Here is a 144,179-nt window from a genome sequence, read left to right as displayed (position 1 = left end):
GCTAACACATCCAACTGACTCATTGAGATGTTGAGATGCTGGACAGGTGCATGATTGACACCGGATTACATTACAAATTACATTATGGTCCCATGACATTTGTAGTCGGATATACTATTGGTTGCCTATTGGACTTGTGATCACCTTTAGCACGGACATGTTTTATCTATGAGTGCTTCAACAAATAATCCCAAGAGTTTATATTGTGCTTACATCTGACAGATAACTTCACATTTCCTATGTCAGTGTTGTATTTGTTTTCACCAGTGGGATATTTGATCTTTCACTCATATTGTGAGGAAAATATTTCTATGTGTATTTTAGTATTATAAGCACTCTATATTAAAACCAGGATCACTTACAACTGTCTGATGAAGACAAATACCAAATAAATTACAAATGTCAAGGTATCCCTAGCTGTGGTTTTAGGATATATTCTTATGTAACTTTTGGCTGGACCTTCGGTATTTCTTCTCTGATTATTAGGATCAGAATGTGTTGCCAAAAAGGTTACATATTTAACCATGAACGGGGAGACATCCCACTGCCTGCAGCAGCAGCAGCAGCATGCATGATGCCTATTATGCCTCTAACTAATGCTCACCCACAGCATCTAATAAAGTATAGTAGAGGTTGGCTGGCTGGCTAACCGATTGACTGACTGACAGGACGGCTGGCAGGTGGACGGATGCAGTGGGGTTAAAGGACCAGGGTAGGGGACACTGCTGGTTGCGTGCCTTGCTTAGTGTGTGCAACCACTCTGTCCCATCACTGACTCACTTGAGCACACTTGCAACCACACACATCCACACATAGTCACACACACGCACACACACGCGCACACACACACACACGCACACACACGCACACAGACACAGACACACACACACACACACACACACACACACACACACACACACACACACACACACACACACACACACACACGCACACACACACGCACACACAACCACATTCTTATTTCAAGTGGGATGTCATAACAACTTGTTTGTGGAGAGAAATCAGACAAATCTTTTGTCTGTTTCAGAGTTTTGTCTTTGGTATTTATAAATACTGGTGCCCATTTCAGATAATTCAAAAGCAATTGTTATGCACATCCACCTTGGTCGCTGGTGCAGCACAAAACATGAACATGTAAAAATATGTGTGCCAACACAGTTACAACGTTTCGACCAACACTGAATTACTGCATAAAGAACTAGAAGGAACATTCTGTGTGTTCAGCTCACAGGTCGATAACTGCGGACCGTGGTACTATTTGTCTCCTAAGCAAAGTTTGGTCACATTAAACGCACACATGACATTATGTATCCTGATATTTTACAACAAAGCAATATACTGTAGGCATCATGATGAAGTTACGCATTTTCTCTGCACTGCAGTACATCAAAGTAAACATTGTCTCTGTCGGGTGGATGTCCAAAACTGTTACATTAACGAAAAAACAAGTTAAAATATGGAGATAAAGGTTTCTGCCCGACAGCAACAAAATGCCTTTTCAGACACATCCAACCGAGAAGGGTAGTCAGATCTCTCTCACACACACACACGCACACGCACACGCACACGCACACACACACACACACACTGTACCTGGCTTCTCCAGCTGGCTCTGATGACCACCTACTCCCCTGCTTCCTTCTGAGAGACCCTGACGGCCTAGTCTCTCCCTGCACTGCTCCCTACCGGCTCGGCTGGCTGACGCACAGCTAAAGGCTCATCCCGCCACCTTTCGGATGAGTGCCACTCAGTCAAGGCTTTGGATGAATGTTTCATAATGTACATGCCCTGCTATGTACATGGCAAGGTAAAGCATAATACTGAATGGCTTTTTAATCTCCACAAGTTTGAATCTTACAAAGATCCTCAAAGATCCTCCCTTAGAATTCATTCACTCCTTGTATTCGTCCTGTTCAATTTTCACTGGGGGGGAGACGACCTGAGGGGGGGGGCGGGACCGTCCTCAGGCCATCTCCTCCAATCGGTTTTGAGGAAGAACCGAGGAGAGAAAAGGAGAAGAGGTCTTATAAGGAGCATCGAGATTCAATCTGTTTTAATGTTAGCGACATAGCAACACCATGAGGCCATGACAAGCATGATGTGTGTCTTTTTTCCAGGGTGTCTGCATGTCTTTACAAAGGTCCACAACTGTGTCGAATTAAATCGCCCATGGCATTAATTCAAGACCTTAACCCATTGAGACCTGGAACTGTCTCATTTTTAGATTTGAGCTAAAAAGCATTATTTTACACTTTGGGCTATTCAAAAATAGCAGATCTACAAGCTCATAGCGTGGCACCGAGTGCCGCGCTACGAGCTTGTAGATCTGCTATTTTTGAAAAATCGTGAAAATGTGTGCAAATCTTTGAATATATATATTTTTAAAGCGAACATTTTTAACTCAAATCTTTGCTTCTGGAGGTCCCTGGAACAAAATATTTTGATGGGGGTCCGTGGCCAAAAACATATAATTGTGGGGTTCCTTGACATGAAAAAGATTGAGCACCACTGATATAGAAACATACGTTTTAAAGAAAACTGTTGAGATTTAGGAGACATGTAGAATCGGCTTCAGGTCTCAATGGGTTAATTATTCAGCTACTTGAAACATGCAGACACCTACTAGTTTACTTGAGTGATACTGCCTAAGTGCCATTTAACTAAACTCCCTCCTATCCTTTCTCCTCTCTCCCTCATTGCTGCTCACTGCTGGTCCTCTACTCTCCTCCAAGGTAAGTGATATACTGTTAGCCTAGCCTAATACGGTAACCCTCTTCCCTCATCCCTGCACCCCCGCCACCTCCATGTGTCGTGCATTCGTCCGTTTCCTCCATCTGTGTTTGTTTTCGACGGTGTGTGTCCTCGTACCTCCTTGGCCCCCCCTGTGCGCCGGTCCATCCTGCCCACCCCACCACCCACCTACTGTGGTCAGGTGAGTGAGATGTGAGGTTCAAGCGAGAGAGCGGCTCTCTCAGCTCTTCCCTAACTTCTCCCTGTCTCCCCCACACCCCAACCCCCGCCCCCGACTTCCCCCCTCTTCCCCTGCCCCCCCCCCCCCTCATCGCCTCCCTCTTTTTCCTTCTCCCTACACCTCCCCTCTCCCTCTGACTTCCCTCTACCATCGCCCCCCCACCACAGCAGGTCCTGGGTTAATCTGTATTGCGTGCTGAACAAAGGGGAGCTGGGCTTCTACAAGGACGCCAAGAACACCGCCACGCCCTACAACAATGAAGCCATGCTCAACCTGTCCCTCTGCAACTGTGACATCACCAACGGCTACAAGAAAAAGAAGAATGTCTTTACGCTCAAGTGAGGCTTGTTTACATGTGGGCTTGTCGTGGAATTGTCTACGCTTTGGAATATTTGTGGCTTGTTATCTCCGCCAGGCTGAAGGCCGTGGAGAGAGGTTATGTTTTGACCCCTGTTTGTGTATTTGTCTATGTGTTTGTCTGTCAATCCGGAGCTAATCTGGTAAAACGCTGGTCTGAAAAGAGTGCACGCTGGCAAAATTCTTCACATTTGCTCTCTTGAACCACACACACACAAACATTTTGCAACCGATCCTCTAGATTTTGTCCAAAATTCACACAAATCACTACACATTAACTCAAGAGTCATGTGATAAACATGTCTCGTACCGATTTTTTATATCAGATACCAATTGGCTAGAATTGCCTTCCAAAGTTTGCAGTTGGGACCTATTTTACCAAAAAAAGAACACATCATCCGATCGAACCCGATCAGATCTAAATTGAATCATGTATGGAGGAGCCTCTAAACACACTCCTATCCAGATGGAAGTCACATTGATTTTAGGCAGTCTGAACAAGGCTAAGGAATGTGATTCAAATCTGATATGCAAAAATACATTCTAGATGTGTTTATTTGGGTTTTATACCAGAGCTGTAGTCAATGTAAATTCTAGTATGTTGTTGTCGTCACTATCGCATTGCATTGTGGGACATTTATACGTATTGTCCGGTCCAGTATTTCATTAGCCTGATAATCAGCCTGAAGCTGCCTGGAGCTTCAGTCTGAAATTGGCTGCAGTGTCGGCGATTACAAGGGGGAGGGGATTTGAATTTCCCTAAACCAATCACAAGAGATCCACGGATCCGCCTACATCTGATGTCATCACACAGCTTGTTTTAGCAGATATTCACTGATTGGCTTGTTGTTAGACCCACCCCCACCTCCGACTCTCATTGGACGGTACTTTTTGTATCTAAGATATCCTAGCATAGACATATAAAGGTAGGCGCCTCCTCTGGCTCTGAAGCGTCTGTATGGCAGGCGCGCTTCTGCTTCCTTGGGGGGCAGCTGGCAATTTCCCCGTGTGTCACAGAAGGGGGCGTTCAATAGGCCAATCAGAGGCAGGTGGGGGCGGGACAACTAGATTCTGACAAGTCCTGGAAAAGACGCGCTGTGATTGGGCACTGGCCAATCACAGCACGTATGGCGGCCACCATACGAAACAGGTCACTCCAACGAACTGCAGAGGCCAATGAGGTATCTAGGTTTCTATATCTATGTATCCTAGGCTCACATTAGAACTCCAGACCAAGAGGCAGTCCACTCAGAGAGTGGGCGGGGTCTATGGCTTGGAACCAGGCTAGTATTTCATAGTATGGAATTTCGAGCGCAGACATGGTGTGTTTATCTTACTGAGGTACAAAATGTGTGCAGGGTTTGTCATGTAGGACAATGCAATAAGTGTCAGAGCGGCACAATGAAGGTAAAACAAATAAAGACAATTTACAAACTTTTTCTTTTCCACGGTGACAGAGTGCAAGGTTGTTGTACAAAGTAACTAACTAGATAGCAAAAATAATTTCAAGTATTTGCCACCATACACTCATTTTCTCCCCTCTTTTATCGTTGCAGAACAAAGGATGGCAGTGAGTTTTTGTTCCATGCAAAAGACGAGGTAAGAAGCCTGTTTGTCACCTGGAGGATTCAGTTCACTTGGCTTATCCTCACAACTGTGTGAATTTGAAGACTATTGTTTGTGACCACTGTGTTTAAAATGACCTTTCTGCTGACCTGCCTGACGTCACTCCTATCATATCTCTCTTTTCTCTTTGTTTGTGTGTTGTTTCTCTGTCTCGTTATCTCTGCACCAGGATGATCTCAAAGCGTGGGTGACCAACATCACCACGAGTATTACAGAACACGAGGAGATTGCCAACTACCAACCCCCACCAACTACCTCATCCACCGACGAAGGCACGCGGCGCGATGGCAGCAAGGCGGACAACAGGTCAGACAGGGGAGGAGAGAGGTCGGACCGAGGAGAGCAGATGGAGAGAGAGAGGGAGAGAGAGAGGGAGAGAGAGAAAGACAGGGAGAGAGGGGAACGGTCTGAGAGGTCAGACAAGGGTGAAAAATTGGATGGCAATGGCAATGGCAAGCGCACTGAAAAGTCAGGTAAGAAGAAGTGAGCTGAGGGACGATGACGTCGTGGTTGTTTTAAAATGTGTGCAAACTCTTGTGGGAGGGGGTGACAAGACTGGTAGCAAACACCCACCTCCTCCCTCCCCCTCTCTCTCTCTAAATCTCTCTCCAACACTGTTTTCAAATCAGTTGTGTTTGGAATGAAAGCTGTCAACGCAGGACAGGACTGATGCCAGGCTCACTTGTAATGACAGGCAGGATGTATTCAGAGAGCAGGGAGCGTGTGCTCTCTCTCTCTTCCTCCTTGTTTGTCTGTGAGGACACAGGCCGCCCTCGTCGTCTTTCATTCGGCCTAACGGCCCCCAGTGGCTGTTTTAGGCGACTACGGAGAGTGGCAGTTTTTGAGGCTGAAACTCTGGGCAGTGTTGTGTGAGAGAGACACCGCTACACAACTCGCTAACTCTGAAGGCTGTTATTGATTGCTGGTAGTACGAAAAACGTAGCTCATACTGTTTCATGTTTTATTTGTTTCTTTTCTATGAGATGAGCTGTATCTGTATGTATTTCTTGTTTGTCTGTCCTATCTATCTATCTGTCTGTCTGTCCGTACGTCGAGACATCCTACACTTTGTCGTATAACTCCTTGAAAAGCGAAAGAGAATGAAATTATGCCAAAATGTACACACACACACACACATACACACACACACACACACACACACACACACACACACACACACACACACACACACACACACACACACACACACACACACACACACACACACACACACACACACACGCATAAACTTGGAGATACCGTATGTCCTATTCTTTTCCTATTAGCCTTTTCCTCCAGTGTTCTCACTCTCGTTGTCTTGTGGTCTGGGCTCTACATTGTTACATTAGTGGAATTTTCCTGGTTTTACTTTGACATCAAACAAGACTTTGGCCATGTTCAGCCAAGTTCAACAGCAGCGAATGAACACTGGATGGCCTTGGTGCTGACGAGAGGAAAACAGAATGATGTGAGACAGTGAGACAGAAGAGTAGAGGAATCCCGAGAGCATGTGTATGATGTCAACAGGAACGGGAGACATTCTCTCCCATTAGAATGAGTAGCAGTAGCAGGATATTCACAATATTAAAATCCTGAAAAAAATCTCACACACACACACACACACACACACACACACACACACACACACACACACACACACACACACACACACACATCACTCTCCCAGCCCTCCCGAATTACTTTCATGAGGGTTCTGAAAGTAGCAGTACTGTTACATGACAATTGGTCAAGACATGTGCTAATACAAAATCCTGAATGCATATCGGCAGAACTCTGTCTCTAGACTAGAGGCTTTGTTCATAGAAATATGAAGAGTTTCATTCCAAAAGGAGATCTACATCCTTTAAAAAAAACAAATTACAGGACACCTACTCTTACAAAATGATTGCAGGCATGAAAGTAGTGTACACTATTGAATATGAGGTCCTGATCCTTGTATTTAATAAATTATAGCATTTTAGAAGATCTAAGTAATCATCTGTGTTTTTACAGTATTGCGCAAAGAACATTAAATAGCAAGTGCCCGTCCCAAAATAAATGGATGTACAGTGCTTTGGAGTGAAACTTTTCAAATGTTGTTTGACATGATCAAAGTTTCCGTGGTGCCATTACTTCAAAGAATATGATCAAAAGCAATGGAAAATTCTCTATATAGTCCTTAAGTCTTAAAACAATACATTTTTAGATTTGAGTTTTTTATATATCACTGAAAATGGGAGAAAATGAATATGGACCCACTGATTTTGGCATCATCATCAGTTTTGTGAATCCGTGCTTTGGCTGATTTTCCGATTTGGGCGTAAGCACAACATTTGTGCATGAGAAGCTTTTGTAAATGATGGCTCAGGTCTGAAAACCGACCTCCTCTACTCCTCTGTTCTCTTATAATGTTAAAGAAAGACAAAAATCCCCTTCATTCTCAATGGACATCTTTATTCACAGAAATCAGTCAGTCTTTTTATACGTGTTTAAGGAATTATGATGTATGCGTGCGTGCCGTGCATGCATGCGTGAGTGAGTGTGTGCGTGTGTGTGCGCGCTGCTGCTCTCGCCTCCCAGGGTCTCCATAGCTCTCAGGTTATTTATGTTGGTGTGTGCTTATCATGTATGTCCACTCATTTATCACCTCAGTCTTCCAGGCATGGCTCATTCATAACACATATGGCCTACACACACACACACACGCACACGCACACGCGCACACACACACACACACACACACACACACACAAGGAAACACAACATAGAACAACCAAACTTACATCAGACATACACAGAGAACTCAGCAGGTTTCATATCATAGCCTTGAGAGGTCGCTGCTTTCGTATTTTCTTTCATCTCTTGGTGGAAACCTGTGGGGTTGTAAATACAAAAGAATAGCAGCATCATCTAGAGGCCATCGAGGCTCATTTCAGCAGAGTGTACAATTGTAACTTTAAGCTGTCCAGATCAACCCCCGTAGATGTAAAACCAGACAATTATAAATGACAGAACCACAAACATTGTATGTCCAACGCTGTTACTTTTCAGGAAATTGATCAAAGAACCTGAATTCCAATGGATCCAATGTAGTTGGACACAAGTTCTTGTTTATACTTTTCATTGGTTAAATGTTTCTAAAACCCACAAACAAGCAAAACTATTTTTAACCTCAAATGTTCAAAAATGATGAATAAATAATAATTCCAAATTTTCTAAATTCATATATAGCATAATAACAGCATATCTACAAGTTCCTACAATGTGTTGCATCACTACGTATTAAAATGGGCATTACTTGAAATGATGAAATAACAACAGAAAATCAATATGGAGACACAAGGTTTCGGCCCGACAGTGATGAAATGCATAAAGTGAATTAAAGAGAATCTCGGTTTGTGTCTGATTAATTAAAAAAAGCAATCAGAATGCAATCCCAGTTAAGGTGGAAATTATTAAGCAATGGTATATTTGATTGAACAAGTCTATAGTGAACTAGTTTGAATGTGAGTCATGAGGTTGCATGTCTTGCTCGGAGAGAAATCACAATCTGGAAATGATGTTTATCTTTGCATCTCACTTCACTCTCTGTTTTCCTTTCCTGTACAATTTACCTATAAATTATTCATAGGTATATAAATAATCAGATGGACATAATATTATTTATTATAGTATATGTCTATAATAGAAAAAAATAAGCCATATAACATACTGTACAAGGAAAAAAGATCACAAATCTTTCACTCAGTGGAACTGCACAGAACATCCTCAGCTTTAATTTAACTATACAAAAGGATAAATTAACACTGATGATCATTGATTTTACTGTATAAAAGTGTAAAGAATGATTGAAAACACATGGGTTGGACGGCATTTGAAATTATTTTAAAATCTTAAACAATGATAGAACATTTGGCATGTCGCTGCTGACTTGTGAAAACTTTAGTCTTGATCATATTTCTATTATCACTTGACTAAAGGTTGTCATGGTGCTGCGATTGATGCTGAGTAATATCCATGACCTATTCAAACCATGCTATATATTTGAATAAATGAAATATAAATGGCCACGACTCAAGTAAAGAAAACATATTGTCTCTGTTGGGTGGAAACCTCAGATGTCCAAAACTATTACTTTTCAGTATTCAAATTCAAAAGTAGCAAAAGTAGCAGATCTACAAGATCAGAAGCTTTCGAGCTTGTGGATCTACTTATGATACTTTTGTGTGACGCTGTAGTATGATCAAGTAGGCTGTTAATTTGGGCGTTAAAAATATTGAGATGAGAGGTTTCTGCCCGACAGCAACGATATTTTGGCCAATTTCTGAAGAGCTAACTTATTTTATGAAGAAAGTTTTCATCTGACAGCAGCGATATCTGAGATTTTTTGTTGTTGAAGTGAAGGTGGGGAATAGAGCTTGAATTCTGGCGATCCATTCACTCCATTGTGCCAGGCCAACTTGATCCATCTCAGATAAAACTTGAGGATTTTGAACTCCATTTGACCTGATGAATCTGCTTTATGGTGATCATATGGTTCTTTTTGCCATAAAAAGAAACATGTCCTGAGTATGTTAGCCTTTTTCTTACGTTATTTCAATTTTTAAATTTAGCTCATTTTGCGTATTTAGACATGAATGCCAAATCAGTGCAATCCATTACATGCATGTTGGACACAAAAACAAAGCAAGAAATGAACACGGTTATTTTTTAATGAATATCCACAGTCTGGGGGACTTCAGTGGGATTGTGGTTCCAAGAGCATTATTCAAATGAGACACTGGGTTAAGACGCAGACCTAATGCACTAAATGTACAAGCTATTAGTACTACCTGCTCATTTGGTGAAATAGTGAACCCAAGTAGACACTATACGTCCCCTTAGCGATTCCGTCATCAAAGAGGACAAAGAGACCACAGGCTAAAGGAAGATTTGTCCGCCTGGGAACAGTTGTGAAATGGATTGTGTAAAAAATGGACGCAACTTAGTATTTGGAAGGGGCTCTTGGTATTTTGTACACTGAGTATACACTGAGGGTTAACATCAGCCAAATGATCCAGTACTAACACAGTGTATGAGATAGGGGTGAGCCAGAAGACTGTGCACTGCTGCCACAACATACCAGCACTAACAGTCTTGATGCTATAGATACACACTGACCATCCAGGTACTTACAGGGTCTCTCTTTAAGACAGCCAGGATTAGTCATTCATTAACATTTGACAAGTCTGCTGACTGCTGTGGAGAGATATGTCAACACAGATATCCAATGGGTTAACATCGTGGGCATCAAGCTAACACAAGTACAAAATAGATGGTAGGTTTAGGGGGACATCCATGTGTACTTTGTTAGCGTGCCCTGCCTACCTGTGTGTATCTACTGTACGCGTGGTTCTGCTCTGCTAACCTCAGTTTAAGTACGTATGTCAACCTAGACAAACTCATCAATAAAATACTCTTTTGGTTTCCCATTGATGTATGTTCAATTATTCTTTTTATTTGTCCTATATTGATATTGGTATTATTTTTGGGGGGACTGCACTGTCAAATTGTGACTTTGTGTGCAGACCAGCGTTTTCCACACATTTGTCTACTCTACTGGATGGCTGGAAAAGGCCTATCAAATGGCAATGACACCATATGGCACTAAAGTTTTCTTTTGAAAATTATATAATTGAAATTCAAAGCTTCTCCAAATCAAGCTTTCTCCATTGGAACCAACACTAAAATAGCCTATAACAGCATTTAAACCGTGCAACATCAAAACCACTTTTTTTAAGCTAATAGAAATTATTTTGCTGACATTAGACAGCAAATTGGGGCGGACTCTGACTGTTCAGTAGTAGAATAGGAGAAAATACTAATGTGGATGTGTCTAAATCTGATTCCATCCAGCCATTCAAACACTTAACACACTTAACATCAACCAATACTGGTTTTAGTGTGCTTCAATCCGTATGCCAAAATCACACTCACACTTGAATAGTATGCAGTATTGTAAAAGGATTGTACAGAGAGATTGATCAGGAATTCATGTTGTTCTTGTTGTTGTGATGATGATGATGATGATGATGATACTACTGGTAAAAATGATATTGATGATGATGTCCTCGCTTATGATGAATGAATCTTTATGCAACTTTTCCTTTGCACTAGGAAGCTGGCCTATTGCAGAGAGTTGAGGTCTGAGAGTCAGTGGTGTTGTGGAAGTACAGGACTACTGAAATAGATGTTTTTAGATCCTTTTTATTTATTGGGTTCATTCTCGCCATTTTGGGGCACAGTTGTTATTGTTTTGTTTTCATTTTGGAGCCCATCAAGAGAAATGTATTCATTTATTTTACGTTACACACCCCTGGTGGCCAGCCCACATGGGCTTTAAAGACAATACTGTACATTCATACCATATCAAAAGGGCACAACACAAATGCACCTCTAAACAAATGCAAGCGCCATGCATATTAATGTATAGTTTATTATATGAATTGTAAGACCTCATCCTCATTTACATCTGTCGCTGTTGAGAAGCGGTGAAAAAGCCATAGCCATTTGTCATCTTGCTTGTTTCTCATCTATCCGGATGACTGCCATTTAGTCTATTGCTCACAGGGTTTTAGGTTATACATTTTTTACAAACATTCACCATTGGCCATAGAAATTGATTGACCTCGATCTACTTAACACACTGCCTGGAACAAAAAGTCAGTACATTTGACAAAATAATCAAATTTCTGAATAGGGCTCGGTAGAGGCTTAATCAATCAAATGGTCCATTCATAGCAGTATGCACTTTCATGCTGTACGTAAATGTAATGTTTTTATTCAGTATCTATTTTCTGCCTCTCATGACAATCCGGGCTGTTGAGTGGAACTGTTAGCAGCTGTGTTAGAGGGAACATTCACTCTGAAAGGAATGAATGTGCAAACAGTATTTCATTGTTACAATTCTAAATGGTTCTGTTCAGCATTTCTGAATTGAGGAACTCACTCTCAGAGTTAGAATACACAGAATTCAGAGACTAATTGGTGACTTTCTATATCAAAAAGTTACCATTGGCAATTAATGGGAAACTACCTTTGAGAACATACACGATATATTTCATCGTTGTGCCAATGAGCATTCATACAGAAAATGTATTGATTTGCTTATTAAAACTTACTGTAAAAATACTGTTACCCACATGAGCCCTGGTATGCCTATTATAGGCATGCTGTAATCTGCAAAAATTGGAGAAAATAGCAGATCTACAAGCCCACAACGCGCCACGTTGCAATATGTTGCGAGCTTGTAGATCGTTTATTTTCGCTATTTGACGTACAATGATGTATTGTTTATAGGGTTTAAGTGGTTACGTTTAGATACAATGCGTGTCCTATTCATTGTCGATGGAGAAGCTTCAGAAAGTGACAACACAGATTAGTGTTGCCTCTGCTGTGTTTCGGGCTACGAAAAAGACTTCCTCACAAAGACCAAACTGTCCAAGGTAACAGAAATAACAAATGCAAATTCTGTTTCAGGGTGAATTTTTGTCTCTAACACAAAGAAAGCACAATATTTTTATATACAGTGTCATTCATAGGAGTCTCTATATACAGTATGTTTATTTCTTGCCGGTTATGTGCAACCATAAATGTCTGTGACATTCTCACCACAGCTGAACTTCATAAACTAATGAAGCCTTTAGATGTAGAATAAATAGGTACAGTAACCCAAGAAATGTATGCATTTCTACATTATACTTCACTATTTTCACCATAGCATAATAGCTAACCAACGTCAGACCCATCTTAAAATATATTCATCATAATTTAGGCACTTTATACCGTATTGTACATTTATTGTCTCCAAAACGTTTGGCTAATTACAATATTAAGACCTGTTTCAAATTCAAAACTGTTCAAATTAATAATTTATGCTTGTTGTAATATCTTATTTGAAACACTAGGTGGGGTGGGGCTTATTCTGACTGATGGTACCAGACCAATCAATCACTTTCAGATGTTCCACAAATTCTATTTGTGAACACTATTTGCCCCAGGCGTGACTCTGCCAAAATGCTCTGTTGTTGGCTATCCAGTCACTGGTGACTGCTGTACTGTATGTGTTTCACTGTTGCTGCTGACCTGCTGCCATCGTTTCACTCTGCCCAGGACCCCAAAGCACCACCGTCTGTCTGTCCTCAACTTCTGTGTGTCTGTCTGTCTGTCTGTCTGCCTACAGCAACACAACCTGATAATGTAAAAATGTATTTGCTTAAAAAAATGTATTTTCTGTAATGAACTGCAACAAAGAAGAGAATAATATTCTCTGCTGTGACACTGGGGAAACTGTTTCTTTCCCTTCTTTTCTTTTCTTTTTTCAACAAATCTTTTCAGTATCTGTTGAAGCAAGATTGTTTATTTGTACAATACATTGGTTTAAAATACAAACTAACCACTCCTCTTACATGACCACATCAGGACAGAGGTTGCATGAATGACATAGTCTCTATAATGATACAGCTGTGCATGTCTTGAAGTCCCATCCCTCCACTTATACAATCACTGTAACATATTGTACTGGGGCAACACAAACTACTAACATGGAAAAAGGTGTATGAATGAACCAATAATGTATACAAAAAAATGATCAGAACCAACTCCAAAATCATTGACTCTGTACAGTTTCTTTGAATTGATAAATACAAATTGTGATATTGAAAAGATATTGTGTCCCTTGTCTTTTTGAACATTTTAACCTCAGTAGTTCATGGGTAGACTAGACCAGTGGTTCTCAAACTTTTTCATGTCAAGGACCCCCAAATTGACACTTATTAGCCCGTGGACCCCCATTTCAAAAGATATGCCAGGGACCCCCATAAGAGAAGATTTTTTATGGCTCTAGCAGTGATTCTCAACCATTTTAATTTCAAGGACCCCCAGTTTGACATGCCTTAGGGCTACAGACCCCCATTTAATGGCATTTCTATCACTTGGACCGCAATTTATATTGAAAAATCTATGTCAATTTAACTCTGAGCGTGTACAAATGGAACCAAATGGACCCGTTAGGGTCCATTTGGTTCCATTTGTACACTCTCAGAGTTACACACCCATAAGGGTCCATTTGGTTCCTGTCCATCATTTAGCTGGGGACCCCCTGGAACCCCCTGAAGTCCCCCTGGGGGTCCCCGGACCCCACTTTGAGAACCAATGGAGTAGACTGGACCTGGAAGGACAGTTGACATAACGTTGTGAAAAACATTACTCGTCGCCATTGTTGGGTTAATAATGGGTTAGTAATGCACTATAATAATTACTTAAATGTGTAATTAAGTAATACAACTGCCCATCACAAGCCAGTACAAAACTGTACAATAGATTACATATACCGTATGGCGAACAAACAGGCCTACACACTCAATAATCAATATGCGGTTTCATCTCCCACAGCTAATTGCATTTTTTATGATTTACCCACCCCTTTGCACGTCTCCAGACCTGGAAGTTAACTGATATTTCTCTGATATCATATAGTAATGGAGGTTATAGCTTAAACTGAGATGAAGTGCTTCTTATGAAAGATCATGGAACATGTTTCAAGATGTTACACTGTCTGCCTGTGGTAAAGCTCAGCTCAGTACCACTGCTTTGTCTAGAAGAGAAATGTGCTCCATGGCCAAAGCTCATGGAGTTTAGACTGAATATTGTCTTCATTCAGTTACAGTTCAAATGTTTATGCATGTTTATGACTATTCCAAGCAGTAACCAACATACAGTAGCTCGCCAACTACAATCAGGACGCCCACTCCAATTAAGGTTAACTGACCCACACAGTGACATGGCGTATAAATGAGCGATAGAAAACAGATTGTGCATGTCACCATTCCTGTAAGTTTTAATAATATTCTAAATATGCCCCTGTCCCATCTGAAAATGATGTGGTGTAATGGCTTTTTTCTCTTAATTAGAACAGATTAAAAATAAAAAGTTAAATGCTATGTTTTATTAATATATTTCAAATATTCTTTATTGACAACATTGACCAGGGCTTGATACCATACTGCTGAGAATCTAAGTCATGCAGGGTTTTCTGGTTCCGAAGGGTTGAAAGTGCCGTTGCTCTTATTCCATATGTTCTAAATATTTGTATATCACACTTCTATAACGCACTACACCCAAAAATATAATGTAGATATTAATAACAGCTCATTATTACAGCAAGCTGCAAGCAGTTAACAAACAACAAAGTTAATTAATACAGTCAATATCACAGCATCCATATTATTATGTAGGCCAATGTATTCAACTCACATAATCATTTCTGATAGGTAAACGGTGGGGTAATAACATTGTACGTGTCAGTTCAGCTATCGACACTAGAGCAGTGGCAGTGTTGTTGATAAAATATTAGCAAATTGTCATCACGCCACCATAGAACACAAACGACTATACACCGTGCTGGCTATGATTCACTAGTGAGCTAATATGTTTACAAACGTCTTGTTAACTTCTTCGTTGAGATAGGATGTCATTGATGAGGTGTATTCTATAATGGACATTTTTATGGTAAATACTGCAACTCTGACGATTTCATGCTTGAATTATACATCAGGTGGGTTTCAAATGACATGTGGTTTCTGTTGTTGTTATTTTGGACTACATTTGAGCCTACCACTGCTGGGTGGATTCACTCCAATGAAAAGTTTTCACATGGACCTTCATATTTCCCATCTGACTGAACTGTTTGCCACACAAACTGCAGGTATACGGTTTTTCCCCCGTGTGACTCCTTATATGTCCGTCCAGAAGGCTTTTGAACCGGAATTTCCTGTTACAAATGCCGCAAGTGTGTGGTTTCTCTCCCGAGTGACTTCTCCTGTGGTTAATGAGATCTGACCACGTTGCGAAGACCTGCTCGCAAACAGCACACCTGTGACGTTTCCCTGTGTGAGTTTTCGAGTGGGCCCTCATGTTTCCAATTTGACTGAACTCTTTGCCACAGATGCTGCACGAGTACGGTTTTTCCCCGGTGTGGGTCCTCATGTGTGTGTTTCGATTCCAGCTGGAACAAAACTCTTTACTGCAAATGCTGCAGGTGTATGGTTTTTCCCCGGTGTGGACCCTCAGGTGTACATCTCTATTCCACCTGATAGAAAATTCTTTATCACAAAAATTGCACTTGTATGATTTTGAAAAGACTTCAAAAGATCTGCCACGTGCCGCGTGGCGGGGCGTATTGTGATTGGGCGATGTTCTATTCATAGATCTGATGCCAGAACTATGTCTGCTTTTTACCGGCTGTAATTTATTTGTGTGCAAGCTCATCTGATGCCCACCCTCTTTCCACTCACCGCTGTGGACACTACCCTCACCCACTGAAAAATCTGAATTATCATGGTACTGACCATTAGCGGTTGGTGCAGGTACTCTACAGCCCTCGTCTTTGAGTTCCGCTTTCATCTGTTCGGCTGAGGTCATAGCCTCTCTTTGCTCACTTTCTAACAGATTCGGGAAATAACTTTGATCTTGAGCATGGTTACTATGTCCTTGACCGAGGTTAGTTTGTGCATGTATAATATTAAACTCCTCCAGCCCTTGGGGCAGGTCTGTCCTCTGACTGGTCTGGTATTCCTCCTCCTGTTTAATCTGCAGACTCCCATGCTCCTGAAACTCTTTCATCAGATGGTGATCCTGATCCGGTTCCTCCTGGTGCACACCCCCAGTCTGCTCCTCGTAAGGAATCTTCTCTTCACAGACAGAGAGCTGTAAGGAGTCTGTGGGGTCAAAAGAGAACTTTTAATTAGTTAGGGATAAATTATTAAACTTAAGGACATTTTGTTATACCATTAGCTGGACAAAACAGTCGGCAAAAACACCCAGGAACCGACCTTCACATTAAGTAAATATTTTTAACAGGATGGATGTTTGTCCATCAGTCTCGGCTCAAATGGTTTTGATGAGGAACATTGAGAGTGAGGTTAGAAGATCTACAGCTACAGAAAATCACATGAATCCCTGAGTCAAAAAGTAGCTCATAACATGTCTGCGTGGATTTTTATTAAACAAAAACTTGACAGATACAAAGAGGATAATCCAAGCTTTCCGTTCAGCTGCCATGTTGGTGAGTTGAGTTTAACATCGTTTAATACAATCAGAGACTTTTCAGTTTCAAAGTTGAACCTTGAACCTGTCAAGGGTTGGTATTGCAACTTCTATGCCAGATACTATAGCATTATACAGCTTGCAGAGCATTATTTTATTTACTCCACTGCGCCCTCTACAGATATGGTCAATGGTAATTTATATTGACCAGATCTGTAGAGGGCGCAGTGGAGTCTGGCGGACATATTTTATTTCTACCCAAAAAGTGTATTATACAGAGAAGGTGGGGTGCTAAGAGGCTTCCCACCCTGGAGAATAGACTTTCAACAACACAAAACAGCCTTTGTTTCGGTGAGTAGCAAAATGGTTTTGTACATTTTGACTAAAGACCTCGCACGGCAGTGGAATTTTTGGTGCAGCGTTAGAGAGAACTCACTAACACTCTGAACCAGGGCTAGGCTAGAGCTAGAGACCATAAACATTGATGGCTGGCTGCTGTGTAGTATTCTGGGGGAAAAAAACACTGCATTGTTCCGACAAAAAAAATACATAGAATGAATAGGCTCTATGCACAGCAGCCATATTATCACTTCCTTCACAGGTGTTACCTTTTTTTTGTACATATTTCTCACTCTTCATACCAGTAACCTGTAAACTGATTGTATGACATTCTATAGTAGTTGTGTATATCTGTCTGTCTCTTATATGTCATCATGATTTGTGTGCATGGGGAACTCATTTGAAACAAGCTCTGTGCTTTTATGAGTCTTCCAGTTTAGTAGACCTTGTATTGTGAATTTGTACTTCCATGTACTGTTGTTCTCATGTCTTACTAAATAAAGTACATCAATCAATCAAACCAATGATACAGTATACTAATGAAGGCTCTGTTCCATTTAGTGTAGCACAGTTGTTTCCACGACCCCCATAACTCTGAGCGTGTACAAATGGAACCAAATGGACCCTTACGGGTCCATTTGGTTGCATTTGTACACTCTCAGAGTTGCACACCTGTAAGGGGCCATTTGGAAGCCCATGAGGGTCCCTGGACCCCAACTGTAGACCCACTGGTGTAACAGAGTGTTTCCAGTGGGCCAACATGCAACAACATCAGCACCCTGACTCTATTTGACCAGAATGGAACAGAGCCTTCATTAGTATCATTGGTAACACCTGTGTATGTCTTCATAATATGGCTGCTGTGAATAGAGCCTATTCTGCAGCACATGATGTGCAGAAGTTTGAAATCACAGACCGATCTTGTGCAGCTGTACGGTTGGTTTGAGCACCACGTCCAGCAGTGTGCGCTGGCGGACCACCTCGTCCTCATACTGGGACAGGGTTCTGTCCAGGGCTCCCAGGATCTCCTCCACGGCCACCGTTAGCCGTGCTTTGACGAACAGTCGGAGTTGTAGCGGATCGTTCATTTTGAAGGTAGATGAACGCTAGTTGATGTCGTAGTGTGTCTTTAGAATGTGGACGTGTGGAGCTCTAGTCTGGTCCGATCCATAGAGGTATAATATAACGGTCCGATCGCTTGTTTTGGATGTTTGTAAACGTCACATCCGGTATCAGTTCTTCTTCTCCTTGTTTTGGGTTTATTGGTGGTTGGCAAACCAACTATTAGGTGCATTACCGCCGCCAACTGGACTGGAGTGTGGAACTAGAGATAATACAGTAACAGCAAACCAATAAAATAAAACAAAACACCTCTATTCTATTAAGTAAGTGGGTTACTTACTCTTATTAACTTAATAATATTATGATATGTTTTGCCTGCTACTTTTCCTAAGAGACCTGACAGTGTTAAATCATGATGTTTTACCATTTCCAACTGATTCCTCTCACTATTGGAGAAGTGGAGAAGTACATGTTCAACTATTTCTTGTTCATCGCATTCTGTACATTTTCCTGTTGGATGTTTCCCTATTCTATGTAGTGCGTCGTTAAGACCTGGATGCCCACTTCTCAGACGAAGAGTGATAATACTCTTTTCCTTCCTATTCCAATCCACCACCCTCTAAGTACCGACTTCGACTTGTCTTTGAATGTTATACAGGTGTCTTCCAACCTCCCCATCATCCCAATACTCCTGCCATACTGACTGTGTATATGTCCTAATAAGTGGTTTTCCGGTATCAATTTTAGCCAAAATATACTTAAGTACCAAAAGTAAAAGTTTTTTCAAAGCTCTCTACATTTCTCAAAATATTTCAAAAATAGCTTTGCGACGCGTTGTGAGCTTGTAGATCGGCTATTTTTGAAGAGCCGACGTATGACGTGCTTATGTGCCATGCATGTTTTGAAATAATAACCTAAATCTTCAAAGTATTAGTAGCTATAAAGCTGTCAAATAATTGTAGTGGAGTAAAAAGTGCAATATTTGACTCTTATGTAGTACAGTAGAAGTATTAAGAGCGTCTGCTATGCCTAAACTGTAAACTGTATCAAAAATCATCAATGGATATATTTAAGTAAAGTAAAAGTACCTAAAACTACTTAAGTATAGTACTTGAGTAAATGTACTTTACACCACTGGTTTTAGCACTTTTTAAATCGATTTCTCAGTGGTTCTCCTCACACCTTTTCATGTCACGTGCCCCCAAATTAATATGTATTTCTTTGACCAAGAAAGATTCAAGATTGCCTTATTTGTCATATAATTTGTTTTCTATCTGCAAGCATCTCTTTTTTTTTAAGAAAAAGGAAGAAAAAGAAAAGACAGCAGAAATTCATAAAATAATAAAATAAATAGTGCAGAAAAATACTCGATTTTTGATCTGAAAAAAAGAAATCCTAAAAACTAGAATAATTCATAAAATAAGCATAACCAAAAACAAAAACACATGTTTCCAACCCCCATCCGATAAGAGTTAGGAAGTTCCCACAAGAGAAGATTTTCTAAATGATTCAAAATGCATTCCAAAAAGTATTCAAAATGTTACAAATTGTTCAAAAAATAGCAGATCGGCTATCAATGTGTCCAGTGGTGAACATAGTGGCAATTTAATATTTATTTGCGTTTGTTTTTGTTTGGGGGAGGAGGGGGGAGGGTGACCCAGGAAGTGAAAAAACACTGTGGCCCGGAAGAGAAGACGATCGGTCATATCTTTGGCACCGGCACCAGAGAAGTTCCAGCACAACGAAGATCTCAGTTCTCTGTTAAGTCTTAAAATGACATAATGGATTCTAGATTTCAAAGTGAATGCGCGTCGATAGTGGAAGCTGCCATGCGGGCGTGTAAGGATGCTTGGCTGAAGAAGGAGGCGCAGTGGGAGGACGCTAAGGAAGCGCAGTGGGAGGAGGAGGACGCTGTGTTTAACGGCACCATTCAGAACACACAGATGGCCCTCGTCGTTCAGATAAACAAGCTGTTCAGGGACATTTCCACTGAGCTGTGGGAGGAGAACGAGGCGCTGAGGACCAAAGTGGAGCACCTGGAGTTTGTGTTGGAGAGTAAAGTGGGACAGGTGGAGAAAGGCTTAGTTGCACGGGTGTCCCAGCTGGGGAACGACCTGGTGCAGCTGGAGAAGGAGCTCAAGGCTGTTGCTGATGGTCATGCCAATAGGTCTCAAAGAGATCACAATGCACAGACTGCACCCACTCACATTCTGCTGCAAAACGGGTCTCTATTGGGTGAGTTTAGCGCTCGTTTAAGGCACTGTTTCCCACCAGTGGGTCGGGACCCATGTTTGGGACGCGAGTAAATATCCCTTTTTTTCCTCCTTTCCTAAATTAAAACAATATTTTGTATATATATTATTTCAAAAATATTAAATAAAAATAAATAAACAAAGAAATCACTACTTTTCATCAATTAAAAACGATTCCAACATTTTTCATAAGCAGTTAATGAATAATTAAAAAAAATATATGTTTTAGAAGTAGTGAAGCGCCGCGTTGTGAGCTTGTAGATCTGCTATTTTCACTAGTTTGTGTCTCAGGCAAACGTCTAATTTCTCTTTTGGGTCTCGAGCTAAAACGTTTGGGAACCACTGGTTTAAGGTGTTAATGTAGGTCTAACAATGCTTTTGTTCAAATATAATTCAAATTGATGCAGAATGTCAGGTTTTAGTCTGAAATAAAATAAAGAATGATGTATGGCCAGCATATAATGATAATTATTACTTACTATGTAAGTAGACACATCTTACTCCTGCTACAATCCATAGTCCTCCTAGTGTTATGTTATTTGCAGTTGAGTGCTGTGAACTTGAATTATTCTCTCTCTCTGTGCGTCTCTCTCTCATTTCATGGTATCTGGAACAACACAGGCGGTCCAGTGCTGTTACTGAAACCCAGTCGAGCCACGATCCCCAAACTTGCAGCACCATCCGCAGCCGCAAGTAAAATCATCCTCGCTCCTCCACCACTGGCTTCAGTGGCAATGGCTGAAGCTGTTCCCAACCCCACAGCAGTCCCAAAGCCTCCGCTGACCCCACTGGTAGTTGTCAAGCAAGTCTCAGCCACTCCGCCGATGCTTTTGATGGGGGGTGGTAATGTTATTATCACCAACCCTCCAACCATATCAACAGTGGTCCCCAGTCCTACAGCAGTGCAGATGGGAGACAAGCGCTTGATTCTCAAACGCGCAGCCGTACCACTGGCTACACTTCCCAAGACCAATGTTAAAGACAGCGGGGTTGATCCAAGAACACTTAAGGTATGATTATATGACTGGCATCATGGATGGTTTCAGTCAGCCGATCATAGGATCTTCAGTTGTGGGAGAATGTTACGTGTTTTGTGCATTTTATGCCATTAGAATGACATAAACCTGATTTTTAAAAATTACATTTCGATAACGGCAAAGTTGAAAGAAATAGTTCACTCGCCTGAAACATGGAAACACAGTCAAATCCTCAGTTTTAAATCATCCATTTGTAACTCTTGAGCAAGGGCGTGTCCATTTGGTTACATTTGTACACTCTTTTAAATTAACCCCAAAGAGTTGATTGTGTATTTACTTTGTCCACACAAGAGTTTGACAGAAAAGAGTAGATACCAGCTTTCTACAAAACAGTGTAAATCAATAGTCACCAGTTTGAAAAAGGGTATAAATAAAACTAATCATTATGACATACTGTACAGCATACAATCACACACAATCACATGAGTGCAAAACAAGAACTCTTCACACTTGAAATCACACTTGATTAAAAAAGAACTGAGCTCTTTCTGTTTGTGTAATGTAGACGTCTGTGTAAGAGTGTAAACATGGAGGTCATGTTCCCGCTATGGAGAACATGAATGTGTGATGCTTCAGAAAACCTGAATAATGCTGCATGAGCAGCAACAATGTAGTTCCCTTCTGTGTCACTGTCTGTAATTAAACCAAATGTGTTATAAAGGGATTCTAGGTAACTTGAAGCCAACATTTTGAAAATATTTATATATATATATTGGATTTTTCCCCCCTCTATCAGCTACTATATAATGATGCTGGGGTGTTTTCCTGCATTGAAACACTGTCCTCTTTCTGAAATCCGTATTTTCCCTACTATTAATGTTTTAACATCCGGGTATCCGGGATGTAAAGATGTTGGTGACGTATGTGGGGGGGGGGGGGAGGTGGGGCCAGAGTTCTAGCCAATAACAGCGCCAGGTTTCAAAATCCAACTTTATCTAGACGTTCGTTCATAAACATGAACAATGCCATAAACACACGATAAATGCACCATTTTTATTACAAAATGTATAATATACCTACATCACTCATTGTCCAGCAGCTTCAGGTATCGTTATATCCCCTTTTTTTTAGAGGTGCTGCGATCAAGGTTTTTGCGATCCGATCCCGATCAGGCAGCATCAAAACAGATCCGATTCCTATTAATTCTGATACGGCACATAATAGTCTCTATACTGTCTATCTCATGTTGACCCCCCATGTTAAAACTAAATGTTAAAAAAGGATTGACCAAGTGATATTACTCAAACGGAGAACATAACCTCTCCAGAATCATAGTCAACAAAGTTTCACAATGTGCGGGATAGAACTGCTGGAGTGATGATGTGCGTGTGTGCATGTGCGTGTGTGCACGTCCGTGTGCACGCACGCATGCGCAGTTTAGAACAATAACAACCCACGTGGGAGGAAGGCCGGGGGGCGGGTGCTTCAGTGTGACATTGAGAGGGGGAGGAGCGGGGGGTGAGGGAGAGGAGGGGGGGGGCGGTGGAGTGGAGGGGCGGCGCCAAGTTTGAATCTGTTTCTTTTTTTGATCTCTGAAGTGTCCTAGAACCCCTTTAATGAATGCCTACTGTATTACAGAAAAACCGGACCAGACCACCTTCAGACAAAAAGATGAAGATAAGTGATGGCAACTCTGAAGTTGTAATAGGTATTATACTAAGTTTACTGTTCACTAGTTTCTGGCACTCTATTTTAAAAACTTCATGTTGAAGTTCAGTGTGGATCTCGGGTGAAACGATTCTCTGTGCGACCAAAATCATATAAGTCAAATAATTAAATGGCAGTTTCTATTGTACTGTACAGTGTTTCATCTTTTTCCTCTAATCCCCAGGCACCCCTGAGAACCACATTCAAGAGAGTTCGACTAAGCTGAAAAAACAGGAGAAACAACTGGGAAGAAAAAAGCTACGGACTGTGAAGCGTTTCTTTTGCAGTGTCTGTAACCTTGGTTTTCACTGGAAAGGTGAACTGCAAAGACACATGATTGTCCACAAGAAGCCTTTCCCTTGTAATCAGTGCAACAGAGGATTCCGGAAGCAGAAATCTCTAGAAAATCACCTTTTATTTCACCAAGGTATTAAAAAACCCAGGCCTTTTTCATGTAGTCAATGCAACAAAGGTTTCCTAAATCAGCAAACACTTGAGAATCACCTATTGTATCATAAGCGTTTTCAGCAACCAAGGCCGTTCGCCTGCGTGCAGTGTGACAAAACATTCAGGCTAAAGAAGTCTCTGGAAAACCACCTCTTACGTCACGAGGTGTGGAAAAAGACATACAAGTGTCAGATCTGCGACAAGACGTTCAAGACCGTAAAACTACGGAAAAGTCATGAGGTCGTCCATTCTGAGGAGAGACCATTCAGCTGCACTACATGCGGGAAGGAGTTCAAGAGTAGAGACACTCTTCGCTTCCACCAGACCGTTCACAGCGATGAGAAGCGGTACAAGTGCAGCATGTGTGATAAAAGCTTCAAATACTCCAATGTTCTGACAGTCCATATGAGGAAGCACACAGGCGAGCGTCCGTTCAAGTGCACTGTGTGCAACAAGACTTACAGGACCGGTGTCTCTCTGAAGACACACATGCTGGTCCACACTGGGGAGAAATCATTTACCTGTCATGTGTGTGGAGCCAGGTTTGGTCTGATTAGCAACCTTAAGAGACACATGCGCCTTCACACAGGTGAAAAGCCTTTTGGTTGCCAGGACTGTGGTGAAAGCTACTCGGATAGCAATAAACTCAAGGCCCACATGCTTGTTCATGGTGCTACAAAACCATTTATGTGTGACCTCTGTGGAAAGACATTTCTCTTCAATTGCAGACTACTGATTCACCAAAAAATGGTACATGGTGAGAAGACGCAAACGGAGGCTGGCCAAACAGTAAGGAGACAATGGAAAAATAAGATGTTAGTTAAGCCGTTCAGTTGCAGAATATGTCTAAAAGGTTTTTGCTCTGCTGCATCTCTGAAAGCACATGAAAAGGGCCACGAGGAGCCATACAACTGTGAAGTGTGTGGAAAGACTTTTCTTAACAAATACTCATTCAGTTACCACCAAAGAAGCCATGGAGGGGAGAAACCCTTTGTCTGTGACCTGTGTGGAAAGAGGTTCATGCAAGCTAGCAGTCTGAAGCTGCATGAGCGAATACACACTGGAGAAAAGCCATACACATGTGAAAAATGTGGGAAAACTTTCAGAACGGACGGGAATTACTACAGACACCTGAGGATCCACACAGGAGAGAGGCCGTATGAGTGTGAACGATGTCACAGAACGTTCAACCAATCGAATCAACTGAAGTCCCACATGCAGATCCACACTGGCGTGAAGCTATACACGTGTGACCAATGTGGACGAGGCTTTTCTGATTCAAGACAGTGGAAAAAACACAACTGTGGTGGATAGGGGATCAGGCCTTTTAGAAGTAGCAGAAACAATATTTCATTCTAAGTCATGTGAAGTTTTTGTGTGAGGGGAGCAGGGTATAATGACATGTTTGAAGCCATAGAATATATTGGACTATGTATTTGGTTTCAGAAAATTTCCCATTTTCACATTTGCTTTTCAGGAACTTAAGTAATTCCATGTTCCTATGTTCTTGCAATGGATCTATATGCCTTTACAGGGTCCTAAAATATCCTAAAACTGAATATTGCTGTTTTGTCATTAGAGTTAACTTGAAAAAACATAAAACATGTTCTGCATACAGTTAATTTCAGGCCAGGAGATTAGAGAGAAGACACTTCTATGGAACATTTGTAATGTTAAATAAATAAAATGCTTGTGCTATTTTAGTCTATGGTAGTGTTTACTAAAATTGCTTTATTTTATGATACAAGTATTCAGCCACTTTCAGGAAACATTTTAAGTTAAGCTAGACAGAAACTGAAATAATGCAGCATGTGAAATTGTGCATCACATCCTTTAAAACAGTGCCTGCCTCATTTGACTGCAACACATCTATTTCACCAGCAGATGGCAATCACATACCCCGTGTTACGTTCTCTTGTAGTAAGGAACGAATGATGGATGAATGCATTTGATCCGTTATTGTTGGCAGCAGTGTCGCCATGTCTGCTTATTATAAGACCCCCAAATTGACACTTGACTTATTAGCCCGCGGACCCCCATTTCAAAAGATATGCCAGGGACACCCATAAGAGAAGATTTTTTTACCGCTCTAGCAGTGATTCTCAACCATTTTAATTTCAAGGACCCCCAGTTTGACATGCGTTAGGGCTACAGACCCCCATTTAATGGCATTTCTATCACTTGGACCGCAATTTATATTGTGAAATCAATGTCAATTTAACTCTGAGAGTGTACAAATGAGTTAAATTGACATTGCCTAATCTATCATTTAGCTGGGGACCCCCTGGAACTCCCTCAAGGACCCCTGGGGGTCCCCGGACCCCACTTTGAGAACCAATGTTGTAAAGATCTTGGCCGAGTTGTGCAGACACTGGTGAGAGAAACGGTTCGAAAACTGTAGGCCTACTGTCTGAGTGTTGTTCAACTTTACAACGCGAATGCGATACCTTGAAGAAAAGCCTGGAGGAGAAACGAAAGCTTGCAAACCATGTGGTGAGTATTTAAAAAAAACTAGGTTTTTAGATGTTTATACAGTAAGTAACTAGTGTTGCCAGGTTTTGCGAGTTAAACAAGCAACCGGGTCTATGAAGCCCAAAAGAAGCGAGCCCCTCGCCCTTTAAACATTGATTGGCTATTTTCAAAATAAATCTTTGTTTGGGGCTGTTGAGATAACGACATTTTCTATACAATTTACAGGAGTTAATCAATCTGGAAATTAATTCTGGATGTGTGAACATTTTCCTGTATGGCTCCTTGTGGACATTTGCATTGTAGTACTTGCATTACTACTGTACATGTGTTTCTGAGATGCAGTATTGTGTAAGTCACTAGATGCATAATACTCTGTCTGTCACCTCATCCCAAAGGGCACATTTGTATATTGTAAAATGTATGCACAGGTACAGATAGTGTAAAATAAATTGTATATGTGCATATATTTCCAGCCTTGTTGGTGATATTTGGTTGAGTACTTTAAATGGCAATTCCTTGATTTCAAGTGCAAACCTGCTTTCGCCATTGTAAAACCACACGTGCACTGTCAAAACCAGGGCTGCCTGTCTATCATAGCATCAGTAAGAACTTGTGAACGGTGTATTGATCCCAGTGGCATCCTAGGACCTAGAGGAGCACAGGGCTTGTTCCACAGGCTTTATGTTGAGAATATGTTATGTTTAGCTTAAGCTGTCCTCCAAAGTGTGTGTGCCGATTGCTGAAGATGCAGTATTCAATGATATGCTATGCTGTTGTTATGTGAATGCCCCTTTTGATTTACCACACAATTAAAAGTTATGTAATTAATTTAAACTCTCTTAGGTTGATACCACCACATGCCATCTAGCAGAGATGAAAGTCAACTTGGAGGAAGAAGCAGTAGCGTCAATTAATTCAGGTAACCTGATATTTTATATACTTGCACACAGATGACTCTGATGGGGATACAAAATGTGACACAACACCGGTTTTGTAGCCATGGTATCCAAGCTTTTTGGGCTATGTGTTCGTCTAGCAGTGCATGCACCACAGTTATGGTCAGAAACGGAAGTCCCTCCCACATCATCATTACCCATACGTGTAGGTGGTTTCCAAGCTACTTGAGCTCAAACCCCTGTCCTCATTTCTGTTATTGGTATGACATGCAGAGGGAGCACTCGTTTTGTCTGCTAACCTATTACGTCCTCCATGGCTTGCCAACTCAGACGGCACTCATTGCGCTGGGTTGTGTTAAAATAAAAATAACTGCTTTCAGAGCCTTTAACACAACCTCCTGCCTAGTTGGAGGCATTTTGCCAGTCACCAGCATGTTAAATTACAGGTCAAGAGATTAAATAAACATGTTGGATGTTTAATTTTAAATGAAAAAAGCTTCCCTTCTATACCTTGGGCTCCAGAAAAAAACATTCACAGACATAGGAATTTCAAATGTGAAAAGTGCGGCTTGACATTTCGACTTAGTGGTGCACTGAAACGGCACCAATGCTTTAATGCAGAAGACAAACCATTCCCCAAAAGATGCAATAAAGGCCTCCTTGCACATTCAGAAGCTAGGACATTCAGCTGTGAAGTCTGTGGGAAGACCTTCAGCAACAACAGGGCACTCGAGTCATGACACACAAGTTTGTTCATGCCAATATTAAGCCATTCACCTGCCTGACTTGTGGAATGGGACTCACAACAAGACACGGTCTAATAGAACATAAGAGGATCCACACAGGCGGGGAATAAACCCTACTTGTGCACACTGTGTGGAAAAAGCTTCAACCAGTCCAGCATCCTCAAAGGGCACATGCAAGTGCACGCTGTGCCAAAGCCGTTCATGTGTGACATCTGTGGCAAATCCTTCGTCTACAATTACGCCCTGAGAAATCACCAGCTAATTCACCAAGAAGAAGGGGAGAAGGGCAGTAGTGGTCAGAGGAAACCACAACGCTGTGAGATGTGCTGTAAAGTATTCAGCTCTGTAGCGGCACTCAAGACACAGGACTCAAGACAGCTCACCCACACAGGACAGAAGCCCTTTGAGTGCAACGTCTGTGGCAGGGCCTTCACCCAGAAGTCCTCACTGGTCACTCACAAGAATGTTCATACTCTCAGGAGAAGTCTCAGATCTGCAGTGTGTGTGGGAAGGGCTTTAGCTTGCCCAGTAGCCTCAAGGTCCACCAAAGGTACGTACTTATGATGTGCAGGTGTATCTTAGAAATATACTGTACAGTACCTATTTTAGTTCTGATACTAAGGATTTGTGTAGTTGTATATGGCTTATCTTTAGTTTGTCCATAGTTGTACTGTATGTATACTTGATCTGCATACTTCGTTATTGTAAAAACAGTCTGTACCTATTGACTACTGTTTGAGTTTTGTCAATTTCTATAAAATACAAACAAAAAACTGTAAACTCCACACAGGAGAAAAACCATTCAGCTGTGAGGTGTGTGGGAAGCACTTCAGTCAAGAAGGCAACTTAAAGGCACACATGCGGGTACATGGAGAGAAGAAGCCATACTTGTGTCTAAAGTGTAGCAAGACCTTTGCCTATGTGATAAAGTTGAAAGAGCACAACTGTGTTGTCACAAGTGATGATGCATATTTAATGTAATAAGCTGTTTAGTATCAATGTGAAGGAAAATGCTGGTTTAGATGGAACTGCCTGTGGGAAGGCTTTGAATTAATTTTTAAGTCGATCGATCGGAATAGATGCTGTTAATATAAAATCAAGCAACTTAAAAACTGTCCGGGGTACAGAAAAGCCAGAGTAGATGTTAAAATGCCACAAGAAGTGTTTTAAAGTGAAATACCCAATATCTAGCCACCCAGTTCTACCAGAATGTCTTCATTTATATACTCAGTTATGACTTGCAACTGCTATAAACAATTAATTAACTGAATAAAGCGAAATGGGCAAAATGACCGGCCGAAACACTGTCACATCAAAAACATTCTCTTTTTTTCTATTAAGCCCTCCCTAATGATACACCAAAATAAGTGAAGAACTCTAATTTCATTACATTGTGTTGTTTAGAAACATTTTCAGGATAACGATTACCTCAATATTGCTTTGGTGGAATAAAAGACCTTGATGAGATGAGGTCATGAAATGTTGTGTTGAGCAATTGTAGTGTGGAAGCCAGGAAATATGTTGAAATAACATTTGGGCTTTTTCCTACCTTAGTAGGCAATCAATTAATAAAAGGTAAATCCTGTTAGTGATTGATTGCTAGTCAAATATGATTATTGTTATAAAGCATTTGAGTATTTGAGTTCTTATTATAATGATACAGTGTCATAAGCAGATTATATGCATTATGAGTATGCTTATAATGCATTAGACATGGTATTCAGGGGTCACCAAATGTCTCAATAGAAAGGTGTCGGTGGCAAGACATGGCTGTGGAAAAACTTTGATTAATTAATGCTGAAAGGCTATCATTTAAAAATGTGTAGCACGTAGGCATAGACACTGTGGTACATGGAGTCAATTAGGCCTATACATTTACATCTAGGCCTATGTGTTTGTGTTTCTGGTCATATTGACCATGGCCCCATCTACAAGCATGTTGGATCAGATGAACTGTCCAAAAATAGATTGATTGGCACAGTGGCAGTGGTGGAAAGTAACTAAGTACATTTACTTAAGTACAATTGAGGATTTTTTTTTAACGTTTACTGGAGTATTTTAAATTGTCAGTACTTTTACTTCTACTCCACTACACCTCAGAGGCAAATATTACACTTTTACTCCACTGCAATTATTTGAAAACTTAAGTTACTAGTTTGTTTGTTTTTTACAGATTTTACAAAACATTCCCAAGCCATAGTGCTTTCTTGGGTTCAATCCTCTTAGCATTGCATGTGTATTAAACTGTACTCTGTGCTTTTTACATTGCAGTATTTGTACTTTTACTTAAGTAAAAGAAATGAGTACTTTTTCCACCACATTTGGCACCGAAGATTGGCCAATTCCCATGAAAGCCTTTATTTTGAAAGTTGTATTTTGTGAACCGGAAATAAAATTAAAATAAATCTGTGACGTAAAGTCACGTAAAGGGGTTGGAGGAGTTGTTTTGCCTGGTCTGGTCGTTGTTGTTATTGTAGTAATAAAAAAATCGTTGATCTAATGAATATTCCATGTTCAGCTGAATATTAGGGTTTGCAGGATGTCGGCATTGGAAGAACAAGTAGGCTCCATATTGGACATGATGGTCAGTGTCACTGTGACAGAAATGACCAAAGTTATCGGTGGCTCCGATGCAACATGTCCTGGTGATCGATCATCTACGACTGAAAACACATGCGAAGCCCCCAGCGACAAGGTCTGTTGAAGTGGTTATTATCCATTAAGGTGTTTGTCACTCCCTTTGTTGTCATTTTGACTTATTGTAGCTCTGGGCTTGCAAACTCGATCCTCCACTGCTGCGACTCGTGTCCCATGTGAGTGTTGTGGTACATATCAGAACGGTCGTCCCAAAACGCGCTCGCCCCCAGCCACAAGCAACTCTTAGATCCTATTTTTTTTTATATCTGGAATCTAGAGTTGGAGTTGCAATATCAACCCTTGACAAGCCCATACATCCAAACAGAAAACTCCTATCTGATTATTATTGATTATATCATTATTATTATTATTATGATTATATTTTATTAAACAAAATGTTTGCAGATAGAAAGAGGATAATTCAAGCGTTCTGTACAGCTGCAATGTTGTTGAGTTTAGTGTCATTTAATACAATCAGATAAGAATTTTCTGTTTGGATGTGTGGGCTGTCAAGGGTTGGTATTACAACTCTAGATTGCAACTCTAGATTCCCCGGGGCCAAATCCTCGGAATGGTCGCCACCAGGTATTTCTAAACGTAACCTCAGGAAAACTATGCCTAAAACATTGCCTTATTGCTAACCTCAACCAACCGTAAAACTATGCCTTGCCTAACCATAAACGTATTCCTAATTGTAACCTCAGTAAAACGAATACAAGAGTTGCTACAAGAACTGCTGATGGCGAGCGGTCCGCGAAAGAAATGGGGGCGACTGTGTTTTGGGTCGAGTGTTCCGGTTACCGGGCTCCCTCCCTTGTTTGGCGTCTAGACAACCAGCTGATCATAGAACTAGAATAGCTAGCAAGCTATCAATATTGTAGTATGACTACTATCGCAGCTATTAAACAATCGTTGTGACAGCAACCCGGTGTTTATGCTGGATAAAACATTAGCTGCTACTTTGGTTGATCAAGGTCCAACCAACGTTGATCAAGACGAGACCATTTTAGTAGCCTACGCCATTTTGAAACGCGCTAAAGGCCTAGGCCTTTCTATTTGTTGTATGTCTATGAACATCTATGCCTACATGCTTTCACGTTACCGTGACATTGATTGATTGATTGATCACATAATACACATTGATTGTGGTTGATTGATTGCTCACATAATACACAGCAAAATGCAGTGCTGAAAAAAAAGTAAAAGTATCAATAGGCTACTACAATATAGAAATACTCTGTTGCAAATAAAAGTCCAGAATTAAAAATGTACTTGAGTAGAAGTACAAAAGTATTGGTATCAAATGTACTTATTACGAAAAGTAGAAAGTACTCATTAGGTAGACTGTCCCATTTCACAAGTTTTCAAAGGTATTAAATCTTTTGAAAATAGCAGATCTACAAGCTCACAATGCCTCACATCAAGACTCATTGCCAGCTTGTATCGCCTATTTTCAAATGGCCGAAATGTATATAGGGCTGAAGTGGTTAATTTATGTTTTGTAATAATCAAAATCTACAAAGTAAATACAGTACTAGTTACTAAAGTTTTCATATAATTGTACTGAGTAAAAGTACAATATTTTCCTCTGAGACGTAGTGGAGTAGAAGTAAAAGGAAATACTCCAGTAAAGTAAAAAATACCTCAAAATTGTACTTAAGTACAGTACATGAGTAAATGTAGCCTACAGTTACTTTCCACCACTGGCAAAATGTAATTATGTGGTGATGGTGAGGCCATGCAGCTTTTCCTTTTTGCTAAGACACAGGCGGTTGTGCTTATGCACATTGTCTTTTTGTTCATAGCATAGGTAATAATCATCACACTCACTGTATGTATATCATTCAGCCCATGCATCATCATTCAGTCCAACAGATGTCATGTTCAACACAGTGTTTTGACTGCATTTCTTACTCAAATACAGAATTTTGTTTTATCTGAATCAAAAATAAGCTCATATTTATTATCCAGTTATTTAACTTATTGTGTTATCATATTGTGTAGTTCTAACTCTGAGTGTAAACGTGTTGTTATTCCCAACAGGTGATTCAGCTAGGTGTCTACATGACATCTCTGGTAAGAGATGTTGTTGAGAAGATCTGTGAACTGTTCCACAACAGCTCTTCTCACCTCAGACTAGAAGTATGTTCACCAGCACTTACTATTTTTAGAGAACATTTAAATGAATATATTAACAAAAAAAGGTCTAAAACAGTGGTTCCCAAGCTTTTTAACTCGAGACCCAATAGAGAAATTAGACATTTGCCCGGGACCCAAACTAGTGAAAATAGCAGATCAAAATCTTCGCTTGTGAGCTTGTAGATCTGCTATTTTCACTACTTCTTAAACGTTTTTTTAATGTTTTTATTGAAATCATTAGATTTAGATGGAAAATGTTGGAATTGTTTTTAATTTAAAAGTTGTGAAGTTTTTTTGTTTAAAGGTAGGGTAAGTGAATCAGGAGAGAGCACTGAAAATGCATTATCTGTTTAATAAAGAGCTGGGGAGACTCCTTTTACTGAACAAACACACTATAGCAATGAGTACTATCAGAATATAGAGCTATTTAACACTTATTTTAACCAAAGTAAATCACTTACCCTACCTTTAAACCTTTATTAATCTTTCAAAATAAGATATATATTTTTTTAATATAGGAAACGATAAAAGGGGATATTAACTCGCGACCCACAAAAATCGGTCCGCGACTCCGCGACCCACAAATGGGTCCCAAGTCCCAAACCACTGTTTGGGAAACAGTGGTATAAAAGACATGTTCAGCAACTCACCAGAGAGACTTAGTAGTCCATCTAAAGCAAAAAGAATGACAAAATGTTTTGTTTTGTTCATTGGTAATTACTATTCTTTCTGATATAAATTATTAATGGGTTAAAAACTTTAATTTGTGCAATTAAAGTAAATTAAAACAAAATGTGTTCTTGTAAAAGTAAAGTGTAAATTCATTTTACGTATGTATATGTAGCATAATGATTGTTTATTTTGTTGTCATTGTATACATCCTGATTGTTAATTTAACCCTTGAGATTATACAAATGTAACCAAATGGACCCGTAACACTTGTATACCCTTCAGAGTTAAATGAACCATTTAAAGTTTAAATGTTTTAAACCCTATATTCGTTGACCAGAGTCCCCAGGGGGGCTATACTCGACCCCCACTGCTTTCCCTCTACACCAAGTCTCTTTGCCCGAAAATAGCATTGCGTTGTGAGCTTGTAGATCTGCTATTTTCTGCAAATGTTCATCCCAGAATAGGGGACGCTCTGGTCCGTGTGGTTAACACTCCGAATCCTTATGCGTAGGTGACTCAGGGAGTCTCTGAGAACGATGACCTGAAGAGGAGATTGGAAGCAGCCGAGATGGAGCTCAGACTGCTGCTGGAGCGCAGTAGTGAAGAAGAGCCACAGGAGATGGAGGGAGGTGTGGGCCACAAGCAGAGCCCCAGGGTCCCAGCCAATGGGAGCACCTGTGAGGGAGTGCAGGGAGAGGCTGTCCTCCAGAACACCCAACGCTCTGGGAGGAAGAGGAGAGGTGAAGAGTGTCTTATTCTTACATTCCTTCTTTGAGACTTGTAATTTTAAGTATTTGGCTGCATTTGTGTTGAGGTAATTTAGCATAGTCTACAATGTGTTGAGGTTGTTCTTGCTAACTGTCATTTGGTCAGGTCTTCTGGGGACCAGGTCACAGGTTTGAATTCTGCTCATAACACACTTACACAAATTTGGACTATTTTGGATCCTTTTTTTTCCAGTCATAGCAAGCAGTGAAGCAGTGAAGAGGTCCCCCATAGTTCATCTCTGGAAGGGCAGAGCTTATGAGGTAAATTGAAAATTCTTCAGGTTTTTCAGGCTACGTTTATATGCATAGAAATATATACATATATCAAAGTAGCCTCAATACTGACTTCTTCTCCCTTTCTGAAAACGTCAAAAATGATGGAGCTTGCGCCTTGCGCAAAAAATAGTTCTTTACACCTGTAAACCTGTGATGTGACAATAACATTTATTCATATCTTGTTTATACAAGGTGAGGGGAAATAGTTCCAGTAAAATATCAGTCCCAGCCAGGCTATGATCATTACCAATGACCTATTTTAAGCTAATTTTACAATTGGTCCTACTGTTTACTGTTAGGTTGTAGCTGTTGAGAAAGCGAGACAATACTGGTAAGAATGCATTGTTGAATATTTGGGCTGCTGAAGTAAGCGCTTTGCTGAAGGGCACACTCAACATACCAGAAAGCTGTCTTGTTCAAAGAGATGGACAAATATGTCAGCTTCCTCCAACAATATGTCAACATGTTTTTTAATTCTTTCTCTTGGATCTTTTAAGTGTAACCCTATCATTTGCTGTCTCTCAGGACAGTATCCGGACAATGATAATAAAAGAAGAAGGGTTAGAGGCCTTCCCTGACCAGGCTTCTCCAGAGTCTGGCCAGTACGCTGATGACCTGGGACAAGACGATGACAATGATCCAGACTACCAGGTTGACTTTATTTATTGCTTCTTTTTCATTTTATTCTTTATTGCATTTATCTTGTTGTTTTTTACAATCCTTCATAATCTAATCAGACACACCCACACAACTGCAAAATGTCCTGTATGAACCCTGATGACATTAATAAGACATGGTAACAGTATAACGCTTAGCATATAGCCTTATGATAACGGCACGTAACCTTCATTCAGCTGGATCCGGAGGATGCAGAGGACCGTGACCCTGGATACCCAGCCCGACCACCCAGACGGGTAGTAAAGCCCAAGGCCCGTCGTGGCCAGCAGTCTCTGAGCTGTAAGCACTGCAGAAAAACCTTTACCAAGCTCGTCCAGCTCAAAGCCCATCAGGCCGTGCACGGAGCGAACGCCGAGAAGCCTTTCCACTGTTCGCAGTGTGGGAGGGGCTTCACCTTCCAGCGCAGTCTGAATGCACACATGTTGCTGCATACAGGTGAGCGGGAAAAGTGTGTGCAGCTCAGTTGAATTGTTTACCCCCAATTAGTGGTGGAAAAAGTACTCACATGTTTTACTTAAGTAAAAGTATCAATTCTGCAATGTAGAAGTACTCTGTTACAAGTAAAAGTCTGGTGTTGAACATTTACTTGCGCAAAAGTACAAAGGTATTGGTATCAAAATGTACTTAAAGTACCAAAAGTAAAAGTACTGAAATGTTTGAAAATAGCAGATCCACAACCTTACAACGCGTCGCAAAATAGCCTAGGTATAAAATAGGGGGGGGGGGGGATAAACAATGCAGAGTGAGTGTGGAAATGTAGTGGCCCTCACCATCTACAAAGTTGCCCATCCCTGTTATAAAGCATAGTATTGATTAATTATTTTATGAATACATACTAACTATAATTACTGAGTGTTATAAGCAAGTTGTACATATGCTTATAACACATTGTTGTTGTGTGTGTGTGTGTGTGTGTGTGTGTGTGTGTGTGTGTGTGTGTGTGTGTGTGTGTGTGTGTGTGTGTGTGTGCGCGCACGTGTGCACATGATATATTAACACACAGATATTTAATTTTTCTATTGTCTAGGTGAGAGGCCCCATACCTGCGATGTCTGCGGGAAGGGCTTTACACTGAAACAGCTGCTTAGGAACCATCAACGCCTCCATGCTGAGGTCAGGCCATTTCGCTGCGAGCAGTGTGGCAAGAGCTTCTACCGCGCCCACGGTCTGAAGATGCACCAGAAGGTACACACAGGCGAGCGGGCCTACAACTGCCAGTACTGCGAAAAAAGCTTCACCATCCAAGGCAACTTGCAACGGCACCTCCGCATACACACTGGCGAGAAACCGTTCCGCTGTGAAACGTGCGGCAAGAGTTTCAACCAGGCCGACACGCTGAAAGGCCACCAGAGGATCCACACGGGCGAGCGTCCCTTCAGGTGCGAGACGTGCGGGAAGTGTTTCATCCAGAAGAGTGCCCTGAAGATGCACCAGAAGACGTCGCACCTGGGCGACAATGCGCGAGCCTGTGTGGTGTGCGGCACGAGCGTGGCCTGCGTTGACTCGCTCCGCGCTCACCTCGTAAAACACACGGCGACCATCCCCTGCACCTGCATCCTGTGTGGCCGCCAGCTCAATTCCATCACCGACCTGCGCTCGCACCAGCAGCACCACACGGTAGAGCGGCCCCACAGCTGTGGACTCTGTGGAAAGAGTTTCAAGTCCTCCAGCTACCTGAAGATCCACCTGAAAACCCACAGTGGCGAGAAGCCTTTCTCCTGTGACATCTGTGGTCGCATGTTCACACAGCACAGCAGCCTGAAATCACATCAGGTGCTTAGATTGCATTATTTTCATTAGATGACTTGATACCAGTGGTGGAAAGTAATTAAGTACTGTACTTATTACTTAAGTACAATGTTGAGGTATTTGTACTTTACTTGAGTATTTCCAATTTCCAATACTTTTACTTCTACTCCACTAAAAAATATAACAAATACTTATATACTTTTCAGATATAAGTTATTATATTATAAAACACGTTCTACAAGCTCACACGCGTTGTGAGCTTGTAGATCTGCTATTTTCAACATTTAAAAAAAAACTTTTGGTACTTTAAGTACATTTTGATGCCAATACTTTTGTACTTTTACTCAAGTAAATTTGGAATTCTGGACTTTTACTTGTAACAGAGTATTTCTATATTGCAGTATTGGTACTTTTACTTAAGTAAAGAATTTGAGTACTTTTTCCACCACTGCTTGATACTTTATTTGTCTATTATTGTTTGATTTCAGTTAATGTCTATTACCTAATATAACTAACTCAAATATCTTAATCTAACCTAACCTAACTTAACTAAACGGACCTACAGTAACTAAAACAAATCTGTCCTATGCTTTGGGATATTTATAAATAAAGAACATAGGATTACAGTTTATAAGAAAACCAATTACATCAGCCTCTTGCTTGCGATCTGATGTCTGATTCTGATGTTTTATTTTCATTTCCAAGGTGGTCCACACAGGAGAGAAACCCTTCATTTGCGGCACATGCGGGAAACGTTTCAGCAACACAGGCAACTTGAACCGACACCAGCGTATTCACACAGGAGAAAAACCCTTCAGCTGTGACCAGTGTGGACGCAGCTTCAACCAGGGCAACAGTCTCAAGGCCCATCAGCAAATACACACCGGGGAGAAACAGTTCATATGCGATAAATGCGGCAAGTGTTTCTCCTACCTAAGAAACCTGAAGGATCACAAGTGTATTTATTCATGACTGTGTGGATTAAATTGATTTACATTGTTCTATCCAATCAGTGGATGTTTGATAAGGTTAATTGGCAGGTTTGTTGTAAAAGTAGTGCCAGTGGTTGCCGAGTGTTGTTTTCATGTTAAGTGAGACTGGCAGTCTAGACTTAACTATAATATAAGACGTGACTGTATGCTGCGTGGATTTTCACTGGTGGAATACATGAAATAATGAATTGACGATTACTAGGTGCAGGTAGATCTTAGGAATAGGTATAGCACCACCAAGAGGCGGATTGCAATTGTTTTATTTGAGTGTCTTCCATGGCCTACCTTCAGTTTTAATTCATGGAGCGTAATTGTAAGCAGGCCAGAATTACGTATTTTATTGTGTCCACCATGTTCACTATCCAATTTTCAGTATTTTACTAATAAAATGTGTTTTTTACCATGAAATAGCATCACTGATCAAGTGTGGTATCCTCACCAAGTGGCTGGTAGAGTCGGCGATGACCAGTCAAAGTTTACTAGAATTTGGTTAGTGGCTTGTGTTAATTTCCTTTAACACTAACTGACTGACTAACTACATTTGGAGCTTTAAGTGAATGTTGAGCAATGTTTGGACTGTTTCTGTAAGCCTTAAGGAAACCCCTTTTTACTTATGTGACTGATCTAACTTGAAGTAATTCTTCATTTTTTGTGTGGTTTCACAACCACTGTAGCTATATAGTAACTGTGAGTTACTGTTTAGATCTGTTGATTTACAAGTTGCCTTGTGCTGAAATTGACTGCTTTTGAAGATACTTTTTAAAGAATATTATTTTGCCTTTCATCAAATTATGTACTTTTTGGTATTGATGTATTTCAATATTGTGACTGAGCCAAACATTGAATATAACCATTGAAATTGTTGCTGATCTTTTTTTCTTTTCTTTCCTGGAATTCATTGATTTGTGAGATTGAGAACATGTCAGGTTGTTAAATACACACCGCCATCTGTGAGAACAGCAACACTTAGTGGTCATATGCTGAAAATACATTTCTACTTTACTGGAATAGAGGCTAATAATGGTTTGCCCATATCGGCTTCTTAATTACAGACTCATCAAGGTATTTATTGCCATGCCAACACATAACTGGGAATGTTTCTTGGTACTTCTCAAATATATCTACAAGTACAAACATAAGGGCTACAACCCCAATTTTATTGTAGAAACCTAATACAGTATGGTTAAAAACAAAAGTGAATACATGGATTAATTGCTTAAAAGAATGTATTAACCGTTCCATCGCACCATTAGATGTCTAACAAATAATATCTGCCCAGAAATAGCAACACATTTAAATATTATTGGGATTGTGGTAAAATAAACAAAAACAGTGCATATTGCTTTATTAGCTAGAATTTGCCATTGAAGATAATCAGTTCCTGTGTGAACAAGAATAACTCCATAAGCTGCAGTACAAACCTGATGTCATTAACATTTAGAGCCTAGACACTCCCTAATGTCAAAACATTTGAGATTTACAAGTATTTGGGATACGGAAAAACAAAAGGCAAAGAAATAACAAATGCTGCTTACTGTCACAGTATCCTGAAAGCTATAGCCAAGCTGGTTAGTAAGTTCAACATTTTCAGGGGAAATTCCAGTGAGAGGACAAAAGCGAGGCTCCTAATGCAATGTTCTGACAATGACTGCGGAGAGAGAGATGGCTTTGCAAGGGGTATGGCCTTGGTGAGAGATGATGGAGGAGTGGAGGATGCTGCAGAAGAAGAGATGAAGCAGGTGGGTTGGTCCCCTAACTTTTCTCCATGCTTCCTGACCCATGAACTAATGTAGAGAATAGACACACAGCTACAATCCCAGAGATTCTCAGACAGATAGATGGCAGTAAGGTCCTCCAATGGACCTAAAGTCCCATTCTCCACTTCTCTTAGCTGGTTGGATTGTAGCCACAACACCTGTAGACTTCCAAGGCCCTGAAACACACTGGGGTGTAAGTTATTCAACCGATTGCTCTCTAATTTAAGTTCTGTTAGCTTTGTTAGTGGTGAAAGGAGCTGGGGTTGTAAAACAGCCAAGTGATTGTTTTGTAGCTGGAGCCTGCGGAGTTGAGAGAGGAAGCGAAAGATGTTGGCAGGGAGGTGACTGAGCTGGTTGAAGCCTAGATGGACCTCTCTCAGTTGGGCCAAATCCACAAAGTCTTCAGGAGACAGTTCGGAGAGAGCATTATTATTTAGATGCAGTGTTTTCAGACTCCGAAGCTGAGCAAACGGCCTCGATGGGAGCCTGGATATGTGGTTGTCATCCAAGTGTAGCTCCTTTAAACTGATGAGGCTGTCAAACTGGTCCGAGTGAAGAGAGGAGAGACGGTTGTGAGATAGCTTCAAAGAACGCAGAGTCTTCAAATTGTTGAAGACGGAATGATGCATTGACCTGATGTAGTTATTGGCTAGCAGGAGCTCTCTAAGGTGGGTCAATTTGTGGAAGAGTCCTTTGGGAAGCTGGATTACAGCATTATTGTCCAGGTAGAGCTTCCGAAGGGATCTGAGTTTGGAGAAAGTTCCAGGACGAAGCTCTCGGATATGGTTGCTGGACAGTTGGAGCTCCCTGAGCTTGGTCAATGAGTCAAAACCCTCAACTGCAATAACAGAGATGTTGTTGCTGTCCAGGTGCAGCTCAGTTAGGTTGGTTAGGTTCAGGAACACACCCACTGGCAGTGACGTCAGTGCATTGTGGTACATATCAAGGAGTTTGAGGTTAATCAGGTTGTTGAAGGCCGCAGAGGAGAGCAACTGTATGAGGTTGGAGCTGAAGTCTATTTTTTTCAGTGAAACCAGGCCTCTTAATGAGCCCGCAGTAATTGTGGTCAGCTTATTGTTGCTAATATCTAGATCAACAAGCTGGGCTAGAGAGGAGAAAGAATCTTTTTCAAGTACTGTGATGCTGTTTGTCTGCAGGTACAGACTGCTGAGGTTGGTGACTTCTTTCAGCGCCTCAAACGGGACAGACATCAAAAGGTTGTTACTCAGATCCAGGTGTTGGAGATGGCCCAGTCCTCTGAAACCGCCCCTCCTAACTTGTTCAAGCCTATTCCGGGACAGAATTAGTTTCTCTAATGCAATCAAGTTCTCAAACACACCCTCCTCTATTTGTGATATACTGTTACCGTTGAGGTGCAGGTCGATGAGAGCAGGGGCTCCGTCAAATGCACCAACTTGCAGCCTTTGAATCTGGTTCCAAGTCAGAGTGAGTGTCTTTAAATTGCCCAGTCCGTGGAGGAATCCGACTGGTAGATCTTCAATGTGGTTGGTACTCAAATCCAACATGGTTAGGACAGGGAGGTTCTGGAACACACCTTGTTGTACTGGCCCCACATTGTTCCCAGATAGGAAGAGTTTGGACAGTCGGGTCATATTGGGCCAAATTGGATTTAAGAAGAGGGACAAGTTTATATGATTTCTGGTGAGGTCTAGTACCTAGAGATAAGAAAAAAAAACAAGAGCAGAGCACCAGGGCTTGTGAATTGTGTACTTCAATATATAATATTAATGCATATTGTAATAATACATTTACCATTTAAACCCTATATATACGTCTTGTATACTTGTACATCAAATAGCAAAAATGGCCAATCTACAAGCTCACAACGTGTTGCCAAAAGGTTGTAGATCAGCTAAAACTTCTAATAATATTAGCCTACAATGACATGTCTGAAATAGGGACATCAAAAACATTGAAAACAAGGGGTTAATGTATGTTTCACACCTGCAGATTTTCCAGCCCAGTCCAGGCCAGGTCCTGTATCTCATTGTAGGAGGCATACAGCTTCTCTGTGCCTTTTGGCAGCTCTGGTATCTTGTCCAGTTGTTTTCCTGGACAGAGGATGACGGTCAGGTTGTCCAGACACTGGCAGGGTGGGGGGCAGAGGGCTGACACTGACACCAACAGGGCCAGGAAGGTCAGGCTTAGAAGCTTTAGCATGGCTCACAGCTGAGTTCGTATCGATCATGTAAGTATAGACATGGACACATGGAATAGAAATATGGACACATGGAATAGAAATCAAGTAAATTGAAGAGTTCCCGTCCAGAGGGATATGGCCATTTGAGAAAATATGAATATTCAAGGACACAAATAACTAATTGTAACCCATAATATAATATATAATAATAATATAATATAATAACCAGAATGTAATTATATAATTAAAAAAATGTGTATCCAAGCAGAGCATAGAAAATATTAAGGTAAAATGTCCTTCATACGGTTAAATTCACATGATCAGCATATTTCATAAAAAGAGACAATAGTAAAATGTCTGTGCACGTTCATCTAATGAAAGTTAGAAATGATAATTTTCCATCTTAGTTTGGTAATAATTCAGCACTAATAACTGCTTCCAATCAACACTTACCATTGATGAGGAGGCTATGGTTTAGAATGTACTTTGCCGCAAACTGCGAAGCTGCAAAAAGTATGCAATGACAGCCCTTCTTATGTTTGAGGATGTGGTGTATGCTTGCATAACATGCATTTGTGTGTATGCATGCAGAACAGCAACAGAAGAAGGTAACTTCCGATGATATGTGACATACATAACGTATGTCACATCAGCACTCTCACATCTATTATCACTACACTGTACTGTATGTACTGAAAAATATCTAGACTCCCTAAACCACAGGGACATAATGACTTAAAATGTGTTTGTTACCAACCAAGCCATATAAGCCATATTCAAACCTTTTTTTAAATAGCCAATCTACAAATATTTGTTCTAGATAAAGACCATGAGGCTTAAAAAAAGTGCTGTGTGAGCATTTTTTTATTTGTTTTTTCTTGTGGTTTGTTTCCTTTTCTTTCTTACTTACTTGTTTGCACCTTTGCCAAGAAAGTATGATCACTTTGAAGTCAAAATGTAGTTGTTGAATGTAGCTGTTTAATGAGTTACAAATCATCTCATGCTTGAGAGATACAGTATGCAGGCTACAATAATCTGGCAGGTTATCCATTTGGATGCCAAAAGCCAAAGTAAGTGCCAGCACTTCATTTTAAGTTTAGGACTAGGCCTACTTCTTGAACAAATTTATCTGAGAAGACGTCTCAAGTTCACTGGTTTGAATACAAATGACTAGCCTTGTTTATGTCTGCCATCTAGAAGTTACAGTTAACACTCCTATTGTATTGACATGGAGACACTGGATTTGTTTGTAAGAAACATGTAATATAAAGACAGTTAAATAATTAAACACTTTACATATTAATACAAAATAGTTCTGGAATGTGTTGTTATTATCTATGGTATATTATCTGTTGATATGGCTCAAGCTAAAATCACCAGGAAATTCCAGTTTATGTTGTTCTTAGATACCATACCACTACGCCACCAGTAGATGGAACTCTGACATTACAACAGGAACACTGAGGAACAGCATATCATTGTTTTAGATTTTAAACCTTATTTATTCTTCATCATTTGACCCTGTCACTTGCCAAAATAATTGAATGAATTTCAAGTGAAAACACACACAGTTTTTATCCACAACAATCAGTACAACATTAGGCCATACTAATAAGCGCATCAACATTACAAACAAATTGAAGAAGCAAAGGGTCAGTGTGGACACGATTCGATTATGGGAAACGTTGTCATCATCCATAATATACGATTATGTATTCTTAAATCTATTTTCTCAACCAAGGACTTCAATTGCAATTTACTTTTAAGTAGTCCTGTGGCATCATTAGTTTACCTTGTGTGACTTTGAAAGACGTTATACAGAGATGGAATTTTTCAGTATTGATGCCCTCCTCTAATTTCTAATAAAAGATTAGGCTACTATCTCACTGTTTTTAGTTTTTTACATCCACTAACATAATATTATACGTCTTTGGCAGCTGGTTAGGTGTCAGGCCTGATGACTGGCTGGGTGGCTAGACAGCCGCCCGCCCGCCTGCCTGCCTGCCTACATGTCTTTCTTTTTCTTTTTAAATATTTTTTGGGGGGCTTTTATGCCTTTATTTAGACAGGACAGTAGGCTGACAGGAAATGGGGAGAGAGATGGGGGGAGACATACAGCAAAGGTCGTCGGGATCGGGAGTCGAACCCGCAACACGCTGTCAAGCTGGATTACCAGCGTATGTGGTATGTGCCTGGACCGCTAGGCCAGCGGACGCCCCTGCATGCATGCATGTCTTTCTGTTCGTCTCTCTGTCTTGTAAGACTAAGCTGCCTCACTAGAAACCAGGCTGAAGGGCTCATAGGTTGAGCGACTGGCTAGAAGGCAGACTAGAAGGACTATAAGGCCTTCCAATCATAATCCCTTCCAGATTAAATCTTAAAACAGCGTGGGAGGACGTGCAGGGGTTGGCATAGACAGAGCTATTTACAGCTGCTTCTCTGTTAAAAGTTACAGTGGAAAAGAAAGGTGTGTGTGTGTGTGTGTGTGTGTGTGTGTGTGTGTGTGTGTGTGTGTGTGTGTGTGTGTGTGTGTGTGTGTGTGTGTGTGTGTGTGTGTGTGTGTGTGTGTGTGTGCGTGTGTGCGTGTGTGTGCCTGCTTGTGTGTGTGTGCATATGTGTGTGTTTTAATGTCCTCAGGGTTAGCATGTACCATCACATAGGCTCAATCAATCACTCCTGTCCCGCTCAGAGCACAAATCACTACTATGTACACACACACACACACACACACACACACACACACACACACACACACACACACACACACACACACACACACACACACTCACACACTCACGCACACACAGCTGCCAAATGTGGAAAACTGCATCAAGCACCAAGCACACCCGTCCCACTCCAGTCGTTTCCATAACCCATTAGGCTAAATGTATTGACAACTACACATCAAGTTTGTTTTTTTGTATTGTTGTTGCTTTAATTGGTTTATCCACAGATGACCGGACACTGATGCTAATGCTGATGATGTAACAGGTCTGATGTTTGGTCCAGGAACTGTGATCCAAGGCTCTGTGGACCACACGCCACTCAGGTTGCTCTTTCAAGCTTATTGCTTATGAGCACATCTCTCTTGCTCTGTGATGTTTGGGAAGATTGTCTGATCTCACCAGTGGGAAAACATTAAGTCAGTTGGTGTGGTGCTGACTTGCTTGTTAACGAATAACCCTCTAATTTTCCGGCATTCGGATCAGTGAGGTCCACAGCCAGGATGAAGCCGTGGTTCTGTTCCACCATAACCAAGACAGCCCAGGTAAGACCACTGTTTCTTGTGTGTCATTTTCTCTTATGTTTGCATTCGTATTGTAGGAATGGTATACATGTTTTTACCCAAACTTAAAATAACTGCTGCAGGAAAATACGGTACGTTTAGATGTGTGTATCACCATCCTTCCAACAACCAATTATAAACAGCTAAAATGGATAAAACAACAGAGTAGAATACAGTAAAGTATACAAAAACATTCCTGTGTCCCTGGGAAACGGCCGGTGCATCATCAACAACGCAAGTAACATAATTGCTAGGTATGAAAAGCTGAGTCATACTGTACGATTCTATTTCTTCTTATGCACTCTTCCTTTGGACATTTTCTCCCTTGTCTCACTGCCTCTGTCTGTCTTCATCAGAACAACTTTGTTGTTTTCACTGATGCAAAATTGAGCTATTGACTCATTGTCTTTGTTGCTTTAATATATTATTGTTAATCTCAGTGTGACTTGCTGGGGAAATAAAGGTCATAATATAAAATGAAAACTTAAATACTTATGCTAGCACTGAGCTCCAGTCCAGAGTAGACTACAGTGTAGTTGTGTTGTGGTTGATAAAGCCCTGACAGTGGGTTTCTATGACCTAAACAGAGAAAATATATCCATGTTTTTTCTCCCAGGCTGTTAAATGAACAGCATTATTTTTTACAGACTACCATACTGTATGTCAAATGTAAGCCATGCCCATGCTTGTTAAAAATACACATGAAGTTACAGTTGTATTCCTTTGAATAGCAGCATGTACTGTACTGTACGTAGAGTTGGTTATCATCCAAGTAATGGATTCTGCAAGAAATATTGGGTAAAAAACTGGCACAATTGGCAGCGTTTCCTGTTGGGAAGCTACGGAGGTACAACACTGACCCACCAATGAATCAGAGACCAGGGTTCGATTCCCAGCAGCAGTGACTGAAGCTTGACTGGATGCTCCAAAGGACACAGAGGGTGGGAAGCTGGCGAGGGATCATGTCTTTGTCATTGCACTATAGGACTACACTCTATCTATGTATTGCCATTTCTCACAAATGACAATGATAGGCTATATATATGTTCCTTTCATTTTACATTTGCTAATACATGTGTATATATTTATGTAAAGTATTTTGACTTCTTCTACTGGTCACCTAACCTTAATCTGCTTCTTTTGAAGTATATTGATAATATTATTTGATATGCTATGTATACATCCCACACCACTGCTGTATTCTTTATACATTTACATTGGCATTGGATTAGCCTGTATTCTCTCTTGACAAATCTGTACTTGTTATGCCTTTTGACATTAGATGACATTTCTGATTTGCTAACATTGTATTTTCTTGTCTCTGTACCCTTCTGGTTAACCCTAATCCTGAACCTAGCAGGCACAAAATAAGGTATAAAGGGCACGGTCAATAGGTTTTCCTTGTATCAGTATAGTGGACAGTGGACCAGGCTTTTGGCAATATTAATTACACGCACCACGCAGGCAGGCGCGCACGCACGCGCGCGCACGCACGTACGCACGCACGCACGCACACACACACGCACGCACACACACACACACACACACACACACACACACACACACACACACACACACACACACACACACACACACACACACACACACTACAGCGAGCGAGCCTGCTGGCGGCGGTCTGAATCAATGGTGTGATTGTGCCTTTAAGAACATGGGGGAAGGGCGCGCGCGCATATGTGTGTGCGGCTATGCGCGCCCGCGTGTATGAGAAAGAGAGAGAGAGAGAGAGGGAGAGAGGGGGAGAGAGAGCTGAGCTACCGACGCAGCAGCCCTGCCTATTATCCCCATTCTGACGTCCTTCCCCTCTCTCTCTCTCTAGTGTTGCCATGTCCGCTTATTATAAGCGAATTTGGGCTTGTTTTTCTGTAAAGTTGCATGTAAATATTGGTAGTTGCGGGTTGCGTTTTTGTTGTGCTTGTTTTTGTAGTTGCTTATTTGGGCTCGTTTCCTAATGGTGGTTCTCAAACGTTTTCATGTCAAGGACCCCCAAATTTTATGTATTTGTCTGGTGCAGAGCGGACTGAGAATATTTTGTGCCAGGGACCTGTGTATCAGTTATGTTGTTGAAATATTCAAATCCCCCCCCCCCCAGATTCTTTTGATAATAGCAGATCTACAAGCTCACAACGTTGTGAGCTTGAGTAGATCTGCTTGCTTGTAGAAATAAAGTGCTCATGTGGCCTTTGGGTTTGTTTTCATAGACCTGGTTGCTTGTTTTTCTCCCAAAACCTGGCAACACTGGTCCTTCCCCTCTCTCTTGTCAAAGACTACAGTTTGGGGGGCTGCCTGCCGCTTTCTGACGGTTCCAGTAATCGCAACAATGTTTCCGAAACAACAAGGGATACATTTGTTTCTCTATCCTCACCCAATGCTTACTTTTTGTCGCAAGTAAGTTTTAATAACAAACCAATGAAAGCAGAGGGCGATGGGATTGATACAGCCGACTAGAAGAGGGTCAAAACCCACCCGCACATCCGATCCGTCGTTCCTTTATCCGCAATTTGCCATTGATTACTCAATCTCAAGGCCTGCACTTTAACTCTGCACTGAGATGTTTGTTTTAACGGGTGTCCTGGTGTTTCTGCGAGACTGATCGACGTCCTTAATGTCAACCTGAAAATCTTTTGGAATTTTTCAACGAAAAAAAAAAGTGCTTATAATATTGCTGTGCTGTTTTTTTTTGTGTCCATCGATTGTTTTAATCGGTTCCTCTCTCTGATGACGATGTAGCCCCCGTTCCTTCTGGCCACTTGAGTGAAGATACACCCATGATCATCACGGGTCGAAGGACATGAAGGACTGTTTTCTGGAGGATATACTAAAACAAAAAAAAACTGAGATGGTACGATTATAGAGTCTGTGAAAAGGAACCCGATTTGTGAGTTGTTTTTTTTATGTTCCCAAGATGAGGCTTGGTTGGTCTTCCTCTAGAAAGCCTCTCCCTACATCATCACCAGACAGACATGAAGTGGATGTAACCACCAGGGTGCTTGTTCTCCAGCCAGTTTCACACGTCTAATTTTTGCTGTATGATCACTTGCACAGTGATCGGCACTGCCTTCAGACTGTGTGACAATGTGGATTGTATAATAAGACACAATTCCCTATAACTGTAACCCTGGAAGAAGAGGCATCGATTTGCCCAGGAGGAGCAGTGAAAGACTTGGTGTGTGTGACTGTCTGTTGGTGCTGCTTTGCGGCCACCGGCTGACTGTTTGTTACTTACAGGGGTAGACTTTATTATAAACCCGTGAATAAGGACAGTATATTCCCATTTGTACTGACTGGTATTATTGTGGCTGCCTGGCTGGACAGTGAAGATCAACTCAGGGACGATGTCTTCACGCGCAGCAGCACTGCCTGGTGGGAACGAGCGGAATTCGGACCATGTAAGTATAAAACTGGGCGTTTCAGCTCACCACCACATCCAGTAACATCACGTTTTATTGTCCCTTTAAAATCTCTGCGGGGCCGGAGCTTACACAGTCTGCCATGTGTACAGAGAGCAGCTGTAGTTGCGTATAGACCCCGTTAATCTCCTCATTTGGGACGATTGGGAAGAAAGGCCATATATATATATAGGCTGCCCTTTAGTGAATGTGCATTGATGGCCCGGATACAGGATAGGTGGGCACTAGGGACATCTGGGCACCTCGATGTAAAATTGGCTATTTTGTCCAAAAAGTAACATGATGTGAACATGCACAGTACATCATCATCGGACTTAATTATATCCTTCTGTTCAACTTTTTGTTTATGCCTCAAAATGACTGGATATACAGGTTTTGTAGCAATTGTAGAAATATTAGACCTTAATTGTCGAATGTTTAAGCATGTTCTAATCATGTATACTTTACTTTACTTAAAAACATTTCCAAATATATTATTTTGTAACATTTGAGACATAATAGCCTATTTTACATTGAGTAGCCCAGATGTCCCTAGTGTCCACCTGCTGTTACCATTGTAAATGGGCAGAAAGGCCATAGGCTACCCTTTAGTGAATGTGCATTGATGCCTGCCTCTATGGTGGTTCACGCTGTACAGAACGTCAGTTTTCCTGGGCATTTTTATCCTCCAGAAAACGAACACACGCATAGAGTACATCTTGTTCATGAACACCCAGACCACCTCAGTCTACCGGTGTCCCCAATGCGCATGCCTGTCTTCACTAAACGAAACACAGTAACTGCCACCAGGCGATCAATAATTAATGCTTTTGATGTAAGAAATACCCATCTCTATCCACTCATCTATTCCTCCTCCTCCACAAGCTTTCTGTCAATACATCCACCCATCCTTCTTCTCCTCATCGATACCCCATACCCCCACCCATCCCTTCCCTCAACCTTCCTCCCTCTCTCTAGATGCCTGCACCCATCTCTTTCCCCACTCATCACCTCTCCATACCACCCATCCATCCACACACCCATGTCTCCTATCGACATTCGCCTCATCTCGCTTCCGTTGGTACATCAATTTATCCACGTATCACCTGTCATACAGACCTGTCATCTATCTCTCTCCCTATATCCACCAATCTGTTCCGGTTCCTTCCGCCTGGCCTCCATCTTTTCACCTATCCTTGTCACCCTCACCATTCTCCCTCCCCCTTTTCATTATCGGTCTGTCCTTCCATTTGCCCAACTTATTCAGACATTCTTCAATTCTTCTCTAATTTGTTGACGATTCCACAAATTCATGGTGCGCCTCAGTGGAAAACACAATGCTGCACAATGTACTGTCAGGCTAGGCCAGTTTGTCTCAAGAACATCTCTCTATAATATGCAACAGAAATAGGACTTTTGGTTGAAGCAGTGGCTGAAGAATTTATCCGGGGGAAAAAAAATAATTCTGTATTTTATCACTATGGATGTTGTCAAACTCAGAGCTGAACCTCACACAGCTGTGGATGCCTGTTTATATGCATATACAACTGGCAGACTTGTAGCATAGCATAGCTATGGTACAGATGTACCTACTCTCTTGAGTACTCTCATCTCTGCCTCAAAAGTACACCCATGATGTAGCATAGTGGTAGTCAAGAGGATGGGTCACCCATCCTCTTGACTACCACTATGCTACTCTATCCTGCAAGCCAAAGAACTTAGTGAAATATTCTCTGCATCTCACAGTAGCCCATATCTTCTATCCTGCCAAAAATGTTATTTTGTAGTATTAATGATTTCAATTGACTTGAAAACAAAACTGTATCAGGACCGTTGACCCTTATAAAACTAACACACGGAAATGTGTTACTGCTGTGTGCATTGGTAGGGCTATATTGATGCTGACTGATCTTTGTAGTCTGAAAATAGATGTTTGGGATTTGTTATCTAATGTGTTTAGTTGAATGACACAAAAATCAACGTTGTTCAGTAATAGGCTGTGTTGGTAGTCAGTAAACATGGTATATAATAGGCATGTGTCAGAAGTAGTTCTGAAGCTCCCTTTTGCGCCAGCCAGGAGTTTACAGTATATTGTATTACAATGTTTCCACCATACCACTAACCCAATCATCGTTTTTTTGGGTATATTTTGAAAGTATGGATACAACCACAATGCTACAACTTCTTGAACAAAGATCCAGTGATACCCTGGTATTGTAGGTAAAAAAAAACTCATTCTAGAGTCACATCCGATTTTCTCAAGTGAGGGTGAGGTAGAGGGTAAATTTAAACCAGATTGTTAGTATACCTCTCATCTTAGGGTCACAATCCGATTTTTAGCCGCATGCTGAAAGCTAGCGGCTCTACAGACAGCACTAGTCCTAGTCCGACACCTGAGTGACACCTAAGTGTCATTGGCTGTCCTGGCTGTCCTTCACACTTCCCGCCAATGGGGAGACGGTCCTTTGCACTTTGGTCATTTCTTGTTTCTCTTTCTACATATAACAACCCATTTATCTCCACCCCCTAGCAATATTACATTGAACAAGTGACACACACTGGGACTTGATCAATCAACGCCTGTTGACCCCAGAGTAAACTACTGATGATGTGTCCCTCAAATTCTCACCCTTATATAGTTTTATTGACTTGATACAACCACAATGCTACAACTTCTGCCCCATATATTGCACAATTTGTAAGCTAGTCCGCAGTCCATGGTGAACGTTTGGGTTTAGAGGGCCATTGCTCTGGATTAATTGCATAGCTTATTTTTATTTATGCTACCAGGTTACCATCCATGTTACAATGCCAAGCTGTCTGACTTGAAAGTAGCTAGCTGGCTTCCCTTCCTGATCTTGCACCCTTTCTGCCTCCATACTCCAGTATCAGACTGAATGTGAGCTATCACAGTCAGATTTTTATTTCCTATGATCCTGGCATAAACCCAGAGCCATAGCACTTTTAGATGTGGCAACATCCAGAAGATATTTGATCATCTGATGTGAATCTGGGTGGCGGTCTGTTTGGACAGTCTGTATCAGTACCCATCCACCCAGATACAGCATGCAAAATGTATGCCCTAACAACACTCGCCACTATCGAGGTGGTCTTTGTGAGTCTAGAAGTTGATTCAAATGAGGCCAAATCAGTTTTCCAAGAGCAGAGCTGGTCTTACAGTGTGGTGCATTGTAAGAGAAATTATATGCACAGTAGTTGTCCGAGTCAGTAACATGGGAATTCTTTATAAAGCCAAGCCAGTAGGGGGAAAAAAAGCAACATTAAGCTTTAAGTCAGGCAGCAAAATGATTGCTTTGCTCTCTCAGTCACAAGCCACTCTTGTTGGCAACCTCACCATGGCAACAGAGGGGGGTCTTCAACACACCCACTTGCTCCCTCCAACACACACACACAAAATTGTTCCCTTTCTTCCTTCTCTCTTGCACTGTCTCTCCCTCTAGGAACACACACACACACACACACACACACACACACACACACACACACACACACACACACACACACACACACACACACACACACACACACACACACACACACACACACACACACACACACACACACACACACACACACACACACACACACAGTGAAAAGAAGGGGGTCTGAACAGGAGGAAACTGACACTCCTCTCCTGCCTGGGTCAGCCTATCACATTGCTGCGCTTAGGCCTCCCAGAAGGCCTCATTGACATGTGTGTAATTAAATGATGCTAGATTGTATCGTGTTCCTCATGTCTTGTCTCCATGGGAAAGACGTGGTGAATGAATGTATGGGAAATCATGAACTAGGAAAGCTGAATGTATGGTAGAAACGAAAGCGGAACATACAAAATAATGTTCTATTCTATTCTGAACTTCAACTGCTTTATTGTCACAAAAGTGGGTGCAATTCCTTTTTTGTACAAGCTACCATAATTTGCAGTTTTCAAGGAAGGGAGTAAGAACAGTAGAGAAAGAAAGAAAGAAAGAACAAGGAAAACAAATTGGATATTCCTGATATGAGTCCAGTAAATACTGTATATACATACTGTGCATGCTTAGAAGAAATGGCAATGGAATGAGGCAGTTATAATACCAGATACAGTAAGGGGTGTATACATGAGGTGCAGCAATAGAATTGCAACAGATATAGAACATAGACCGTTGTGCGTACTGCGTATGAACGAAGCACTGGAGCTAATACGGAAGCAGTCCTCTCTTGATGGCATTTCCGTCACATCTTCAGTGGACTTGGGTGGAAAGGTTACAAATTTGCTGTAGCACACTTTCATAGCCAAGTGTGTGTGTGTGTGTGTGTGTGTGTGTGTGTGTGTGTGTGTGTGTGTGTGTGTGTGTGTGTGTGTGTGTGTGTGTGTGTGTGTGTGTGTGTGTGTGTGTGTGTGTGTGTGTGTGTGTGTGTGTGTGTGTGTGTGTGTGTAAACATTCTGTTTCGTAGCATTCCATTGCATAAACTCCTCTCCTCAACTCTCTTCTCCTCTCCTCATTACACCACACCTGTGCCTCCGGCATGGCCTGTAGAACTGAGATCAGAGTCAGACCAGACCAGACACATAGTTCTATTCCAAAAACAAACTGTAGTATTTGTCTGTGTATTCTGCCCTTTCTCATTCAGTGGTCAGTGACTAAGCTTAAATGAGCTAGAAAACCAAATAGAACTCATCTAGTGAAGAGATGTAAGATGCTATACCCTTGTATACCACCCCATTGCAGCTGTTGCAATTGTGCCTCAATTTTTTATAATGTGCAGGTTACTAACGAGACTGCACCTTTAACCACTTAAGCCCTATATACTGATTGTGAACTATTGTGAAAAAAGACGATCTACAAGCTCATCTTGTAGATCTGCTGCAGTATCTATTATATAAAGTGTTAGTGTTGATGCATTTTCCATATGCCCAAACTGGGGATGCCAGAGTTAATGTGGTTAACTACTTCAATAGTGTCCCTATTCTGGGGCAAACATTCGGCGAAAATGTGCGATTGACAAGTTCAACCACTTAAGCTTGTAGATCGGCTATTTTCACCAAACATATTTGGTGTAAAGGGAAAAAAGGAACAGACCTAGCTCCAAGGGTTTAAGTTGTTAAAAAAGCTGAGCTTTATAGACATCAAATACGTAAGGGACACTGGGCAATGACTTCTTATAGCTGCTCCTCCATCTCTACTCTCCTGCTTCTCCCTTCTGCTATGCCATAACCTTTGACCCCTAACAGCTTCAGGTCCTGATATGATTGCATGGTGCTTGCTTAAAATAGTCATGTGTCATAACAACCCCATGAATCAAGTTACTGGACTGTCACTTGGATAGTTTTTCGATTAGTGTGTTCCTTTTCCTCACCAGATTGTGTGTGTGTGTGTGTGTGTGTGTGTGTGTGTGTGTGTGTGTGTGTGTGTGTGTGTGTGTGTGTGTGTGTGTGTGTGTGTGTGTGTGTGTGTGTGTGTGTGTGTGTGTGTCACAAGCCACATTTTGAGACAAATGTACATCAGACCAGTTGATGGAGAAGGCATGTCCAATTGTGGATACAACTGGTGTCCCCAGTTTCATGAGATTAGGGTAAGGCCTAAGGTTAGATGTTTGTGTGCATTTGTGAGACTGTGTTTGTGTGTTGTTGGTCTGCTGCAGGAATGACAACTAGATGATTTGTCAACTGTGTGTGTGTGAGAGAAGAGAAAAAAGAAAATGAAGTGTGTGCATGTACACACATGTACTGTACTACTGCATGGAGTTGTCAATAAACCAACAGGTCTTTCCTGGTAGTCACTGTTGTGTTCACCAACAACAGTGACAGGTTCATTAGCGCACTGCCCTGACTTGTTAGCCAAAACTTGGCAGCCGTTTCTGATGGAACACGGCAGGTAGTAGTTAGTTGGTATAGTTATAAACAACTTGGAGCATTTAATCAAATTGTTCAGTGAGCTGAGTTTAACCTCGTATGATCTGCATTAAATGAGGGTAGGTGACATTTGCTGGCACACAAAGCCAAGCTTCGGTGCATTGTCTTCAAGCCAGCTAGTTCAACTGAAGTGAGAGTGAGTTATGGGTGTAACGGTAGCCTAAAGGTTGGAAAAAGGAGATTATGAATAGAAGGTCACTCTTTTGCATTCCTGGATTGCTGGGGAAATGAAGGGGGCGATGGCGGTGCCCTGCCTTCGGCAGCTACTTGTTTACTACTGTTTACTGTTGGAGCAAGGCACGCAAACCCTCATGTTCTCTAGTGGAGCTACTCTGTAGCCTGTTCTAAAATCAGTTGGGCACATCACAGGTGTGAATTTGTGTGTGTTGCTGAAAAAGAGCAACCAAATCCATGCGCTTTCCTTGCACAGATTAGCAGTGGATGCATGCACAGACACGTTCAGTTTTTTTTAAAATGATTGTCATTAACAGTGACACTTATAGCTGCTTTGATTTGGATGACATTCAGATGTTGTGCTTTTTGTCATAACAGGCTGCTTTCCTGGCAACAATTATGTACTAATTATAGAGACAAGTTTGGCACAGGTGATGTTTCTGGGTGATATTATGTGAAGGCTTGCTGTCAGTTCATGCTTCTGCTCTCATCTAAAAATGTACAAACACACTCACTGTCGCATAACATGTGGACATGCACATACAGGCAAATACAAATACAGGCAAAAGCAAATGACACAAACGCCACAAATATACGGTGAGACTGATAAACAGGATCAAACAGACTCATACACATACACTGTTACACCAAACGTAGTTGTGTGCATTGCATAACGGGGATCTTCCATTCCTTAGGCACCCAGGTGTCACCTTACTCTGTTGTGTCTTCACAGGCATAAGTTACAAACGTAATCATGACACAATATCTGTGTTTGTGTGCATTTGTGATGCATGTATGCTGAAGCTCCCATGTATGAATAGATAAGCAAAAGGTCTGCTGACTGAGTTATTTTCATTGTTTGTGTGTTGAGGATTTTACTCTGTAGAGACAACAGTGTTAATGTAACTCTCTGACAACGTAAATACAGTATGTTGTGTGTCCATATACAGTATGTACAGGGTCCATTTGAGTCCATATTTATATGTGGAATAATTATATTGAAACTAACTACCCACCACAAGAACATTGTTTCCTTAATAATGTATTATATTTTGCAAACTCCAGTCACGTAGTTGTCCTAATAAAGGGGAAGAGGGACGTAATTTTAGTTGAAGTTCTTTGTTTGAAAGAATTGAATTGTGAGTGGAATATTGTTGACAGACACATCCACATCAGGAATGTGACATCCATGGTGACGGCTTAGGCTCACAATACTTGGGAATTTGGAATGTCCCTGTGTGGAACTCACTGCGCTGGGTAGTTATTGGCCGATTGTGCCAGTTCACCACCATCAAAGTAAAGGCCTCAGAGTGTTAAGAGAAAATGACCTCTGATCTATGTGTCTGTTAATACAAAATGTCACATTAGTAGCAGGAGCCACTGTTTTGATCACAGTTTAGAGATGATAACTTGCATCTCTAGAGAATGTTTAAGGCATAACCAGCGACTCTGTGAAATAAAATTGGACTAGGAAGTGTCATGACTCTGACTTTTTGAGATAATGTTTATGATGCCATAGTAACCAACTAGCCATAATTATTATTTATTTATCATTAGGAAGTAAATAAACGACTTGGCAGAAGAAAAAGAGAGAGTTCTTGCAACAAAGGTCACAAGCCATATATGATGTCCAACATAGCACAGTGACAGGACATGATAGTATATACTTCAGCTCACAGAGGACACAGCATAAGACCGACAGTAACCTTTATTTAAAAGGGAAGTGGCCATTCAGTTCTGCTGTTTTTTTATTAAGACAGACGGTAGAAAAAATGAGACAGTACAAGGGAAGCATGGGAGACGAGACTGTAACAGAGTTCGATTCTAGTAGTTCTAGTTGGTTCAAGAATGGGGCTACTAAACAGCCAACCACCAATAGGCATGGAAATGTTTTGTGACATTAAAGATAAACATAGTCACTTTAAGCTCTGTTTCTAAATATGTCTAGTATAGAAACCCCTTGTTTCAACCAATTAATCACATTGCCAGTGCTAGTCTCACAGTAGCTAGAGGATTAAATATTAGACATCTAACGTCTGGGTCACAACTGTAAAAACAGAAAAAAAGTGTGACAGCCTCAGAATTCCGTTAAAGCCAAGCTGATCTGAGGACAGACATACTGACTTGTTGGAATTGAATACGTAAGACAGTGGGTGTGACCACGTGAGACTAGGTCAGTGCTAATCCTTGAGTAGAGAACAAAAACCTTCCTGATTAAACCTCATTTAGCAGATGCTAAAGAGTAGAAGCCATAACCATTGGCAATATGTGACCATATTCACACAACAGCCATTTTGACATACACGAGCAGACACACAACAAGCTCATAATCATAACCATAAACATGGAAGTAGATGTGTGATATAACCTACAAACATTACACTACATATTTTGTACTGCACTGTTTTTTTTGTCCCACACCACACTCTTTGTGAAATTGCCAGCACGCAACTTGAGGAAATGAAACTCCTGCTGCACGCACACACAGCCAGGTGTGTGTGCGTGCCCCCCCCCCCCCCCCCCTTCTTTTTTTTTTTTACAGAGAAAGCACCCCTAGATCTGTATTGTTGTTGGCCTTTTCGCGTATATTGCTTTTGGAACGAGGAAGAGGAACCATTGAGGAAGGTTGTGGAACATTATGCAAACCTTGCCTAGTCATGGTGCGTGAGACAGACAGGCGTGGTAGAAGAGTGAGAGGGAGTGAGATAACACAATCAGTTTGTCTCACAGAGAGAGGTGAAGAGAAAGACACACACGGGGAGAGGGAGTGACAGACAGGCCCATGGAGAGAGAGATAGACTCAAGGAGTGACTCATCACTTTAATCCATTGCAGCTGATTTCAACAAAATAAATCTGTTTGTCTGATGACCGAAGCCCTGGGGTGATGGGAGATGCTGAATAACATGGCAGAACTCCAGAGAAACAGTGAAAGTAGCACTCTGTCTGTGTGCCCCAGTGTTGATTTTGTCGACTATGACATTGGCTACCCTTTTTTCACTGACGAAAACAAAATAAAAACTAAGCTACGATGCCTAAAACTAAGACTAAATATATTGACAATTTTGTCAACAAATAAAAACTAGACTAAAATGTCCGGGAGGGAACTAGTGGAGAACGAGAACGAAATCAGCCATTACCATGCCATCAAGGCCAGCAAAAATACATTTTAGTTGACTAAATCAACTGTATATTTAGTTGACCTATAATCTTTTGATATTTAGTCGACTAAAACTAGACTAAAACTTTTCAGATGACTAAAATATGACAAAACTAAATGGAGTTTTATTCAAAAGACTATGGCTAAAACTAAATCAAAATGTGCTGTCAAAATCAACACTGGTGTGCCCACATTTCAGTCCCGTCTGTCTACAGTTGAGCTCTCTGTTTCTCTGTGTACAGTACATCTCTATCTGTCTTCATCTATCGCTGTTCAATCTGGACAGTTTAGTAGTCTGTGTGCACCTCGGCTCTCTGCTAGGAGGACGATCCTGTTGCACTTTGCATACTGGAGTTGGACCATGCCAGGCCAGCCCAGGGGAGGAAGGTTGTCTTTTGACCCTATGATGTCAGGTGGTTGTCCTGAATCCCCATGTTGGGCATAGCACATTAGATTTAGCTATAATAATAAGCCAGAAATACAGACACTCTTGACCTCTCTAGTCTCCCCGCATTGTCAGAGGTCCAGGAGGTGGAGTTGCTGGACATGCCGATTACTGAGGAGATCATGGACGTTATTAAATGTCTCCCTTTTGGTAAGCCCCGGGCGCAGACGGCTTCAGTTCAGTGCAGAGTTTTATAAGGTATAAGGGGCTTGCCTCTTCACTTTTACAGGTGTATTATGATGCTTTAGTCTGTGTGTGTATATGTCTGTGATGTTAAAAGACTGGCAAGGATGCGCTGGAATGCAAGAATTATGGACCTATTAGCTTGATTGAATGCAATAGTAAAATTCCTTGGTTTTAAATGAGAAAATCAGCAGCTATGTTTCTTAAAAGACATATCTCTGAATTAATTATTCATCTTTATTGCCTTGCCTTATTGTTAGTTGGCACATAACCAAAACAACCTCAAGCTAAATCTGATCGCTAAATAAGAGCCACTGAGTAATTGTGGCATTCATAATTTGATTAGTCTATTTAATCATTTCAACAATCAGTGGATTAATCGACTATCCAAATACTTGTTAGATGCAGCCCTAGTACTGTAGCTATGCCGATAATATTAGACGACTGATTAATATCCTGTGGCATTCTCGGAATGAGTCAGCCCCTTCTGCAGACCTTTCTTTGGATGCAGAGAAGGCCTAAACGGGGTGGAGTAGCAAAAGCCTTCTTATACCCTGGAGTCGTTTGATTTCACCTCAAAGTTCATTAGCTGGATTAAGCTCTTATACCAATCCTAGGGCCTCCAATAACAAATGGTGTTATTTCACAGCCTTTTGAGCTGCATAGGGGAATATGCCATGGCTGCCTTTTTTTCATCAGCATCTTGGTGCTAGGGGAACAATGTAAAAGCAGTACACTTAAATCTTTTAATGATCTGAGGTGCCATTATGACTTATCCCAGCATCGTTTGTTGAAGTTTACAGCTTAGACACTTAGTCTACTCTAAATCTGGGTCTGTCTAAAAACCTCACCCTAGCTAATATAGGCATGTACTGACTACTGACACAATTAATGGATGGCTTTGGTAAAGGACATACGGCTTTGCTTTACTATAGGACTCCTCTGAAAGTCTCAGACTAGATTATAACTAAGACAGGACTTCATTTATCACTCACAAATGAAGTAGGATTCTTCATAACTTCAAAAAGATGTCCAAGGAACTCAAAACTTGCCTGATTCAATTTTAAACAGGATTTACTGGACCCCAACCAAATAGCATAGTCAAATTAACACCAACATGACATGATGCCAAGTTGATGAGGGTACAATGTTCCATGTTGTGGGGTTGCCAAGAGATGCCTGAAAACGTTTTGGATGTTGTTGAAAGTTCCTTTTCCCCCTGGCATATCTTGGGCTACCCTGTGCCTTTGGTTGACGAACCATCGTGGGATTATGGGTACAGACGTCATTAATGCTCTGCTGCCTCTGCTGTGAACCTAGTGCAGGGGTGGGCAACTTTGATGATGGAGAGGGCCACTGTATTTCCACTCTCACTCCAGAAGGCCACATTGCATATGCTGTACAGAAACCTCTTATCTCTGTATTTTAACTTTTCTTCGTAATTAATGCTCTACTTTGTCATTCTATGTCGCAAAGTAGCAAAAATAGCCGATCTACAAGCCCAAAACACGCCGTAGTGCGATGCGTTGAGCTTGTAGATCTGCTATTTTTTGCTATTGTTAATTGGAATACTATAAAGTATCATTTTTATTTCATTTCAAATGCATTTAGTTATACCTATGTTAACTTTATGAACTTAAATACAAATACATTGGACATAAAAAAGACAATACATTTTTAATACTAGTCATAAAGCTACTAATATAGACTGAAGTAATTAAAGTGGATCATTTTTGCATATTTGGAATTGTAACAGCTGAAATAAATAATGTATCAGTATTCCGATATTAACCTGTGGGCCACATTAAGTGACGGTGGGGGCCGCATGTGGCCCCCGGACCGCCAGTTGCCCATGTATGACCTAGTGGCACATCCAGCTGGGGAGAATAACTGCGATGGAAGACCTACTGAAGTATTCAGACTTGTGACTAGGGTGTACTGTATATAATGATAATAATTTCCTTTCTTTTTTCTTTCGGGGGGAAGTCTCTGTGTTTCCTTGTACATATATACATACATGTCAGTATTGTTGTGGACACATACTCTCACACATTGTGGAATAATGGAATAGTTATCATGGTAGTATCTTAGTGATTCTGATGGCAGATTTACTCATGTTTTGAACACATCAGTCCTGAAGCCATACAAACACACCATCGTTGTCATTTTTCTGTCAATGTCCACTTCCTGGTCTCGCCTACCAGGAAACGCCTGTGGTGTTTTGTTAGGGGAGCACATGACCATCTCTAACGTCAGTGCAGGAAATGAAGCAAGTAAAGTTTGTACAGTTTCCTGCAGATTTGACTCTAGCCTAAAAGCTAGCGAGCACAGATCAAAGCAAAACTATATGGCTTATTTCTAGTCGGATTCTAATGAAACCACCCCAAATAAATAATGAGATTGGGCACTACTCTAAACTTTATATTTCTTCTTTACTGAGACAGTGTAGTTTGGAAGGGTGAAATCACAGGAGAGGATGTGACCCTATGACTGCAGATTGTATTAGAAATAATCACCCAACGGCATTAAAGTGCTCTTTCTTTTTTCATATGATTTATTTAATGGGGTTTTATGGGATAGCCAGTACTAGGGATGTGACTAATTGTTTGTTTTTTTGTAAGAGATATAAAAACGTTATGCTGCATAATTTGCGCTGCACTAGTTTTTCATCTAGCTTGTCGAAACTCCCTTACACAAATCCAACATCACATTCACAACTTGCCAGCAGCTGCAACTTGAGTAAAACACAGATACACACTGTGTGTGCCTCTCCTGTTTGGAAAACACAGTAGCTACTGTAGTTTTTTTTTAACATTTAGGAAAACATTGTTTTCACAAAACACCTATTCAAAGCAACACACACTGATGTTCTATTTATTTTTGTTCTTATATTATGGGGGCACTCTATTATGGTAAACAGTCATGGTGTAGCTATACAGTGTTGTTTCTGAGTTGTGGTGATATTGTTTTAAGTGGTTGTGTTAAGGTGAGTGACATTGTTAAGTGGTGGTGACAGTGTGTTAAGTTGTGTTGTGTTGACAGTGTGTTAAGTTGTGTTGTGTTGACAGTGTGTTAAGTGGGGTTGTGTTGTATGATGACAGTGTGTTTAGTGGTGTTGTGTTATGATGACAGGGTGTTAAGTTAAGTGGTGTTGAGTGATGACAGTGTTACGTCTAGTGGTTTTGTGGGGTGACAGTGTGTTAAGTGGTGTTGTGACAGTGTGTTCAGTGGTGTTGTTAGGGTGACAGTGTGTTTGTTGTGCAGTGTAGACAGGGCCAGTGCCGCTAGCCTGGGGCTAGGAGGTCAAGAGTCAGCACAACTGGACAGAGGAAGAGGAAATGGACTGGTGTTCTATTTTCTCCGTGTGTGTGTGTGTGTGTGTGTGTGTGTGTGTGTGTGTCAGGGCTTAGCCCTTTGAGGATGTAATGATGACTATAGTTTATTTGTACAGCACCTTTCATAAAAAAAAAAAGAAATACAGCTGAAAGTGCATTAACCCATTAAGACCTGAGACGATTCTTAAAAATATTTTTTTTGAAAAAATTAAAAAAAAAAAATTTTTTTCAAGATTTAAAAAAAATAGCAGATCTACAAGCTCATAGCAGAAATAGATCTGCTATTTTTGAATAGCCAAATAAATCTAAAGTGACACAGATGCGTTCCAGGTCTTAATGGGTCAAAGTACATTAAAGAGATTATAGAAAAGATAAACTTAAAAAGAAAGCAGCTACAATTCTTAAAGCACATAATCAAAAGACATTTAAATGGAGAATAAAATGTGTTGGCTGCATGTGTGTGTGTGTGTGTGTGTGTGTGTGTGTGTGTGTGTGTGTGTGTGTGTGTGTGTGTGTGTGTGTGTGTGTGTGTGTGTGTGTGTGTGTGTGTGTGTGTGTGTGTGTACTAATGTATCATTAATGTATGATTGAGTCTGTGTGTGTTTGGACATGTGTGTACCTGCGTGTCCATGCCGGGTCGTTGTCTGCAGGGGGTATTGTGTAAGGACAGGATGTGTGACGCTGGCACCTTGCAGTGTGTGTGTGTGTGTAACCTTGAGCCATCCCTCGAACATCACACACTCACATGTGCGTGCGTGCGCGCGCGCACGCACACACACACACACACACACACACACCACACACACACACACACACACACACACACACACACACACACACACACACACACACACACACACACACACACACACACACACACACACAACACACACAAGAGAGAGGACTGTATCCTGGCCGCCGCAGGACTCCTCCCTTTGGGTGGAGTCCATTGTTTTGAAATCCTTTTTTTGTTGGTCATACTGCATGACATGACGTAACGGTTATCAGATCTCCTCCACTATGAGAGATGGAGAGGAGACAGTGATATATCAATATTTTGACCCCCATGTCAAAATATTTTGCCATGGCGGTCGGCGGCCAAAAACACATAATTTTTAGGGTCCTGGACACTTTTTTTGCTTTTTTCGCTTGCTGAATATGAACGATTTTCAACTAAATCACTACACATTGCAGAGAGAGAGAGAGAGAGAGAGAGAGAGAGAGAGGAGAGAGAGAGAGAGAGAGAGAGAGAGAGAGAGAGAGAGAGAGAGAGAGAGAGAGAGAGAGAGAGAGAGAGAGAGAGAGAGAGAGAGAGAGAGAGAGAGAGAGAGAGAGAGAGAGAGAGAGAGAGAGAGAGAGAGAGAGAGAGAGAGAGAGAGAGAGAGAGAGAGAGAGAGAGAGAGAGAGAGAGAGAGAGAGAGAGAGAGAGAGAGAGAGAGAGAGAGAGAGAGAGAGAGAGAGAGAGAGAGCATGCTTAGAGACAACATCTCGCATTATCAATACCTGTTCTATCCATCTAACATGGGAACAGTCACATGACCGAACTTAAACATTAAGGAGGCTAATGTGGGAATGACTCACCTCTTCCTATTCGGGCACGTTATGTTTTTTGATAATACATTATTAGGTTTCGAGAGCCTATCAGGCTTCGAACCCTATTACATCTCTACACTTTCATTATTATTCTTCCGCCGGTTTTGCCAGTTCTGGCCTAACCGCCTGGTCACTTTTTATGAAATTCGGCAATATGGTAGAGGGCTATGCCAAACGGCGAAAACCCGAAACTCACAAACATTGGCCAAAGGGTGGCGCTGTAGCACTCAATTGAAATATGCCAACTTTGAACAGGTACAGCTCATGCCCTGTTCGACCTACAGCCATGAAACTTTGATACCCACATGCGTCCTCCTCATGCCTAACAACTTTCGCTGTTTGACTTTTGACCTCTGACCTTTAGATCTCCCACCATTTCGAATTCTATGAAAAGCAGTAAAAAGCAGTAAAAAAAATCACTTCTCCTGGGATTTATGAGCAATCTGTACGAAACTGTATACACATGAACTTTGGACCAATGCCGACAAACGTAACTTAGCGGATTTTCCATAAGTGAAAACGTTAAGCTTTTATAAGCCAATGAAAATTGCAGCTTTTTTTAAATTATTCATCTGCCCCTAACACATACATGCAGACTCACATTTGTTTGACACTTTGCAATATTGTAGAGGGTCCTTCCAAGTATCACTGAAACCAATCTTACTCCAATTGGTCAAAGGGGGGCGCTATAGCAATTTTTTGAAAATGCAAACTTTAAACAGGCAAAAGTCATGCCTCGTTTGGCCGACAGCCGTTAAACCTGCTTACACATGTGCCTTGACTCATGAGGAACACATGTATCACTTTGACCAGTAAGCTCTGCCCTTAGATTGTCTGCAATTTTGAGCAGTTTGAAAAACATTTAAATCCAGGATTTCTGAGCAATTTGCATGAAACTGTGTCAAATACATGTTTGAGGCCCTTTTTCACAGGTTCAGGTGTGTTGGTTCAATAGCTTGATCGCTTAATCATCTGCCTTGAAACCATAGGGTAGCCGGTTCGAATCCCACCTCAGGTAGTCTTAATTATAATTGCATTGCACACAACATGACTATATCAATGAATACATGTGCAATTGTTAAAGATGACGAGAAATGAATACTTGAAAGTAGTTATTTTCAATGTATGACGTACTTCATTCGCGCTTTTGTTTTGTTTTGTTGGATTCTCCCTTTTCACTGTCTAAGGCTGTGTATTGGATAGCTCCACCAGTATGTGTGAGTCTCATGTGCCGAAGGTCCCTGGTTCGAATCCCACTTATTACAGTTCACATTTAAATTGCATTGTACAAAACATGACCCTGTTAATTCAGACATGTGCAATGTTTAGACAATAACACGAAATGCTTTTGAGAGTAGTTGTTTTTTATGTATGACATACTTTCTTGTGAAAATAGACGATCTACAATCTCACACCTTTTTAGATAGCAACGCGTTGTGAGCTTGTAGATCGACTATTTTCCACTAGTTTCCATTCCGAAATATATTGAGCAGTTTGAAAAACATTTAAACCAAGGATTTCTGAGCAATTTGCGTGAAAGTGTGTCATGTGTGTAAACTCCCTTTTCACTAGTACAGGTCTGTTGGCCCAATGGCTTAATCATCTGCCTTGAAACCACAGGGTTCCTGGTTCGAATCCCACGTCATGTAGAATTCATTATAATTGCATTGCACACAACATGACTGTATCAATGAATACATGTGCAATTGTTAACCAGTAAACTCCGCCCTTAGATTGTCTGCAATTTTGAGCAGTTTGAAAAACATTTAAATCCACTATTTCTGAGCAATTTGCGTGAAAGTGTGTCATGTGTGTGAACTCCCTTTTCATCAGTTCGGGTCTGTTGGCCCAATGGCTTAATCATCTGCCTTGATACCAGAGGGTCGCCGGTTCAAATCTCACCTCATGCAGACCTCAACTCAATTGCATTGCACACAACATGACTGTATCAATGAATGACCAATGCCGACAGACGTGAGCAAGCAGATTTTCCATAAGTGAAAACGTTAAGCTTTTTATAAGCCAATGAAAATTGCAGTTTTATGACAATTATTCATCTGCCCCTAAAACATACATGCAGACTCGCATTTGTTTGACACTTTGCAATATTGTAGAAGGTCATTCCAAGTATCACTGAAACCAATCTTACTCCAATTGGTCAAAGGGGGGCGCTATAGCAATTTTTTGAAAATGCAAACTTTAAACAGGCAAAAGTCATGCCTCGTTTGGCCGACAGCCGTTAAACCTGCTTACACATGTGCCTTGACTCATGAGGAACACATGTATCACTTTGACCAGTAAGCTCTGCCCTTAGATTGTCTGCAATTTTGAGCAGTTTGAAAAACATTTAAATCCAGGATTTCTGAGCAATTTGCGTGAAAGTGTGTCATGTGTTTGAACTCCCTTTTCACTAGTTCAGGTGTGTAGGTTCAATAGCTTGATAGCTTAATCATCTGCCATGAAACCACAGGGTTGCTGGTTCGAATCCCACCTCAGGTAGACTTCATTATAATTGCATTGCACACAACATGACTGTATCAATGAGGAACATATCTATCACTTTGACCAGTAAGCTCCGCCCTTAGATTGTCTGCAATTTTGAGCAGTTTGAAAAACATTTAAATCCAGCATTTCTGAGCAATTTGCGTGAAAGTGTGTCATGTGTGTGAACTCCTTTTTCATCAGTTCGGGTCTGTTGGCCCAATGGCTTAATCATCTGCCTTGATACCACAGGGTCGCTGGTTCAAATCTCACCTCATGCAGACCTCAACTCAATTGCATTGCACACAACATGACTGTATCAATGCATGTGCAATTGTTAAAGATAACGAGAAATGCATACTTGAAAGTAGTTATTTTCAATGTATGACGTAATTCATTTGCCCTTTTGTTTTGTGTTGTTGGATTCTCCTTTCTCACTATCTGATGCTGTCGATTCAATAGCTCCACCAGTAGAGTGTGAGAGTGTCAACAGACACCATCAGGGAGGCCATATCTCTAGCTCAATGAGAAGAGAGGCAGCCTGTGAATCCATAGGTCGCTGGTTCGATCCCTGTCCCCAACAATGCGTTGAGGTGATCATCATTTGGAATTCCCCCTATTCCCATGGATTGGATCCACCCCTCTCACTCATCACCAATCACACCTGCCACATGCACAGTACAATTTTTAGGTACTTTTACTTTACTACTCTACTCTACTGCAATTACAGCAGATGACAGCTTTAGTTACTTGTTACTTTGCAGATGTAATTATTAATACAACACCTACAGTAACCACATACAGCCGATCTACAATGTGACGCGTTATGAGCTTGTATGTATATAATAAGCAACCCATGCTGTATGATAACTTACCACATATGAAATCCAATTCTGTCTATCCAATGGCTCAGTCTGTACTGTGGCCATAGCTGAGTGGTTAGTGAGCCCACCTAGGGAGCCAGAGGCCCTGGTTACCCCAGGTACGATTCCAGGCCAGGCCAGCAAATGTGTCGATGAAATGAAATTTGTCCCTGAGCAAGACTCTTAACCCCTAATTGCTCACAGGCCCTCATTGGAAACAAGACCGCAAGGACTTTCATGAACGGACCTGGAATTATCCTTATCCTTTACACTGTCTACCCACAAGTCTATAGGTCCCTGGTTCAAACCTCAATTTAACCGGTCCAAATATAATTTACTGAACAAAAATCATGACTTTGTTAATTAATGCATGTTCACTTCTTCTCTCTCGCTCTCTCTCTTACTGCCTCTCTTTCTCACTGCCTCTCTCTCTCTCTCCCTCTCTCTCTCTCTCTCTCTCTCTCTTTCTTTTCTCTCTCTCTCTCTCTCTCTCTCTCTCTCTCTCTCTCTCTCTCTCTCTCTCTCTCTCTCTCTCTCTCTCTCTCTCTCTCTCTCTCCCCTTCTCTCTCTCTCTCCCTCTCCCTCTCCCTCTCCCTCTCTCTCTCTCTCTCTCTCTCTGTCACTGTCTGTCTGTCTGCCAGTCTGCCACTCTGTCACTGTCTGTCTGTCTGCCAGTCTGCCACTCTGTCACTGTCTGTCTGTCTGTCTGTCTGCCAGTCTGCCACTCTGTCACTCTGTCACAGTCTGTCTGTCTGCCAGTCTGCCACTCTGTCACTGTCTGTCTGTCTGCCAGTCTGCCACTCTGTCACTGTCTGTCTGTCTGCCAGTCTGCCACTCTCTCACTGTCTGTCTGTCTGCCAGTCTGCCAGTCTGCCACAGTCTGTCTGTCTGCCAGTCTGCCACTCTGTCACTGTCTGTCTGTCTGTCTGCCAGTCTGCCACTCTGCCACTCTGTCACAGTCTGTCTGTTTGTCTGTCTGCCACTCTGTCACAGTCTGCCAGTCTGTCACAGTCTGCCAGTCTGCCACTCTGTCACTGTCTGTCTGTCTGCCAGTCTGCCAGTCTGCCACAGTCTGTCTGTCTGCCAGTCTGCCAGTCTGCCACAGTCTGTCACAGTCTGCCAGTCTGCCAGTCTGCCACTCTGTCACAGTCTGCCAGTCTGCCACTCTGTCAAAGTCTGCCAGTCTGCCAGTCTGCCACTCTGTCACAGTCTGCCAGTCTGCCATTATTCTCGAAACCGCTCATTGCTGCTTGCAGCTATATTTTGTATTTATTTTTGCGCAGCAATGTACTTAGATTCCTGGAAATGCTGCATAAGAGAAGCCTTTCTTGTTTTCAGAATCAGGTAATGAATAGGCCCTAGCTTCCACTTGTTTATATGTTTTTGAAACGGAGAGGATGAGAGGAAACATTCCTAATGGACCAAATCATTTATGAGCGAGGGGCGAAACAATCCCATAACAACAAGATTGATGAATGTGTCCATTCATAACACAGTAGCAGTGCATTTCTATTGAGGCATACGCCCACACACACAGATACAAATGGAAGATGGTTCATGTGCATAGCAACTGTTGGAATGCCATACAGTATATGTTAGTTTTAATATTTTTTGAATGTTCGTATTTTCAGTGAGTACTGGAAGAGCTTATTTGGAAATGATTCAGGTTCCCAAACTTTTTTTGCTCGAGACCCAAAAGATACATTCGGTGTCTCCCCGGGACTCGGACGTAGAAAATACATTATGAATTAGCTACTGATGCCCTATTTCAAAAATAGCCTACAATATCTACAAGCTCACAACCAAAACATGGGTCACGACCCATTCTTTGGGACACACTGGTTTAAACAACACAGATCCTATTGGTCTCTCTCTCGCACACATGCATACGTTTCAACACCTTTCCTGCCTTATACCCACAACTGAGGTTGCAACATAACAAGAGCCTGATATTATTGTTTGTTTGCTTGTTGTTTTGGTTGTCCTAGATAAGAATGAGAAAACGCTGTTGGCACGAGGTCATGTTAAGTTATTGTTCCACACTAGGCAAGACGGCCTTAAAGGTAGGGCAAAGGGATAGCACAACACATATTGTGGACAATAGGCCAGACACTCCACAAACATATCTTCCATGTGAGGAGATGCAACAGATGATAACGATGATGATGATGTGGATGTTTTCCATTTCACATCAGGAACATCTCATCTGACTGTCATCCTCCCATGACAAGTTATGGCTCATCTATTCAAACCGCCACACCATTATACCGTCTGTAAACAGGGATTTATAACCCGGTTGACTAAAAATCCATACCACCCCAGCCCTGGTCAGGATGCAAATATGATATGCAAATATGATATGCCACACGTGCCACTGCTTATCAAAGAGGGGTCCAGGGACCCCCAGCGTATGTTATGTCCGTCCGCCCGTTTAGAGCACGGGATTTCAAACAGCTGTTATGTCCGTGTAAGCACGGGATGATGTCCGTGTAAGCACGGGATTTTAAACCGCTATAACTCCAGTTTGCAGCATGCCACCAACTCCAAATTTGGTATGTGGACTTAGACCACCAATAGGGACGAGCATGAATTGCTGAAGTTATCAAAGAGGGGTCCAGGGACCCCCAAGCACGGGATGAGCACGGGATTTTAAACAGCTATAACTCCAGTTTGCAGCATGCCACCAAGTCCAAACTTGGTATGTGGACTTAGACCACCAATAGGGACGAGCATGAATTGCTGAAGCCCCGCCCCCTCTGTCTTCCCATTGGCTGGCCTTTAAACAGCCATACCTCAAGTTCACAGCATGCTAGGGAGTACAAATTTTGAACATGGACTAAAACCACCAATAGGGACAAACTGTAATTACTTAAGCCCCGCCCCCTCTGTCTGCCCATTGGCTGGCCTTTAAACAGCCACCATTCCAGTTTGCAGCATGCTACCAAGTGCAAATTTGGTAAGTGGACTCAGACCACCAATAGGGACGAACTGAAATGAGTTAAGCCCCGCCCCAAAGGCACCGCTTCCTTCACACAGGGTGTGATTTTTTAAGGTTGAGTGGTAAAAGTGAAAAAAAGAACTACCAAATATGAAAAAAAGAACCCTTTTCTGAGCACAACTGTGGGAACTTTGACGCAGTGTCACGCCTATTGACATATTTGACAAAGACTTATTGCCAACACTATTAGATGCACTGCTATCATACTGATTTAGAACAATGATTGTTTTGGATGGAGGAGGCAGAGTGAGCCCTGAAACTAAGGGGATTGTCACGGAGAATAGCGTTCCTTTCAATATTCAAGGACAAGGTACGGCTTGTGTGCTGAATGTGCAAATTATTCTGTAAGCACCGCCCCCAATCTCACTCTCTCCCTCTATCTGTCCTCTGTCTTTAATGTCACCCACCCTATATGTATTATCACGTAGTCGTAGGGGACTTCACCACTCTCTCCAACCCTCCTGTTCTTCTGCCTTAAACACACACACACACACATACGCGCAAGTACATTTTTACTTAAGTAAAAGTATCAATACTGCAATATAGAAATACTTTGTTACAGTTAAAGTAAAAGCCCGGAATTCAAAATGTACTTGAGTAAAAGCACAAATGTATTGGCATCAAAATGTACTTAAAGTACCTAAAGTAGAAGTACTCATTATGCAGAAAGTCCCATTTAAAGTTTTCAAATGTATACAAATCATTTTTAAAATAACAGATAGCCGAAATGTATTTAGGACTGAAGTGGTTAATGTATGTTTGTAATAATAATCAAAATCTACAAAGTAACTAATAACTAAAGTTTTCAAATACATTTAGTGGAGTAAAAGTACAGTATTTGGATCCGAGATGTAGTGGAGTAGAAGTAAAAGTATTGGAAATTGGAAATAGTGAAGTACAAATACCTCAGAATTGTACTTAAGTACAGTATTTAAGTAAATGTACTTTCCATCACTGCGTAGTGCGCGCGCATATGATGAGTACAACAGGATAAGCTGAAATTCCTGGATTTCATGACACACTACACACCCCCGGCCCTGTTATGTATGAATAATACCCACATGGCAGCCAAGAGGGCAGAGTAAATCCATAGGCTGTTCTTGATACAAGTATGTGAGGTGGGGGAGGGGAGGAGGAGGACGATGCTGGAAGGAGGTGGGGGTGGGGGGCTCGGGGGTGTCGTGAGACCTAAATTGATGTGAGGTCACTGAAGATGAAGACGCTGTCAGGGGTAGACAAAAGGGTTGGAGAGGAGAACAGTGGAGAAGGGGAGGCGCATCTATGGACGGAGGGGCAGAGGAGGTTGGCAGCACAACAGAATGCCATGGCACGGAGTCATAGAATTTCCGGGACAGCTTTTGTCCAAAGTGCATTAAGGTACTATGTGAATCTGAATAGAGTGTAGCTCATAGAAAATATAACCAATTTTTGGTCACGTTTATCGCTTGAAAATCTGTCCTTTTTTTTGTTTTTACAGTCAAAGTATAATTTATGGTTGTGGGCTGAATTTATGTTTTATTGTATGTAACATATCGTCTCTGTCGGGTGTCCAAAAGTGTTACTTTTCACGATTCAAATTCAAAGATAGAAAAAATAGCAGTTCTACAAGCTCAAAACGCGGCACAAAAAGTGCCGCGTTTCGAGCTTGTAGATCTGCTACTTATATGTTTGTGTGACCTGTGTGACCATGATCAATTTACGAAAAAAACAAGACATTTTAATATGAAGAGAAGACCGGTTTCTGCCCGACAACAACGATGTGTAATGTATTGCATCATATTTGTCTCCAACCTTTATGCTTATCGTGGCAACAAGATCTTTAATTCCAGCTATGCAATCCTATAGATATAAAAAGGGGGGGGGAAATTATTATCAAATAAAATAAAACCTTTAGGACTGCATGGTGGTGTGGGAAAGGTGCAAATATGAATGGAATGAGAAGGGGAGCAAAAAGCAGAAAGAAGGTAGTATTAAAGGACGGTGGTGGACTAGAAGAGGTGACTCAGGTCTCATCAGACCTAAGGGAAGTGGGTAGGGAAGCTAGTTATCCTAAGGCATTGGTTCTCAAAGTGAGGTCCGGGGACCCCCAGGGCTCCTTGGGGGGGCGTTCCAGGGGGTCCCCAGCTAAATGTGTTAATATAGCATCACAATCATTTTAACCACTTTAACCTTTTATACTTTGGCTATTCAAAAATAGCAAATATACAAGCTCATATGAGTGCTCATATCCCCCCCGACGGGTATGGTCTAGTCTTATTTAACTCTTTGTCATGTCAATAATTAGCATACTTCATACATGATTTCATATTTTAAAGTGAATAACATTGCTTACTAGTATTAACTTTAGTTTTTTTCCCCTTACGGCAATCATGAACTCATAATCTACCCACAATCAATGGACGCGTCCACTTGGTTACATTTGTACGCTCTCAGAGCTGAAGTAACACTGAGGGTTTTACTGTGCACGATAGCTTGTGTCTTTTGTCCGCTGATGTGTTGTTGTGTCTGTATGGTGTGTGTGTGCTGTGTGGTTGCGTGGATGCAGCACATGCATGCAGCACAGTGAAAGTGTGTGAGCGTGTGAATATCTGTGTGTGTGGGAAAGTCACTAGACCTTGTGATCTGAGCTCGCTGCTACTGTGTACTATTCATGGACAGATAGTTCTCCACAGGACACAGCGGGGCTATGTCAAGGTGATGTGGTTTTATCAGACCTCAGATCTGACTCTGTGTGTGTGTGTGTTTGTGTGTGGTCATCAGTCTGTGGGAACCATGTGGGAATAGAGAATAGCTTGTGCTGAAGACTAATCATGAGATTCCTGGTCTATTTATCTCAGATGAAAGTCTCCCCCTCACCATACAATTATTGCATCTTTTACTGTAGGGATTTTCATGGTGTTTAAATCTTTGAATCTGTTTAAAATTTCTCCCTCTACTTTTAAATGTCTAATCTGTATTTCCCTTGTGGGGCCCCTGTTGAAACGGTAGTGCTCCACCGATGGCTTAATGACGTAGTGATTTATTGGACCGAGGGAAGTCTAAATTTATTGTCTGAGCTACTTTTATATCCTCAAGTAGGCCAGTCTTCAGGATGCAGAGTAATCAGCTGATTACATTGATGGCAAGCAATCAATCTGGCGTGATAGGAAGTTTAAGGCCACTGTAAGATAAAATGTTATCCCTACTCCAGTACTGTAGTGCTCAGAGACAGTTCTGCAAACCCAAAGTACTGCTGGTTTTCATAGCAGTTTCCTTATTCAGGGACTGGTTTAGACCTGAGACAACAAGTGAATTCAGTTAACCTATCTGTCTGGTAGAATAGAAAACAAGGAGTAGTAGTCTGTATCCCCAGCATTGGAGTTGAAAACCCACTGGTTTGTTAACACCATGTTGCAAGGTGATTACTGACAGAGCAGCGCTATCAGTCTGCCCTAAATACCACCGACTGCCACTGAGCTCTGTCACTTCCCTGTTTGGAGCATGTGAAAGTGACTGTTTACTGAGAGGCAGCAACAACCTTCTGGATCTATGATTAGCTGTCAGAATCAGATAATATCAGTAGTCTATTTACAGTAGATTATTATAATAACATGGTTTGATATAGTCTCTCTCTATCAGTATCCTTCTTGGCAGGTTGTGTCAGTAAAGCCCGGTTTATACGTGGTATGGTGTGTCGCGTGTCGAACATAGCTGATCTACAAGCCCACAACATGTCGCATCCTTGGGGTTGTAGAGCTACTATGCTCAGCGTGCAGCATACATTTGGCATAGGTTTGTGTCAATCAGGCACTGGGAGTCCATGAACCTCCAAAGTGAACTCGGTATATATCTCGGTATATATCTCTGTAGTTTCCTCGACTTCCTTATGTGTTTGTGTGCTGGATTCCAAACCCACTACAGATGTCTCAAATGTATTAGTTTCCCGGGGAGAAATATCTTTATCTGCTTTAAACTGAGAGGGAAACAGATGGATGGATTTGAGTTTGTCATTTATGCTATGCTTAAAACTAATTGGACCCATTCGCCATTTGTCATGGTTTGAGTTAACAAATATTTTTGGAAATGCTAAGATTTGTCATTTATTTTCCTAGCAAAAGTACAAAGTGTGCCTTTCTGGCAGAGATCAGAAGAAAAACTGATCAGCTCACCCGGGAGTATTTTATAGTCACAGTGGTCTTTGAAGCGGGAGATAATAGAAAATCATGAGGAAAAACAACAACAAAAAACGAATGTGTCTTTTGTTGGGTTCCAGTCATAAACCCACAGCCCATGGTTTTAGGCCTGCTTTGCATATTATTCATTAATTGGAGCCTAGTCTCAAATATCCATATTAACATCTCTCATTTGAGTGGATGCTAAAGATTTTAATGAAATATATCTGCCATTTGTTGGTGAAGAGAGTCTACTTAGTTCCTTTTTTCCCGCAAGCAGTCAAGGACACATGGAAGGAAAGAGTATTGAACCTCGGCCCAAAGTCGCATTAGGGTGTGAAGGGAGCTAGCCATTAGTTGGGCAGATCAATAAGGCTATGCCAACTTGCCTCTCCTGTCCCATGTCACGTGTCTCCCACTAATGACCTCACACATGTGAGGAATGCTGGCTTTGTGGGGGTCATGGGTGACATTTAGGAAGCCTTGCACTTTTCCATGTACACTCGCTTTCTCACTTCTCCTCTGTCTTCATTTCTCAGTTGTTGCTCTGTGTATATCTGTGTATATCTTTCTTTATTTTTGTCTGTGTGACGCACACTCTATCTCTGTCTGTAGAACATTGCAGTGTGAAGTCTAATTGTCTGTTTAAAGTTTGTGTATTAACCACTTAAACCCCTCCCTTTTTCCTCCACGTTACTTGCTGTGAGCTTGTAGATCTGCTTTTCGAGGTGAACAGAATGTTTGCCTATTATGACATGCTTAGAATAGTTGATGCCAAAGATTATTGTAAACTCAAGTGATGTGTTTAGGTTAAAACAAAAAGTATTTTGTAAAAAGGTTAAAGCGCTATATATCTATAATCGGTGCTGTATGGAGTGTTTCTTCAGTAACAGAGGGGTCTTCTGTCTCTCCAGTTCTTTAGGAAACTGAAAATAGATATTCACGGTGGCTGCCAATTTCACCCAGTCAGTAGAGAGAACCCATTTATAAACAATTTTATAGTGTTCCAGTTCCAATTTTGTCTGCTCTTTTTGAGTTTATTTGATTCTTCTTCTCTTCCAATTTCAATTGTTTATCTTGCATCCTGTATGAATGCTCTCTCCTGATGGGATCAAATTGGTATCACAACCTGAATATGTATTTTCTGTTGACTAAAAAGCTGGAGAGATGTGGAGACCCCTGTTACTGAACAGGCACTATAGCAATGATTACTATTGGAATATATAGAGATATTTAACACTTATTTTAACAAAAATACAACCTTCTATAATAGAACTCATCCTATGCCTTGCTCAACTGTCCTATGCCCCTTCTTCCTTGGTCATCCAGTAGTTTTCTGCATATTTTTTGTAATGTGTTATAGTTCTGTAGTTGTTTTGTTTCCCCCTTGTATAGCGTTGATGCCATTCTGCTACCGAATTTCACCATTGTGATGACAAATCCTTTAATTTGCCCTCAATCAAAACAAACAGTTGTTTTGCTATACTCATGATCTGTCTTTTATCTACCGTCTTTTTTTCTCCTCAGCATACCTCCCTGTCGGCCAGCCGTTCAGAGAAAGGTACCGGTTGGTCGAGCCGGTCGCTAGGTGCACGATGTCGGAACTCCATCGCCTTGTGTTCCGACGAACAGCCTCACATAGGGAACTACCGGCTGCTCAAAACCATTGGCAAGGGCAACTTCGCCAAGGTCAAACTGGCACGCCACATACTGACTGGCAGAGAAGTGAGTCTGGTCTTATCAACTGGTGTTACTTAAGCCTGTCATACATTTTTCGTAATATTGAGATTAACCTAAAATCTAATAATTTATCCCTTAATTGTGTTAATTCATGCTATAATTACATGAAAACATTTTTTTTGTCTGAGATTGACTACTGTTAAGTGCTTTGCACATCTGTATGATTGGCTCTGAAAGTACAGAAATTATTTCAAAATGAGTTTGAAATCATTTCCAGTGAGGCCGCATGCTGAGTTTTGAGATGCATGGGTGAGGGTGTGTGTGTCTGTGTGTGCATTTGGATTGTATTGCACTGTGTTGTGTAGTTTAGTGTTGCATAATGTACAGTACGTACGTGTGTGTGTGTGCCTACCTATTCACATCTGTGCGTGTCTGACTGCAACTTTTCTATTCAGACACATTGTCGCCTGTCAGGCTCATAAAGTCTTGACCTACATTGGCTAAGTTGATAAATCCTTGGGGCTCAGTAGACTTCATCCCTCTGCCTCTTTGCTAGATCATGTGAGCTCTGCTGTCTGTCATATAAAGAAAAAAAACCTTAGTATATTGTTGGTTTACAGTGCTAACTTTGACCCGGTCACAGCAAATTGTTAAGTCTATTATATACTGCCTGTGTGGTTTGTTCAGTGGATCCCAGCAAGTGTGGACAAAATCCAATATCACAATATGTTTTTTTTTTACTAAATACCATAATATAGACTATTTTCTTTTCATAGATGCCCAGCCCTTATTTTAGTTCACCTTGTGTAATCTATGACTGAGTATTGTTTTATTTAATATCGTCTCTGTTGGGTGGAAACCTCATTATGTCCAAAACTGTACTTTTTGGGATTCAAATAAAAAAATGGCAGATCTACAAGCTTGAAACGTGCTGCTTTTCAAGCTTGTAGATCTGCTATTTATTTTGATACTTTTGTGTGACGCTGTAGTATGATCAAGTAGGGCATTCATTTACCAAAAATGTAGTACTGCCAACGTTTACTATACTGCAGGGGTTCATTCCACTGGTCCCACTGATGTGAAACGTATGCGTTCAAACATTTTATATGGGTTGTCTACAATTTGTCATCAAGTTGACAATATTTGCAGAGGAAAAACAGAGATCAACCAGGTGCTCAATGGAGATTAATAAAGTAAAAAACGTTGACTGAGAATATTGTTTTCAATATATGAAATAGAAGTGTAATGCACGTAATACATTGCATTGACATTCCTCTTATCACAGCCATATGTAGTATGGATTTCAAAATATTTATTTTTGATTGTCATTGTAATGTTCTTTCCTTTTCTGTCCTCAGGTTGCAATTAAGATCATCGATAAAACCCAGCTCAACCCAACCAGCCTACAGAAGGTAAGTGTGTGTCTGTATTTGTGCACATTGTACATGTCTGTGTGAGAGAGCGTATGTGAACAAATGATACAGTTTAAAGGTATACTATTAAAAACACACACACACACACACACACACACACACACACACACACACACAGAGCCACTGTTGTTAAAACAGGTCAGACATGTACGGTAATTGCGATGATGATTTATAGCAGAATGTTGTATCAGACTTTAGTCTCACTGATACATGATCACTTTTAGGAAACATATTTATGATTTAAGAATAGAAGCTTATTGTGTTGCTGCATGTATTTTAATGGTGCGTTCTCACTAGTGTCAAAGCAACAGGCTACAAGTCATTTTAACCACTTAAACCCCAGCATCTGTGTTGTGGGGAAAATATCAGATCGACAAGCTTGCAAGTTGCAACGCTGCGACGCGTTGTAAGCTTGTCGATCGACTATTTTCAGCCACAGCTTTCCCCACAAAACAGTAAAGACACTACTAGCATTGAGCCCTGAGAGACTGTGCTCAACCATATAGGGTTTAAGTGGTTAAAAGGAAGCCAGTGACATGAAACTACAAAGTGACGGCCGGCACTTATCACTGCATGACGCGCTGCGAAAGAAAGTTGAGCTGGCTTCAACTTTTTTCTGCACTCCAATGACGCAGTGAATCATCCACAATCACATGCTTTGTTGCATCATTTCCACTCCCAGTCTCTCTCCCCACAATTCCTGCTCCTTTCCATAAATGGAAGAAAAAGTCATTCTTGTTGTTAACCGGTTCTCTGTGCTCTGTAAACCTTACCCTTTTCATTTGCACAGTGTGGCTTGAGCAACACTTCCAACAGCGAGGCGGTGACAGTGTAGGTGGCCACACTTAGTCGTTTTGTAGGTTTCTACGCCGCGAGTTTCATGAGTCACTCTATATAAAATGCTCTAAGGCATAGTCAGCTGAAGCTTTTAGCCTAGCGGCTATTAAAAGTGATGACATAACACGTTTTGTTATGCACGTAGACTGGAATCATAACATGTCTTTCATAAGCATGACAAGTCATGTACCAAACACACTGTCCATCCATGGTGTAACTCGGTGGTTCTTAACCTTCTCTCTGGATCAGGGCCCACTTGAAAAACCTCAAAAGCGTTGGCGGCCCACCCATCTGACCACTTAGCACGACAGCCGATGGACATTTTCAGAGCATGTTTATTTTAATGATCGATCAAATGATTGTGTCCTGGCTTGGATCAGTTGGAACTAACGTAGTATACACACTGAAAACACACTTTCAAGGTTTTAAAGAAAAATACATTTTCTTTTTTATTTTAATGTTAAATTATCATTGCATTTATAGGGCCCTATTTTGCGCATTTTAAGTCTCAGGTCTTAAGACTAAGCTTAAGACCCGGCGGCGTGGCCAATGCTGTTTTGCTATTTCGAGTGGCCAAACAGCATTGGCCACGCCTCCAGGTCGCACAAAATGGGGCCCATGGTGTTTTTTTTACCAATTATTTGGGGGCCCACTTGCAATATCATCGCGGCCCACCAGTGGGCCCTGGCCCACAGGTTGAGAACCACTGGTGTAGCTGTATGAGTGCATTTACTGTACATTGCATGACCACAGAAAGGTCAAAGTTTGCTGCACACACCAGAGGCCTTCGGACAGTGCAGTAACAGTAACCTCTCCACCTGTTGTTTCCCTTTTAAAATGTGAACTGTCCGAAGGCCTCTGGTGTGTGCAGCAAACTTTGACCTTTCTGTGGTCATGTGAGCTCTCAGTTCTCAGGAAGCTGTTTTTGGCATGCTGGGCCAGAGAAACCAGCAACAACAAGTCTACTGGATACGTCAAGTGCAATAAACTATGCAAAATTATATTGTTTTCCGTACGCGGTCAAATCCTCAGTGTTAATTTGTCCACGTGTAACTCCCAAGAGTGTGCAAACATTTGTACACCGAGTTCACCCGTTAAGACGCATCTCTGTCATTTTAGATTTCTTTGGCTATTCAAAAATTGCAGATCTACAAGCTCATAGCGTGGCACCGAGTGCGCTATGAGCTTGTAGATCTGCTATTTTTGAAAAATCGTCTACATTTGTGCAAATCTTTGAATATATTTTCTATAAATGTTCTATAAATCCTAACCTTTTTTTATTGTTGCTATGTCAGTGGTTCTCAGACTTCAAAATGATATGTATTTGGGCGCGGACCCCCCCCCCAAATATTTGTACAAATCTTCACGATTTTTCAAAAAAAAAAACCCTGATCTACAAGCTCATAGCTTGTAGAGCTGCTATTTTTGAATTGCCAAAGACAAGAAAAATTACACCGATCCGTTCCCGGATTGAATGGGTTAAATTAAGACCCAGGATTTTACTGTGGACAAGGTTCATCATTGGGGAAGCTGTTATTGGTTCCAGGGCTGGTGTAAACAAGCAGTAAATGTTGGTAACGTGGTGTCTCTAAAGAGAGGGCGGAGGGGTAAACCCTGACCACTGGAACCACCCTGTTGGCCTGTGGATGAATCCCACTTAAAACTCCCTTCCTCTCGCTCTCGCCAAGCCTTCCTGTTGTCTTAACAAAGAAGGGACCTCATTGTATGCACTTAAAACAGGTTGAGGAGATGGCAATATTTAAAAGTCTTTGGAAGTCATACTGTAATGAATGATGTAATAGCAAGCCTGGATTTAAAAGTGCACAGCAATATTGTCTGGGCACTATAGCTTTGACCTTTGGTAGCACTCTAGGCCTGTTGGCCATTTGACATTTAGGCTTATTCTGCAATTGCACTCACTGCACGTTCTGTGAATGAAGGGAATGAATAACTACTTTTAATAAATAAAGTATGGATCAGCTTATCAAGCATCATATTAGCTTCACTGTGGAAGAAGGAAAACACGCCATTGTCCCCATTTTCAACCTATAAAAAGTGCAATTCCTGGGGAAGTGGTAAATTTAGTTAGTTGTCAAGTTAATTTCAGTGTAATGGCATACTGTATGGAATGTCTATTTGTTTGCAAGCATTGGGTTGTTGGTTATTACGTGTCCTACTGGAACTGACAGGGGCACTGTATGCTTGTCTGGTGTAATCAGGGAGATGTGCACAATATATATACACACAAATGTACACAGACTGCAGTGCACTCGTGGCTTTAATGAGATTAGTCCCACTGGCACTCCTGTCCTAGACTGGCCATGCCTGACTCTGTGTCGTGTGTGTGTGTGGTCACCAGTCTGTCTGTGCACCCGATTCTCTCTCTTGTGTTTTGGTTAAATATTTGGTATAGATGCCCTATAACTACTTACAACCTGCCGTCCATTTTGGGCTCGTTATTTTAGGCAAAGAATTTCAAGATTCTTAAAAAAAAAATCATACAGCTACAGTATTTGCTGTATGACAAAATACATTGCATTTTGGTGGTAATTGTACCTCCTATCGGCTCAATCTGAAAAGCATTGAAGTTGTTGCAGACAATAGGCTCAAGGATCCCGTGGTTCAAACGTATGGAGATGACATTGATCTGCCATGGTTCTCATTCCCTGTCAGAGCAAATAATTATCACTGTGATTCCCTGAGATGACCTTTACATCATGAAAATGTCAACAAAGAGACAGCTGAAAACCGAATCAAATGGTAGTTCAGTTGAATTCATGCATACATTATCGCCGCATAAGTAGGATAAACCCGGATGCGATTTACAACTGTATCACCTGGCAGCTCACAGTGTACAGTATTCCCTCAGTGGGAAGGAACTGACTTTCATCCAATACAGTTACATGCTTAGGGCATTCAAGGCATTAAGCATTAGGCATTAAGCATTAGTCACGTAGTGAAAATTAAATTATTTTACTCATACAAGTGTACAGTACTTAACAAAACGTGTTAGTATGATTATATGGGTGCTGCTTTCTTTATGTGTTTGTATTCTAGTGTAAGGTATAGATATCCTGTATTCACAATTGTATGATGTGTGTGTGTGTGTGTGTGTGTGTGTGTGTGTGTGTGTGTGTGTGTGTGTGTGTGTGTGTGTGTGTGTGTGTGTGTGTGTGTGTGCGCGAGTGTGTCGACAGTACACCATGGTCAAATATACGCGCCTTTTATTCACATTCACACACTTCATCTTTTCGCTCGTGGTTGCTAAGATATTTCCTGTGTGTGTCATACCCTGTTCTCGTAGATACAGTAGTTGTAGAATTGCTCTTTCTTTGGGGTGGACACTGTTGTTGACCAAACTTTGGCCTTGCCTGGGGACATGTCTGCTTTATCAGCAGCCATGACACACACACACACACACACACACACACACACACACACACACACACACACACACACACACACACACACACACACACACACACACACACACACACACACACACACACACACACACACACACACACACACAGAGTAATAGTAGTGATAGTAACAGCTAGCTAACCAGTCCAGATTGGGTTATCGTTCTGTGGATATCACATAGCAGGGTTATTGACACTGTCTGTGTTAGTAGTAGTTCGTTTTCTTTTTATTTATTTATTTTTTTCATTTATTTATTAGACTCAATCTGTTGAAGATGACTTGTACTGGGTACTACAATGCAGGCCAGTGCCGCACTGTGGCCAAGAGAACGGCACACATTCAGCTTGGGGATTTGAACTGGCAACCCCTGAGTCAGAAGCATACATATCTTGTTTAGTAATGTGCCATAAGTCATTTTGTCAGAGTAGGTGTGAGTTGATTGAAATTCCTCCAGTCTTGACAGCACACTAAATATTATTCTTTCTGGGCCTGATAAACGAACCTTTGTATTAGCAGACATTTCATGGAGGTCGTGAAGGCCATGGCCACGGTGCCCCCTCCGTTTGGCCTTTATGATCCTCAAAAATGATATAGTATGTTTGCCCTGAGGCCACAGTGGCCCCGTCTGATTTATCGCCTCTGTCTCTTTCTTGTCAATATGTTTTTTAGTCACCAGTGTCTTTTGTTGAAATTCTGAAAGTCTGTCCATTGCATCTTCAAATGAGTCCAGTGACTCTGATTAGTCTATGGTTGAGTGTGTATGAATGTTTGACTCAGGATTCTTACAAGTATTGGTCATTTTTAAATACCAATACATTATTTTGTGAAGTTTCACTACTATAATCATCCTTAACCCTAAGTGATTTACTTTTGTTAAAATAAGTGTTAAATAGCTCTATATTCTGATAGCACTCACTCATTGCTATAGAGTGTTTGGTCAGTAGAAGGAGTCTCCCATGTCTCTCTAGCCTTTTATTAAACAGAAAATGCATTTTCAGTGCTCTCTCCTGATTGACTTAAATGTTGTCACCTACCTGACAATGTACTATATTCTGTTTACTAAAGAGCTGGAGAGACCCCTGTGACCGAACAAACAATCTGTAGCAATGATTACTATCAGAATATAGTACTTTAACCTTTTTAACAAAAAAATTACAATAAAATATCACTTACCTTACCTTAACACATTGAGTGCCAAAACCATATATCCACGGTTTTGTAAATAGTCGCGTTGAGTGCCAAAACCTTAAATCTACGTGAAGAGATTTATTATTATTATTTTCTTCACGTGGGGCGCTCTAATGCAACTTTGGAATGATTCACAGAGCTTGAAAGAAGGAGGGGACGGAAGTGGATCCATGCCAAAAAAACTACCTCCCGTCCGCACCCATTACAATTCCTTGAGAAAAAGCTTCATATCTCCATTTCTTTTTTAACGTGGTGGAAACGAGCCGTTTTCGATGGGTGATCGCTCTGCAATGGAGGATCGCGTTAGAAATATTATTGTTCCAGGCGTTAGTCGGGACCCTCGATCATCGTGCATGCAGCTTTTGTTTACATCTGCGTCCACGTCGTGGCGTCTACAGCCGTAAACAGCGCAGCGTAAACGATAAGAATGCTGGCACCAGATGTACCCTGTTTTAATAAACCTCTGGCACCTCAAGTGTTAAGTTCAATTTATTATTTCCGTGGAATAAAAAATCGTAGATTTATTTGATGGCCTTGCTGCCCTGGCATTTGGCCTTTGTGCCTTCAAAGAATTGATGACACCAAAGGCCAAGTGGCCTTGGCCCTGAAATGATGAAAATCCAGACTTGATTAGCTGGGTTGACAGACGGGTGGTGGGTATGTATGTTGGTGCTGTGTGTGTGTGAGTGAGTATACAGTCAGCAGTGTGTAGTGGGATGGTGCTGCATAGCTCAGTTACGTCTGTAGCGGTCCTGTCCATTCAGCATTATCCTGAGAGCACAGTACATGTACATACTGGCGACACTCTCCACTCCATCTCTCTCTCTCTCATTGATAGTTATCTCTCCTCTCAGCTCTTCTATAATTTTCTTGACTGTAGCTTTGTAGTGTGTTCCTAGGCCTGTCACAATTATTACAAAGTAGTTTCCATATTGAAAAATGTTCATACATTCTCAAATGTAAAAAAGCAGAAATAGCAGATCTACAAGCTTATTTGTATGACGATTAATCGTCATACAAATGAAACGTTTTTTTTTCTTTTTCTCGTAAATTAAAGCCCTACATAAACATACTACAGTGTCACACAAAAGTATCAAAAGTATCAGATCCACAAGCTTGAAACAGGGCGCAAAGCAGTGGCGTACCCACCATAGAGGCAGGGCAGGCGGCCGCCTGCCCAACTAAAATCTAGCATCCCCTAGAAAATAAAGTAAAAGACTGAAAAACAGGCAGTGAAAAAAATCCAAAGACAATAGTGGCCGTCGGACCTCCTCGTCCATTCACGCGGGCAGGCAGCCAATCACTAACGTATCCATTCAGCAGAGCAACGTCGCCTATAGTGATGCAAATGTATGCCTTTATCTTCATGGGGTGCCAGGAGTGCCAGGTGTGGGGGTCTGGGCCATCACCTGTACTCACCTGGCATAAAAGGGGCTCTGAGTCTGAGAGCAGCTTGAGCCATTAAACTACAACATGAAGAGACCACCGCTTGAATAAGTGATTGATTGATTATACTGCATATTGTTTTTATTAACGTTTTTCAGTTTTGTAGTCAATGTAGTGTTGTTGTTAACTTGTTTCTCCCCCGAGATTTCCCCCCAACATTTTCCCCCGAGGGTAGGTAGAGAAAAAAATCTCGCCTGCCCTAAATGTAATTTATGGGAACGCCACTGGCGCAAAGTGACACGTTTTGAGCTTGCGGATCTGCTTCTTTTACTGTTTTTGAATTTGAATCCTGAAAAGTAACATTTTTTGGACATAATGAGGTTTCCACCTGACAGAGACGATATGTAACTACAGATACTGTAAGTGTCGTGATAAGCTTTAATCTTCAATGACACATTTACTAAAAGCCTCAATTGGAGCTGTGAGGACTAGATGGATAGATAGACCCTTATGCGGAAATTCAGTTGTTGTGGGTAATTTGTAACCTAGAGTCATTTTATAATTGTAATATGTATAATCGGAATTGGGAATGCTGTCTTTAAGTATTCTGCAGATTAGTGTAGATTTTGTATTCCTTCCTGTAGCCAAAGCAACCAACATATTGCTCTTCACAGTGGTGTGTGTGCTATGCTAATCTGTTTGACTATGTAGTGTAGGGCCTCATCCAAAGACTAGTGCTACTTTAAGAATAGGAGGATTTTGTAGGCAGACCTCCCAATTGTGTGTGTGTGTGTGTGTGTGTGTGTGTGTGTGTGTGTGTGTGTGTGTGTGTGTGTGTGTGTGTGTTGTACCTACCTCATCCAGGCCCCTCAGCCACTAGGTGGATTCCAGACAGGCAAACAAAAGGGACAGCCGAGTGGGGGGGTGGGTGGGGGGACTCTGTGGGGCCTTTAGAGGGCCTTGGCACTGGAACAGGACCCTGAGAAAGACAAGACACTGAACAGAACCAAAGAGTGTGTGTGTGTGTGTGTGTGTGTGTGTGTGTGTGTGTGTGTGTGTGTGTGTGTGTGTGTGTGTGTGTGTGTGTGTGTGTGTGTGTGTGTGTGTGTGTGTGTGTGTGTGTGTGTGTGTGTGTGTGTGTGTGTGTGTGTGTGTGTGTGTGAGAGAGAGAGAGAGAAGTGGATAAACTCAGACAGACCCTGTCTGTTGAATTGTTATTCTGTGTGTGTGAGTGGTTTCACTATGTGTGTTGCTGTTGGGTATTACATATTGTGTGTGTGTGTGTAATTACATTGTTGCCACTGAGTGCATTGTTGTCATTGTGTAAAGTGTATAATTAGTCAATAAAGGAGCAGCAGGATGCACAGCGCGAGGCCACAAGGTTTTTCCCACACGTTGGGTCTTCAAAGGAAGAGCCAGAGAACAAGTGGACAGAAGTACATCTCTCTCTCTCCCTCCCCTCACTCCCTTGGTCCTCACATACTGTAAAATCATCAGTGGGAGAGTAGTAATGCAGTGGTTCTCAAACTTTTTTCATGTCAAGGACCCCCAAATTGACACGTATTAGCCCGCGGACCCCCATTTTAAAAGATAAGCCAGGGACCCTCATAAGAGAAGATTTTTACGACTCTAGCAGTGATTCTCAACCATTTTAATTTCGAGGACCCCCAGTTTGACATGCATTAGTCTACGGACCCCATTTAATGGCATCTCTATCTCTGGGACCCCAATTCATATTGTAAAATCAATGTTAATTTAACTCTGAGAGTGTACAAATGGAACCAAATGGACCCATAAGGGTCCATTTGGTTCCTATCCATCAATTAGCTGGGGACCCCCTGGAACCCCCTCAAGAACCCTTGGGGGTCCCAGGACCCCACTTTGAGAACCAATGTAGTAATGGACCCAAAGTGTTAAATCAACACTAAAGGATTTTACCATGCACCCCCTCTCTCCCTCTCTCCTGCCCTCTCTCTGCTTTTCTCTTCTAATGTCTTTCCTCTCCCCCTTTCTCCCTCTTAACTCCTCTCTCTGCTAGCCCTTCTTGTGCAACAGTCACCTAAGCCCGTATTTCATTTCACTAATTCAATAAAGCGGAGTCAGACTTTTTGTTTATTTATTTTACTTATCTAGGTCAAACGTAGACATGAGATAGACTCCAGCTACTGTTCATCAATGATTCATCTTCTTTCGTTGACAAGGCCCTATAGCGGCTCCCATTACTGCTATACTGAGGGGGCAGAGATACATGCAGATAGACACCCAGTAAGCCAATCTATCTTGACTTCAGGACTTCTGTACTCTATTATACACTCATATTCAAATTTTACTTTGATATTAAAGTGATAATTCTGAAGTAACTTCTAGGAGGCTGTGTCCTTCAGAATGTGTCACATTGAGCCGGTTTGTCTATTTTTTTTAGAACTGTTAGTTCTAAAAAGACTAGATGTACCGTCAAGAAAATACGACAACACGGTACACTAGATGTGCCTTGGGGGGCAACTGTCGTTTTCAGTTATACAACACGTTAAAGACCGGGGACAGTGACAGAATGGAGACATGCACGGTAGCAGAGTAATATGGCTGTAGTTGAATCAGGTCATACATTGGAGTCGCTCATTGGACTCACTGGGGCTCATTTCACAGCACACACAGACTCATTCACACACATGGACTATACACACACACACACACACACACACACACACACACACACACACACACACACACACACACACACACACACACACACACACACACACACACACACACATACACAAACACTGGCTTATTCACTGGGGTTACTCAAACGTGGGCGAAGGTAGAGGAGCCTGTCTTTTCATCTGGAACGATTTTTTTTCGTTTCTTTTTTTCTTCCACTTTGTCGTTCTTTGTCTCTGCATCTCTCCCCCTCTTCTTAAAGTGTGTTTTACAGTGTGCAGCACACTGGGCTTGTGTGTGTATATATGTGTGTGTGTGTGTGTGTGTGTGTACTAACTGAGTAGGAGTCTGGATATTTGAATCTGTGGGTTAGATAAGTATTTATCCAATGTACATTTCTCTCTCTCCCTCTCTGTTACGTTCTCAACTTTCACTGTCCTCTCTTTCTCTCTCTCTCTGTATTTGTTTATACTGCATGTGTGTGTGGGTGAGAGAGAGAGCTTGGACACAAGGCTGGGATTAACAGTTCAGATGTCGGGACGACTCGGGAGACTGGACAGCCAAACACATTTAGCCAACACAGTCCCGTGCAGCAACACACACACACAAACTCACACACACTCTCTCATTCACTGACTCACGTATCATACAGTGAGAGAGACACTTGTAAGCTGCTTTGTGTTAATACTCATTCATAACTCAGCAGGTCAGAGCCCACAATAGACGAGCAACAGGAGTTCACGCTCTGTGGTCTTTTAGCACTGCCTGAGACGCAGAGAGTTAACAGCAGACGTCGGAAAAAAATACACAGAAATTGATTAATATTGACTGGGGGAGAAGAGTGAGTTGATTGGAGAAAGGTAGAGGAGGAGAACGCTCATAAGTTGATTGAATTACCTGGATGGAAGAGATAAGAAATGCTCAGCCTCATACTAAGTTGATGAGTAATGACTGGATGGAAGAGACAGCCAGGAGATAGGTGATGGTTGCATCATTCACACAGGGTCAGGGTCTTCTAAACCAGTGGTTCTAAAAAAAATCGTGCCAAGGACCCCCAAATTGATATATATTTGGACGCGGACCCCCCATCTAAAAATATTTTGTGCCAGGGACCCCCAGAAGAGAAGATTTGTTTGAGGAAAAAAAAATCTAAACATGTTTGATATTTTTCAAATATTTTCTAAATTGCAGATGTACAAGCTCACAGCGCGTGCACAAAGTAAGGCGCTGTGAGCTTGTAGTATATCTGCTATTTGTTGAATAGCCAACATATAAATGGATAAAGTGGTTAAAGATTTGTGATGCTATGTTAACTACTTTAGCTGGGGACCCCCTGGAATCCCCCCCAAGAACAGGGGTTGTGTTTTTAACAGCCATGTGAACTAAACTCACTGAAGTGGGTGTAGGCAAGATGAACAACATCTCTTCAGGGCTGGCTTTTCTGTGCGTGCTGTTCCACCTTGTGTCCAGGTAGCTCAGTCAGTAGAGAACTCGCCTCTTGACCACAAGCCAAGGTCATGGGTTAGATCCCACGCACCTCCAACTCAGCGAATGAGTAGCACGACTTGGGTGTGGCAAGTCGTGCATTAAGTACTGGGAGCCGATGGTAGGTGTTGCGCTCAACCTCAGCAATCCATCTCCCGAGGATCTAGCGCACTGCGGAGCGGGGATAGACTCCCGCACTCTGACTGATGACAATAAGCCTCTCTGACCTACTTACGTACTTACTTACTTACTTACAGCGGTGGAAAAAGTATTCAAATGCTTTACTTTTACTGCAATATAGAAATGTACAAGAAAAAAGTCCAGAATTCAAAATTTACTTGAGTAAAAGTACAAAAGTATTGGCATCAAAGTGTACTTAAAGTACCAAAAGTGAAAGTACTAAAATATTTCAAAATAGCCGATCTACAACAACGCGTCGTGAGCTTGTAGATCGGCTTGTAGATTTATTTAAAAAATGGCGGGGGGGGGGGGGATGTTCAGAAACCAAGATATCATTATCTGAGGATTTGCAGCTCCATCCACTCCTTGTTTAACTTATAACTGAAAAAGGCTGTATCTCGCTTCCTAAGCACTTTTTTTTACTTGACCAGACACACACATCTATGGCTGGTCTCCTCAGTATGAGCAGAACAAGAAGTTAAAGTTGTATTTTTTCCCCCCTTTTATCTTTCCAACTATTTCCTGGGCCCTCTGTGTTGTTGAGAAAGGAATTGAATGAGCCAATGAGAGATGAGAAGGCAAGAGGAGAGAATTTAAGTGGGGAAAGGAGGGATGAAGTGTAATGTTGAGATGAGAGGAGGAATATTGAGTAAGCAGCCAAGGAAAACAAAAGATATTTTTTGTGTAATTTTGTATGTGCATAATTATGAGGCGTGTGAGGTCTTACGATGTTTTGTCCGCTTATTATAAACGACTTTGGGCTTGTTTTTCTGTAAAGTTTCTTGTAAATATTAGTAGGGTTGCGTTTTTTTGGGCTTGTTTCTAAAGTGTAGTTGCTGATTTGGGCTTGTTTCCTAATGTTGTTTAAACCAGTGGTTCTTAAACATGGGGACCCTCCCCCCATACAAGATTTGTAAAATATTACAAATACTCATTTTATTTTATAAAGATGTACAAGCTCACAACGCATCACGACACGTTCTGAGCTTGTAGATAGCCTAGTCGCTTCTCTTGGGCTTGTTTTCATAGACCTGGTTGCTTATTTCTCTCGCAAAATCTGGCAACACCGGTGACACCATGACTTGCCACAACCACCTGGGGTGCAGCAGAGCCTGGTACAGGGATTAGTCCCCTGGTTGTCATGGCAACTGTGACACGAGGCTATCACCACGGGAGACAACTGGAAAGTGATTTAGAAGGAGAGTGAACAGAACAATATGAGTGTTTTAAAAGGGCACATCTTTATTTCTCTATTTTGCTGTGTACAAAAGAATGAAGGGAAATGGCAAACGACGCACCAGACGTTGACCATATTCAGACGGCGGCCATTTTGCTGTTACTTAATGCTGGGTGGAGTTTGAGTGACCCCAGGCTTATATTCAGATTCTTTGTTGCACGCCATCCTCTCCAATATATGAAAACAAGAAGAAATCCAAAAATATACAGCACAGCAAATACTGATAACCATTTCAAGAGTCATGAACTGAATCGGGTTGATAGACCAAGAGTGTGGAAGAAAACGTGAAATGTGAGTGAGATGAAATGAATGAATGTAATAGAGAAAGCAGAGAGGAGGGGAAGGTAGAGAAGAGGTGGCAGAGAAGAGAAAGAGAGGAAATGAGTGTGTAGCGGAGAAATATGGGGTGAAAGAGTCTAAAGGAGAGAGGGGGGAGGAGAGGCTTATGTGATTATTCTCTTTAAAGCTCAGGTGAACAGCTGATGCACCCTGCTTTCAATTCAATTACACACTCCCCTGGGACGTGTGTGTGTGTGTGTGTGTGTGTGTGTGTGTGTGTGTGTGTGTGTGTGTGTGTGTGTGTGTGTGTGTGTGTGTGTGTGTGTGTGTGTGTGTGTGTGTGTGTGTGTGTGCGTGTGCGTGTTTCATGTGTGCCGAGTGTTACATATATGTGTCCATGGGTGCACGTTTGCATGTTTTACACGTTACATGTGTGTATGTTCATAAATGTTTACCAATGATGCGTGTGTGTGTGTGTGTGTGTACTGTGTACAGTATGTGTGTGTCAGCACATTATATGATCATTCCCACTGGGAATTGGATCATACAAAGCAGAGAGGGGATTGAAAAGGGGTCTAAGAATAGCTTTCTTCAGTGGCAGCAGAATATCCGGTGTAGGGGTGAGGGGAAATCGATTTATGTACAGTAAGAATCACAATTCTTATCTTCTATGATTCTCTATCGACTCACACCTTCCAGAAATCAGTGTGTATATATATATATATATATATATATATATATATATATATATATATATATAAAAATAAAAGCTTAAAAATGAAGCATTAATGGAGTCTTGAGTCCATCGTCATTTGGAGTGTGCGGTTCCTTCCTAAGAGAAGCAGAGGGGAGGTTTATTTCTTTCTTATATATATATATATATATATATATATATATATATATATATAGTTAAAACTTTCTCGCAACTAGCCTAAGAATTCCAATTGTTTCTTTTTGTTTAACTTGCTATTCTCTCAGTCACTGAGTATTGAGCAATACAAAAACTTTTATTTGTGCAAGTTTCGCATGAATAGACTTTATATTTATCTTAGGTTTGCCTTTGTGTGTTTACATTATTGCAATCAGTAGATACAACTTTTTCAAATATTAAAACTACATAATCTTACACACACTTTATTATGCTTTCATGTCCTCATTTGCCAGACTGCCTTTCTTAGTGCACAGTGGACAGGAGTAGATCCTTAGTCAAGAATAGATTTTGAAATAGGAATTGTTTTGAACAGAGAATCGGTTATGAGAATTTAATTGTGACCCCAAAAATGTAATTGTGAGATACTGAAAGATTTAAACCCCTTGGCTAAGTGTTTCTCTTGAAGTAACAATTTGACCAAGACTTCACGATCTTGTGTTTTTTTTATAGTCCTAAATCACGGCACGGTAGATCCTAGCTTCAGTGATTAACTACGGTCGATAAAATGATACATCAAACAAACAGAAACATACAGTATATTATGTGATATATCTGTCTTCAACTGTGCATCTGTTTTGATATGCGAGTGTGGAAAACCTGTTTGAATACCAGTGTGTTGTATAATTAAAAAAAGAGATGCTGTGCTGTACTGCATGTCCCAGCTGCAAGTCACTCGGTCATGCTACATTCCTCTGTGTGTGTGTGTGTGTGTGTGTGCGCGCGTGTGCTAGCATGTGCTTTTGTGCAGCGCGGCTAAACTGGTCTTTGCCGCACAGCCTAGTGAATACCTGGAATCTGTCCTGTGACGTCTATGAAAAGACACACAAACACACACACCCACACATGCGAACGCACATAAACATATAATAACACACAGAAACGCAGTGCCTCAGGATACTGTGAAAGTTATGTCACCATTACATTGCTGTTACTTCAGCATGAGGAAGTAAATTCTTGGTAAACATAGTCTAGTGTGAGCACTGAGCCGGGCATTTAAAGACTTTTCTGTCATTCCCTATTATAACTCTTCCTGCAACTGCAAATGTTGAATTGAACTTCAAAAAAAGAATTTCACCCACTTTAACACCTGTTGTCGTGTGATGTGACAATACATTTGATTCTGACTGTATTGTAATTAAGTAAATTCTTAGTAAACCTAAAGACCAGCTAAAATGAAAAACATGTTTTTCATACTTTTTAGTGCATATCCATTAATGTATATAAAAAAAAGTTGTATTTCTATATAAAGTCTAGTCTTAACTACTTCTTTTCAAATAAAAAAATAATGCATAGTTACATTGTCAGGTCCGGACCAATTTCAACCAATTCGAATCTAATTGGTTGAATGATGATTGGTTGGCATTCAACCCGATAAAAGTATCCACTAGAACAGTGGTTTTCAACCAGTGGTCCGGGGACCAACAGTCACAGTGGTCCTTGAGGGGGTTCCATTACGGGTCCATTTGGTTTGATTTTACGCTCTCAAGAGTTAAATTATTGTTCTTTACTCAATTTACAAGAATCTACACAATTAGAGAATGTAGAAGGATTGTTATTTTGATCAACGTTTGCCTGTTTATCTCTTCTCTATGGTACCAACCTACAGCATGGAATTGTGGACAAAATCGTATCCAACGATAACAAAATATTGTTTTGTTATCTTGGGTCTGAGAGGCTAAAACTCATCACATGGTGGTCCGTGGCTCAAATGGCGAATAAATAATGGACCTTGATATGAAAAGGGTTGAAAAGCACTGAGCTAGAACATACAGTATAACATTTGAATGTGAGGGGTAAACAAGAAGGACCACAAGAGAGGTAGAGGGAGGATGAGAGAGGAGAGAGGTGGGATGCTGTGACAGACGACAGTGAAGGTAGGAGGGGAGGGGAGTGTCTCCCATGGTAACAGGGGTCTGTTGTTGGAGAATGAACCTCATCACTTTTGTGTGACACTCTCTTGTAAGTAGGATGAAAAAAACATAAAAGGTTGAATTATGGTTGAGATATGGAGTTTCTGCCCGACAGCAACGTGTTCTTTCTCCTTTTGTCTCTCTTTCACTTTATTTTTTGTTCTCCCTTCTCTCCATTTTCTATTTATTTGATGTACCCATTCATTGTTTTTTTTTTATAAAGAGGCATGAAACCCCCGTTCAGATTAAAAACTACAGCAGATTAAAAACATGGCAGGCTTAACCCATTAAGACCTGGAACTGTGTCATATTTAGATTTGAGCTAAGAAAGCATTATTTTACACTTTGGGCTATTCAAAAATAAAAAGCGAACATTTTTAACTCAAATCTTTGCTTCTGGGGGGTCCCTGGAACAAAATATTTTGATGGGGGTCCGCAGCCAAATACATATAATTTTGGGGGTCCTTGACATGAAAAAGTGTGAGCAACACTGATATAGAAACGTTTTTCAGAAAACTGTTGAGATTTAGGAGACACGTAGAATCGGCTTCAGGTCTCAATGGGTTAATAATGGGTCTGTTGTTAGATTCAGGTGTGCCAATGTGCAAGCAGACAGTAGTCAACATAGACAGTTAGTCAACAGTATTGTCAGTGCACATTGATACACCTGAAACTAACACACCCATTTATTGATTGGCTATGTTGCTTACATCATGGTGTACTATAATGTCAGTCTTATGCCATGTTTTCACCCTTCTAGTAGTTTCTTAACAGGAAATGGAAAACACTCATCGACTAATCAGTCGAGGGGTGTCTGAGTCGACTGCCAATCTCTTAGTCGAATTATGAAATAAAATAAAAGATTCTTTATTATTCGACTGAGAGATTGGCCTAGTTTGTTATATTAATTAACTAATAGTTTGCCAAAAATAGGATATACATCATGATTTATTGGGAGAAACCAAGCAAGTATATGTTAAATCAGACATTAAGCACCCCTACAGCCCAAATGGAATTTTCCTCTATTGCATAACATCTTTTTTTGCATGATTCGACTGAGAGATTGGCAGTCAAATCAGACTGATTCGACTGCCAATCAGAGCATGTGAGTGGGTGGAAATGCCGCTCGGCGCTCCAGGGGGCTGGTTTCACGCTCGCTATTCGCTCATGTTGACCCCCCCTGCGCTCCGTTCCCCGTCGCTCACGTTGATTTGCGCACCTCCCGCTCCATGCTCCGCTCAAACCGGGCCGCTCAACAGTAAAAAAAAAGAAAAGAAAAAAAGGATGTGCGCAGCGGTGAGCTGTGCACTGCTGGATCTCTGTGTGTCTCTGAGTCCGTGCGACCGGGCATGCTCGAACATTCGGTGCGCGGCTCCCGCCGGAGCGGCTTGGAGTGGCAGGCGGTCCTCGCTCCGAGTAGCGCTCCAACTTTTTTAGAAACCCACTCCCCGCCACGGAAAAAATTGTCCCGCTCCACTCTCGCTCCACTCCGCTCACATTTGTCGACTATAGGCAACTATTGGCCAATCAGATTCGACTATAGAAATCCTTAGTCGGGGACAGGCTTAGTTAATACACGCACACACACACACACACACACACACACACACACACACACACACACACACACACACACACACACACACACACTGTCTCTCTCCTTGTCAGTCTCGTTTTCTATTTCTATCTTCATTTCCTGTAAATAAACACTCCTTCCTTGCATCCTTGCAACACACAGGCTAGACTGCTTGTTCCCTGTGTACCACACACACACACACACACACACACACACACACACACACACACACACACACACACACACACACACACACACACACACACACACACACACATAGTTTCTTCCCTGAACACTCTATGAACGTACATTGCACACACAATTGAGCATTGTCACAATATTGCATTTTCCTTAACTTTGGCAGCCCATACACTAGGCCTAACTCCGAACTCAGTTAAAGTCAATTTTGATTACATTTGCCTTTTAAAGAGGCTCTTAGCCTCTGGCTTCCCTGTGTTTTTTTGTTTTTTTTACTAGTTTATAAAAGTACATTAACTAATTAACGAGTGAAGCTATCAGAGCAGCTGTATGGAGCTCTGTGATGGATGGGGTGGGAGGCTGGGGGAGAACGCCCCACTGTCAGGCTCGGTCTAGTCAGGGCTGTGGGTCTGGAGGTAGCGGGGACATGAGACTGCAAGACTACATCCACACTAAAACGTTCTCCTTTTACAATTATTCAGGTGTTTTTGACTCAAAGGATTGCGGTGTTGTCTGGACAGACAGAAACAGAGACTTGATTGACCTGATTGGGTCTTTTCACAACTCACGAGTGGCCTTCACTAAGTTCACTGATTGGTCACATCGCTATCACGTGACCGTTTTCCGTAAGAAAACAAGCCACCTCAGCGTTGTATTACAGTGGTTAATTCAACATTGATACTGAACGTGTTGCTGACCATGTTGTCTATGCTAGCAGCTGTTGTGTGGTTAAATTCTGCATTATATAATGGATAATATATTTTTTGATGTTCTTCCGCCATAGTATTTCCTCCAACTAAGCACACGCCCAATGTACATGAATGGTCAGGTGATATGAGTTTTCAGCCGTGTTGGTATGGACAGAGATAATTTCTGAAATGGTGCTAAAACGCTTGTTTGGGTGGCTGCACAGAGGTCTACTTCATTTTAAAATGCCATTTTAAAATGAAAACGTGTTGGTGTGAGGATGTGCCCTAAATGTCAGTGGGGCCGGTCGGTGGGGGAGGAGACAAGGAAGAAAGAAGTGAGCGGAGTGGATAAAGGCAGCAGGGGAAAGGAACAAGGGGTTTGGTGGTTTTATGGGGTCAGTTATTGTTACAATCAATTTCTGTCACTGAGTTCAAGATGTGAAATTGCACTCATACATTGGTCTTTGAGAACAGGATATTGTAAGATTCCTATATACTGTATATTTTACTTCTTTTATTTGAGTGACTAGAGGGTGAATTGAGCCTAGCCCTATGTGCCAGCTGATCCTCATTATGATGTGATGGATGAGCAAATGCTGTGATTACTCATAACAAATTGAGTTCTCTCTCTCTCTCTCACACACACACACACACACACACACACACACACACACACACACCCACTGTATTAGTGTCCTGTACTGTGCCGTGTCGTACCTGTGCTGCCACAGCACCATACATATATGTTCTTCCATAACGCTTTGCACAGCCTTTGGTTTCATATGAGCTCAATGAGATTTGGTCTTACCAGGTCTAGCATGGATGTTGGAGCTACTGTGTTCCTTTTAGAAACGGCATAGTCGTGGTTCCATTTGTGTACTTTGAAATTGCATTTGGTCATTCATTGTATTTTTTCTTCCCCTAAAAATAGATACATATCAATGTGATGTAAATAATATACTCTGAGATGCAATGTGAGTGTGTGGTTTACTACAATGTTGCAGTGCTAGCATTCACTATCTCATTTTGTGTGGTTTCAGCTCTTTCGAGAGGTACGCATCATGAAGGGCCTAAACCATCCCAACATAGGTGAGCTACACTACTGTGTGTGTGTGTGTGTGTGTGTGTGTGTGTGTGTGTGTGTGTGTACAGAGGCAAGTTGTATATGTGTCACATGTGTACATGTAGTCCTACAGTAGAGGGATGTGCATGCATATATGTTTGTTGGCTGTCTGTATGTATAAGTGTGTGTGACTGTACATCACTATACCTCTATATTCTATATACTATATCCTCTTTTGTGTCTGTGTTACAGTCCAGCTGTTTGAGGTGATTGAAACAGAAAAGACTCTCTACCTGGTCATGGAGTACGCCAGTGGAGGTGAGTGATACCACCACCCTCATCATCGCCTGCTCTTTTCATCTAATGCTTCAGACCAAAGATTCGCAATGAGACGAAAACCTTTTAAGCCCAATTTATACTTTGTTGTATGATGGTGACGAAAAGAGCAGATCTACAAGCTAATCTGTGAGCTTGTATTTACATTTAGCTGTATTTCTGGGTACTACTGTATAGCGGTGGTTCTCAAAGTGGGGGTCCTGGGGGGGGGGGGGGGGGGGGGGGCACCAGTGGTCGCCAGTGGTCGCCAGCAAAATGTGTTAATGTAGCGTCACAATCATTTGAACGACTTTATTTTATACTTTGGCTTTTCAAAAATAGCAGATATACAAGCTCATAGCACGTCACTTCGTGCCGGGATATGAGCTTGTAGATCTGCTATTTTTGGACACACTTTTTGAGATGGGGGGGGGGGGGGGGTCCACAGCCAAATACATATCATTTTGGGGGTCTTTGACATGAAGTTTGGGAACCACTGGTATATAGTGTGTAAATTGTCTTCAGATTGAATTTTAACCCATTGAGACCTGAAGCCGATTCTACATGTCTCCTAAATCTCAACAGTTTTCTGAAAAACGTTTGTTTCTATATCAGTGGTGCTCAATCTTTTTCATGTCAAGGACCCCCAAAATTATATGTATTTGGCCGCGGACCCCCATCAAAATATTTTGTTCCAGGGTCCCCCCAGAAGCAAAGATTTGAGTTAAAAATGTTCGCTTTAAAAAAAAAAAATTCAACGATTTGCACACATTTTCACGAATTTTCAAAAATAGCAGATCTACAAGCTCGTAGCGCGGCACTCGGTGCCGCGCTATGAGCTTGTATATCTGCTATTTTTGAATAGCCCAAAGTGTAAAATAATGCTTTTTAGCTCAAATCTAAAAATGACACAGTTCCAGGTCTTAATGGGTTAAGTGGGCATCCATCCTTAGATCCTCTACTTGTCTCTGCTGTTCCATCCCTCTCTCCCTCCAGTATTATTTAACCTTTTCCCATGCTCCTCACCTCCTCTATTTTTACCATTCTACGTCTTTATTTTTCTTTCCTGTCTGCCCTTCACCCCTAATCCCCCCCCCCCCCCCCCATTCCGTCTCGCTCTGTGGTCTATGAGCTCTCGTCCTCGTCTCTGCTCCTGTCCTAATAAGGAGGAGCTAGACAGTAACTTGGTCCTCTGCTGAACTTAACCTCAGCCTCTCTTTCCACTATTTGGGCTTGTCATCAAGAAACACGCACACACACACACACACACACACACACACACACACACACACACACACACACACACACACACACACACACACACACACACACACACACACACACACACACACACACTATGCACGTGTGCATACACACGTAAGCTTTTATTCAGGCAGATCCTTTTTTTAACGCATTTAGACCGGGAAAGAATCTGTGTCATTTTTAGGTTTCTTTGGCTATTAACCCATTGAGACCTGAAGCCGATTGTCTCCTAAATCCCAACAGTTTTCTGAAAAACATATGTTTCTATATCAGTGGTTCTCAATCTTATTCATGTCAAGGACCCCCAAAATGTATATGTATTTGGCCGCCGACCCCCATCCAAATATGTTGTTCCAGAGACCCCCCAGAAGCAAAGATTTGAGTTAAAAATGTTCGCTTTAAAACAATATATATTCAAAGATTTGCACACATTTTCACGATTTTTCAAAAATAGCTGAGCTTGTATATCTGCTATTTTTGAATAGCCCAAAGTGTAAAATAATGCTTTTTAGCTCAAATCTAAAAATGACACAGTTCCAGGGCTTAATGGGTTAAGAAATAGCAGATCTACAAGCTCTTAGCGCTGCACCGAGTGTCGCGCTACGAGCTTGTAAATCTGCTATTCTTTATTCATGAAAATATCATGAACATTTTTGCAAATCTTTGAATATATATATTTTTATATTACAAATAACATTTGTAACTCAAATCTTTGCTTCTGGGGATTCTACAAATGTCTTATAAATCAGTTTTTTTTAAAACTTATGTTGCTATAACCAGTGGTTCTCAAACTTTTTCATGTCATGTTGTTCCAGGGACCCCCCAGAAGCAAAGATTTGAGTAAAAAATGTATATACTGTACAGTATATATATTCAAAGATTTGCACACATTTTCACAATTGTTTTTTCAAAAATAGCAGATCTACAAGCTCATAGCGCGGCACCGAGTGCCGCGCTATGAGCTTGTAGCTTGAGCTTGTACTGTAGCTTGTAGCTTGTAAATGTGCTATTTTTGAATAGCCAAAGAGATCTAAAGTGACACAGATGCGTTCCCGCAATGAATGGGCTAAGCTCTCATACGCTTTTATACCAGAGCATGCTGATATGACGTGTGAGTTTGTGTCTCACTAGTTTGATCTGTCTTGCAGGGGAAGTGTTCGACTACCTCGTGTCTCATGGCCGAATGAAGGAAAAGGAGGCCAGAGCCAAGTTCAGACAGGTCAGTAAAGCTCTGAAGCTGTGGCAATAGTGTGGCGCCCCCTGTGGACATACAATGTACCAAACACTGTGGACGTGTTGTGTGTAATGGCAATGCTGCATCATCGCTCGCGTCTACTAATATTTGACTGTGTGGTTATGTTTGCAGTGATATCTTACTGTAAACTCTGGCTGCAAATAACATTTCTATAATCTATTATTTACATTGTAATTAACTGGATTCATTCATTCATTCATTTTGTTTTTGTTTGGTTCATTCTCTCTAGATTGTATCGGCAGTCCACTACTGTCATCAGAAGAACATTGTTCATAGAGACTTGAAGGTAAATGTGGGATGCGGGATCACACTTGGGTCAAATAGCATTTGTCAGTAATTGTTGGTGTTTGTTTTATACTCATTGTAGTGGAGAAGTTAATCTGTCTGTCACAGCTAAGTTTGACTTTCAAATGCTGTAATATGAACACATTTATTAATGACAGCAGACATTAATTAGAAATAAAGGAATTAGCTATAGGTCTGCTGTGATTGTTTTTGGACATGTCACTCCCATTCATTAACAATGGAAGACGGATGGGAGGTTTTGAATAGCATCGTGCCCAAAGTTATTGTGACTGACTATGATGCCTATTTTTCAACCTTATATTCTTAACCCATTAAAACCGGGAAAGAATCCATTCATTGTCATGTCATTTTAGATTTTAGCGTTGGCTATTCAAAAATAGCAGATATGAACTACCGATTTAGAAGGCATTCGTAGAATCGGACTCAATTATTCAACAACTGCCTTCACGCGTCTTCTTCTGCAAGGCGGAGAACTTGCTGCTCGATGCCGACGCCAACATCAAGATAGCCGACTTTGGCTTCAGTAACGAGTTCACCATGGGAAACAAGCTGGACACCTTCTGTGGCTCCCCTCCCTACGCCGCCCCGGAGCTCTTCCAGGGGAAGAAGTACGACGGTCCTGAGGTGGATATCTGGAGCCTGGGGGTCATACTGTACACGCTGGTCAGCGGGTCGCTGCCTTTCGATGGACAGAACCTTAAGGTGGGTGCGAGGAGGACGCGGGTGGAGGAGGCATATGTCGTTCTCAATCTGAGGGCCGGTGCCCACTGTTGGACCGCAAGGGTATTGCGAAGTAGGCCCCCAAATAATTGGCACAACACTCAAGATTTTGATGATAATTTGTTTTAAATTGTTTTAGTCGCATTCCTAAGCCAATCATTAGCGCAGACCTTCGCATCTTTCCGCTGGTCATCAAATTATTGGCTTAGGAATGCGACAAAAACTAAAAAATCTCCATGAAATCAAGGCTTCATGGGGTGTGTAATTGATAGAAAACAAGTTGTTTTTTGGGTGAACTACTCCTTTAATGCCTGCCGCGTTAAGTGGTCAGATGGGTGGGCCGAATGTTTTCAATATTTTCAAGTGGGCCCTGATCTAGAAAAGGCCACTGGTATAGAGGATGTATAGTAAAGAAGACTGGCGGGATAGATAGTGAGATTAAGTTAACCCACTGCCCCGTCTGTGGTTCAATTTGAATGGTCATTCTGCTTTCAAAACCTTTTCTTATTAATGTGTGTTGGTGTCTTTTTTTTTTAAGGAACTGCGGGAGCGTGTTCTGCGAGGTAAATACCGCGTGCCCTTCTACATGTCCACAGATTGTGAGGGGATCCTACGACGCTTCCTGGTGCTCAACCCCTCCAAACGCTGCACCCTGGAGGTGAGGAGGACTTACTACATATACATAAATATGAAAGGCTTCATTGTAAAGAATGTAAATACACTTTTGGAAAAGTGACTATAATGTGAAATTCATCCGTAATTTTTATACTGATTCATTCAAATTCAAAACATTTTGTCAACGATGGATGGATGATTTTATTTATACTTTGCTTGTCAATGGCAATGAATAAGAGCATCAGTGGTAAAATAGTGGATATGTTATTTGTGAATTTGTGAATACAGTTTATACTCTATATACACTTTCCAAGATGTTTCTATAACCGGTCTCCTCACGTCTCCCCTTCATGCCTGGATTTAATGGGACACGTGTTGATTAAACCATACTGTCCTTCATCCTGTGTCTTCTCTTCAGCAAATTATGAAGGACAAGTGGATAAATGTAGGCCATGACGGAGATGACCTTAAGCCCCATTTAGAGCCTGTGGAAGACCACAACGATGCCAGCCGCATTGGTGAGGAACACTGCAATTCCCAGAATGCAATAGGTTCCCATGTTGTCTTAGTAGCTCATGTTAAAGCCCAGAGTATTATAAATCATTTACAACTATAATACAGACTTATGGAATTGCAGCATTCCAACGCATGGTCTGTTTCTTTTCTTTCCATTACTAAACTATATTGTACACATAAACCTAAGTACATATAAATGTACATTCACATATATATGTAATTATATACCTATACATATAGAAGTAGGACCCTTCCACACAGCACTTTCAAAAGAACCTCAAAGTGAGCTGTGATTACTGTGCATACTTTTCTATTTAATAACCCTACTACTTTCTAACAAAACCAAAGAATTATACTCTCGTGTAGGCCTACTTGTATATGAGATGTAACGAATAAAATGTTGAATCTTTGATCTTTAATCAAGTTTGTTGTGTCTCTCCACACTCTCCAGATATCATGGTTGGCATGGGCTACACCAGAGATGACATCAAAGACGCCCTGACTACTCAGAAATACAACGAGGTCACCGCCACATACCTGCTGCTTGGGCGCAAGAATGAGGTCAGATATTCAGTCTTATTGGCTTGGTCCTCAAGGTTTCACCACTGTGTCCTTTTGGTTTGGTCTGTCCACTGTAAAATTGTTTGTTAAATTAACTCTGAGAGTGTACAAATGGACCTAATGGTTTATACTCTGAGAGTGTGTGGATAAATTAGCAGTTGTACTGTGTGGAAAGAAGTTTGAAAATACAATGAGTTTGATTTGATGAGTTGCTCTCAGTGTCTAATAAATATATTTATGTCATTGGTCGTTGAAATAAGGCCAAATAATTATTTTGGTGTAATGATATTAGAATTTGATTCAATACCTTTAACCTTGCAAACAATCCCACTGAGAACAAAGGTATCTTTTAGATGAGAACCTTTTGTTGTGTGTACACTGTAAACTTGCCACATCAGATTTTTCAAATGAAATGGAACATGGTGACATAAAGCAAAAAGAAAGACATTACTGAAAGATGTGGAAATAGCTTAGAAACACTATCAGTCTTTCATTGGAACACGTATGTGAGCATAATGTCCTTGGTATGTGTTGTGTTAGTATTTCAAGACAGACATGTTGGCTCCAGCAATTTTCAAATTTTCAAACAATCTGTACTTCAAGGTTCAAGGTTGGGCTTTATTGTTACATCTTGTGTACAGGTGCATAAACGTGCATATGATCTTGGTATATTATATACACCATCAGCATTTTTTTTTTTAAATAAGTAGAAAATTAAACAGCTGTCCCACCTCCCCCACTTCTGTTTCGCCTATCTCTGTAAAAGTCAGACTGGAAACCCAATTAGTTGAAGCCTAGCTAGCTAGATGCTTAGCAGAAATGTAAATGTGTTTGTTAACACCGCGTTGTGATTGGTTGAATACCCTTCTGTTTTGAAGAGCTGATGACCCTTTCTGTTCTCAACTTTTACGGGGCAGAATTTCAGACTCTGTAGCATTTGAAGATTCTGTAAGAGATGGGTCTAGCTAGAGAGAGACTACTAGAGTTAGTGTTGTATCAAATGTCTCTGTCTGTTTCTCTCTCTCAGTCGGAGACTGGCACAGAGTCTCGGTCAGGCAGCACTCTGAGTTTGGCCAGGGTCCGACCCGGCACCATCACCAACGGAACCAGCAAACACTCCACTTCCTCCTCCTCCTCTGGCCCTTCCTCCTCCTCCACCGCCCACAAGACGCAGCGTAGCAGCTCTACGTATCACCGCCAGAGACGACACTCTGACTTCTGTAAGAGCATCAAGCCTGAATTATACTCTGAAAATTGCAGATCTGCAAGCTCATAACACCCCACGTTGCGATGAAATACTCTTATCTATTCAATACCGTCAACTGCTCTGAGATCAGTTTGCCTCTTACTGTTGTCCGTTTGTGATGAATGCTGAACTTTAAACTGACTTTGATTAGGTCAGGTTTCTTACTAAGCAATCTGGGAACCCATCGGCAAACAATCTTGAGAGATACTCACTAAGTACTGTACTTTTGCTGTCTCTTTCTTTTTATCTCTTTCTGTTTACTTCTTGTCATTTTCACCATCTCTTTTTTATTGTCCCTCTTATCTATCTGTGTCCCCACATCTCTTGCTCTCCCTCTTTATGTCTGTCCCTCTCAGGTGGTCCTTCGGTGCCAGGGACGACCCACCCAAAGCGTAGTCCCAGTGGAGTTGGTGAGGCGGCGGGGCTGAAAGAGGAACGCATGTCCATCCGAAAGGCGAGCACCAACACGGTTGGCTCCCGTAGCATCCCGCCCCCCTCCAGTCCCATGGTTAGCTCCGCCCACAATCCAAATAAGTCCGAGATCCCTGACCGTCGAAAAGAAATTAACTCGACGGCGGTAAGTGTAAGTAGATATATTCCATTTTTTTTATCCAAAACACTGTCCTCACCACAGACATCCTTATTTTCAACATCCCCTTTTCACACAGCACAACTCATTTAGGTTGAATTAACTCGGATAGACTAGAGCATAAAGACATTCTGCTCACATTGGTACAGAATGAATCAGATGCTTCTCAATGACTCGGTCTCTGTCACTCACTGAACTCATTCACACACAATCTCACTGACACACACATACAATACTTTTACGTCCTCGTACACACACACACACACACACACACACACACACACACACACACACACACACACACACACACACACACACACACACACACACACACAGCCTTAATAATACACAGATGAATAAAGAGACATAATCCAGACAGTGAATATGGAGTTCACGGCTCACCTCAGATTAACATTTTGACATAGCAGTTACACAACAAATGGAGTCAGACAAGACATCCGGCAGATTAACCCCAGATTACCCCCCTTTAATGTGACGCATGGTGAGCAGATGTGAGCAAACATTACACCGCATGGGGTCAGATGGTATTTTCATATCATTGTGGTGTTTGTTTTCATCCTGCTCGGAGCGGGCTTACCTTGTCAGAACAACTTTGTGTAATTAGTGAGGTTGGTAAACACATAGACATGGGGTCTTCAACAGGGGGTCCGGGACCCCTAGGGGGTCCTCAGAGTTACTACAGGGGGTCGGCCAAATCTATGTGTGATATGATTTTTGTTTTTACCTTAACCACTTGAAACCTAGCATCCCTTTTCTGAGGAGAACTTTTAGCCAAAAATAGCAGATCTACAAGCTCTCAACGCCTCGCGCTGCGAGGCGCTGAGAGCTTGTAGATCGGCTATTTTTGGCAAAGAGGCTATAGGTGTAGAGGGGAAAAAAGAGCAGACTAAGTAAAATAAAACCTTTAATCTGAAACACAATTTTATACAATATAGAGTAGGGGGTCCCTGCTTCATCTCTCTCTCAGCTAGGGGGTCCTTGGCCTGAAAACGTTGAAGACCCCTGACATAGACTGTAAACACTGCCTCTTGTTATATCATCTCCTATGTGAAACCGTCAGTTAACTTCGCAAAAACATGGCTACTCTGCTCCACATTAAGGCCAGTTTGCATTGGGCTGGAGGAGCCATTATTTGGGACTAATAATCAGTGGTGGAAAGTAAATTAATCAGTGGTGGAAAGTAACTAAGTACATTTACTTTAGTACTGTCCTAAAGTAAAATTTTGAGGTATTTGTACTTTACTTGAGTGTTTCCAATACTTTTACTTCTACCCCACTACATCTCGGATCCAAATATTATATATATTTTATTTGAAAACTTTAGTTACTACTACTAGTTACTTTGTAGATTGATTATTATTACAAAACATACATTAACCACTTCAGCCCTGTATACATTTCGGCCATTCGAAAATAGCCGATCTACAAGCTCACAATGCGACGCATTGTGAGTTTGTAGATTTGCTATTTTCAAAAGATTTTAATACATTTGAAAACGTGAAATGGGACATTCTGCATAATGAGTACTTTTACTTTTGGTGCTTTAAGTACATTTTGATGCCAATACTTTTGTGCTTTTACTCAAGTACATTTTGAATTCCGGACTTTTACTCACGCAACAGAGTATTTCTATAGTGCAGTATTGATACCTTTACTCAAGTAAACCATTTCAGTGCTTTTTCCACCACTGCTAATAATGTCCCTCTGTGTTCGACTGAATTAAGTCAAAGAGTTGTTCTGGTAACAAAGTGATTCCTGACAATAATTGATAAAGGTTTCCATTTGTATGTCTTCCAGAACAACGTCCCAGCCAGTGCCATGACTCGACGGAACACCTATGTGTGCACGGACCGATCCAGTACAGACCGACACTCACTACTACAGAACGGCAAAGAGAATAGGTGAGAGGGCTGTGTGTGTGTGTGTGTGTGTGTGTGTGTGTGTGTGTGTGTGTGTGTGTGTGTGTGTGTGTGTGTGTGTGTGTGTGTGTGTGTGTGTGTGTGTGTGTGTGTGTGTGTGTGTGTGTGTGTGTGTGTGAGAGAGGCAGTGTGAACTGTTGTGACAGATTGTTGTCTGCTTGTCAGTCTCCATCTCTTTATCTCTCATTCTCTCTGTATGTTTACTTCTGTCTGTCGTTGTTCATTGCAGCTGGTCTGTGTTCTCCCTCTTTTAACCCATTCAATCCGGGAACGCATCTGTGTCATTTTAAGATTTCTTTGGCTATTCAAAAATAGCAGATCTACAAGCTAATAGTGCGGCACCGAGTGCAGCGCTATGAGCTTGTATATCTGCTATTTTTGCAAAATGTTGAGCATTACATTTTGTGCAAATCTTTGAATATATATATATATACAGCATATATATATATGTATGTTTTAAAGCAAACATTTTTGACTCCGATCTGTGCTTCTTGGGGGGGTCCCTGGAACGACATATTTTGTGGCCAAATACATATCATTTTGGGGTTCCTTGACATGGAAAAGTTGGAGCACCACTGATATAGCAACATACTGCTAGGATTCAGAAAACATTTTTAGATATCAATGTTTTGTTCCAGGCACCCCCCAGAAACAAATATTTGAGTTACAAATGTTCGCTTTAAAATATATATATATATCTCTCGATTTATTTATTTTTTGCAGATCTACAAGCTCATAGCGCGGCACAGAGTGCCACACTATGAGCTTGTAGATCTGCTATTTTTGAATAGCCAAGGAAGTCTTAAAATGACAGAGATGCGTTCCCGGCCTCAATGGATTCATTCTGTCTGTTGGAGGTTGAGCCAGAATGTCAGTCTTGCGTCCCTGCAGAGATGAAAGGGGGGGGGGGGGTGCACACTGCACTGCAGGAAACGGATGAGGTGATGAGACAGGATTGGGGGGTTGCAGGAGAAGATGAATAGGGAGCTGAAAAAAAGAAAAAGGTCAAGCGAGGTAGAGGGATGATCCAGGGAGGGAGAGCAACCAAGGGAGGGGTGTAAGGAATAAAAGTGCAGTGCTCTGTTTACTGTACTTTGTTGTGCATGGTGTCACGCACCCGAAAACCAACCAAGTATAAAGCGGGCTCTGGAGAGAGCTACCGTAGTGACAGGTGGGGATAGAGCAGTGATTGTGATTTGAGAGTATTGAAAGAGGGGGCCCCCAAATAGTTGGCAAAACACAAGATTTTAATGATATTATAATATTAAAAAAGTGTAATATATTAATAAAAAGTGATACCAATAAATAGGAACTCTTACAAAAAATGTTTTATCTTACATCGTTAGTGTGATCAGATGATCAGTGATCAGATGGTTGGGCCGTGAAAGCTTTTTGAGATTTTCACCTGGGCCCTGATCCGCAGCCAAATGCATATCATTTTGGAGGGGTCCTTGACATGGAAAAAAGTTTGAGGATCTCTGCAGTAAGTGACCTTGTGCAGTCACAGACATACCGAATTCCATCATAAGCATAAGGCACACTCTCCTCCTCTCCTCTCCTCTCCTCAGCCTGTGTTCTGCAGCAGTCAGCTCCTTCCCGTCTGAAGTTAAATGATTTTGCTCTGCAGCGGCTGCACATCAACTTAACCCACCTAATGGCTCTGGCCCTCTTGAACTCTGTGTGGGTGTTGTTATCTAGAGCGTTATGGAAAGCAGCCTCCGGCCCCCGCAGACAGCCTGATACCCGGGGAGGCAGGGTGCGAGGCTTGTGTGTGTGTGTGTGTGTGTGTGTGTGTGTTTGTTTGTACTTGTATTGCTATACTTGTGAGGGGGCAAATGACCCCAGAAGTCCAGTACAGTATGAGAACTGGACATTGTTTTTGTGAAACAAAATAGATTTAGGCTTGATTTACACTTGGTTGTGCGGCGCTGTCACACCACCAACATGCGGGAAAGGGGTATTTACTAAATGACTGTTGTAAAATGTAGCTGTCCTCACAAGTAACTGTATAGTAATACAAATGTGTGTGGTTTTGTATTTTGGATCAAATATTCCTCACAAGTGCGGAAAACGATGTAGAAGTTGATTGGAAAGAAAGCGGTGAGCGTAAAGGTTAGGAGAATGATAACTTTAATTTGAGTTAAGGAATATAGTCAAAAAAAGGTCTTCTCTGTGTGTGTGTGTGTGTGTGTGTGTGTGTGTGCCTGTGTGCGTGGTGAAAGGACAATAATCACTGGGTGAGAGGAGGATAATGTAAATAGTAAAATCTCTCAGTATGAAGGAACGGTTTAGGCTTCAGAGAGCTCTGACAATGACAACATTCTGGCAATTTCTGGGTCATTCGGTCGACAATAGAAATGAGCCGCTAGTCACGTCTGGAGGGCTGTCCTCTGTCTCACTGCTAGCTGTTGCTTTTCATTACATCTCTCCCTCCCTCTCTCTCTCTCTCTCACACACTCCATGCCCCCTCTGCATATTTTCCTTGCTTCCTTCCTTCCAGTCAGTGTTCGTAAAGACACACGTCCTTTCTCTTGACCTCTCTCAGACAGTCAGACTGGTTTAATTAATTTGTGTTTTTCAAGGGGAAAATGTCTCTGTCCCGTCTCTAATTCCTTTGTTCCCTTGTAGTTGCCTTCCCTTCTCTGCCCTTGTCGTTTATTTCAAGTCATTTATTTCTGCCATGGCACTCTGGACACAGCGCGGGTCGGCCACTCACTAACCATCCATCACATCAAATGGGCCTGGCTTTACCAGCCAAAGAATATTGGGTGTTGAATGTCAATATGTGGAGTGATATGTACACTGTTATGGACAGTCACGTAATGCACTGTACATGTATGTCAAGGTCCCTTTGTCCTTGGCTTGTGTGTGTGTGTGTGTGTGTGTGTGTGTGTGTGTGTGTGTGTGTGTGTGTGTGTGTGTGTGTGTGTGTGTGTGTGTGTGTGTGTGTGTGTGTGTGTGTGTGTGTGTGTGTGTGTGTGTGTGTGTGTGTGTGTGTGTGTGTGTGTGTGTGACAGTGGTGGAAAAAGTACTCAAATGTTTTTCCTGGAATTCAAAAATGTGCTTGAGTAAAAGTACAAAAGTATCGGTATCAAAATGCACTTAAAGTACCAAAAGTAAAAGTTCTAAAATAGATAGAAAAATAGAAGTAGAAGTATTGGAAATTGGAAATACTCAAGTAAAGTAAAATGTACCTAAAAATTGTACTTAAGTACACTACTTGAGTAAATGGACTTAGTTAATTTACACCACTGATGTGAGTGTGTGTGTGTGTGTGTGTGTGTGTGTGTGTGTGTGTGTGTGTGTGTGTGTGTGTGTGTGTGTGTGTGTGTGTGTGTGTGTGTGTGTGTGTGTGTGTGTGTGTGTGTGTGTGTGTGTGTGTGTGTGTGTGTGTGTGTGAGAACACACACGGCGGTGTGTGTTCCTATACCGAATGAAAGAGGTTCATACCTGTCTGGTATTTAGACACGTTGACATGCAAGCCCTTGACCGGGGTTGGGGAGTAGGGTTGGAGTCCCCTGCGTTGTCATGTTAAGTGTCTTGGATACATGAGCTCTATAATTCAGGAGTTGAGACTCCTCCACATGTTGGTGAATAAACAGAAGGATTAATGCTATTACACCCTGTCCCCCTGTCCCCTATAGCTCCATGTCCCACCGCCTCCCGCCAGCCTCCCCCTCTACGCACAGCATCGCCGGGGCCTCGGGGGTGTCCTCCTCCGCCTCCACGCCTTCCTCCCGCCTCACGCGCGGCACCACCGTGAGGAGTACCTTCCACGGCGGACAGATCCGCGACCGGCGTTCCACCGCCTCCTCCCACGCTCCGCCCACCTCTCCCACCCTGTCCCACGACGCCGTTCCGCTGCCCCACGCCAGGACCCGCGCCACCACCAACCTCTTCAGCAAGCTCACCTCCAAGCTGACTCGCAGGTAAGGGGAGAAGCCGGGTGGGACGGGGGAGGAGATGGCAGAGCTGCTGACGTTTTGACACCTCGTTTTCTACTGCCTTATTTAGCTGGACACGTGTCATTTTCTGATTTGGTGGTTTTGGTCGTGGTGGAGATGTGGTGAGGCAGATAAAATAGAGTGGAGAGTGGGGGATATAAAAATAAAACATGTAGTTTCTCAGCCACACATATCTAAGCCTCTACTATATTGTGGTGTGTTTAAAAGATTATTTCTAGGGATGTCCGATATTATCGGCCTCCCGATATTATCGGCCGATATTAGCATAAAAATTGATATCGGGATTTTTTTTTTTTGCTTTATAAATAAGTTACAGGAGTTCTTACTGTATATGGTGTGTGTGATGAAATTTGAGCTTACCCTAATCACAATAATCCCCGCATATATCGGTATCGGTTGATATCGGTATCGGTAATTAAGAGTTGGACAATATCGGTATATCGGTTATCGGTAAAAAAGCCAATATCGGACAACCCTAATTATTTCCAATGAAAGGAGACCCATGAAATGGTTGTGATGGCTATAGAGATTGATGAATGGGAAAAGAAAGAGGAAGATGATATGAGTGTTCCCACGGTATATGATTCCTATCATTTATTTCACATCCTTTACTGTTAGTAGTTGTAGTTAGGTCAAAGATTGATGTTGTAAAATTAAAACAAATGAAGCTTTTTGAGAGGTGTTGGTTAGCCTAGTGACTACAGTAGAGCAAATTCACAGCCTCATAACTGGAGGCTGACCTCAAATTGACCATATTCACACAGTGGTCATTTTGCTCATAATTACAAATTAATGACAAAGTAAGAGAATACAGGTATGTGGATATGGTCTATTATTAAGGTGTTGAAGGGAAAGCCTAATAGCTATTCTTGCAGCCTCTTCACCACTTTCTCTCCTTAACATTGTACTAACCTATCAGGCTTCCTTCTTTAATGATTAACCTTTACAGGCTTCAACCCCCTCCTTCACTACACATTTCCTTCCTAACTGTCTTATTTAGAAGACCTGGGTCAAATAGTATGTACAAATATTTAACGTTGATCGCATTAGTCTGCTTGAAGTACTAGATGGATGGGGTCTACCGTCCATCATAGACCGATATGATGAGCAGTTTCACAGCAATCAGACGCTGCGTTCATGATTTGAGAATTTGTCCAAAACAGGCCACTTCTGCAAACTTAGGAAGCCGATCTTAGCCAATCAGGATGGAATATAAAAAATCGGACAGGTCCGTCTTGATCACATGATTATAGAGATAATGTATACCGATTTGCGCGATGTTTGGAAAAAATCTGTAGGAGTAATATTAAGAGTCTCGGTCACACCTTCGGCCTGGCGGAGACAATGAGCACTCATAAATGTACAGTGTACACGACGCAATCTGCATCGTCCTGGTGCAGTTTGCCCCACCCCTCTGATACTCCAAGCAGATTATAACAAACACCCAATAATAATTTGCAAATACTGTTGGACTCAGGCATGCTGTCCATTGATCTCTCTCACGATCTTAAACTGGGCTGTTTATTGGCGCTTTACATGTTTGTTTGTTTCTTTCTTTCTTTAACACTTTTGCTTTTCCTTGCTGATCACCTGCCAATCTTTTGTCCTTCCTTTTCTTATTTCCATCTGTTCGTTTCAATCTATATTCTGTCATTTCTTTATTCTGTTCATTTCTTCCTCTATCCTTACTGTCTTTCACCATTCTCTCTTCATCTCTCTCTCTCTCGTTCCTCTGTTGTCGCTAATCGTTGTATGTTTTCCATTCTTCTCATCTTCATCTCCTTCTCTTCTTCCTCTCTCTCTTCCTAGGGTCACTCTTGACCCCTCTAAGCATCAGAGCTCAAACAAGTCCATCTCGGGCTGCACCCTCCCTCAGGGGACAAAAACAGTTAGTAAGTCTTCCTTTCCGGTGTTTTCTGGCTGCTTCTGTCTGTCACTCTGTCCGTCAACTCTGTCGGTTGTTCTCTGTCTGTCTGTCTGTCTGTTTGTCTGTTTGTCTGTCTGTCTGTGCCTGCCTGCCTGTCTGTCTGTCTGCCTGACTGACTGCCAGTGCCCCGTCATCCCTCCTCCCACATTGGCTTCCTGTCGTGACCGTATGTCTCTCCCATTGGTTGTCTGTCTCAGCCGACTGACTAGGCTCCGTGCTGTATCTCCTCCTAGAGGCTGTAGGTGGAACAGCAGCATTACCTGGTCAAAAGAAAACTAACAGATGGGGTGGTTTCTGGAACAACAAAGGGCGGGCATGGTTCATTGTCTGATATTGGATTTGCTTTTATTTGTTAATTAGGTCAATGTTAGACCTCTGATGATCTCTGAATTCTGAGATGTAGGACAAAGTAGAACACAATCATCAGCCTAAACAAAATATGTGATTTTAATTGATGTATGTGCATTACATTTTATTGAATGAATGTACATTAGCTAATGTAGACGGTAATGGGCCTCTTTGACACACACACACACACACACACACACACACACACACACACACACACACACACACACACACACACACACACACACACACACACATACACTATATATATATTTAGCATGAAGAACAACAGCACAAGGTTAAAACTCTGAATAACAGAGTGCAATAGACCACAGTGTACAAATATGTGATTTTAAATGGATTCATGTGCATTAGGGTGTATTGAACGGAAGTACATTAGCTGATGTAGGCATTCATGCAGCCCTCATACAGACACAGCCGAGTCGAGTGTCGCTCACCTCCTGGAGTCCGAGGCTTCACTGCAACCGTACCATTATGAGTCATGTAATCCGTGGTGGACAAAGTATATACTAAAATAAATACTCAAATATTTAAAAAGTACAAAGTACATTTTCAGAATTGTTAAAAAAAGTTAAAAGATGTCGATTTTGAATTTTCACTATACTTGAAATAGGGCTTAAGTGGTTCATAATATCTTTTTGTAAGTTTTGGTCCCAAAATGTAGTTCCTAGAAATGTAGTGGAGGCAAAGGTACACTATTTCTTTTTAAAATATAGCGTAGTGAAAGTCATCAGCTTGCAGAAAACAAATTCTCCAAAAATGTATTTAAGTACATGTACTTAGTTACTGTCCACCACTGCAATGTAATCGACACCATATGTTTTCCCATGTTGTTAACAAACTCTACTCGCCAAGGCATGTCTGTGTCTCTGTGCGAGGAGAGGACCTGGGATGGACAGGAAATGGAGGGAGATTGTAGAGCATAAACGGGCGTGGGGGTATGGGTGTGTGGGGGGGTGGGGGTGCAGAGGATCAGGAAGTAGAGAATGTATCTCTGTTTAAACCTCTATAACATTTTCATGTCAACAACCCCCAAATTGATATTTACTTGGCTGCGGACCCCCATCTGAAAATATACTGAACACCGCGTTGCATCGTGACGTGCTGTGAGCTAGTGTGTCAGCAATTATTTTATAACCAAAGTATGTAATAGGGTTGAATTGGTTAAACTGATTTTGATGCTATATTAAACTCATTTTGCCGGGGACCCACTGGAACCCCTTCAAGGACCCCTGGCCCCTGGTCCCTGGACCCCATTTGTGTACCACTGCTCTATACAGTACTTGGAATATTCACTGAGTGTATATGCTTTGTTTGACTAAGTAAAGTAATGACTTGCTACTCTTATTCAACTGCATACCTCCATGCCTAATGTCCTTTTAAATATCAGACACTGAGAGCAAAGTGCTTCCAAGCATTTCCATTAAGATTGCCCTAAGATCACCTTTGGCATAAAGTAGGGCTGACCCACATCCTTCTGGTCACACAAGCGAGTTTCTTTACTTCAGTCATCAGAGTTCACCACAATCTCTGTAGTCTGTTGATGGGAAGAGCCACAGTCTGCTGAAGTTATCCTGACGTGACACGCTAAGCATCATTGACATGTTAAATCAGGATTAGTTATGTAACCCAAGGATTTCTCTGCTTCTTAAAGAGCAATCTTACTTTAAGTCTCTTTCTCTCTGTCTCTTGCTCCCTCTCTCTCTCTCTCTCTCTCGCTCTTGCTCTCTCTCCACAAAGCTTATGTCCTTTTATGCTCTCTCAAGAAGCAAAACCTCGGGGCAGAATAAAGTCGGTGTACTCTACTACACTAAAAGGGTCCATATATACTTATGTCTACTTATACTGATGTGAAACTGACTGTAATGTATTTGTGTGCATACTGTATGCACACGCAGCCTACGCACAGTCTATGTTCACTGATGCTATGGTCAAAGATGCATAGTTTACTTGTCACAACACAAAAATGACTACTGGCCACTGTACATGAAAGACGCCTCCGTTCATTCATAAAACTAATAGATCTATGGAGGCTACTGCACGGACCGTACAATCAGGAGCTGGAACTATAGCGTTGCTGTCGTATTTCAACTTTTTATGTTTTTTTTTTCTCGCAGACTAATGCCCTACTTCGTTGTACAATCGTGTCACACAAAAGGAGTGAAAATAGCCGTTCTACAAGTTCACCTGTAGATCTGCTATTTTCACTACTTTAAAATGTTTTTAAAATAATAATAAAAAAGGAACAGTTTTGGACATACAAGGTTTACACCCAACAGCAACGATATGTACAGTTTATCCCCCCTTGATGAAAGACATAACCTCACTAAAGACCCATACCATAACTATAAAAAGAGATCTTACATTTTCAAGGACAGGAATTTGTGGATTTGTAGCTTAACCATTGAGTCACATCTGATCAGTTTTGTCTGTGTGCCACCTAAAATATATCTCTATTGGCGTTTGTCCTTTATTGATCCCATGGGAGTAATTCAGTTTCAGCTTTAGCCATGTGATGGCTGTTCAGATGGTCAGCTCAGGGGGGGGGGACAGTTAGGGGCTGAGTGTCTTGCTCCAGGACACTTCAACACATACAGACAGTCAGGGACGTGCACAGATAGACTCTAGGTGGTGCTAGAGCACCTGCCCTTTGCCCTCTTGACCAGAAGTGCCCTTTTGAAGTGTTCCCAGTTTACAGCAGGGGTCCGGGGCCCCTAGGGGGTTCTCAGAGTTACTACAGGGGGTCCGCCAAATCTTTATGTGATATGATTTTTCTTTTTACCATAACCACTCAAAACCTAGCATCCCTTTTCTGAGGAGAACTTTACTTTAGAGGTATAGGTGTAGAGGGGAGAAAGAGCAGACCAAGTAAACAAAAAAAAAGTATAATTTACTTGAGCACCTGCCCCTCAAAATGTCTGTGCACTGCACGCCACTGCAGACAGTATACTTGGCGGAACTGCCGTTATACCTTCCGATTCCCAGACAGCCTCTCTACTCTACTCACTCAGCTATGGCCATCCCTTATTGCTTCCAGAATAAGATTTCCCCATGTGTCACAATCTGTCAATGGAACTTTTACATCTCCCTCAGGTCAGAAGGATGATTGATTGGTAGCTAGATTAGATTGGCTGGAAAGTAGCCTTTATTTACCACTGTTCTTCATTATTGTATCCTTTGTCGCATTACAATGCATTGTGAGCTTGTAGGTCTGCTATGATAAAAAATAAAAGTATAATGAAATGCCTAAAATAGGGATACCAGGTTGAGAGTGGTTCAAATCAAAGACATGTCACAGTAACAATGACCCCTGGTGGTAGTTTGTGGGTAATGCATTATATTGTGTCTAAGACAAGAACATGGGTGGGTTGGCAATGGTAGTCACTAGCTGTAACGTATGTGGACCCTTTGATCTAATAAAGGGCTTTACAGTACCATGAGAATATCACATTTTATTTGTTTATTTTCCTAACAATTTAGAGTAGCCAATTATTTTTAGCCCGTTTGTTTCTCCCAATTTAGTTTTTATTACATTACATTACATTACAGTCATTTAGCAGACGCTTTTATCCAAAGCGACTTGCCAATGAATTCGTCCTCACACATTGTAGTGTTGCCCAAAGTGTTGCTCAAAGTGAGGGACCCTCATGGTTCCTTGAGGGGGTTCCAAATTGCCCCTTACGGGTGTGTAACTCTGAGTGTACAAATTTTGTACACTCTCAGAGTTATGCGGGTCCTTGAAATATAGTTTGAGAACCACTGTACTACACGAAATGGAACAGAGCCTTCATTAGTATCAATGGTAACACCTGTGAAGGAAGTAAGGAAGAGGCCCAATGTCATTCCAATATGGCTGCTGTGCATAGAGCCTATTGTGTTCGTGAAGACGCTTGGCTAAACCGGATGCACCGCGGTTCGGATAGATTCTAATCGACATTAGAACACCTAGACTCCACTGTGGTTGGCGGGTACTTTACCCCTGTGCCACCCACGTGCCTAATGTTTTACCACGTTGGAAATGAAAGCCCATGTCTTATATCTCCCATTGCCCTAAACAGGACAAGGCTGACCGTTTGAACGCCTTCATATTTGTTGTGATGGAACGATTTGAGTGACAAACACAAAATAAAGAATTGTCATTCCAGTCGCTGTATAGTTCATTAATTTACAGAATGGTGTCATTGGAGCAAGGAAGCTTCTAGGCTTTCAGACAGCCTCTAGGCTCAACCCCTACCTATTCTAGCATCACACACTTTCTTCATTCACACCCCGTCCTTTTGTTTAACCTTTTCCTTTCCATTCTGTTCTGTTTTGTTGGTGATTCCGGTATCCTGTTTTCGTGTCCATTCGGTATAGTAAGCGTAGGTTGGTGATGATCCATCTGTGGTTTGAAGTTTGCATTTATATTGTGGTGTCCTGTGTTGTGATTGAGTGATTGACTGACTGATGTGGCCTTGCTGCTGATTGGAGCATTGATACAGGAAGTGGTCTGTAGCATGTTGTGATTGGCTAATGTATTCCTAACATGCACCTTTTTGTTTTCCTCTTGAGGGTCACAGACGAACCTGAGAGACTCAGCAGATCTCCGGTCACAAGGTGAGTTCATGTTTTTATACTCTATGAGTTTATGCATTTACATTTCATGAGAATGAGAAAACAGCCAGGACCCAATTCATTACTTTAGCCTCACCCAGACATAGCAACGGACACGTTTTAACCTAATACTGTAGGTTGAAAACACGTCAGTTGAAGTGCTTTCTCTGAATATATTTACATTTCACCACCTTATACACACTTAACCAAAGCGATGTCATATGTTTACAGAAGTAAGAAAGTGGGTGAAACTCGTTTTCATTTATCGTTCCATCGTATTGTTATGTCCATTAAAAGAAAGGGAAGAAGAAGAAGGGGGGAGATCAATCAAAGAAAACAAACAAATGATCTACATATTTACACATAGTACCTGAGATAAGATATAAAGGTGCGTGAGCATAGCAGCAGATGTATACTGTGCATGATATACTATGGACATTAGTTAAGATGCAAGAAAACACACACAAAAAAGTACAGTAATAAGTCATTATCAACAAAGTAAGCTGTTTTATTTCTATCAAGTTGAAAGTGTGGAATTGGAATTGAAGGACGAAGCTCAACTGGAACAAGGAGATATCACACTTTGCTGTGGTTCCACAATAACATATACAGTAGTTCAACACGTAGTTTTTTAACACCACCATGTAAGTTTTATTTGTTTGAGAGGGGCATGACAGATGAAATAGTTGCTCTGTAAAATCCTCAGTGTTCATTTATCCACCTGTAATTCGGAGGATATACTGTACATTACATTTGTACACACATTTGTACACATTTTGGCGCTGCGAGCAAGTCGCAGCGCCAAATGTTGTGAAGTCCGCTTCAGCCGACTCAACGCTGTTCGATTTATGAATCATAACTCATATACCCTCTAGTCAATATGTGCCGTCTCGGGTATCCCAGAGACATCAAACGTTTGCCGTTTGGTACAAGCCGTCACCCGTTTGCCGTCTTGGGAGTGAGAATGTGTTGACCTTATACACCAAAGGGCTTCTTTTGTGTGATTAATTTGCCCAAAAATATTTATATTTTCCAAACTATTGGTTGTGTCATGAATACATCCATCCACTAAGAACTCAAATATTACATGGTGATAAAGCAACACAATTCTTATTCAGAACGAGGTAAAACTTTCACTGCATATGAAGGCATCAACCTGTATGGATGAGGCATCAACAATATGGGTCCATTTGGTTCCATTTGTTAAGTTAATTCTCAGGATTTTGCTGTGTCTGCCCTCCGCCCAGCCACGGCTATGACCCAGGCTATAGCTTCACCTCAGTCTCAGGTTAAAACCAACAGGTAAAAACAGCGGCATGGACTAGCACCACCATGCTAAGCTTAGTTAATGAGTGTGATGTTGTTATACTGTAGAATCTACAGTGTAGTTAGTAGACAGTAAAAATGGACCCATACATTTGACTGTGTAGACATGGTGCCTTGTGGTAGATGCCTGTGAGTGCGATGTGTCCAGAAATTAACTTGTGTTTAATCACAACTTCATCCCTTGATATATGTTTGCCCCTTTTCACCTTCATTTGTGCACTACTCCTCATGGGTTGTTCACGTATAGACTAGAAAGGTGAGTTGACAAAGTTATCTTGTGTATGCTGATAGTGAAAATATATTTTGTGTGAACATAAGTAAGAGCCAGAAAAAAATCCCCCAAACTGTAATATAGCTGATTAAGTAATGAGTAGCCTTACCTAAAGTTGAACACTAAAGCTGACACTTTGCATAATACTTTTATTCACAGAAAACAGGTAAAATATGAACTGACATGACTTTATTTCAATATCACAGTGATGAATCCCTGAGTTCATATATTTATTGACCTTATTCTCTCAAATTCCCACATTGATACATACAGTGCATTCACACCTACTGTACATTTAAAAATAACAAGTTACTAGTAAATAAAATAATCAAACACACTAATATATTATATTAACTTGTTTTCTTCTTCTCCCCTCTCCCTAATGTGATCTACTTCACTCATTTACTCATTTATCCATCTATACAAACCACAAACTCTCATTCCACACACACACACTCTCTCCATGACTCTCAAACCCTTCAATCCCTCATCTTTACACCTCCTCTCTTCTCCTCTTCCCCTTTCTTTTCATCTTCCCCACAATTCTCCCCACTCTCCTCTTCCTCTCCATGCACCCCTTTCCCCGACGTCTCCAGTCGCCATCTATCTGGGCATCAGAAAACGGCCGAGCCCCGGACCCCCAGATGCGGCTGGGATGTGAGGGTACGGAGCCAACGGGACCCTGCCGAGGTGGTGCTGGCACTGCGCGAGGCGGCCCAGGGCTGCGGATGCCAGGTCCACCTGGCGGGGCCCTTCCTCCTGTCCTGCACCCACGGAGCGGCCGGCGCCCGCGTGGCCTTCGAGGCCGAGGTCTGCCAGCTGCCCAGTGGGCCGCCGGGCCAGAGCAGCGGCGTGCGATTCAAGCGCCTGTGGGGGGCTCCGCTGGCCTTCAGAGACATCGCCACCAAAGTATCCAAGGAGCTGGAGCTCTGAGGGTTGGGGGGGGGGGGGGGGGGGCGAGGCCGAGCCATGCTCTCCGGAGGGGAGTTGGATCGATGATTCGGGGAAAACGGGGGAATGAGGACGATGGGAGTGAGGAAGGATAAGGATGTTGGGATCACGAGAGGAGAAACCATCACTTCTTCTTCCTCACCCCCCCCTCCCCTTCCTCACCCCTTCGGTGACTTAGCTGGCTTCGCCTCGCCTCCATTAAAGTTCGTTAGCTGTTGATGCCACCATTGATGGACACACACACAGACAGATGGATGCACAGCCAGACATGCATAGACTGCCACCGCGGCACACACTTATGGATGAACTGTTAGTGACCTTTGAACCCCTGCTTAGAGTACGCCACCTCCTCCATAATCTGTGAACCAGAACCAGTCAAACTGTTATTTTTTAATGATTTCATATTTGATGATGATGATGATTATGGAGATGCTGGTGACGATGAAGACTGATAACTTGTTGTGTCAACATGGTTATTCCTATTGTATCATATTTGTCGTCATTCCTTTTTAAAGAGCTGCTATTTAATTATTTCAGATTTTGATTTTTGATTTTTTTTTCCTAATAGGTTTTATTTTCCTTTTTCTTTCTTGTATGCTTTTAAAATGGGCGGTTGATTGACCCCCATTTCAATTTCCTTTGGTTTGCGTCAAACAGATTTTTGCCACAAATATTTAAGAAGTGAGGCCGCAGTCTGACCTCCAGGCACCAGGGGGGAGACATGCAGAAATGCAGAAACTTGACGGACTGAAAGAGGCTGTAGACGGAGTGCTACAGTTTTGCCCATCAGCTGACAATGCCCATTTCTCTTGTTAAGTTGGACAGTTACCGTACTTGCACGTTCATACCATTTCTGGTATAAGTTTGACTCGTGTTTGGCCACCACCATCCTAACTGAAATCTGTCGGTTGTAGCGACCTGGCTTCTGCGTTGGTCACCGACTATCAAAGCTGCCTAATGTCTGAGTCCTGAGCTGAGATGATTGTGAGGAGTACTGCTACTCTGAGCCATGTGTTGAGGTTAGAATGTTTTGCTCTCTGATCCTGTGCTCTCCAGTCCAATGTCACGTTACCTTATTCTCTTCCTCTGGAATACAGTAATCATTGATAATGTTATTGACCCTTAAAAGCCCAGAGGCCAAGTAGAGATTATTGTATTCTTCTTTGAGATATTTGATCTTTCACAGATCTGGCACAGCAGGTTTATGTTTTACATCTTGTGTGCATGCAGACACTGAACCAAACAGTATTTTTTTAGGGTTTATTTTATCCTACTTATGTAGCAGAGTAGAGGAGTGGGGTTCAAAACATAGAACAACATAGTGACAGAAAGAGTAAAACAATAATCACAGCATTTTAAAAGACTATTAAATATACTATTAAGTGATACTTGATTTATGTTAACTGTCTTGACGGTGTAAACCCCACACCTTGGTACTCAAGTAGTTTAAACCAAACTCTAAGGCTTGATTTATAATTCCTTGCGCCTTGGCTGTGACGTGTTGTGAGCTTGTAGATCTGCTATTTTCGGTGCGTGACACTGGCAAGCAACTAAGTATAAATCAGGCTTAAGCATTTGACTATTTGATTCAGGCATGCTCATTAGATCTGTAGAATGGGGTTAACAATGCTACAAAGAGGGATGCACCTTTTTATGGGAAGTGTTTTATGTCTTACTATGGAGCATACCAGGAAACAATTTATAAAGTCATTTTTTATTTTTCCCTAATTTAGTGGTTCCCAATTCCCACCATATTTGTATATCCCTGTCACTGCCAACTCCTACTATTTGGTCTGGGAAGGGAGTAGACGACCTTGTGTCTCCTCCGATAATGGAGTCAACGCCTGATTCTTTTCACCCGAGTTTCCCCGCGATCACGTTAACGCGTGCGGAGGAACCCGATATCCCTCCCGGTTCCACTCTGTGCTCAACAGGCGCTCTGACCACCCTGTAGGAGTCACTAGTGCAGCGACAGAGAATGCAGTCCTGCTGGCGTTCCACCCGCCCGGCCAAGCCGGATGCACCGTGGAAGAATTGAACCCCAGTCTCCACTGTGGTTAACAGGTACTTTACCTATTTGCCACCTGGATGTCTGAAGAACAGATTGGCATTCTCGATTTTGTTCTCATCTCTTTTTTTTTTTTTTTTTTCACTGTGCCGGCCGGCCAGCAAGCCGTTGGCATACAATGCCAAATTCAGGACACTTATGGTCAAACTGCAAAGACATCTGCGCAGATCAGTGTTGTTAGGCACGCAAATCTGAATTGATAGGCACGTCTATATTCATGTTGTTGTTTTGTTTTTTTACACCGATGTAATGTTTTCATTCAATGCCCATCTGCAACTGGGTGCCTTGCTAAACAGGGTAGAGAAACCATGTGATGTTTCCTGCGTGTTTAGACAGCCTGATCTGAGAAGATCACATCAGTGCCACAACGGGTTTCTAATGTTGCTGTTCCTATGTAAACATGGTGTTTGATTACTGGTCGGATGGCTTGTTCATGTGAACTCCACTAGTCTCCTTATAGAACCACTATTTGACTTGATGGAAATGGACCATAATGAGGTACTGTGTTTTTTTTTTAGGATCCTGTCTTTGGACAGCAGAGCATACACCAGCGTTGAATGTCTGACGTTACAAGGCCATCATACTAAGACAGCGTAAAAAATGCAAATAAAAACCTTGGTTACTATTCTTGGGAAATACAAGTTAGAAGGCATTTGGCTTCAGTTCACAGTAGATATGCTGTAATTGTATACAACACCGTACATACCAGTTCTCTACTCGTAGGTTTGAAGGCTATAGTGGCATGAAACATGCTGTCTATTTTAATTGTTCTACTATGGACTTGCAGCCAAATAAAGGTGTTTTGTCTTGTCAAGAAGATCCCTTCCAAACTTTTTTTTTGTAACACTACAGTTCAAATCCGCTTTCTAAAGAACATCGTCTTTGCCGATATGGTAACATAACAGTCGTTTTTTTTCAGTCTGAAAAGGCATCTTACACCAATGGCATCTTGCCATCAAAATTGCCAGGATGCCCGCTGTTTCTTTTAGTTGCCCAATAAATTGATGGGGCCAAGAATCAAACTTGATTAATTTGATATTGAACTCATAATTTTTAAATGTTTTTCAGTTTCAGCAGTCAAACCCGTTTCCAATCACTTGTTTGTTATTCACTGACCCTTAGGTTGTATTGATTGTTACATATATGTATTTTCTGGTCAACTATCTAAACCAAATGATCATGTCACACACTCAAAGATCTTTAATTATTGAGTTCCATAACATTTGCCCTATGTTTTAAACCTTTGCTTTGCAACACTCAGACATTAGTCAGCCTCAAGCCTGATTTATTCTTTGCAGTGTTGTTGTGCAAGATGTTTGATTAAAGGAAGCATCAATCAGGTTGTATAAAAAAACACTGTAGCCACCACCCAACCCAGATGACTACTACTCGGGCTTTAGTACTGCAGAAAATATGACTGTTGACCAACCAGATTCCACTAGTGCTGAATGGTATATGACTGTTAACCAATCATGCCAGTGAATAATGTCAAGCCATTTGAAGTATGTTCCCAGGGTGAGAGAGAGCTATATCGAACTGGTCTAAGACACAGCGTTACATGTATGTTAAGAATGTGACTTTGAATGACCTGGCCAAAATACAGTCTTTGGAGAACTTTCTATAATTGACCGAGGCCCTCCACTGCTCAGTTATAGGACATAGCTACTAGACAGAAAAAAACACATCCACATACTGTCGTGCACCAAGAATTACTTGTATGTACTGTACTCCAAACTCCTAATTTTGTTGCATACCATCAACTGGTATTTTCACAACTCGAAGGTGAAACAATTGTACTCTTAAGTATGCAATCTCTAAGAAAACATTGAATTTGGAATGGAAATACGACACGTGTTAGCAGACTTGTACGATATACAGCAGTAAAAAACTACAATGATTTTAGTTTGCTTCATGGGAGATTTCAGTCGCAACAGTTGGCCACCAATGTCTTAAAATGTGAAAGCTGTGACTTAGGGCTAATATTTTGCGAACATTTTGTCTCACCTGGGCCTAACTTTCTGAACTGTTCCAATAGATACTGTTAGGGCCATGCTTAAAGGCTAGAGAGTTAGTGTTTTTGAAGCAGTTGCTATTATCAGTGAAACATACTTGTGGGCTGAAACTACAGAAATGACCGACCTGCAATCCTGCATGTCTCCGAGGATATATTGTGTGAAGCAAAAATAAAGACTTTCAAATTCTTTCAATTTTTCTTTTACATGGGTTTTTTCGTGGCTGTAGATATATTGTGGCTGTAGATATGTTTTGATACCGTAGTTTTTGTTTATGTATGCATATGGCTGTGGCCATGTGTGGCCCCAACAAGTCAAAAGAAGAAAAGTCTGTAAATGAGTTTCATGGGGCATGTTTTAATTGTTCAATTTCATTTGTACAACCAAAACAGTTTAGGTGCATACACATAGCCATGACCAGACTATGCATAAGGTTGATCCCAGGATGTTACACAGGTGAATAGAGTGGGAGGAAATGATAAAGGAGGAAAGATAAGCTTTTAGGTTAAGAGTCATGAAAGTAAAAAGTCAGGAATAAGAAAGGAAGAAGCAGAGATAAAAGTGGAGTGTCTGTCTTGACGGAGTAGTAGCCAGTCGGTAGATACCGGTAAAATAACTTTACAACGAGGCTAGATCCTTTATAATATATATAAAAAAGCACAGAATATGCGACAGTGATTCAGTCAGCACAGAGTAGAAGTCTGTCCCGTCTGTCCGCTTTACTTCTGGGCGGGGATCATGCCGTCGATGGCCTCTCCCTTCTCCAGCTTCTTCTCCATCTCAACCATGAGCTTGACGCCATCAACCACCAGCTGGACCTGTGCCACCTCGGAGGAGCCCAGACGATCAGCGTTGGAGATGTCGAACACACCACCCACGGAGGCAGTGTCCACACCGCCTAGAGGGAGAGAGTGAGCAGAAGTTTGCCATCAAGAACAGTGGTGGTATGTCGTTGAACCACTCATAAGTTGTCATTAGGGTGGATAGAGTGTATCTTTCATTGACACGGGTTGGTTCCATACTTTTCTACACCTAAGTAACTCAAAGTAGAGACATCGTCTATAACAGGCCGTTCTTTGTCTTGTGATCAGTGGTGGAAAGTAACTACAGTAAGTATATTTACTGAAGTACTTTACTTAAGTGCAATTTGAGATGTAGTAGCGTAGAAGTAAAATGATTGAAAATTGGAAATACTACAGTAAAGTAAAAATACCTCAAAAGGCTATTTTGTTGATTTTGATTATTTCTATGTACTTTCACTTTTACTTTATACCTACTTGTACTTGTAACATACTACATCCACAATAGGGTATTGATGCTTTTACTTAAGTTTAAAAAAATGGAGTACTTCTTCCATCACTGCTTGTGATTTTGCACAGTAGCCAACAGATAAAAAAAACTAAAGAAAACATGGTTTTGTTGTTCCCGTACCTGTGCCGCGCTTCTGCAGACGCAGCCTGGTGAGGATCTCCTCGAACTTGGCGTGTACGCTGAGCTTGGGCAGCTTGACATGGACACCACCACGCAGGCCGGTTCCCAGGTTGGAGGGGCAGGTGAGCACGTATCCCAGATGCTCGTTCCACATGAAGCCGTGGTTGTGCTTCTTGAAGATCTCCTCAATCTGGCAAGAGAACAGGATGAGGAACATTAGGTTTTTGTGGTTAAAATCAAAGACAGTAAAAAATTGCCAAAGGGAAGTGTGTGTGTGTGTGTGTGTGTGTGTGTGTGTGTGTGTATAGCTACTGTGCAAGGTGGTTATAGTTAACAAAACTAAATTGAATAAATATATATATAGTAAAAAAAAAAGGCTTTACAAAATAACGATAACTAACTGAAACGGTTTAAAATCATAGATACAATTTGTCCTTAGTTTTAGTTTTTGTCAAAAATCGCCAGCAAAAATAGCAGATCTACAAGCTCACAATGCCTCGCAATGCAATCCATTTTTGATATTTGTCTGACCTTGTTCAATCTTGCCCCCAACTAGTCCAGATTACAATTAAAAACTAAAACTCACACTAAAACTAATAGAAACTAAAACAAACCTATTCAAAAACTAAACTAAAAATGCAAAACTAATAATACATTGGTACTGTGCACATGTACATACCTTCAGCAGGCCAACGCAGAAGCGTCTGAACACCTCCTTCATGTTGCCACCCTTCTCCATAGCGATGACGCGGAGGTGATCCTCCTCATTCACCCAGACAAGGAAGGACTTCTGGTCGTTGTGCCTGATCCAGGGAGAGAGTTTCCACTTCAGTTTCAGTTGCAAAATTACAGGACATTAACAATGTGCAGGACATTTAAAATATTTTAAATAAAAGAGTATAAAACATATGTGAAAATATGTGATTGTCTCACCAGATGCCTCTGCCGTCGGGCCAGTCACGGGCCATTCCAGCACAGGTCAGCAGGGGAGACACAGGCTTGTCAAACAGGAAGTGGTCATTGATGAGCTGGTCCTGCTCGGCGTCGGTCATACCGTTCAGGGGGTAGTACTTTCCCTTGAACTCACCCTCCAGAGAAGCCAGGGCTGAGAAGCCAAACAAGAAATAAACAAACAAAAAATAATTAGTCAGAGACCATTTACTCAAGCCCTGTTACTTCTGTCAAACTGCTAAATGCAGATGGCATCTTCCAAATGTGTCACCCGAAAATAAACGAAACGTATTTAGAGTAAGAACAGTAACTGTGTTGAGTTATTTTACAACTCTATGGTTAGCATGATGACGTAATTCATAGATTAAGGTGTTGTTTACGGAGTGTCGTCGTTTCGTACTCACCCTCAATGGACAGCTTCTCAATAGCTCTGCGCTCGCCACGGCTGTTGTGGGGGGGCAGGGTGTATCCCTTGATGCTGCGTCCGGTACGCACACGGCTGGACAGCACGTAGGCGGGGTCCAGGTCATCTCCACCCTGGTGGTGAAGGGCGAGAGAACATTAGGTTGTGTCTTCATTCACTTACAACTACTGCTTAAACCTCCATGAGGCCTCCATACGGCTTATTGAGTTGTGTGGATCTGATGTAATTCCGCCTCCTCCGTACCTTCAGGTTCTCGAAGTTGAGGTCGGTGGCGTGCTTGTCGGTGGGCTTGTATCCACCGTGACGGTCTGAGATGATGGGGTCGAACAGATCCTTGAAGACCTCGTAGGACTCCTCATCACCAGCAACACAGCCAACGGTCATGATGAAGGGGTGGCCTGGAGGGGACAAAATATATTTAAAAAAAACTGTTAGCATCAGATGGGGGGTGGCTTCTCTTTATTTTATATTTCTTTCCGTCCTGTCATATGTGACACTACTGTACACTTTGTTTCTCACCGGGGTTGTCAACACCGGTCTGGGTGACGTCGTCCAGGGTGAAGCCGCTGGGGGTAGACTTGCTCCTCAGCTTGGCGTACAGCTCCTTGGTCAGCACCTGGAGCACATATCACATAGAAAACCTTATCAGTAATGACACAGCGACATTCCATTAACACTCTGATCCTGAGTGGTTTATGATGAATGCAGCTTAAATGCTACATTTCTTATCTCATCTTCAGTACAGGCAAGCTATACTAAGGAGCACATGGATCAGACATAGTGTCCAGTAATAGAAGAGCTAAGAGCTATGTGGAGTACAAGGATTTACATTTTATTTCATAGTGACAACTACCAACAACATCCTCTTATGAAGTAGAATGTAGTGTCATGCATTCTAGGATTGGAAAAATAGTTTTACGAGTGGTTTATTTTTACCATGTCTACAGTATGTAGTTCCTGTGCTGGGGAAGGGTAATAATGCCTTGCCATAACGTATAATGCTGATGGGTTATTGTACAGAAAGAGCTATTACCTTGCTAAAAGGTGCAATTCATTGTGGAATTATGGTACTGATCCTTTGTGGCTGTCTTATACAACTGATGCCTATAGCTAAAGTGCACGGTGTGGATCCATACCTTGGCCATGTGGTTGTTGTGCAGGGACAGATCGGGGAACTCCTCGTCGGCACCCAACTTCATCTTGTAGTCATTGTGACAGTTCTTCGCCATGGTTGCGCTTTTTACTCCACCTGAAGGAGAGTGAGGTGGGAGGAATTGTCAGAATCACTATAATTGCTAAGTGTAATAAACATTCAGAAATCTTGTCTAGCCACAGTATAAGAGAGGAACATAAGAGGTATTTCTAAGTTGTTATAAGTAGTAATAGCTGGGACCAGATCCAGTAAATACCATATTTCATGTCAACTGTTTCTCCAACAGCCCCAAGTGCCTTGTCTATGAGCCTCCTGGTGAAAACCAGACACCTTATCACACCACTTCTCATCACTTCTCAAGCTCACTCTGTCCTCCCCCTCTCTCTCTCTCTCTGTCTCTCCCTCCCCTCCCTCAAAGTTCACCAACGCAACAGCTGTCCGTTGAGCAGTCTCTCAGTGTCTCCCCTCTGTCTCTCTGGCTTGCTAACAGCCGTGTGGTCTCCATTGCTCGCCTGTCTGACCACCTGTCCTGATATTTATAGCTTGGCTTTCCATGTGTCCACATCACGGTGTTCCTCCCACCATGTGTGCTACAGGCTTGAGCAGACAAACCGAAGCACAAATTTTTCTCTCTGCACTCATTTCTTGAGGTAAGATTACCTCAACAGTCAGGTCTACTCTCTTCCGTTTCTACCAGAGATGCTCAATGTCTATTGTATAATCTGATTCCACAGATTATACAATAGCGTCAGATTACACATTTGCACATTATGAACAGGGCGATAAACGCAACAAATGCTAGACATACCAATTGTATCAATTTACATGTCTCTCTGCCTGACTCGCCTCCCATTTCTCTCTCTCTCTCTCTTGCTCTCTCCCTCCCACCCTCTTTACTGTCATGACTCTCGCTGCCACACCAAAAGGTCAGCGTGTGCATACATCTCCGATGGTGCCATGAGTTCCAAGACTAAATCAAGCGCTCCTAAGTATGCCAAGGGCCACTCCAACCTGACCTGCTGCCGTCAGCAACAACTGATAGGCGTTCACAACTGCCTTTGTGACACCGTGCTGACATAATTTAACAGACAGACAAGACGTCCCAACAAATCAAAGGACGCCATGCATTTTGTTACTCTTAAAGGAGTAGTTCACCCAAAAAATTACTTATTTTCTATCAATTGCACACCCCATGTAGCCTTGAATCCATGGATTTATTTTAGTTTTTGTGGCATTCCTAAGCCAATAATTTGATTCCCGTCTCCTACCGGTTAATGTATCCGGTAGGAGACACAAAGTAGATTATTTGTGTCTCCTACAAGATACACACCCGGTCATCAAATTATTGGCTTAAGAATGCCACAAAAACAAAAATAAATCCATGAATTCAAGGCTTCATGGGGTGTGCAATTGATAGAAAATAAGACATTTTTTTGGGTGAACTCCTCCTTTAAGTCTAATGCTGTGTTCACACTGGCAGCTGCAAAGATACAGTCTAAGTCTACCATTCATTTTCAATAGAAGCCAGCGACATGAAGGTACAAAAATACATCTGACATTTGTAGCTGCTACAAAAGCTACAACAGCTGCAAAGCTACAAATAAGTTGAGCAGGCTCCAGCTTCAGATACAAAGCTACAAAGTGACAGATATGCTGTGTAGCTTTGTATCTTTTGTATCTGCCAGTGTGAACGCAGTATTAGGCTGTTAGAAAAAGAAAGTTGATTTGAGTAGTTCCCATATCAGGAAGAAAAGGTGCAAAACTGCAGAGAAGTCCTCAAGTGAAAAAAAAACATTTCAAAGCTCCAGTGTAGAAAACACCAATGGAGGAATACATTTGACAGAAGAAAGAAATTCTCCATCCCTTTCTGCGCTTTCCTTTTCAAAGTTTGGGGTTTTCCATATTTCTACGGTAAAAAATAAAAATCAACAATCACCCGTGCTCATTCCCATTGAGTTATGGGTAGAGGCGAAATAATTGTTTTTTGTTTTACCTGCTCAGGAGAAAAGAGAATAAACAGATCCCGGGATCAGAGCCTGTTCACCAAGTGTAGGAGTTGCCCAACGCTTCTAAGTGACTGACTGTAGGTTTTATACTGACAACTCTGTCGCTATTGGCTGGTCAGCCCTCACATCCCTCCGTGTGATTGGTCACTGGAGGCCCTCTGTGCCTGGGTGAGTTTCTAAAAGGCAAGAGTGTGCATCACAACACTCGAGACAAGGCAACAGCTGTGGGCCCCCTGGTGAACCAAGGGCCCAACCCTTCACCTTTTTCCCATTGATAGTTTCATATGTGTTCGCGAAAAGCAAAAGTTAGAATGAGGCCTGAACACCCTGACATTTAGTAGTGCGAAGAAAAACACATGCATTCTCCTGTACCCAGGTGTGAGAGCGAAGAGCAGAGGTAGTGAGGCTACAAGACACACTGACATTTTGGGAGTGAAAAAAACAGGGTTCTCATCCCCCACACAAACAGTAGCTGTAATGTGATCAACATATAATTTACATTCAGGCATTTAGCAGATGCTCTTTATCCAGAGTGACTTACAGTAAGGTAAACACATACATCAAGTGCAGAGAGACAGTGTAGTGCCTCAGTAATGTAGGATTATAGGTAAACCAAGAACCTAGCATCAGTCTAAACAATATGATATAAAATAACAATAATGATAATAATGTACATGTACATTATGTGTGGTTAAATGCACCAAACCCTGACTTATTAGCATGCATGCCACTCAGGTGTGCACTCACAATACCACTGCAATTTACAAATGACATTTTAGCCATTAGGAAGATGCTCTTATCAAGAGCGAAGTGCAAGATCAGAGTATTTGAACCCTAGTGAAAAAACAATAGGTAAATAGGTTGGTGATATCCTACCAACTTATCCATTTCACCAACTTGTCCCCTCCCTTCCTGTATCTCACATAGCTTTTTTACACCTTATGTACAGATCGATGCATGAACACAGACCCTGTGACGCTTTGGAGAATGATAACACCTACTGGTTTACTAATAGCCTTCCATGAATTAATAACCACTTTATCTTAAGCCCTGTTGGCATGGGGCTACATTATAGTAATACTTCAAATAGCACATCAGATCTCATTAGAGCCATTACTCTCTTATGTGGCTGCTTGCCTGTTTGGCCTGTGCATGCATACCAAATGGTCCATTTGGGTCTAACTCTGAGGATTTTACTGTGTACAAAGTAAGAGAGAGGCAGTGAGAAACCAACAATACAAATGTCATATATTTGTAATGGAGAAGAGCTGAGTCATAAGAAATAGTGTTGGTCATTGTCAAGATTCAATTTGATTTAATTTGAGGTTTACTTATAATTGTTGCTTAGATTGTTTGGCAAGATTCTTAAAAAATGTCGCTCTGGATAAGAGCGTCTGCCAAATACCTAAATTGTAAATTCACAGGTAAAGTACTGTAGGGATAATTGCAATTTTCACAAGTAAAGTGTGTCAGGCCCTCCGGTTCATGAGGGCATTTGTGGATGTGTAATTGCATCTGCATTTGTGCATGTACTGTATGTGTACTTCAGCAAGGCTGTATGCCAGCACAGCTTTGGTGTTAAATAAAATGCTGTAGTGCATACAGATCTCCATGTCAGCCAGTCTGTCATTAAAACCCACCTCCTGGCTGAGGCCTTTCAGGTCAATATTCCTTTGTATCTATTTCTAGCCACTCTTTAAGACACAGCTGCCGTGCCAAGCTAGATACAGCCCGCTACGTATATATCCAAGCAGTGTGTGGTCTATTTCATGCCCTTTTCACACAAACTATGACCACTCATGATGATTTTAGACTCTCTGTTTGTTAATGGATTTTAGCATATTATTTAATATTTGTGATACTTAATTGTGTGCTTGAATTGTTGAGCCTTACTGTCATATCGTCTCTGTCGGGTGGAAACCTCATATGTCTAAAACTGTTACTTTTTGGGATTCAAATAAAAAAATAGCAAAAGTATCAGATCTACAAGCTCAAACGCGTCGCTTCGAGACGCGTTTCGAGTTTGCAGATCTGCTACTTTTGATACTTATGTGTGACGCTGTAGTATGATCAAGTAGGGCATTAATTTACAAAAATACACAAAAGGTTTTTAAAAAATGAGATAAGAGGTTTCTGCCCGACAACAGCGATATTTGTTTTTTATCTGCAGGAAAGAACAAAGGAAAAAACTCTTCAATTGTCCAATGACAGGTCATTTAATCATAGGACATTATCATCAACAGTTGTGAATGTTTTTCAGATGAGGTTGCCTGCCCACTACTGCTAGCTTACAATAATCAATACATTGAAGTTACTGTTCTATAGCTCCATTACCCCAATCTGTAACACAATAGACATCAGATCTCCTCTCAGCCGGAAATTAAATCACAACCACATCATGTGAAGAATGGAGATCCTTGGGGGCGGTGCAGACACACACGATGGCACAGACAGCAACTAGAAACCAAAGCTGCTATTACATAAGACAGCAGGCTTTCCCACTACATACCAAGATCACTGGAGATTAAAATAGTTATAATGTGGGGTTGTTGTAGTTGTAGTTGCTAGTAATGGACTGCGAGTCAGTTGTTGTGTATCGATCTCTCAAAAGATAACAACTTAAATATATTATTTTTCAGAATTATTGGGTTGATAAAGTATAGCTGGCAAGAGTTGTATTATTTGTGTTTTCACAAAGGAGGGATATATAAAGCCAAGGAGCACCCTGAAGCAGACTCAAGCAGCCCTTACTGAGTCAGGTGTTGTGTCAGCACCGGGGCTGTCCATTGAAATTCTAAGCTTGCAGATGGTGCTGTTACTGTGATTGCAGATTGTTTATGCCCCACACCCATCCACCTGCTGCTTGTGCTTTGTTTGCTTTTACGATTAACAGGTAGTGACACAGGAATCAGAACCACTGATGCCATTCAATACTGTAATCCCTGTAGGTTTCTTCGTATGGTTTGGGGAGGCCGAAACATGCAAGGATCAATTCAGGCTCCACTCTCATCAGCTGCCTAGGTAACTACAAAGCTGCAGAAGAGTTGAGGAATGAGTGGTCAGAACATACACTCTATCTTAGTGCCGTAACTCTAAATCAATACCCAGGGTCCAGTTTCACAGCTGTGACCTGCCTGTCCACAAACTTCACTTACCAAATTAGCCTCTGACCATGTCCCCACTTGTCCCCATCCCACAGTATACAAATGCACAAAACTGCATGCGCGCACACATAATACCGTATGTATGCAGATATATACTGCATGCACACTGTTGCATGCACAAACATGCATAAAGTACACACTGTCATTTGCATGCATGCACAAGAGGAAGGGATTTTATGGATGTGAGGGAGAGGTGAAGAGCACGAGATAAACAGTAAGGTGATAATGATATAAAACAGGAGGGATTATTTTATTATTAACTTAATATGAGTGTGAACATTTAAGTCTGACAGGTGCACCGCACACTTGATCATTTATTTTCTTTGATCAAATTTGATCCCTGTTAATTCCTGTGTCTACAAGAACTTTATATTAAGGTCGGATCTATAATGTGTTATAACCACTTTTATAATGCATTATAATGCAATTAATTATAAGGCATTATAACACACATAATGTTTAGAATTATGCAACTTATAACAAGGTTTATGAAGTTTTATAACTTGTAATAATATAATGTATAAGTACTGGTCTTAATGCATTATAAACTAAAATAGCGGAACAGCACATTATAACTACTAGGTAACACTTTACTTAACCCATTGAGACCTGAAGCCGATTCTACATGTCTCCTAAATCTCAACAGTTTTCTGAAAAACGTATGTTTCTATATCAGTGGTGCTCAATCTTTTTCATGTCAAGGACCCCCAAAATTATATGTATTTGGCCGCGGACCCCCATCAAAATATATTGCTCCAGGGACCCCCAGAAGCAAAGATTTGAGTTAAAAATGTTCGCTTTAAAACAATATATATTCAAAGATTTGCACACATTTTCACGATTTTTCAAAAATAGCAGATCTACAAGCTCGTAGCGTGGCACTCGGTGCGGCGCTATGAGCTTGTATATTTGATAGTACACACACACACACACACACACACACACACACACACACACACACACACACACACACACACACACACACACACACGCAAACTCCCAACCAAATTCATATATTCATGAAGGAGATGATTTTTTATAGTTCAATCCATGGAGGGTCATATATAATATGACTGATAATCGTACGTTAGCTGTACCTTGTTGACTAAAGTGCACCATGTTCTGTGCACCATGTTCTGTGTGTGTGTGTGTGTGTGTGTGTGTGTGTTTGTCTCCTCTGCCCATTCAAACCAACTCTCTGGGTCATATGATCGTGCGTATGCTCTGGCATAGCTCCAGTCTCCCAGATTAGAGTGTCACTCTATCCCTCCCTATCCACCCTATGGGGCCACATGGACGGGACTCCCGTAGCCGCCCTAGAGGCAGCACCCAGCAAGGACACTTATGTAAACAGGAACAGGGTGTGGTCACATCCACAGCACCAATAGAAAGGGAGACAAGGTGCGACATTCTTCTGATCTCTATTATCTGTCACTACAGTGACAGCCAGGGCTCCACGCGTTGCTCTCGGATGGTAGGGTGACCGTGAGAGTGACAATGTTGTAAGAAGAGTGTGAGAGGGGAAATTAGAATAGGGAAATGAGTGATTCAAAAGTCAACTAAGAGAGGAGAGTGGGTGATGATGAAACCTAAACTAATCATTCACACACATACTATATAGCATCCTATGCATATGCACACATTATAGCACATACATACAGTATGCATACATGTAGTATACATACAATATGCATACAGTATGCATACATGTAGTATACATACAGTATGCATACAGTACATGCACTACATACTTACAGCATGCATACATATAGTATGCATTTCCCCAAGGGAGTCAGCATACACAGTCACCTGCATGCACCTCAGGAGCTGTTTTAGGGTTCAGGGCTGTGTTCAAGGGCACTTTGGCCATATGCACTGTCAGGGTGATATCTACAAAATGCCTAAGGGATGAATAACGAAAAAAGGGAATACCTGCACTGTGACACTTGCTTCCAGGCAAAGACTCACATTGCACTAGTTAGATTTACTTGAGGGTAGATTCAGTGTGTGGGTATTTGTTTTCCTTTTGTTGACAGATGCTGATATTCTTATCCACAAGTGCAACTGTAGATTTGGTCTAATCCCTACTGCAGATAGTGAACATTACAAGCAATTAATAATACAACATGCAGTTAATAAACTCATACTCGTCTTCGTTTCTGAGATAATGCACACTGGGAACTGGGAAGTGTGTATACATACACAGTGCATTATTTTATGTCTTGAAGGCAGGGGGTTCCCATGAGGGGATTCCCCCATGCCAAGGTGGGATCCATGGTGGGGGCAGAAGAAGAGAGCCAGGGAAAGGATGAGAGGGGTCTCGGGGGGAGGAAGACTTTACAGTACACACGATGCAGCTGTTGCTGTTGAGGGTTTGACTGCAGTTGGTAAGGCTTGCATGTGTGTGTGTGAGTTTGATCGCATGCGGGATAACCTATAATAATGTAATATCATACCTTGATATCTTGACAATTCGATTTTTGCATTGCATGTCTGCAGTTAGCGCTTGTGTTTGTGGCTAAAATGCACCTGTTATGCAGTGACTTAAATCGAAATCTGACTCAGTTATAACAAGTTACATCGTCACTATTTATTCTCCTTCGCCTGTATACTGACAGATAAAATCAGGGGATTAGTGGGGTTCAGTGACACTCATTGGGTGTTAACAAGCACAATGATAATCTAATTTTAGCCTGACTAAAGAGATATTATGACTGTAGCAACTGTCATGTAAAAGTATGCCTGTCCTCGTGAGAGTCAGAGCAGAACTGGAGAAATGAAGACAATCCATTTGTCCATAGTGCGATTATTATACTTTTAAATAAGTGTGTGTGTGTGTGTGTGTGTGTGTGTGTGTGTGTGTGTGTGTGTGTGTGTGTGTGTGTGTGTGTGTGTGTGTGTGTGTGTGTGTGTGTGTGTGTGTGTGTGTGTGTGTGTGTGTGTGTGTGTGTGTGTGTGTGTGTGTGTGTGTGTGTGTGTGTGATTGATTGATTTAATACCTTATTAACAGTTTGCAAATAGTTTAGTGGTACGATTTTACAATGATGCTGAAAGGATAACACAAAAAGTGTGAAACCAAAGCCTAACAGAGGATGTTGTAAGTAGGCATAAGTATGTAGAGGAAATTGACTTGGATGCAATTTTATTTACACAAATAAAATACATAAACATGTATTTACACAAATGTTTATGTGCACAAGTTACGTGTGGTAGATGTTTTTGGCTGCTGCTATGGAGATGGCTGTGGACAGGATGACATTACATCAAAACCTTTTCTAACTTGAATAAAAATGACGCCATGCAACCCCAGCTGGTGATGAGGGAAATCAAATGTTTCTTCAGCATGACCGTAAAAGCTGCTTATTATTCCTATTAATTGTCTGTATTTATGCATATCCAATCTAATCTACACATTTACACTTTATTATTCCCCTATTTTAATAATTATTAAACAAGGCAAGTCATCAAAAAACACTATGGATTTGTGTCTTATTATTTTAAGGTCATGTAGAAACCAAACATAGTCATGTAGAAACCAAACATATTTTAAGGTCATGTAGAAACCAAACTCCATTTTAAGTGTCCATAATTCTTTTGTTTGACCACATTCTCAATTGCCACTGGAAAGGTACAAGGAGAAAGTGAGGTACTGTACATGCACATACATAAATTCACACATTGCTACTTATCGCTGTCGGGCAGACATCTCAATATTTCAACTTTGAATGTTTTTTCCCCACATAAATGAATGCCCTACTTTGGTGTATGACAGTGAAAAAAGTAGTAAAAATAGGTCTAGTTGTAGATATGCTATTTTGTAACAGTTTAGATTTTTTTAATTATAAATGTCCCTTATAATAACATGCCCAAAATAGGGACACTAGGTTGAAGGTGGTTCAGTCTGTCTGTGCGTTTTATAAATATTTAGCCAATGAATTATATTAATAATAGCATGTGACTACAACAACATTGGATCCATTGAAACACAGGTTCTTTGTTTTGCATTTCCTGAAAAGTGACAGTTCTGGACATAGAGTACAAGGTTTCTGCCCAACAACAATGACATGCAACATTACATCCTCATATGTACTATAGCTCCAAACACAATCTCTTGAGTCCCACTCGGCAGCACTTAAATGAAACTTTTCTTTGCAGTCTTTTTCAGGGGGTCATGCCTAATTTCCCTCAGCTCTATGTTCCCTCAGTTTATGATTAGGCTTGGGGTTGGGGTTAGTATTAGTTTTGAGGGAACCTACTGTAGGGCTGAGAGAACATAGGTACATATTTAGGGGAGACAGAAGGGACAAGCTCTAGTGTGGTCTGTGTAGGAACTGGCACAAAGCCATGAAAGGTGTCAAGATGAGGAGTTCATTTTTAACACTGTGTTATACTTTAATCACACCCAAATCCGTCAAAATGGAACTGGATGGAGGTGTTACATGAAACACCACCCCGTCAAAACACATTTGTAATTCATGGAAAGTCTAGCAAGGCGGAAGTGATAACTTCGTCTGAGTCATTATAAATGCCTGTTAAAGCTCCACAACTTTCAAATCCCAAAGCTGTGCTTAAATGTCTGACAGGCAAGAGATGACCACAGGAAGTTGGAGGCGGTTCTCACACCTTCTTTGGAGTTCTCACATACATGACCTGGACCCTGGACTTTGTCGGACATACAACTCCAGAGCCAGAGCAGGAAAAAAACATGTTAGGAGTGAGAAGAGCCCGTAAATAGAACCACTGGGCATTCTGTAAGATGACTCTGTCAACCAGTGTCCCTGCCATGTTACATATGTAACACTCTCACACAGGCAAAAGTCATGCAGGCCTGTATGTGTTGATACAGTGATCTTTTATTCTGCTAATAAAAATACATTGTTGCTGTCCGGCAGAAACCAAACTCCATTTTCCCATAAATCAGTGCTATTGAACACCCTTTACGTCTGTGTGTTGGTTAAAAAAATATTGAACCAATGAAAAGTATTAAAAAGTGCTTCTGACAAAAGCAGCTAACTCCATTGGATCCTCAAACTTTCCCTCCATCAAAGGGGGGTGGAGTTAGCTGGTTTTGCTGACTCCAGGCTCCACCCCCTTTTGACCTCCAACCTCTTTGTGAGCTTGGAGGTCCATTCAGCTGTTCTTATCAATGATGAACAAAACCTCCTAACTCCACTTTTTGTTTTGTTTTAGTCATTTCCTGAAAAATTTTGGAGTTAGCTGGTTTCTGCCGGCCCGACAGCAGAGATATTATTCTGAAAGCCATAGCGTTGGTTGGTTGTCATATACATAGGCATATTACAAGTCTAGCCATTGTCATGTTTGTAGTGTGGACAAGACATTCTGTTGAATGAGCTGCAAATACATGGCAAAAACATTCAAAATGTCTCTTATAAGCAATTTAGGCAAGATACTCCCTGATTGGAAGTCAATATAATGGCGTACTTGCCACGCATTACAGTGTTGGGGGGTGGAGGGGCAAATGGCACACAGTGGCCAGGAAGTGAAACAAAAACACATCCATAATATTGTTACATCTGTGCATATGGTTGCTTGTGTTGACTTGTCTTAATTCTCTGTTCATTCTTTCCATCTCGCTCCCAGATCACTCATTATTGACCTGCGGTGGCCAACCAGAACCCGCCTTCCTATTTGAAACGCCGCTGCACTTCCTGGTTGATCTCTGTCTCTCTTTGTTCCTGAGCTTGCTGTGATCAGTCTGCTGTTCCCCACTAGGGATTCATGCACCACCCACAAGTCAACCGCAATGAATACACAGTAAAAACCTCATTGTTAATTGAAATCTGAGGGTGTATTCAAATGTTATGGGGCCGGTTACATTTATACACAGTGGTGGAAAGTAACTAAGTACATTTACTCAAATACTGTACTTGAGTAAAAAAAAAAAGGTATTTTTGACTTTACTGGAGTATTTCCAAATTTCTATAATTTTATTTTTACTCCACTACTTCAGAGGCAAATATTGTACTTTTACTCCACTACAATTATTTGAAAACTTTAGTTACTAGTTACTTTGTAGATTTTGATTGTACCCATTTTCGGTGGGAACCCCTATTTGTAACTATACCTTTCAGGACGGGAACTCCTTTTGTGGTTCCTGTTGTTATGTAAAGTATATAGCAACATACTTTTTGGTAATTTTTGAGTAAATATTTGAAGTTTTTCAGAAAACTTAAGTCAGGTTTTAGAATCGGCCTCAGGTCTAAATGGGTTAACCACTTCAGCGCTATATATACTTTGGCTATTTGAAAATAGCCGATCTACAAGCTCACAACGCGTCGCTTTGCGATGCGTTGTGAGCTTGAAGAGCTCCCAAAGGATTTTTATACATTTTAAAACTTTTAAATTGGACCTTCTGCATAATGATGAGTACTTTTACTGTTGGTACTTTAAGTGATTTTGATGCCAATACTTTTGTACTTTTACTCAATTAAAAATATAATACTTTACTTCGACTTTTAACAGACTATTTCTACAACAGGGTATTGATACTTTTGCAAAATGTGAGTTATTTTTCCTTCACTTAAATCCTCATTGTTAATTGAACTCTGAGGGCGTATACAAATGTAACCTGGCTATCCGGTTACATTTATACACTCTCTGAGGTACAACTGCATAAATTAACACTTCTAACTGTTCACACATTAACACATTTTACTTATAGGATTTGGGAGTAACCGGTGAGCTTATATTGCAGCAGTAAGGAGTACTGGAGTAACATGGGGGGACCTGGGTTGGGGTGTATGAACCCCAGGTTGCTATGTTTAGTTCAGCATCACCAGGTTCTCCAATCTCCAATGCCAGCTTGCCCGATTGAATTGCATGGAGTCAGCTGTCAGACTGTCCAACCCTCCTTCCTTACCTCCATTCCAACCATCCGCTCATCCACCTTCATGTGACCTGTGACAAGTGGATAGGTTTTTATTTTTGTTTTGTTTTGGGAGAATGGCCTCTCTGTTATCCTCGGTATATTTTTCTTTACTGAGGCTGCAGATTGACAGAGTAGGATACAGTTGTGTTATTGCATTAAAGTTCAAACCACGACCTTTCAGCCATAGACAATGAGCACTCTGGTTCATTTTGGTTCTTTTTTTTATTATCACTGTTTTGTGATTAATTTTCAATGTTATACCAACAACTAGCCAACTCCTTTCATATTCTAATTACATCTTGACATGCATGGCTGTGACCCTGACAGATTATACTGTAGGCATGTGTGTGTCTGTGTGTCTGTGTGTGGCTACTGTATGTTGTTGCGTAATCCTCTGACCATGTGCGTGTGTGTGTGTGCATACTGTACTGTACTGTATGTGCATGTTCCTTCCCCATGAGATAATGGCAACTATGCACTCCTGTGTTCTTATTAAACCCCCATCCATTTGTCAGGTAAAGCATGACAAATGGATACAGGCACGCATGCGTGCACGCACGTCATCCCATTCCTTCCGAGTGACAGCTGTATGTTGGGTGTCATTATTAGTCTGGTGTTTCCAGTGTAAAACATTACCACCATTCCTGTCACAGGCTTTTTGATCTCATTCCGTGTGATCTCCTCCCCTCATTCCCTGTGCTTTAACCACCTGCTCATCACACTCCCCAAAAGCCACACCCCTTCCTTTGATAGGCCATTGACCACTGGTTCTCAACATGGGGTCCTGGGATCCCCAAGGGTCCTTGGGGGGGGGGGGGGGGGGGGGCAATATTTAATAGGCTACAAATATTTTGGCCGCATATGAAATCTATCATCCGATTGTTCTTTTTTTTTCTTTTTCTTTTTGCTGTGCCAGTTTTAACAATGATTTTCTTTTTTTACAAAATACCTTTTCTGACCTTTTTGAATCTTGCCTCTGACAAATGCCCCTTAAAAACGAACACTAAAACTAATAAAAAATAAAATCATGCGAAATAGCTTGCGAGCTACACTTAGTAGTTCAGTCAGATGTTTACACGCACACGCACCAGCTATGTGGCCCATGTGTACATTTTTGGGCCACCAGTCTACTGGTATTGTAGTGTCTGCAACACTGACGTGTCAAGCAGCTGACCAATGTGGCGGTCTATTTAAGCTCACCTCATTCATTGTTCTTCTTCTTGCTATCGGCGTCACAGAGGGTGGGCAATGGGCAATTGGGCATGCATTTGTTTGCTCCCAGCATCATGGGCTCTGCATAAAGGTTCTGTTTGTTTTATATGTATATATCTCCCTGCTCTTAAATGTTTGTCTTCCAATTTGCTGAGCAAGGAGTAATATAAACACAGAGATCAAATATTCACTCTTGTAGTACATTTTATAAATACAATGTTTTCAGTCTATTCATGAGTATTTGACTGAACAGAAATTAAACTAGTAAACCAAACTAAATTGAAAAATGTCCATGTTACATGAAACAAAATCTAAACCCTCTAAATCAGACAGTCAAGTGTCTCTTATGTACAGTATACATACAGTGCAATAGATAATCTGATAATACAAGAGCGTGACTATACACACATGTATTGCGATGATGCTGTTATTTTCACTCAACACTGTGTTGACAGTAAGGCTTGATTTATACTTGGTTGTGTGCCAGTGTCTGTCGAGCACTGAAAATATCAGATCTAAGCTCACAGTGCATTGCGCTGCGACGTGTTGCGAGCTTGTATTGGTTATTTTTGGTGCACGACACCGGCGCACAACCAAGTATAATGGGGCTTCAAAGTGTCACTAGAGCCTGATGCAGTCATAACTCTTGAACCGAAGTGGAAGGTAAATAAACTGCTGTGTCATGTTTTCATGGTCATGGTCAGTTGTAATAAAGGTGTCACTGATATGTAAGGGTCAGATCATATCTCTGCATATGGATGAAATGAAGGGTGCATCAGATGGATAACTTAAATATGGACATTTTCATGTCAGTCATATCATTAATTGATTTAGATTTTTTAGGCGGGGGGTGGGGGTTGGGGGGGGGGTCTTTTTCTGCCTTTATTGATAGTCAGTGACAGAGCAACAGGAAACTGGGAGAGAGCATAGAGGTGTGACATGCAGCAAATGGTCCAATCGGCCCAGGAGTCAAACCGGGGACCTGCTGCCAGGGACTAGAGCCCACATGGCAAGCACCCCAACTATTGGGTATTGGCTCACTCCGATGTCATTGATTGATTGATTCATTTATTGAGATGCTCTTTGGCCACTGGTTCACAGAAACAATCAATGTACAGAATCAGAATCAACTTTATTGTCACATCACACGTTTACAGGGGTAAAACAGTGGGTGAAATTCATTTTTGTGCAAGCTCCATCGTTTTTGTTATTTCCATAAAAACAGAAAGGGAAGAAGAAGGGGGGGGGGCAAGGGGAAGAGAAAGAGATCAATAAAACAACATTTTACCTACATATTTACTCATAGTTACACATAGCCATGGGGATAACACGTTGCAGTGACCCTATTTTCTGTGTGCTCTTCTGCAGTACACAATAATTAACAAGAAACATAAGAATCATGAGCCAGTAAAATAATGCATCATACCTAAAGAATATACAGTACTCATACTCCCCTCACAGAGGTTGAGTAAAAAGGCTGGGTTTGTGAAGTTAATACCACTAGACCTACTCGTGAACGATGCAAGCCGGGAACAAATTAATGCGAGTTGGATATGCATGCCCCATCCGGTTATGCAATACCCATAGTACCCGTTGAACCCCTCTGTCTGTCTGTGTCCCTTTTATGCCCATAAACAGTGTATGGAGATTTCTGTGTCTGTCTTCAAAGTTATTTTATTGTTACCAGTTACACACGTTCATAGTTTGCATTTGAGCCAACTATGGAGGCTAAGTACTTACAATGTTTCTGCCAAATCCCTGTTGAGCTTGTCACTGACCAACAGGTGCACTGCACTGCAGGCAACACCTCAATCTGAGAAATGTATTCTACAGGTACATATATGTTGTAAGTAACTAACGCTTGGTACACTTGTATATAAAATATACAAGAGAGTTGCACACTCACAATACAAAACATGGTCCTAGGAACCTTACTATCTGACCCCATGACCCCAATCCCTCCCTATATGGGGACAACAGTAGACCCTATAGGACACTGATATGGACCACTGAGGCCTACTAGTACTATCTCAAAGAGCTTCCCTTTTATGGTTTGTTCCCGCTAGTCTGTGGATCCCAGTCATTTGCTGGTGCTACTCTACCTTCCCGACAGCTGAGCACTCTATCAAGTTACTCGTATAACTGTCACTATGTGCCTGCAAGAGCACTGGCAATTGTGCATGCACAAGTGTGCACAACCGTATGTGCGAGCCGAGTACACACACACACACACACACACACACACACGCACGCATGCACGCAGGCACACACACACACACACACACACACACACACACACACACACACACACACACACACACACACACACACACACACACACACACACACACACACACACACACACACACACACACACACACACACACACACACACACACACACACACACACACACACACACACACACACACACAGGGGTCTCTGTCCATCCCTTAACAGACCCACTTGGCTGAGTTGCTCTCTGTCTCCCCCTCTCTGAATTTTCCGCTCATTGTTTCTGATAGTAAAAAAAGCCTACACTCTTTGTCATCTTCCTAATCTTTCCCTCTCCCACTCTCTTCTCAGGATAGTAGTGCAGAAACAAGGAGTCATGTTAAGGAACAAGTGCAAGGTCTGTATTTATCAAGTATTTCAGAATCACTACTAGGAAATGGAGATTGAGAGCTATGAAGATTCCTACAGTCACTTTCAGTAAGGAGTATGAGTTCTCTTTTGAGAATGAATCATGGGTTTAGAACAATCTGAACCACAAAATGTAAATCATTATGTCTTATAACCCCCCCCCCCCCAAATAGTTGGTATATTGGTGAACAATATGACATTATGCCAATTACAACAAGAAAAGGAAGAGAGAGCAAGATTTAAAGAGATGAGGGATTGCGTGATAGGGAGGGAGACAGTGATAGAGAGAGCAATAGAGAGAGAGGGAGACAGAGACACTGGCCCTCATTTATCAACGCAGCGTATAAACCGCCATATATTTTTCCATATATTCGGCCGTATAGGGTGAGTTGCAGGGACTGGCAACGGAAAAGTGGGGGGGGATGTGACAGGGTCAAAAACAAGTGGTGAAATAATTTTTGTATTATTTTATTGATGTATGAAAAAACTGTATAACGCACTTAACCAACATCATTTTAAATGTATTCCCTGTAATTTCTCACTGAATGTGTATTATGACAATGAATTTCCCCACGGTCCCTGAGCAGTGGTGTAAAGTAACTAAGTACATTTACTTAAGTACAGTTTTGAGGTATTTGTACTTTACTTGAGTATTTGCAATTTCCAATACTTTTACTTCTACTCCACTACATCTCAGAGGCAAATATTGTACTTTTACTCCACTACAATTATTTGAAAACTTTAGTTACTAGTTACTTTTCAGACATAAATTGTGATGAAACATACATTAACCACTTTAACCCTATTTTATACCTAGGCTATTTGAAAATAGCAGATCTACAAGCTCACAACGCGTCGCATCGCGACGCGTTGTGAGCTTGTAGATCTGCTATTTTCAAATATTTTGTACTTTTACTTTTGGTACTTTAAGTACATTTTGATGCCAATACTTTTGTACTTTTACTCAAGCACATTTTGAATTCTGGACTTTTACTTGTAACGGAGTATTTTTATATTGAAGTATTGGTACTTTTACTTAAGTAAAGAATTTGAGTACTTTTTCCACCATCACTGCCACTGTGGAAGGTCTAAGCTAATCACCACAAATGCCTCCCCACGCCCCAACTGTTTACTGTGCATATTTTTCTTTTTGATTAATACTTATAATATATGATGTATTTACATAGTATTGTATATCTGTCTGTCACTAAATGTTTCTATGAATTGAATACAGGACCCCAATGGAAACAAGCCATAATGCGGTTCAATTCTTTTTAGCATTGTATTTGTATTAAACTGTACTTTCTGTGCTTTTTTTTTTTTCAAACTGATAAACAAAGTATTTTTCAGGAGCACGCCCATGCATCGATTAAGAACAACCTTAAAGCAGGGCTGCCAACACCCCTAGATCCTGCAGGAATCTCCTGGATTTCAACCACGCCTGGAGTTGGGAGAATCCAGGAGAAACTCCCCAAATTCGCTTGAACACAGGAACTTAAAAAGTTTCTGGGGGTGGACCCCCAGACCCCCCCCCCCCCCCCGCAAATAGTAAAAAGACAAGTCAAGT

At 41.5% G+C, this 144,179-nt stretch overlaps 7 protein-coding genes across 9 annotated transcripts in view; 4 read left to right on the top strand and 3 right to left on the bottom strand.

Annotated features, from left to right (window-relative positions):
- Nucleotides 1-10,874, top strand: part of sptbn4b (spectrin, beta, non-erythrocytic 4b) — a 166,315-nt gene extending 155,441 nt beyond the window's left edge. The window contains exons 41-43 of the mRNA XM_084065331.1: nucleotides 3,160-3,330; nucleotides 4,906-4,948; nucleotides 5,145-10,874. Coding sequence (XP_083921457.1) covers nucleotides 3,160-3,330; nucleotides 4,906-4,948; nucleotides 5,145-5,462 — 532 coding nt within the window. The 3' untranslated portion in view covers nucleotides 5,463-10,874. The remainder of the gene's footprint in view (nucleotides 1-3,159; nucleotides 3,331-4,905; nucleotides 4,949-5,144) is intronic.
- A 3,838-nt stretch (nucleotides 10,875-14,712) lies between these two features.
- LOC311050187 (uncharacterized protein) lies at nucleotides 14,713-18,601 on the bottom strand. The gene is made up of 3 exons (XM_084064168.1): nucleotides 18,586-18,601; nucleotides 18,315-18,555; nucleotides 14,713-16,731 (listed from the first exon to the last, which is right to left on the bottom strand). Exons 2-3 carry the CDS (start codon nucleotides 18,484-18,486, stop codon nucleotides 15,626-15,628), a joined length of 1,278 nt encoding a protein of 425 aa, XP_083920294.1. The 5' UTR covers nucleotides 18,487-18,555; nucleotides 18,586-18,601; the 3' UTR covers nucleotides 14,713-15,625.
- A 1,614-nt stretch (nucleotides 18,602-20,215) lies between these two features.
- Nucleotides 20,216-25,581, top strand: LOC311049985 (uncharacterized protein). The gene is made up of 4 exons (XM_084063955.1): nucleotides 20,216-20,695; nucleotides 21,334-21,722; nucleotides 23,328-23,397; nucleotides 23,581-25,581. The coding sequence occupies exons 1-4, from the start codon at nucleotides 20,242-20,244 to the stop codon at nucleotides 25,155-25,157; spliced, it is 2,490 nt and encodes an 829-aa protein (XP_083920081.1). The 5' UTR covers nucleotides 20,216-20,241; the 3' UTR covers nucleotides 25,158-25,581.
- Nucleotides 25,582-30,381: 4,800 nt separating this feature from the next.
- LOC311050814 (uncharacterized protein) lies at nucleotides 30,382-38,725 on the top strand. Its single transcript, XM_084064978.1, has 8 exons — nucleotides 30,382-30,652; nucleotides 32,638-32,736; nucleotides 33,917-34,145; nucleotides 34,366-34,433; nucleotides 34,974-35,099; nucleotides 35,303-35,561; nucleotides 36,154-36,899; nucleotides 37,581-38,725. The coding sequence occupies exons 1-8, from the start codon at nucleotides 30,497-30,499 to the stop codon at nucleotides 37,845-37,847; spliced, it is 1,950 nt and encodes a 649-aa protein (XP_083921104.1). The 5' UTR covers nucleotides 30,382-30,496; the 3' UTR covers nucleotides 37,848-38,725.
- A 287-nt stretch (nucleotides 38,726-39,012) lies between these two features.
- On the bottom strand, nucleotides 39,013-42,314 carry LOC311050188 (uncharacterized protein). Its single transcript, XM_084064169.1, has 3 exons — nucleotides 42,239-42,314; nucleotides 41,590-41,814; nucleotides 39,013-41,300 (listed from the first exon to the last, which is right to left on the bottom strand). The coding sequence occupies exons 2-3, from the start codon at nucleotides 41,803-41,805 to the stop codon at nucleotides 39,405-39,407; spliced, it is 2,112 nt and encodes a 703-aa protein (XP_083920295.1). The 5' UTR covers nucleotides 41,806-41,814; nucleotides 42,239-42,314; the 3' UTR covers nucleotides 39,013-39,404.
- A 5,062-nt stretch (nucleotides 42,315-47,376) lies between these two features.
- Nucleotides 47,377-122,935, top strand: mark4b (MAP/microtubule affinity-regulating kinase 4b). Of its 3 annotated transcripts, none has more exons than XM_084064399.1 (17): nucleotides 47,377-48,478; nucleotides 75,304-75,501; nucleotides 76,815-76,868; nucleotides 95,910-95,958; nucleotides 96,185-96,250; nucleotides 98,659-98,729; nucleotides 98,995-99,051; nucleotides 99,537-99,773; nucleotides 100,330-100,449; nucleotides 100,825-100,924; nucleotides 101,374-101,483; nucleotides 102,511-102,703; nucleotides 103,086-103,306; nucleotides 105,137-105,240; nucleotides 108,903-109,187; nucleotides 116,071-116,115; nucleotides 118,306-122,935. In XM_084064399.1, exons 1-17 carry the CDS (start codon nucleotides 48,425-48,427, stop codon nucleotides 118,640-118,642), a joined length of 2,301 nt encoding a protein of 766 aa, XP_083920525.1. In that variant the 5' UTR covers nucleotides 47,377-48,424; the 3' UTR covers nucleotides 118,643-122,935. The 3 variants fall into 3 exon arrangements, with proteins under 3 accessions (XP_083920525.1, XP_083920524.1, XP_083920526.1); XM_084064398.1 differs by having other exon boundaries at nucleotides 103,086-103,312; XM_084064400.1 differs by having other exon boundaries at nucleotides 103,086-103,312; nucleotides 116,079-116,115; nucleotides 118,306-118,409.
- Nucleotides 122,936-123,077: 142 nt separating this feature from the next.
- On the bottom strand, nucleotides 123,078-128,768 carry ckmb (creatine kinase, muscle b). Its single transcript, XM_084065332.1, has 9 exons — nucleotides 128,693-128,768; nucleotides 126,683-126,795; nucleotides 126,066-126,162; nucleotides 125,790-125,944; nucleotides 125,527-125,659; nucleotides 125,105-125,276; nucleotides 124,851-124,974; nucleotides 124,172-124,361; nucleotides 123,078-123,638 (listed from the first exon to the last, which is right to left on the bottom strand). Exons 2-9 carry the CDS (start codon nucleotides 126,773-126,775, stop codon nucleotides 123,460-123,462), a joined length of 1,143 nt encoding a protein of 380 aa, XP_083921458.1. The 5' UTR covers nucleotides 126,776-126,795; nucleotides 128,693-128,768; the 3' UTR covers nucleotides 123,078-123,459.
- Nucleotides 128,769-144,179: the final 15,411 nt, after the last annotated feature.

The sequence above is a fragment of the Gymnoscopelus microlampas genome (assembly GCF_963454915.1).
Source record: "Gymnoscopelus microlampas genome assembly, chromosome: 8".
NCBI lineage: Eukaryota > Metazoa > Chordata > Actinopteri > Myctophiformes > Myctophidae > Gymnoscopelus > Gymnoscopelus microlampas.
This window is presented reverse-complemented; position numbering and strand designations above follow the sequence as displayed.

Excerpts from the sequence above, each read along its gene's own strand:
- LOC311050188 (XM_084064169.1), bottom strand. The coding sequence starts at position 41,805 with ATGCTAAAGCTTCTAAGCCTGACCTTCCTGGCCCTGTTGGTGTCAGTG. Across the intron at positions 41,301-41,589 it reads CTGGGCTGGAAAATCTGCAG|GTACTAGACCTCACCAGAAA; the intron begins GTGTGAAACATA and ends TCTTATCTCTAG.
- mark4b (XM_084064398.1), top strand. The coding sequence starts at position 48,425 with ATGTCTTCACGCGCAGCAGCACTGCCTGGTGGGAACGAGCGGAATTCG. Across the intron at positions 95,959-96,184 it reads CCTAAACCATCCCAACATAG|TCCAGCTGTTTGAGGTGATT; the intron begins GTGAGCTACACT and ends TCTGTGTTACAG. Across the intron at positions 116,116-118,305 it reads AGCAGATCTCCGGTCACAAG|TCGCCATCTATCTGGGCATC; the intron begins GTGAGTTCATGT and ends CGACGTCTCCAG.
- LOC311049985 (XM_084063955.1), top strand. The coding sequence starts at position 20,242 with ATGGATTCTAGATTTCAAAGTGAATGCGCGTCGATAGTGGAAGCTGCC. Across the intron at positions 21,723-23,327 it reads TTGATCCAAGAACACTTAAG|AAAAACCGGACCAGACCACC; the intron begins GTATGATTATAT and ends ACTGTATTACAG. Across the intron at positions 23,398-23,580 it reads CAACTCTGAAGTTGTAATAG|GCACCCCTGAGAACCACATT; the intron begins GTATTATACTAA and ends TCTAATCCCCAG.
- LOC311050187 (XM_084064168.1), bottom strand. The coding sequence starts at position 18,486 with ATGAACGATCCGCTACAACTCCGACTGTTCGTCAAAGCACGGCTAACG. Across the intron at positions 16,732-18,314 it reads CGTACAGCTGCACAAGATCG|ACTCCTTACAGCTCTCTGTC; the intron begins GTCTGTGATTTC and ends TTGACCCCACAG.
- ckmb (XM_084065332.1), bottom strand. The coding sequence starts at position 126,775 with ATGGCGAAGAACTGTCACAATGACTACAAGATGAAGTTGGGTGCCGAC. Across the intron at positions 125,660-125,789 it reads TCAACTTCGAGAACCTGAAG|GGTGGAGATGACCTGGACCC; the intron begins GTACGGAGGAGG and ends CTTCACCACCAG. Across the intron at positions 124,362-124,850 it reads TCTGCGTTGGCCTGCTGAAG|ATTGAGGAGATCTTCAAGAA; the intron begins GTATGTACATGT and ends TTCTCTTGCCAG.
- LOC311050814 (XM_084064978.1), top strand. The coding sequence starts at position 30,497 with ATGTCGGCATTGGAAGAACAAGTAGGCTCCATATTGGACATGATGGTC. Across the intron at positions 34,434-34,973 it reads GGAAGGGCAGAGCTTATGAG|GACAGTATCCGGACAATGAT; the intron begins GTAAATTGAAAA and ends GCTGTCTCTCAG. Across the intron at positions 35,562-36,153 it reads ACACATGTTGCTGCATACAG|GTGAGAGGCCCCATACCTGC; the intron begins GTGAGCGGGAAA and ends TCTATTGTCTAG.